The 143,081-nt window shown below is 36.9% G+C and overlaps 11 protein-coding genes, 1 long non-coding RNA gene and 1 pseudogene across 19 annotated transcripts; 4 read left to right on the top strand and 9 right to left on the bottom strand.

Moving 5' to 3' along the window:
• Window positions 1-2,689: 2,689 nt before the first annotated feature.
• Window positions 2,690-5,447, bottom strand: LOC130714302 (30S ribosomal protein S21, chloroplastic-like). 2 transcript variants are annotated; one of them, XR_009011237.1, is made up of 3 exons: window positions 4,767-5,447; window positions 4,466-4,682; window positions 2,690-3,801 (listed from the first exon to the last, which is right to left on the bottom strand). XR_009011237.1 is itself a non-coding variant. In XM_057564207.1 (2 exons), the coding sequence occupies exons 1-2, from the start codon at window positions 5,156-5,158 to the stop codon at window positions 4,568-4,570; spliced, it is 507 nt and encodes a 168-aa protein (XP_057420190.1). In that variant the 5' UTR covers window positions 5,159-5,446; the 3' UTR covers window positions 4,226-4,567. The 2 variants fall into 2 exon arrangements, 1 of the variants encoding a protein (XP_057420190.1); XM_057564207.1 differs by lacking the exon at window positions 2,690-3,801 and having other exon boundaries at window positions 4,226-4,682; window positions 4,767-5,446.
• A 529-nt stretch (window positions 5,448-5,976) lies between these two features.
• On the bottom strand, window positions 5,977-10,513 carry LOC130714301 (uncharacterized). 3 transcript variants are annotated; one of them, XM_057564206.1, is made up of 10 exons: window positions 10,294-10,513; window positions 9,943-9,968; window positions 9,712-9,796; window positions 9,233-9,442; window positions 8,407-8,529; window positions 8,262-8,319; window positions 8,050-8,123; window positions 7,482-7,570; window positions 7,326-7,395; window positions 5,977-6,552 (listed from the first exon to the last, which is right to left on the bottom strand). In XM_057564206.1, exons 1-9 carry the CDS (start codon window positions 10,393-10,395, stop codon window positions 7,329-7,331), a joined length of 834 nt encoding a protein of 277 aa, XP_057420189.1. In that variant the 5' UTR covers window positions 10,396-10,513; the 3' UTR covers window positions 5,977-6,552; window positions 7,326-7,328. The 3 variants fall into 3 exon arrangements, with proteins under 3 accessions (XP_057420189.1, XP_057420188.1, XP_057420187.1); XM_057564205.1 differs by having other exon boundaries at window positions 5,977-6,580; XM_057564204.1 differs by having other exon boundaries at window positions 5,977-6,580; window positions 7,321-7,395.
• A 5,699-nt stretch (window positions 10,514-16,212) lies between these two features.
• On the top strand, window positions 16,213-20,870 carry LOC130715836 (E3 ubiquitin-protein ligase AIRP2-like). Of its 5 annotated transcripts, none has more exons than XM_057565964.1 (6): window positions 16,213-16,492; window positions 17,494-17,656; window positions 17,752-17,818; window positions 18,088-18,322; window positions 18,453-18,511; window positions 20,109-20,863. In XM_057565964.1, the coding sequence occupies exons 1-6, from the start codon at window positions 16,404-16,406 to the stop codon at window positions 20,207-20,209; spliced, it is 714 nt and encodes a 237-aa protein (XP_057421947.1). In that variant the 5' UTR covers window positions 16,213-16,403; the 3' UTR covers window positions 20,210-20,863. The 5 variants fall into 5 exon arrangements, 4 of the variants coding, with proteins under 4 accessions (XP_057421947.1, XP_057421946.1, XP_057421945.1 ...); XM_057565963.1 differs by having other exon boundaries at window positions 16,219-16,492; window positions 18,453-18,597; window positions 20,109-20,859; XR_009011792.1 differs by having other exon boundaries at window positions 16,230-16,492; window positions 18,453-20,010; window positions 20,109-20,870.
• A 579-nt stretch (window positions 20,871-21,449) lies between these two features.
• Window positions 21,450-23,459, bottom strand: LOC130711567 (GDSL esterase/lipase At3g48460). The gene is made up of 2 exons (XM_057561249.1): window positions 22,741-23,459; window positions 21,450-22,184 (listed from the first exon to the last, which is right to left on the bottom strand). Exons 1-2 carry the CDS (start codon window positions 23,395-23,397, stop codon window positions 21,678-21,680), a joined length of 1,164 nt encoding a protein of 387 aa, XP_057417232.1. The 5' UTR covers window positions 23,398-23,459; the 3' UTR covers window positions 21,450-21,677.
• A 5,792-nt stretch (window positions 23,460-29,251) lies between these two features.
• On the bottom strand, window positions 29,252-30,528 carry LOC130711570 (uncharacterized). The gene is made up of 2 exons (XR_009010725.1): window positions 29,868-30,528; window positions 29,252-29,746 (listed from the first exon to the last, which is right to left on the bottom strand). It is a non-coding gene; the product is annotated as an uncharacterized LOC130711570 (long non-coding RNA).
• A 211-nt stretch (window positions 30,529-30,739) lies between these two features.
• Window positions 30,740-32,123, top strand: LOC130711569 (60S acidic ribosomal protein P0-like). The gene is made up of 2 exons (XM_057561250.1): window positions 30,740-30,897; window positions 31,355-32,123. Exon 2 carries the CDS (start codon window positions 31,388-31,390, stop codon window positions 31,949-31,951), a length of 564 nt encoding a protein of 187 aa, XP_057417233.1. The 5' UTR covers window positions 30,740-30,897; window positions 31,355-31,387; the 3' UTR covers window positions 31,952-32,123.
• A 1,054-nt stretch (window positions 32,124-33,177) lies between these two features.
• LOC130713974 (protein NOI4-like) lies at window positions 33,178-35,328 on the top strand. Its single transcript, XM_057563798.1, has 3 exons — window positions 33,178-33,436; window positions 34,398-34,595; window positions 35,174-35,328. The coding sequence occupies exons 1-3, from the start codon at window positions 33,428-33,430 to the stop codon at window positions 35,195-35,197; spliced, it is 231 nt and encodes a 76-aa protein (XP_057419781.1). The 5' UTR covers window positions 33,178-33,427; the 3' UTR covers window positions 35,198-35,328.
• A 1,819-nt stretch (window positions 35,329-37,147) lies between these two features.
• Window positions 37,148-41,717, bottom strand: LOC130711818 (zinc finger CCCH domain-containing protein 43). Its single transcript, XM_057561577.1, has 6 exons — window positions 40,910-41,717; window positions 40,186-40,251; window positions 39,221-39,334; window positions 38,852-39,115; window positions 37,825-38,091; window positions 37,148-37,638 (listed from the first exon to the last, which is right to left on the bottom strand). Exons 1-6 carry the CDS (start codon window positions 41,531-41,533, stop codon window positions 37,435-37,437), a joined length of 1,539 nt encoding a protein of 512 aa, XP_057417560.1. The 5' UTR covers window positions 41,534-41,717; the 3' UTR covers window positions 37,148-37,434.
• Window positions 41,718-48,908: 7,191 nt separating this feature from the next.
• LOC130715126 (lysine-specific demethylase REF6-like) lies at window positions 48,909-57,336 on the bottom strand. Its single transcript, XM_057565172.1, has 7 exons — window positions 56,352-57,336; window positions 56,166-56,244; window positions 55,508-55,575; window positions 55,188-55,338; window positions 54,175-54,845; window positions 52,474-53,169; window positions 48,909-51,325 (listed from the first exon to the last, which is right to left on the bottom strand). Exons 1-7 carry the CDS (start codon window positions 57,154-57,156, stop codon window positions 49,086-49,088), a joined length of 4,710 nt encoding a protein of 1,569 aa, XP_057421155.1. The 5' UTR covers window positions 57,157-57,336; the 3' UTR covers window positions 48,909-49,085.
• Window positions 57,337-64,312: 6,976 nt separating this feature from the next.
• Window positions 64,313-68,945, bottom strand: LOC130710444 (MA3 DOMAIN-CONTAINING TRANSLATION REGULATORY FACTOR 1-like). The gene is made up of 4 exons (XM_057559724.1): window positions 68,684-68,945; window positions 67,990-68,250; window positions 66,655-66,749; window positions 64,313-66,434 (listed from the first exon to the last, which is right to left on the bottom strand). Exons 2-4 carry the CDS (start codon window positions 68,210-68,212, stop codon window positions 64,641-64,643), a joined length of 2,112 nt encoding a protein of 703 aa, XP_057415707.1. The 5' UTR covers window positions 68,213-68,250; window positions 68,684-68,945; the 3' UTR covers window positions 64,313-64,640.
• A 2,194-nt stretch (window positions 68,946-71,139) lies between these two features.
• Window positions 71,140-76,973, bottom strand: LOC130715892 (protein STICHEL-like 2; annotated as a pseudogene).
• A 31,680-nt stretch (window positions 76,974-108,653) lies between these two features.
• On the top strand, window positions 108,654-110,996 carry LOC130711945 (probable pectate lyase 18). Its single transcript, XM_057561738.1, has 4 exons — window positions 108,654-108,842; window positions 109,023-109,769; window positions 110,169-110,307; window positions 110,418-110,996. Exons 1-4 carry the CDS (start codon window positions 108,727-108,729, stop codon window positions 110,637-110,639), a joined length of 1,224 nt encoding a protein of 407 aa, XP_057417721.1. The 5' UTR covers window positions 108,654-108,726; the 3' UTR covers window positions 110,640-110,996.
• A 26,824-nt stretch (window positions 110,997-137,820) lies between these two features.
• LOC130712945 (uncharacterized) lies at window positions 137,821-141,000 on the bottom strand. Its single transcript, XM_057562755.1, has 4 exons — window positions 140,504-141,000; window positions 139,927-140,254; window positions 138,418-139,839; window positions 137,821-138,264 (listed from the first exon to the last, which is right to left on the bottom strand). Exons 1-4 carry the CDS (start codon window positions 140,998-141,000, stop codon window positions 137,821-137,823), a joined length of 2,691 nt encoding a protein of 896 aa, XP_057418738.1.
• Between the last annotated feature and the right edge of the window lie 2,081 nt (window positions 141,001-143,081).

Genomic DNA, 143,081 nt, shown 5'->3' on the forward strand with positions numbered 1-143,081 from the left:
CTGTTTTGCTCAATAATACGGAACATATGGAAGTGGTGTAACATCTTCGCTTCGATCAAACGCCATGGAACCCAAGTGAGGTGCTTCGTCGAATCAATCTGGATGTGAATGAATTTAACTGTTGGGAGCCAATCAGTACCAGCTGGCAACCAGCGCTGGCCATGATGAATTGGGGGTGATGCTCCATACGGATGGAAGTTGGATCCGTGAAGTGGATAAAATGGGAGGGGGAGGTGTTATTCAGGACAACAATGGTAGATGGATTTCAGGGTATGCAGCGGTGTTTGGGGCTGCCGATGCGTTTAAAGCGGAACTCATGGCGGTGACACGACACTTAGCTCATACTTGGGAACTAGGATTTCGACAGGTCACGTGCTTTGTTGATTGTCTCCAGCTTCATGAAGTGTTGCTGAGCAGTGGAGATGTGTCTAGCTATTGGCATCATGAGGAGATTATTGCAGGACGAGAGTTGCTAGCTAGAGATTGGAGCGTGACAATTACTCAAGTCCCACGGGAGCGGAATATGGTGTCTGATGCGATGGCCAAGATCGCCGTTACGAAGAATTGGGATTGGAAGGAGTGGAAGATCCCGCCGTCATCCGTAGTTCCCCTGCTTTGTCAGGATTTAGTTGTTTAATTTCTTGCTGTTTATTTTCATTTCCTTTTGTAACCAAAAAAAGAAGAAGTAGAATTTGTAAATAGAGTACCGCTATTTGGTACGAGGCTTTAGTGCACGAGCAAGCACAAGAGTCCTTTTTTTATTTTTCTTTTGCTTATTTAAATATAATAAAACATAAATTCCTTAAAATAAGCAATTATATATCTTTTCTCTCTCATTAACTTTTCCTCTTTCTATCTTATCGTTCTCCAATGGCTACCACTCAATCCTCTACTGGATCACAACGACCTTAACGATGAAGGTGTCGGCAACGAGGGCGAAGCGGTGGTGGGCGACGAGGATGGTGCCGCTAGCGGAATAGAGAACTGGAAGATGGTGAGGCAGCGTCGATCGAGCTTTGCGGCGACCTCAGCCCCAACCACCACAAGAACCACCATCGGAACCAAAACCACGGCCTAAATACGAAACCTCAGCCCCAACGCTAACAACACTGGTTCAACGTGTGATTCGGCAGAGGCTAGGGAGTGCGATCCGTGGTGTCGCGGCTACAGTGGGATTCATGATCCCATTTGGACAAGCAGTGGTGCTTGGCGTAGATCGGAAGGTTTTGGTCTCAAAATCATCCGGAAATGTCAAGAGCTTCGAGCTCATAGGCACTGTGAAGCATGGCAGAGGAGAGGAAGTTGAAACGCATAAAGCTGAGTCCAAGCATGTCAAGAAAGATAAGTTTTGTTGATAAGAAAGAAAGATTGGGTAAGAGGTCAAAATTAAAAGCTATGAAAAACATAAAGGTGTAACAAATGAGGAAAAAACGGAGGAAAGAGAGAGCTCCAAAAAATGTTTACACGTGTCATTAAATTATTGGTTCGTGCCTTGTCGTGACTGAGAACTCTCGTGCCTTTGAGCATTTTCCTTGTAAATATATCAGTTTCAATATTTATTGATTGAAGTGATAATATATTTTGGTTGAATAATCATTTAACAAATATTATTAATATTATTGATTTATCAAATAAATATAAATATTAATCTTTTTTCTGAAAAGAATATAAATATTAATCAAAAAGTAATCATATACATTGTTTGAATAACATTATTAATAATATAAAAATTATTTAAAATATTGGCTTAACGATCAAATTAGTCATTGATTTTGTAAGCGAGTTTGATTTTAATCCCCGGCGGAAAAACGACGTTTAGTAGGAACAAAATGACGTTTATTGACAATTAATCTCCCTTTCTTTACTTATAAACGGGTCTAAGGTTCCAATTCTATGACGAGAGCATCCGGTGCACTCTGGTCTCAACAGTTGGAATTCCCATCAAAGTAGACAAAAACACTAGAGATATGAAGCGTGGGAAGTTCGCTCAAATTTGTGTCGAAATTGATCTCAACGAGCCAGTGGTGGGAATGATCTCCTTTCCTTTAATACTTGGCGATAAATTTGGTCAATACTGAAGTTTTTTAAAAAGTACTGCGGGCCACACTGCCCCAACTCATGCTTAACCCACTTTTTGAAGAGTTAAAGTGAAATGGATTTATAAGTTGTTGGGTTTGACAAAAAAGTTGTTGGATTGGATACCCCATAACTAGATCGGTTAGACATGACGAGTTAAACGGGTTAGTCAGACAAGCCAGCCCCTATCTTTTAAATATAAATATTCAAATTATTTACATCAAAAAACATCTCACATTATATTGGGAAGTCTTGTTTCACAAGTTTCATTGCTGAAAAAGCACCCCCTATGGATGCATTTAAAATTGAGAGAGTCAATACAAGATAAGTTATTTTATCAATAAATAAGTAATAATACTCTGTAAAACTGATGAAGTGTTGAAACATCAAGAAATTCAATATGCTTTGACACATCAAGCTCACAATGTTATAATTGAATTCCCAAGTGATTAATCTCTTGATCATAGAAATATTTTGGATAATAGTTTTTTTAACTAAATTGCATGCATAGAACTAAAATGTGTGGATGAGTAGTTTTATAGATTAGTCTAATTTCTAGCACTTGAAATTGAAAATTCAACTGTAAATATACCATATCTAAATGGTGCTCCATGTTACATGAGTGTCCTCAATTTTATGACAAGGCTCACCTCGAGCTCTCTTTTTTTTTTTTGCTAATGTGGAGGGCTAAAAGCCCAAGAGAACTAAAGGAGCCTAGAGGTACTAACACCTCTTACATCTTTCCTTAAGCAAGGAATGAGCCAAGGAAGGGCATTTTCACAATCAAAGACAAAATCAGTGACACTATGTCCCCACTTAGCTAGTTTGTCAGCGCAGACATTTGCCTCACGAGGGGTAAAAAGGAAGGTAGCTCTGTGAATCTTCGTAGATAGGTTCAGGATGTCCTGCACCAGTTTGAGCTCGAGCTCTTACATTGCTAACTATTCAAACTAGGAATATCAATAACATTGCTAATACAAAATGTTGTGACATTGTCAAACAATGACTCCCACCTATTATTTCTTAACTTTTGGAGTAATTGTTCTGTAGTTAAAACAAGATGCATTACATTTACAATGTATTGAGACTGTAGTTGCAAAATCCAAAGCTAAAAGATATGTTACTTTTATAATTTGTTTCCTCTAAAGTAGACAAATGCCCAGACAAAGTGACAAACTACCAGCATCAACTCCAAAAGCACAATCAAACTTCAGATCAACCTTGAGGTGATCTGTTTTATTTATTTTGGATTCAATCAGGAAAAGTAAAAAAGGTTTACAAGCTTTACATAAGTGCTTATACTCCCAAATTGTCGGGGGCGAAACTCCACTACAGTTCTAGCTAATTAAAATCATGGGTGACAGATGACAGAGGAGCGGCATGTATTGGAGCCTCCCTAGATAGCTTAACAAGAATCCAAGTGAAGAGATTTTGTTCCTCCACTATCAGGTATTAGTTTTGTACTTTTGTTCTTTTGACCAAGAACCTGATTGCTGGCTGATTTTGAAAGATAATTCACTTACTGAAAGATAATTCAACATTAATAGCATTAGGAAGTTCCAGGTTATTAGCCCTGCTTTCAGTTTCCTCTTCACCTCGAAGGAATTCAACAAAATAAAGCTACTAATTTTCCTGGTGAACTTCTTTTCCAAAGCCCAAACAGCAACATTCTCTGAGTCTCCCTCATTACAACCCCCTGTGAGTTCCCTTCTTCTACTCTGCTACCTTAAAAAAGTCATGAGTCAGCTTCACTTCTTAATCTGGACTAACAACCCGTTTGATGCAAACCAAAGAGGACGTATTGGAGCTTATCTAGTGTCTTTTCTAGTAGATAAGCTCCAATAAGTCCGTATACAAACGGCTTCTAAGTCCAGCTGGCAGCTATAGCTGCTGGTCCCTTCTCATTACAGACTAGCATAGTCTAAGAAGACAATTGGTTATTTCAAACCAAAGTCCTATTTTTCAAATTTTAGGGATTCCAAAGACAAAGGGCTAAGTCCAGCCCCCTTAAATAAATTGGTGAGGTCACGAGCCATAACTAACCCAGGATTTAGTACCAAAAATAATCAAAGTGGCACAGCTAGTGAGTTTATTATCTCTTATTGACCCCTACATTTGAATGACTGGCACAATAAGCAGGACCAATAAAGGTCAAAGTGAAATTTATAGCACATGACACCATTTGCAAGAGGAAGTCCAGCTAGGAGAAAATAGAAGCTGATAGTGCAACACTAATGGCTTTACAATAAGAAGTATTTATACACACATTAACAACTTATTCACATATAAGTCAGCCACTGTCTTGAGACCTATACTAAGCAATGTCTTTCTATCTCTCCTTGAAGCATGTAATTGGGGTAAATAGTTACTATATGAAACAGAGAATTACCAGTGAAGTGAGAATACCAGCTTCATGTGATGAGATTTGGCAATGAAGTCAGAACTAATGGAAGAGATGTATATACAATATACATGCTTCTACTTTTGAGCTTCAACAATATGGAATATCTACATCTGGAAGGTCCCAATTATCATCTTCATCATCAAACTCCCCCTTCTTACCAGATTCATCTTTATTATCTTCTGGAAATTTTGTCCATGGTTTCCTGAAAAGTGAAATCCATTAGAGAATATACACAACAAATGAAGAAAAAGTAATGCAGATTCAAAATTGATCAAACCCTAACTACCTCTTTCGGTTTCTTCTGGAAGCTTCTCGGGCTTTCCTCTTGATCTTATCCCGTTTGTTCTCGAAGTACATTCTCCGGCGGTACTCCTGAATCACACCGGCCTTCCGGACCTCTCTCCGGAAGCGATTGATGAGCTTGTCTTCAGGCTCGTCGTCGTGCACTGTGATCTTCACGTTGTAAGTTGATTTGAAGTAAAGTGTGGTTGAGTAGGTGAGAGCAGGGTACGCTATGGCTGAAGCTGCTGCAGTGGGAGGAATATCACCACCTCTCTTTGCAACCAAACATGCTTTTACCGGCGGAAACCACCGTGACCGTGATGAGTTTTCCGGGAGGAGGCGGAGGAGAAGTGGTGACGGCAATGCCGTACAGAGGCACGACGGAATGACTGCCATTGTGGGAGTAGACTCAGACTTTGGGTCCCACAGTATAAAAGTGTCAATGTCGTCCAATGTAGTAGAATCTTCTTGATTTTGAGCGGGCTGGTGGACCTGGGTTGGGCATAAATCACCTTTCTTGTTATTGTATTAAATTTTTTTTTGAAAGTGTTTTTGACTTTTTGTATTAAAATTAAAACAATTAAAAATTGTGAAACACATAATTAGTTTCCAACAAAAAAAGAACTCATCATTAGTTATATATTTATAAAATTATAGTCTAATTTTTTTTTTAATTTTGGATATTTTTCATTAACTTAAATTCAATTAATAAAATATTTTTTTAACATTAAGAAACTTAAAGAAAGCTTTCACATCATAACCTAAGTCTATCTCCGTCAGTCAAAACATCATTAAAGTACTCATTATTTTAATGAATAGAAGATCTCATGGATAAATTATTATTTTTTTTGTTACTTCGGAAAATAATACCAAAAAAAACTAAGGTACAGACAATAAGTCTTTCAACAAAAGTCTCCAACTCAGGCAGATGAACTTTTATGAACCATTGCGAGCAACACCCAATTTGCCTAAAATATCCGCAAGAGCATTGCAATCTCTTTGCACAAGCTTAAGAACTATATTCCAATTCTTCCCAAGCAATTTGTTAATGTCATTAAGTACGGGGAGTAACCTCACACTTTTATAATCCTCTAAGGGAGGCGGGTAAGTCAACACAGTCCATTTCACAAATAATTTCTCTAGAGTCCTGGTTCCCGACAATGGACAGGCTGTCTAGTCCCATGGATAAACTTATATCATACAAACCGAACAACTAATAAAATCCTAATTCATTATATGAACTTACCCTATCATACCTAATGCAATGAGCTCTTGAGTTGAACTAATTAAAAAATTACGCAATCAGCATACAGTAAGAGTGGTTATAACTGCAAACATATTCTAAGCCATTAGAAAAAACAAGGCTGCAATAATAGTTGTAGGAGAACAAGCCTTTCTATGGGTTTGGCCTCGAATCTGCTTAAGCTTGGTGGATTGAGGTTTTTAAACTGAAGAAGGTGAGCAATTACACAATTTTGAGCAAAACTTGGAACATGGACTAATAAACTGCTCATGTAATAATAACCTCATTCACGGCGTAATGGACGAAAGGTGTATGATCATCAAATAATGTTTCTGTGCCCTTCAACAACAAAGCACCATACTACCTCAGGGGAAGTGTGTAAAGACTTTAGACCAGTGAGAAGTTTAATTTCCTTCATGCGCTCCTAGTAATTCTCCATTGCTCCTTGTTGACACGGACATGCAAAGAAATCTACCAGGAGGAAAGGCCAAGATCAACATTACGCAATGCACCTTCCTATCTTTGTCAACCCATTCACTGATTCACCCTGGATGATGATAGCAACAGTTTATAGTCTGCAGTAACAAGAGTTTCACATGACAGGGTCAAAAGTTCTGCTAGATACAAAAGCAATTAGATGGAGCATAACTTTGAAGACAGCAGGGAATAGGGCACTTCTGAAAGGACAGATCAAAGAAGTTCCATAGAATAGAACTAAATAATGAATAAACTAGAGAACTGAAACCAAACAGATGGTGCACATAAGTTTCACTTGGTATATAATCCAAGTGAACACCACATTACGTCATAGAATGTTGCTCAGTAATGAAAAAAAAGCCTCCATAATGTGCATGAAAGAAGTAAACGTCTACTAGGATTTTTTTTTTCCCTTTTTTTTGGTAAGCAAACGTCTACTAGGATTTAATAATGAAAATAGGCTTAAGGTAAATCATTAAAATCCATAAAAAGAAAAGGTAAATCATTAAAAAAAGCAATATGAAGATTCTGGTCTCACTCATTTGAGAAAAATGTAATGTCAACTGAATCACGTATGGTCATGTAACTTGGATAGCGTACATAGACTTAGAATAAAGCAATGTGAAAAGGCAAGAATATAAAACCAATCAAGAGGGGACAGAAAGTGAGATTACATTTAAAACTTGCAACAAATGATGAAAATAGCTTTGACAATAGGATCATAAAATTAAACATACAACCAACATGAAATGAATCCATTGTTATTTAATGGCAATTTTGTGGTTATTTCAGCTCGTTCTGCCATGTAACAAGAAATTCCAACTTAAAAGAGACATACGTTACCAATCATGATGGCTTTGCTTTCCCTCTTTTTGGGATGCGACGAAGCTCTTGAGTTCGACTCTTCATATCACTGAAACTTGCCCAATAACAGCATTATGAGATATTGGTGTAAAACCTTGATTTGTTAAATAGCATTCAAAAATACTAAAATTGCACCTTTGAACCAAATAAAGAAAAAGATAGAACACAGGAAGTAGCACTAAGATCAATGCTCCAGCAGCTAGGCGGAAGAAACTTACTTGAACCTGCAGAAGCAATATATCAGGATTGATAAATAGTAGTAATAAATTAAATATAATGAAACTAAAATCTTAAGAAATGGTACATAAATAATTGAAAAGACAAAAAACTAATGACTACAAAATTATAAAAAAGGAAGGTACTGTGAGCCTGTGACTGCATGTTTGAACTTAGATGAAAAGACAAAAAGCTAATGCTAAAAAAATTCTAAAACCTTCCTATAGAAAGGGAAATGTGCTATGACTACATGTTTGACCTTAGATGATAATTTAAGCTAGGCTGCTACAACCAAGGATTAAAGTGATGTCAATTAGGCTTTTTCCCAGAGTCTTCATGAATACTGAATAGCACAAGGCCTAAAACCTCAAAACACATCATCTAGGAGCGAAAGTATACATATCCCTATATAGCTGAAGCAATCACAGACTTCTAATAAGGCACATTGTTGATAATAAATTACCACAGTGAGATAATCAGGTCGTACCTTGCCTCCTCTAGAGAACGGTTTATGTTTCCCTGAGCAGGTGTGAGCATCACAAAATTGGTGCAGAAACAATTCTACGCAACAGGAAATCATCATAAGAAATAAGTCAACAAAGAGAAAAAATTAAAAAAAGTTTTACAAAAAAAGTGACAAGAATCACGGTGGTTGCACCATAAGGATTGAGTTAACTGCAAGAGAAAATTCAAGTATACCATGAAGGCGGCTTGCTGATGGACCCTCGCTTATAGGAAAACAACTGTCAGCAAGACTCTGAAAAATCAGTGCGTACAGATTAGGTAGAACGATAGGGTTACATTGAAAGTAAAAGCAAATAGAGAAAAAAATAGTCAAAGCAACCTCACATAGGTGAAGGTTTCTTGCAGCAGCTGCTGGATTACACTTGCATCTAGAGGACTTGGAATTCATTACAGCATCACAATGCAATGCCCCACACAAACCAGCCAAGCACTTCCCATCACTCTGTATTTAAATTCATCAAACAAGTAGCGGAATTATGGAAACCAACATTTTCTGATTAGTACTATAAAATTAAATAGAACTGCCCGTATATTTGAAGTACTCAAAAACTGATTCAATCTTCTAACAGGTCTCTTTTGATTCTATTGATTCCACCTCCAATATTAAAATTACCACCAAAATGATGATATGCAGTAAGAAATACTAGGATTGGATTGTTTATTCTATTGGGACAGAAGCCAAGGACTAATTTAACTTTGGGAGGCCAAATATAAAATTACATATATAAAAGTGGCAACCTAGCTCCGAGTCTCCAACCATTACGAGGGCTAATCCCTTTCTTATAAAATTATGTCTGTTGCAAAAAACAAAAATTTAAGGAAACTTCTGAGGTTGGGCCCTGTTAGTGACCCTTCTATCAGCCAACATGAAGACAGTAAACTGAGTTCACTGTGCAAAATCAGATAGCCTCAAGACTCTTGGGCTATCTATATGTTGGATATTGACCTTATCACGCAATTACAAAAACAAAAACTTCGAAAAAATAGAAAAAATGCACTTTATAAGCTGAACATACAAAATTGGAAAAGGGGTGACAAGAGCATTTTAGAACTTTAAACTCATCACTGATGAAACTAAAGCTTGGACTGCAGATTATGTGTACTCCATACACTACAGAGTGAGAAATGAATGAGAACTAACTTACTGCATTCAGAAGATTGTAGTGTCTGTTATCAAAATGCTGATCAAGAAATTTTTCCTCACGGAAGCTTTTCTTACAATATCCACATCGCCACTCATGATAGTCTATGTAAATTTTATTCTCTTCTTGATCCCTGAACATATCATTCTCAGGGTGAAGTCTGCACTTTCTTGAAAGCTGATAGTTTTCTTTTTCCACAAATGGTGTCAAATACTACAGAAACATAAATAAGAAAAGTATTTGATGAGAAAGAGAAACGAGACGCATGTGCTGAAATATAACTACATCTCAAACTCAATATTTATGTAATGAATGTAAATACAGAGATATCATTTCCTAACTACTGTGTTTACATGACACACTAGAGACTAGACCTATCCAATAACACTGATCCAAGACACTAAAATATTTCAAAAAATGTTCTTCGATGATGTGATTCAAATTTTACATTTCATACTGCAAATGTCATAAATTTACAATACCTCCTCTATTACTTTCGATGCTACCCTACTTCTCTCTCTAGAGCAATGCACTTCACGAGTATGCTCCGGTTCCTGTTTAAGATTCCTACAACAAGAAAGACAGCTAAGTTATATTCCTAGCTTATAACAACAAGAAATAAAAGCTAGATATCATCATAGAAAGCCATTTCGATATTTGAATGAAGGATTAATTTAATTCACAATGAACAAATTGTGCATCCATTCCGGTACCTTCGACCAGAAGATTCCTCATCAACCTGGACAAACAGTTCAAGAGAGAAATGGAAGAAAACAAGCGTTAACATGGGAATTTTCGGCAATAGAAATCAAGCTTAAGTGAAATGTAAGGTCAGCAATTTATAACCTAACACTGAACTTGAACCCTAAAAGTTTCACTATTCCATTTTCCAAATCGCAAACTCAATATTCTTAGTTGTGAAGCTATTTGTTTATTGCAAATTCATTCAGCAACCAAAAACTAAACCTCGATTCTTCATATATTGAAGCTAAGAAACACAATCCCATGCTAATCTCAAATACAAATAATGCAGTTTTCGTTGATTTGAAGGCACACGCCATTACCTGGTTTCCTAATAAGAGAGGTATCGAATGAACATGGAGGAGCATTTGAAAACAAAGTATTAAGATCGAGAAAGTTGAAACAATTGCAGTGAGCTTCTTCATCCGTTACTCTCTGTTGAAACTTTGGGCTCTTTTTCGGTAAAAACGAAGACAAAAACGCGAAAAGTTTCTGGAATTTCTGGGCTTGGAAAGTCGCACTCGGGAAACAAGAGAACCTTCGTAAACCTGTTAAATTTTTTATTTTTTATCATTAGGAAAATAGTTTATATATAATTTAAAAATTATCATTATTAATAAGTCTTTATGTGAAATATGATTTTCTTTTTAACTTTTTTTTTTAACATGGCGTACCAAAGATTAAAAGAGAAAACACTACAATACAATATTGGAGTATAGAGGTAGGCTAAGGCCTCCATTGCATTTTTGAAATAACAAGATGTGACATTCTACCAAAGGAAAGTGCAAAACGTGGGTATCGAAATCAAGCATGAGCTCTCTTAGCAAGCTATCGTATTCGTCTCGCGCGCAACTAGTTGGAATCGTACTTCAATATGGGACGAGATCATCCGACGAATATCACGAAGAAGAGCTAAATAAAAACGAGTCAGAATGCCAAGTAATTGCCTCCACAACCTCCGCTAAGTCATTCTCCATAACCACCCTTGGAAAAGCTTCCTTCAATATAAGTTTCGTGCATAATAGATAGCCCAAAGCTCTGCAAGTAAATGATTCGAAATGCCCAACCTCCTACATAAGCATATCACCCAAAGACCATCGCTATTTCAGAAGACTCTGTCACACTCTACCTCTCTAGAACTCTAACTAATTTATCAATATTGAATTTCTGCCTCACTCATTTCTATCTCATCTCATTCTTCAATAGCAAATTCAAATAAAAAAATCCGCCATCACATCCATCTCCAGTGCATTCCACAAAGTGCATTCCCCATACTCTTCTAGTGTTTTTAACCCGCGCGTTGCACGGGGAATATGTCTATTGTATTTGATACATCAATTAATACTTTGATTATAAAAAATATATTAAACAACGAATGAAATATAAGAGTCAGAATTGATGAGTAAAGTGGACATAAGGACTTCTCTTCTAAGCCCGATTGAGACCAACGGGAACTCGTTTCACATTCTCCGTAAATATGAAGACAATAACACAAATCATAGATATAAGAAATTACCAACATATTAATCTTTAAAAAAAAATGAATGTGATAGTAGTACAAATCAGAATTGTGTAAGATAAATCATAAAGTATAACATTATTGTGTTTATTCCAACTAAGTAGGGATGAAAATGGGTAGGTACTATAGTACCATCCCCATACCCGCGTTTTTAAAAATTACATATACTCGTCCCTATACTCACGTGAGTAGCAACTTGAAGCTCTCCACCTGTAGACAATTCAATGTCATTACAGGAAGCTATCAATCTTTGCCAAAATCTAAATCTAGGGATGACAATGGGTCTCGAAATCATAGGGTACCCGCAAAAAATACTAACTATGGGTAGGGTAAAAAACCGCTAAAAGGGTATGAGGTTAGGTATAGGTAATTTACCCGCAAACAATAGTGGGTATGGGCACTATAGTATCCAACCGGCTCATACCCGCACACATATGTTATTATCATAGTTTTAAAACTCGGTTCGGACCGGCCGGTCCGACCGGTTGGACCGGGACTCGGTCACCTGACCGGTCCGAGCCACACATCAGACCGGTTAAGCATGTAGCTCAGTGGGAACCGGCTTGACTCGGCCGATTCATAGGTTGGCTCGGTGACTCGGCCGATTTTTTGTTAGACCGGCGAGTCACCAGTTTAATTTTTTTTTTGTTTCTGTTGATATGGATCACAAATGTTGGCCCAATTTAATGAGAAGAGTTATCAAGCTGCCATTTAATATATTGGGCCTATTATGTGGACTGTAGTGTAGCAGCAAGCTTGGTAATAATCCTACCGAAATTATTTGTGAAAAATGTTGTGGGGAGGATTTGAACGCTGGCCATGAAGGTGAAAGTGCAAAGCATTTACCATTACACCACAATATAGGTTGGCTCGGTGACTCGGCCGATTTTTTGTTAGACCGGCGAGTCACCAGTTTAATTTTTTTTTTGTTTCTGTTGATATGGATCACAAATGTTGGCCCAATTTAATGAGAAGAGTTATCAAGCTGCCATTTAATATATTGGGCCTATTCTGTGGACTGTAGTGTAGCAGCAAGCTTGGTAATAATCCTACCGAAATTATTTGTGAAAAATGTTGTGGGGAGGATTTGAACGCTGGCCCTAAACCCTAAACCACAATATAGGTTGGCTCGGTGACTCGGCCGATTTTTTGTTAGACCGGCGAGTCACCAGTTTAATTTTTTTTTTTGTTTCTGTTGATATGGATCACAAATGTTGGCCCAATTTAATGAGAAGAGTTATCAAGCTGCCATTTAATATATTGGGCCTATTCTGTGGACTGTAGTGTAGCAGCAAGCTTGGTAATAATCCTACCGAAATTATTTGTGAAAAATGTTGTGGGGAGGATTTGAACGCTGGCCATGAAGGTGAAAGTGCAAAGCATTTACCATTACACCACAATACAGGTTGTTAATTGGTAACGTGTTTTATTATATATATTTTAACTTCATGTTGCATTGAATTTTATATAATTTTTTAGTAGGCACCGAGTCAAGCAGTCCGCCCATTGACTCACTGGTCCGACCAGTGACTCAGTGACTCAGTACCTCGACCGAGTCGAGTATTAAAACACTGGTTATTATCATTATTATTATTATTTGGGAATATATTAACAAATTAACTTAAGCTATAGTTTTCAAACTCACTCTTTTTAAAAAAAGTTAGGGATATATTAATTAATACTCAAAAAATAAATAAAAAAATAAATTAAGATAAAATCAAGAAATAAATCACCTAAATCCTAATCAAATCTAAAATTTAAAAATGTATTTTTTTACTTTAAAAATAAATTAAAAATAAATTAAGATAAAATCAAGAAATAAACAACCTAAATCCTAATCAAATCTTTAATTTTAAAATGTATTTTTTTATGAGAATTAACCTGAGAATGACACGTGTAATTTTTTTCCAATAAATGAATATTCTGCACCCCAAAAGATTTTCTTTTCCTTAATCCTTTTGCTTTTGATTAAGAAGAGAAAAACATGAATCCTTTAAGCATATGACATCTTACAATTAGCTGAAGAACAAAATCAATTCATGAAGAAGATTGAAACAGAAACCCAAAATGAAGTCTTGAAGAACAAAAAACCCTTCTTCACCAATTTAAAAGGACTGTGGTGAAAGAATTGTATCTAGTGTATTTGTGAATCTTGGGGTGGAACCCTTGTGAAACAAAAAATCAAAAACGCATATCAGTCAAAAGAAACAAAAAATGGTGTAATGCCCCAATTGTGCACACCCCAACAAATTATCTATATATGTGAGAAAAAAAAAATTCTCCCACCCAAAATAATTGTGGTTACTTCACCAATGAACTTATACTAACAATCAATTTAAATTAAACTTAAGGAAATATATAGAGCAAAGTAAGATAAGTCACCCAATTGACATACTAAAACATGATTATATGCAAAACTAATGAGTTTGAGGAAAACATGAACCAACATTAACAATGGGCTAAACATACTCATGAAGATTAAATATGAGCTCTTCAATTTCATCAATTTGACTGACCTGTGCATCATAAAAAAAAATTAGTAAGTTATGCATCATTCACATACAGTGCAAAAAGTATGTTTATACACACAGCTCAAACATGATGAATAAAAAGGAGCAAAATTTGAGAAATGAATATAAATTCAGGCTATCCTAAGTTTCGTGAATTTCTATAAATTATACCAAAATATCGTTTAGAATGACTTCACGCGCATGAATTTCTACAAATTATACTAAAATCTGGTTTAAAAAAATACAAAAGCGGAAGGAGAACAATAGAAAAAACATTACATAAGAATCAAAACATTATGTCTTCAATAATAATTCGTTAAAGGGTCTATGCAAAAATTTGTAAACTTTAGAATCAAAACACACAAAATATGTGAAATTTAAGAATTCATGATTAAATTACGAACAAAGGATAAACTGAAATGACACAAATCATCAATCACAACATGATAAACTCTACTTCACGTAACATCATCTTACGGCAAACCGCTGTCCTGATCGCGACATGTGGCAGAGGTAGAAATAGCAGCTATCATATCTTTGCGTGTCCATGGTAGCTTTGTGAACCCTCAGCACCAAATCAACTCCCTTTTCTTAGAATTAGCATTAAATAAATAATAAGATAAATTAAGATAAAATCAAGAAATAAACAACATAAATTATAATCAAATCTAAACTTTAAAAATGTACTAAATAAAGATAGATAAAAACTACCAAAATCTAGCAAATCACAATAAAAAATCATAAAATTCTGAATTAAATAAAAATATGAAAGTTCAATAAAAATTAATTATTATACTCTATCAATAAATGTAAAATAAAATAAAATATTTCCCGGACTTAAAATTAAATAAATAATAAGATAAATTTAAGAAATAAACAACCTAAATCCTAATCAAATCTAATATTTAAAATGGTACTAAATAAAGATAGATAAAAACTACAAAATCTAGAAAATCATAATAAAAACTCATAAAATCCTGAATTAATTAAATATCCAAAAAATCAAGAAAAATTAATTAATATACTCTAAAAATAAATCTAAAATAAAAGAAAATATTTCCTGGAATTAAAATTAAATAAATAATAAGATAAATTAAAATAAAATTAAGAAATAAACAACCTAAATCACAATCAAATATAATATTAAAAAAGGTACTAAATAAAATAGATAAAAACTAAAAAAATCTAGCAAATCACAATATAAACTCATAAAATCCTGAATTAATAAAAAATCGAAAAATTCAATAAAAATTAATTAATATATTCTAAAAATAAATTAAAAGACCAAATCTTATCTTTTAAAATAATATGAATCAATTATTTTAGAATATATAAAATTAAAACATATATCAATTGAAAATTATATCTTCTAAAATAATATCAATTAATTAGTTTAGAATATATAAAATTAAAACATATATTAATTGAAAATTATACCCTCTAACAAATAGACACGTATGAGAATTAATCTGGTGCTGACACGTCACTATGAAAGTTCTTCTTTTCTAATATATATTGATACCTAAGTAATATTATATTGTCTACAAGTCCTATTATGCATTTGCAACTTTAAAGAAAAGTTTCTAGCAAGAAATATGACTAGCTTATGCACTTTCATGAAAAATGTTTTTAATAGGATTTTTTTCCTGTGAAGATGATTTTTTACTTATTGTTATATTTTTTTCTAAGGTATCTCCACAGCTAACAGTTATGAGACTAATCCATCGAGATTCGAAGATTACAGTGAGTGAGTAGATCTATCCCAACAAATTATTCTTCATACGCACCGCTCAAATATCAACCATATACTAGATTGCCAATATATTATATTTCTGACACACTCCTTCACACAAGAGTTTACATGACCTTGAAGTGTAGATATTACACTGAGACCTACTTACTTACCACATTCTGAAATTCAACCTTTATATTGTAATAACGGGGCAGCAAAAATTGAACTTTAAATCACTTGATCATAAAGACTCTGATACCATATTATGAATCAACCGATTGTAAAAAAAATTAAGTTATTATTAAAGGATATATGAATGATTTAATATTTTTGAGTTGTTTTTTCCCTTTAAAAAAGTGATGTGATTTTAGAGTTTTCTAAAAATGCCCAAATAAAGAACCTCAACTCCAAAAAGAAGGTTAAGCAAATTTGAAGATGTTCAAATGGTGACTTATTGGAAGGGCAATGTCGGTCAAAACAAGGCCACTGAGCGTCTCGAAGGCTCAATAGACCTTTTCTGGTCAACACCCCCAACCCAAGAAGAAGCTTCCATAGCATTCTTTTTGTGCCGTGGCGACCCCATTTATTCTCCTCCATTTTCCTTTCTCTCCAAGCACCACTCCTTCTCATTTCCTCTAAACGTAAGGACCATAATCCCTCCAAGTTCGAGAAATGTTGCGCTACCATATACTTGATTCAACCCCCACTTTCCAAGACTCCCTCAAGGCACTCGAGGCTGACATTCAACATGCCAATCTGCTGTGAGTTCTCTCCCTCTCTCTTGTATTTTCTTGCTTTGACCTTAATTGGGAATACGGGTTCATGGTGAACACAATGTAATTAGCATTTTAAGGTAGTAATAGTATAGCTAGGATTCAATATACAGGTTATAGTGACCAATGTGTGTAAGTATTATGTTTGTGTTTAGTGTATATTTGGTTTTACCAAGTAACCCCGGCTGACAGCCATGAGACTAATCCCATCGAGGCTCTGAGATCAAGTAAATGAATAGGCCTCTCCCAACAAATTATTCTCCATACACATTGTTGAGGGATCGAACCCTTGACTAAATGTTTAAGGAGTCCAGCTATCTATAACTGTGTTGGACCTTGTTTGTTGTGTTTAGTGTATATTAAAAGTGGAACAAAGTATAACAGATAACATGGGATAAGATAATACAAAAAAAGTAACACATTTTTGGTTCCACTAAAGAGAATATACCAGAAGACTGTCAAATGTTAGTGTGTATTTAAATCCTGTTTATAGGTCACCTTTACAATATGAATTTTCCAAATAGTAGGTTGTTTTAAACTTTTTATCCTTTTCCTCCTCTGCCATTTGCATTGCCCACTTTTTTTTATCCTCTAACAGATTAAGGATATATAATTTTCCTTTGTTACTTGTTTGAAACATGTACCTAGCCTCAGTTAAAGTAATTCCTCCAAGATCAGATGATTCTACTATCTTTACTTCTAGTTGAGTGCTTGTCGTTATCTTTATAATTTCCCTTTCTTATGGTAAAGCCTAGGGACCAGTATCATGCCTCTTACTCATTTCTTACACCAACAAGGAAGAATACTTCTGTAACCCTGTCACTCTATGATTGTTTATTTAATCCTTCCAAGTTAGTTTACTTGCATATAATGGTCCTTGGAATCAAAGGTATAGCCTGAGATTTGAGATGCATTTATTATTTCTTATGATGGTAAAAATGCATTGTTTCAGATATAATATATTGGTTCAAATTCGAAACTGTATGCAGGGCTGCTTCTATTTCAAGGGGCAATGGAAGTGCTTGCCTTCAAATGAAGTTAGTTTACAACAAATTGGCACCCGTTTTTCTGTTTTTATATCAATGGATGGATTTCTCATGTTCATGTCTACTTCCAAGCCACTTCAATCTTTTCCGCGTAATTGTGTATAAGGTGTGTCTCTGCCTCTTATTATTTTCTAATTGAAGTATTAGCTTCGTCCTTTAATTTCATTATTTTTATTGATCTCTCTGTTTTTTATCTATTAGATTCACACCAATGGGAAGCCAAATACATATTCTTATGGAAGGAAAGCAACCATAAGGGAGTTCTATGGTAAGTACTAGAAACCTTGCTTCCGCCTACAATCTGCTATGTTATTGTACAGAAGGCTATTTTGATGCCTCAGAGCTTTTAATATAATTCTATTCAACTTTATTCCCCTGCTTGACATAGCTGGTGATTTAAATTCTTCAAATATTATATTGATCAAAGGTGGCAATTTGGATTTTTTTTTTGTAATCAAGGAGTAAGTTCATCTAATAGAGTTGTACTGTTTTTGCACTTAACTAGCCCGGATTCATTAATCTACAATTGATTTGCAGGTGTTATATTACCTTCTCTTCAGCGTCTTCACGATGATTTAGTAGATACTAACATCATGAAAGAAAAAGATCGCAGCATCGAGGTGGTTATCGATAGGAGTGCGGATGATAGGAGGAAGCCTTTTGATTTGGACTCAGACAGAGAAAATGAGTGTGGTATCTGCTTAGAGTCTTGCACAAAAATGGTCTTACCTAATTGCTGCCATGCTATGTGTAAAAATTGTTACAGTGACTGGTAAGATCATGCCCTCAGTTTTTCTTCTACTATCATGTAAAAACTAAAAACTAGTCATTGGTAATCTGAAAATGGAAGAACGGAGTTATCACTAACAGTTAAGAAATCTGTTTGTCACATTATATTACAGGAACACAAGGTCAGAATCTTGTCCGTTTTGCCGGGGAAGTTTAAAGAGAGTTAACTCAGGTGATTTGTGGGTTCTAACAAGCAGTAGTGATGTGATTGATGCACAAACCGCGTACAGAGAAGATATTCTGTGCCTCTATCTCTTTGTAAATAACCTGCCAGAACATATTCCTGATGCTCTTTTCTTTATGTATTATGAGTACTTATTTTAATTGAAGAATATGTACAGGAGAGAAAAATGACAGCCAACAGTGTACAGAATCCTGTCAATTTTCTTGATTATTTGTTTGTATATTACTCAGTGATAACACTCTTGCATATAATATATCACTTATAGTGTTTATCAAGATATCATTAGAAAATGAGGTGACTGTTTGCTTTTAACAGAAATGTCATATGTATAAACAACTTCCATCCTTGCATAGTCTTGGAGAGAATGGAGAAAATCCTCATTACCCTATACATATGTTAGGCTTCTAAATTATAGACTTATAGTCATAATATTATTAGTGGCATGGGCGTTTGGGTCTGGGTTGGATGTTGTCATTGGGTTCGGGTTTGGTTTTATCTATCTGTGTTAGTGTTAGTCCTGTTTGGCCGAGTCTGTTTTATCATTTGAGTTGTGCCTGTTTTGGGCCAGAGTTAATTGATTAGTAGGTTTAGATTAGTATATTTAAGAGTACTCTCATTGTTAACAAAAAAAAAAGCACTCTCATTATTAGCATTTGAGTATTGAGTTGTAAAAGGGTTTTACCCTTGGAATGGATTTTCCCTTGGAAGAAGGTTCGCCTTCTTGGGTTCGTTTTCAATAAATTCTAGTGTTATTTTAGAATTACTATTTTCCCCTATCCTTACTGTGTTTGGCTGTGAGGTTATTTTCTAACCTAACAACATGCAACACTACTCCTCATCTTTACCTCTATGTCTATCATATCAACCATTGGATTAATATCCTTTCGTGCTAGCTCTCTCATGTTGAAATTTTGTGTCTATCTCTCTCTTCATACCTATTCAATAGGTTAGACCCTTTAAATATATATATGAAAGGATATCCTATATGAAGAGAGAAATAAACACAATTTTTTCTTGACATTGCCATGTGATATATATATGCTCATCTCTTCATATGTATCACCTATTGTGCTAGGATAATTTCTCATAATAAAGCAAGACAATACACATTTTATCTTATCTAATTATATGATGACGGTGGCGTGGCACCAACGATGTAAGCTTTCCTGCATGTACCCACCCATTGCCATTTGGGATAGGTAGTTGTGACTTTTGATGCTTAAGCTATTACTTACAATTGCTTGTTGAAAAACACATGCCATGTCTGAAGTATTGAATCATGAGATGTTACTGTATCAGAGTGCGGTATTTAAATCATCGCACTTATTGCTTTATTAAGTATGATTGACACTTAACAAGAATGGCCGCACCTGTTTTGGCAACTGGCAGTTTATCTTCATAATGAGAGTGAAGAAGAGGGAGGATGTACCCATTTATTAGGACCACTGGCTCAGACTAGCATTGAATGTTTTCCAGTTTCTTTATTGGTGTGATTTACAGTTTGTGGTGCTCCTCTTGTCCTTTTTTTTTAGTTTTACTCCACAACAAGAAGCATGTGCTAATTAATGTTGATCACCTTCTGCAGACTGCAAAAACCAAGCAGACTGGGGACGAAATAAAATGGAATTCTGGAGTACTAAGTATGGCATGAATTCAATAGGTAGTTCTAGATGCTTCATTGCTTAATTCCTCTCTTCAGATCCACCTTCCAAGAGGCAGAAGCAGATCCTCTGTCCCCTTTCCATGACTCATTTTTCTGACCCATCAATGAGAGCTTGCCATAAAAGATGGGGTGGTTACAAATTTACATGTGTATCCTTTTTGCTAATATATTAAAATTTCATTATTGTGACAGACAAATGAGACATAATTTGGGGATAAGAGATTTTAATCCCAAAAAGCTAACTTAATTAGGATGAAGTCAGGCGACCAAGTCTATCTTATGGTATGAGACTATCCCTCATTGTTGTAGCATGAGAGGAGACATGAATATATATTTTTTATACACCGAATCTTTCACCCAGAATCCTAAGACATTAGGTCATGTCACATTGTTGTTCAACACTTACTTTTTCATCCAATGTGTGATGACTTCTTTATATACTTTTTTAATTTCTTACTCACTTAAAGTCTCAAGTGCGTAGCTGTATACACGGCGGAAAATAATAGTGAGGTTAAAATTATGGGAGACAGTCACAACAACTAACAACTAAGACCCTTTACAATGGTTTGTTTAATTTACTTACTTTCAACACCATTTTTTCTCTTCCCAACACTCCACATCAACTTCTCTCTCCAATTCAACACTCATTCAACTTTTACCCACTCCAATGGTTTTTCATTCAACACCAACACCCTACCCCACCACTTTTTTATTTCATATTTTTATTTAATTTTATATTTTTATTTTTATGACTTACATAAAATTACAATTATCGATTTAAATTAAATTAAAACAATAAACCCTTAACAATTTAATTTTTTTTTTTAAATATAGACAATAATTTATTTTATTTCCTTAACTTATTTTATTTTATTGTTGGGATCTATTTCAAAACAAAGGCTAATAGAAAGATAATAAAAATAGTGAAAATTTTGGTTTTTTTTCTGTATCCAAATCAAACGAACCAAGTTTCTATTTATAGAGAAAAAAAATCATGAATTTTGGTTAAAAAAAAATTTCCAGAAAATTTTTTTTGCAATGAAATAATTGAGTTCAAAAAATTAAGATGATAAAAATCCGGACAACGAACCAGAACGCGCCACGTGGCACCCTTATCCCCTCTCAACATTGTTGAGAACTCTCAACACTTCTCTCCTCCACCTCATCTTCAACAAACCTCAACCAACCACTACACACCCTCAACAAAATTCAACCCCCTCTCAACAAACCATTGTATTTGGTAAGGGAAGTTGTATCCAAATATGCACTAAAAATATATGTTTAGGATTCTTCATTTTTCACCAATCTGACTTTCTTTCTGAGAATCTCTCTAGTTTAAGATATAGCTATGGGAATTGGGAAATGAAACAAATACAACGAGTTCTAGTAAAAAGATAAAATATGATTCTCTCACAAGTAGTTACGCTAGCAAACGCATAAACGCCATAAGAACAAGCAAACTCCTAACATGATTCTTCTTGGGTGAACCATTCACCCCTGACTCTGTTTTCTTTCCAACAAAAAATTAAAAGGAGGTTGGGTGAAGTTTCCTTGAAGAAACATTTCAGAAACAGCCTTATACATGGCTTCTGTGAGATGAACACCATCCCAGTTAATGTGTTGGGAAGGGCTTGTGCAAACCGTGGCATTAGGCGTGCCGCATGTGGCGAAAATGCTGAAATTGTAAGGTGGATCTCCTGATCCACAGCAGACTTCAAACACCTCTTTGAATCCATACTTGCTTGGATTCTTCATAACAGCGCGGTAGGCGTTCCAGTAATCAGCATAAACTATGGTGGCATTTGGGTACTGCTTCCTGAATTCCTGTAATTTGGCTTGCAGCACAAGGTTGTGAGTGTAGCTTTGGTTGTTGACACTTTTCACACATCCAATGTCATCCCTGTCATCTTCAGAAGCCAGATACATAGCCAGTGGCAAGCACCCAGTTAGTGGCAAACCCTGCACAACTAGGTATTTTGCACCCTTCTGAAGCAATGTCTGCAAGTCAAAGAATGAAAACAGTGAATGAAACTATATAATTTAGGGTTATCTACATAGTTTGTCCTTATAATGCTTGATTATGGTCCCTGTCGTTTCAATTACTCAAATTAAGCCGCACTCTCAAAATTGAGTAAATTTTGTCCAGATGTATGTTAACTTATCATCCAATAACTAACGGAGAAAATGGATATGTATTACAAATTTTGATGTGAAAAGTGACATAAATCGTCTTAAAATGTCATTCATGTTAAGAAGTGGTGGTTCATATCAACTTATTTCGTTAATTATTGGATGGCAAGTTAACATATGGATCAAATTTGTTCTACATTGAAAGTAGGAAGACTTAATTTGAGCAATTGAATTTATAGGGACTGAAATCATGCATTCGTGAAACTATATGTACAAAAAATGTAATGTAACAATATAATTCATTCATTTTACTCTTCATGGATTCACATGGAGATAAGATAATTCTATGCTTTGAAGTTATGTTTTTGATTTTGAATTTGAGTTTGAACTACTTTTTGTGTTGGCTATAAATATTATTTATTACCTGTAAAGCTCCTGAGACTGTGCTTATTGCAAGCTTCCTTATGGTGTCACCTGAGACTGAAGATCCAAGAGTGTAGGCATAGTCATTGACTCCAATCTCACCAAACCAAAAAAGAGTGTCATCAAAATCTTTACACTTTGATTCCACTCCTATACACTTTTGGCTCTCTAGGTACCTGTTAAACCACAGCATCTGTGTTTGGATGCTCTGAGGAGTGATGTCAAGGGAAAGGTTGTTCATGACAAAGAACATATGGTTTATTGCTGTGGAACCAGCAACAGCAAAGTTCACACCAAAAGTACTGTCATTGCTTTTTTTGCTGTGACGGTAAGGTTGAAGGTACGGCAAGGAAAGTGATTCTGTTACAAAGTCAATCACAAGCCTTCCATCACAGTACCTATTGGTGGAATGGTTGAAGAAAGTGGTGCCGTAGGGAGAGTTTGATACATGGCCAAAGCCGCTAGGACCTTCAGCGTTCTTGGTGTTGCCGGTGTCCGTGAAGGAGTCGCCGAAGGCGTATATCTTGTTGAAGGGTCTTGCTGCTGGGTCCTCCTGATGCACAGTTGCTGCTGCTGCAGAAGGAGGTAATAAAACTGAGGAGAGTATGCAGATGGTGATGAGGGTGATTGAAGAGATAGATACCACATAAGAAGCCATTTCAAATGGCTACCTTAAGTGTTTTTGGAAGAGTTGTTGCTGTGATGTTTGTGCTATTGATCTCTGGGGCATATATATAAATGGAAGAAGTTAAAAGATCTACTAAATGTATGTTTGAATACACGGTAGAAAATCATTTGTGAGCTAAAATTATGATGGATAGAAGTAATTTTTCTAAGCTTTTGTGGTTGTTTACCATAATGTTGAATTTACGGTTGTTTTCCGCATGTATCTAAACATGCACTAGTAGCATTTGTGAGACTCATTGATTGTGTGCCCTCCACCGATCCTGACACACCTAAATTGAATGTGTTTATGTCAATTTTAATTTACAAAAGTTACATGTAAGGACCATTTTATGAAGAGAAATAAGAGATTATGAGAAGTCCATTTCTTTGAGTTTTAAAAGGGGGGAGAGTTTGTAGAATTTATGAAAATCCCTCAACTCCTTCCTTAAGTTATTTTGTTGAATGTTAAGGTTTGATTTCACTTTAATCCTTTCAATTTAGTAGTTCTGTAATTTAGGCCACCTACTTTATTTTTCACAATTTTAGTCATCGTTTAATCCCTAGTTTTCTTTTCACATTTTCTGTTTCCCAAATTTAATGGTTTCACACATTTTATCACTATTTTCTTAATTGTGCAAATGTAATCTCATTACCAACCTCCATCCAATTTTTTTTAAGCTGAAATATGTATTATTATTGAATGAGGAAAACACAACATGAGGACAAACCCCTCATGAAGAAGTGAAAGAACCAAACCAGTCCCATCCATCAACAAATGACCACAATAAATAAATGTGTCTCATTAAAATCTTACTAGGAAAATGTAACAAGAAGTGAATCACCTGAAAAAGTTGGGTCTAGGCTTATTAAAATGCTTGATTAAATAAAAAGGTCACGTCTACGCTATAAAAAAGTTTTTTTGACTTGATAAGCCGACTTGTTTATGTAATATTACTTTTATCAATAATATAAATAATATTATTTGAGAGCAATGATATACAAGTTTATTATTTGAAAATAAAATGCAATGGTTTATAAAATGACATATTAATTCGCTAGTCTATAAGAGTATTAGTACGTGGCCTATTGGTCGATCTATTGGTTTACTTTATTTGAAATTATCTGTTAAATAAATTTTTAAGTTAGCTTGTAGGCCAGACAAAACCTTATAACATGTTAAGTTAGACCTTAAAATTCGACTATTGAAAGACCATGCTTTTTTAGTTTGTTAAAAAGACCCAGCTTGAGCACAAGCCACAAAAAGAGAATGAAGTCAAGCTTGGGCCACGCAAAGCCTAGCATGACTTTAACTTATTTCCACCCATAAATACTACATTCAATAATAAGTTCTTTCATTTTTTTAATAGGAGATAATTCAGGAAAACTAATATTTTTTAATAAATTTGGGACTGATAACTACTCCTAACGAATTTTTTTAATTTATCGTGCATTCATAGATTCAATTTTCTCCATCCTTCTACTTCTGTACCGTACCGTCTTGGAGATGCAGATATCTGAGAGTTAATTAGTTATGATATGGGGGTCGCTGGGGAGCTCACGGTTGTAGTTGGTTTCATATCACAATCACAATGCTTGAAAGAGTGTTATTTATAAATTTATTATATATATATACACATATATAATGCTTAATTATTAAATAAAAATAGAATTTGATATTGTAACCAAAAAAATAAAAATTAATATATTCAATCTTTAAAATAGAAATAAAGGGATTAATACAATTAGAAACACTGAATTATCTCCTCAAAATGTTATACTTTTCTCCATTTAATGAGAAACAAATCCTGTCGATCCCATGTAAATATGTTTCTTTTCTCCAATTTCTATTTCCATACTAGAGAAAAAATCAATAATCTGCCATTCAATTAAACTTGGATCAACATTGAGACTGAAATATCCCTAGAAACAAAAGAGGTTGCTTCGGAGGGAACTTCGTTAATCCATACCAAACCGGCGAATGAAGAAGCCCTCCTTGCAAGCAAATCTGCCACAGAGTTGCCAAAACAGCGCACAAACGAAAGAGTCATTATGTCAAATGAACGACAAATAAAAATACATTCTCGAATAATAGAAACTAGATATGAATTGTCATCCGAAGACTTTTTCCATCTCTGAAACAATTGAAAACAATCAGTTTCAATGTAAACCCGTCGGAACCCAAGTTGACCCAAGTAAGTTGAGAGGCCAAAACAATAGCCCACCGCAACGCACAGCCTCCGTCTTCTTATTCATATGTTACATGTAGTTAGTTTAAATAATACATGTTTAATTTTTTTTAAAGTTTAAATCACAGTCATATTATTGTCGTGTAGGATCATTGTAAGTAGTAAAACACTTCCTGCCAAATATTTAACGTAACTGCATTACAAGAACTTGAACCTGAAATATCTATTTATGCTAAAATAACATTGTGTCAGTTAATTTATACGTTTGATAGTATTTAACTTTTTTTAAGTTAAGTCTTGAATTTGAGTATTGTAAATAGAAAAGAACTCATTAAAAAAATTTGCTCCACCGTAATATGAAAATTCGAAATTCGAACACAATTGTTATACATTGTTTTTTAGTTACATGGGCATAACAATTAAGCACCCGGGCCGGGGGGACGAGGAGAAGTTCTCACCTATATCAATCCTAAGAAAATGATGACAGCCACATGGTTGTTATGAAGAGTGCCTGTAGTGCAAAAAAAAACTTCTTATCCATGTTTTTCTTAATACATAGCCTCAGCAAAAAAATAAACCTTTTAAGTTACTGATATATTTACTATTGACTGTGTGGATCAATTGGTAGGGTACTAGGATTGATTAGTTTTTTCTTTAACTTAGAATTGATTAGTTGCTTTTAGTAGAATATAATTGTGATTTGGATAAGAAATTTAATATCCATGTTCTTTGTAGGAACAAATTTGTTCCTTTTTTTTAAGATAGAAATTTTAAGAGAGCATTGATTGATTTTTTCAATAATGCCACTTTTGTAAATCTTATTATTATTATCTACAATAGATTATATTTTAGGTGATATTCCCACCGTGCAATGGTTCCTGGAAAAATAAGAGCAGAAGGCAAATGGTTAAAGGACAAAAATTTAAGAAAAGTATAAGAGATAAGAATATACTAAAAAATCCTTAAATTTGATAGTAACATTTTACTAGGAGAGTTATTGGATTTCTAATAATTGAGGCCTTAAATGTGGGTGTCCCCACATCAACTGTTTTCTATGGTGATTTTATGGAATACTACTAAGAAGGTGTATAAAGTGCATCAATTCGATGCACTTTTTGTTGGTGGAAATAAATACTGCGACCGATGTTTGGTTGCTTGGGTATGCATCTCATTAATGGCCGCCCAACGACCTGCCTCAGTGCTCCTTTGCTAAAAGTCAACGTTAAGACTAAGGCTATGTTTGGTTAGGAAAGAAAGTGGGAGGAAAGAAAACTGGAAGGAAAGAATGGGAAAGGAAAGAAAGAGAAAGGAAAGTGAGAGAATATTTTAGGTTATTTGGTTGGGTTAAAAACTATATCCGTCCCTGAACTTTGAGCGAGTTTTGAAAATCATCCCTCGCCGGAAAATTATCAGAAAACCATCCTCAAACTATTGAAAACAATTTGGACCCGTCCCTCCGGCAGCCCCAGGTCCGGTCAACGCTTATGTGTATGTCCACGTCAATTAATGAGAGACAAGTGACATGCCACATGTAATTTTTAATTGAACTTTTTATTCCACATGTGTAATTAATAATTAAAATAAAATGAAATAAATAATTTAATAGAAAAAAAAACTTAAATAATTAAAATCATTAAATCATTAGGAATGGATTTCATCATCCTAATCTCTTTTTTCCCAGCCACCATCGTACCACCACACCACCTCCTCCTCCTCCTTCTTCTTCTTCTTCTTCCCTTCCATAAAAAAAAACCCTAAATCCCATTTCATCTCCTGAATCAAACCTTAAATCCCTTCCCAAACAAATCGAACCCTAAATCCCTTCCCAAACGGCCAGATCTAAACGATTAAACTTTGATTTTCCATTTGCATGTTGTTGTTGCTGTGTTAGTTTCTTCTTCTTCTTTTTTTTTTTCTGGTTTGCTTGACAGATCTGTGGGGTTGGGTTTGAGTTTCTTGGTGGTGGGGGTTGTTCGATGGGGGTGAGGGTGGTGGGAGTAAGGGTGGTCTGTTTCTGCTCTGGTGGTGGGTATGGGTTTCTAAGTTGGTGAGGTTGGGGGTGGTGGGTGGGTGTGGTGGGTATGGGTTTCTGGGTAGGTGAGGTTGGAGGTGGTGGGTTTGTGCCGTGGTGAGGTTGAGGGTGGTGGGAGTGAGGGTGGTCGATTTTTGCTCTGGTGGTGGGTGGGTTTCTGGGTTGGTGAGATTGGGGGTGATGGGTTTGTGCCGTGGTGGTGGGTGGGCGTGGTGGTGCGTGAGGTTGGGGGTGGTGGCGGTGGTTTCTTGTTCTCTTCCCTCTCCAACCCCACCCCAGAATCTGATGCAGTGTTTTCCTTCTTTGTTTTACTCTGTTTCAAGAGCAATGTTCAATGCAGAATGTTCAAAGATGGAACCTTGTAAAATTTCTGGGTTCAAAGGGGGTTTAGGGTTAATTTGGGGATTTAGGGTTAATTTAGGATAATTGGGTTAAATGAAATAATTAGGAATTTTTTTTAATTTTAAATAATAAAAAAATTACACGTAGGCTCATTAATTGACGTGGACAACCACGTAAACACGTTGGTCGGACCTATGGTGGCCGGAGGGACGGGTCTAAATTGTTTTCAATAGTCTAAGGATGGTTTTCGGATAATTTTTCGGCGAGGGACGATTTTCAAATCTCACTCAAAGTTCAGGGACGATTATAGTTTTTAACCCTATTTGGTTTGATAAAAAGTAAAAGGAAAGATTGAAGGAAAGAAATGTGTATATTTATGAAATGACATAAATACCCAAATAGCATATTAAGATCTTATAAAGTTCGTACATAGATTATATTATTTTTTAAATGTGTTATTATAGCCATCATATAAAAAAAAAACATACAGGAAACATAAATCAACCTCCACGTAACTCGTTCCTTTTGTTCACAGCTACAAAAGCTCAAAAATTTAATAAAATAATGTGAAAAGGAGGGTAGATGCAACTAGAGGGTATTTTCGTTAATTAAACAAAAAACTCACGTATCTATCATTTTCCGTCCAAAGAAGGGTGGAAACATTTTCATTGTAGGCCCCACCAAAATTAATCTTTCCTCCCTTTGTCGGAAGCAATCCAAATAATTGAAGGAATATTTTAGCGTCCCTTTTCTTTCCTTCATCAATCATTCCACTCTCTTTCCCTCGTTCCAAACACAGCATAAGAAAAATGGAATAAATAGGACACCAAATACTCTTACTCATTTAGAACGTACACTCATGACATAGGAGAGAAAATCTCAGCATTTCCTCAAATACAAGAGCAAAAGTCAATTTTTTCCGGCTAGGGATGAAAGTAGAACATCATTATATAGACCAAAATAGTGATTGACCCATTTTAATTTTCATGAACAAATGTTGGTTGCTATCAAATGAAAGCCAAGAATTGTTCACACTATTTTATTTGTTTTCTGAATGATTGAAATTTAGTCATTAACCATAATGATTTCCACCAAACACCAATCTTTTTTCCAGCGGGTCATTCTTGTGTTTAGGTGGGTCAAATATGTTGTGGTTTAAGGAGGAAGCTCCTCAATCCAAACATGATGACCATAAGCAAAAACCTTCATAACTAGGACATCGACGATGGTGTTTTGCCTCTACCCACAAAGTAAATATCCGTAAAATCAAAACTAAGAGCAAGATCACACACAACTGAATGTAAATGAGATCTACCAAAGATGAGTTTACACCAAAGGTTGAAGAGTTTCAACAATCTATCTCAAAGCTCACTCTCTTCAAAATCAAATCTAAAGCTAAAGATAAAGCCTATCTCAAAGATAAAGCATCCGCAGTCACCGGTTAAAGCACATTGAACGGGGAAGCGGCAGCTACAACTAAAATATAACCTTCATGATCCCTCACTATGAATCCAAATCCAACCACATGCAAAACAATCATAGAAGTATCAAAATTGACCTTAACACCCCCTGTGTAGGATAACTCCAAGAAGGTTGGAGGTGTGTGGAATCTCTCGACGTGACGCAAATTAGAAGGAGACCAAAGACATCGGCTTGCTGAAACACCAAATCAAATAGAAGTCGCACCCGCTGAAAAACAAGTTTATTCCTCCTCTCCCATATTACATTATGCCATAGTAATAAAGGCATGAAGAGCCACATCATCGACATCCTGGAAAAACCTGTAAAAAATTTGAGCAAAAGATAACTCCATAGAGCCCTACAATTGTTATCCAAGAGAGGATCTAAACTAGAGCAGTTGAGGTTTCGAAAAAAATAGTAAAGCATGGGATGTGGTCTCACAAGCAGCACCAAAATGGACAAGAAGGACCCACGTCCATCCTCTGATAGCAAAGAGCCCCATGCACCAGAACAATCTCAAGATAGACTCGCAAACAAGCTCCTTATACCTCGATAACGCCTTTGAATGCTTAAGGCATTTCCAAACTGCATAAAAATGATGACTGATCAAAGAAACTGATTAGGCTTGTCCACATTGTGTTCATTTCTCAGCTCTAAGACTTTAGATTTGCAAACATCTTCACATCCCTTTTAGCAACAAAGTTTCCTTCCCACTTACCTTAACTTCACAACATTATCACTCATCTCAAATTTTCTAAGTATCGATGTGTCTTCTTTTTTGGCAATGCCCTTGTTTTATCTTGACTGCTCTTGTGGGTTTTTAGCCTAAGGAAGATTTTGTTTTTTAGCTTTACCTTTTGCCTATGCTAACCGTACTTGGATTTCCAACCTAGCAGGCTTTCTCATTTTCTCTTTGGACACATATTTTTTTTCCTTTTTTCTTCTGGTTTGAACAAATCGCAAGACTTATCCATCGACTTTGACTTTCTTCGTGTAGCGGATAAGGAAACTGCATTCACAAAGACACGAACCAGAGACCTTATTTAAGCCAGAACAACCTCGTGTCAGTTAATCTACATGCTTGAGAGTACATAAAAACTAGAATAACAAAAATATTTTAATTAGTTTTCGTTTAACTAATGTATATATCTTCTGATGGTGTCACTAGGTTAGATACTTAATTCAGTTAATTGTATGCTTATAAAAAAAAACTTAATTGTATGAAGTTTGTCTAAAAAGCTACAATAGGCCCAATTTCAAAAAAAAATTGATACTAGTAACTAGTACCTAAAGCCCAAACTATCCCTTAAACCCAAGTGCTCCTCCTTCGATTTCCATCTTCTCCCCGAATTCGAACTCAATCACCATCTCCATAGCCAAACCTTAGCCGCACCACTCCGCCACCGCGAACCGGTGCCGCTCCATCATCTTTTACCATCTCGCAGCCAACCTCGCGGCGGCATCTTCAACGGTGTTTTTCTAGATTTGGACTCTATTTTCATGTTCATTTTTGCTTGTGTTTGATTTTTTTTTATTTTTTATTTTGATTTGTGTATGAGTGTTGTTATGGAAAATTTTCCTCTGCATTAGATTGTGCTATTAGTATTGGATATGCCTTTTGAGTTCTGGTCACTGTAGTGTTGAGTGAGAGAATGAAACAATCTTTTTGTAGATTAAACTTCAAAGGATATATAAATCTAGAAAGAGAAATTTGTAATGAATTCAATTGAAAAATGACTTGTCAGTTCAGTTCAATTTCATATTTCAGTGGCTGTTCTGTTTTCTCTTAATTGCCTTTATTTCATGACCTCTATATTTGAATGCAATTTTATATTTAGTCAATGAAATGATGAACTCTTATGCTTGGATTAAAAAAAGAGATAAAACATATATGAGTAAATTGTTAATGCGCTATGGTGACGATGTAGGGGAAGAAGAACTTCGAGAGTCAAGGAGCAACAATGGCGGGGAAGGTGTCGAAGGCAGCTTACGATTCGAAGATGTGTAAGCTTCTTCGAGAGTACAGCCAGGTGCTGGTGGTTTCCGCAGACAATGTTGGGTCGAACCAGCTTCAGGGGATACGGAGGGCACTCCACGGTGATTCGGTGGTGGTGATGGGAAAGAACTCGTTGATGAAACGTTCTATCATTGACGATGCAGAGAAAACAGGCAACAAGGCCTTCCTTAACCTTGTTCCCCTCCTCGTCGGGAACGTGGCTTTGATTTTCACCAAAGGTGACTTAAGGGAGGTCAGCGAACAGGTTGCAAAGTACAAGGTTGTTGATCCTATTCTCATGTGCCCTAAGTACATGACCTACGACTCATACCGCACTTGTTCCTATTTGCAATCTGGACAATTACCGCTAGGCCTCACTTGTTGTAACCAGCAATCTGCACAGACTTCCGAGCCTTTTCTAGTATGCTCAAAATTTTTGCCGCACCAGCATTGTCATTTGATGAGATCAAGACAGTTTTTGATGACCAGTATATGGGCTCCTTTTCTCCTTTTGGCTGGTAACTTGTGATGTGGAAGTAGCATTTTGATTTTGATCCCATGGTTTGTAGTTTTATTCAGAGAATGATTGTCACAATACACCCATCACTCATCTTTTCCTTGAGCACTGTGGCCTTTCAAACTCTTTGTTGTTGAATTCTCCCTTTTCAGGGAATGGTGGAGAATAAATATGATTTTGATCACGATTGGATTCTGATGTAAGCAAAAAAAAACATAGATAAAATTTGTTCTCTCTATTTTATAAACATATGCTGAGATGGTCAACTCTACCCTATTAGATGGCTAGTACCAGAAGATTTCATCAAGTTTTGAAGCCTAAGTTCTATGCTAAAGCATTAGAAGATGCACAGTACTAAAGCAATCATGCCAAGTTCTAATTCATTTGAACATGCTTAAGATCACCTAAGGTAGACGCTCTAATGTCAAGCATTTCAAGACCTACTCCCTGGAAGACAACATTACTAGTCACTTACACAGTTGCTTTCCAGAAAACCTGTGAAGTTGTGCTGTCCTCTGCTTCATCATACTTTGATGATACATTCTGAGCATGCAAAAAATGCCAAAGGATATGCATTAAGTTCTTCTGTCTTAATGTAAAATTGCTGCTAAGGGAAGAGAGGATTCAAACGACTATTTTGTTCTCTCATGGTACTCAAGAAGACCGTGAAGAATGGAGAGCATAAGGACTGAACATCATTCCTAATTTTGAAATGAATATTGTGAAAGCTCTCAACAACTTAGCTGAAATCGTAACTCTGTCTAGAATGTGAAAGCTCTTGACAACTTAGTTGAAATCATTCTTCCTAGCATTCATTTCTAATTTTGATTATATCTACTTCAATCTTTTGATTGGGAGAAAGTTTGAAGAGGCTATTGAAAGACTATTGTGGAAGTCTAAAGAAACAATGTCATATACTTGTATCTCGCGAGAAAGAGAATGGGAAATTCCTTAAGTGAGTAAGGAGATTAGACGTAGTCCGCGTGGTTTGAGATGAACTAGAATAAATATCGTTTGTGTTCTTTTATCCCTTATCTTTTTCATGCATTCTACACTAATGTAAGGGGAGCTAGAGTTAAGTTCAATTAAGTCCAAAATGAATTATTTTGATCACCTTTACAAATAAAATAAAAAGGTTGAACGACAAATAAAATGGAGAGTTTAGAAAATGCCTATTATAAATGACACTGTTTGTTTCTGGTGTTGTCCTTAAATGAAAGGAAATTAAACAAGAAACGGTTAAGGTTCATCTAGATCGTCCAACAAAGCAAACGACAGGGATTCGCTCATCCATGCCGTTTTGTTTTCCTTCCCTTAACACAATCCTCTCCTTCTCCTTCCCTTAACACCTTAAAATCCTAGATTACTTCCTGTCTCCAAATTAAACCTGGTCTGGTGTGTGTTGTGTTCCTCCATCGTCAATCCATTGTTGGTCTTTTTCTCTCTCAATCCAATCGTCTCTACCTTGCCTGCTAGCTATTCTCATCCATGGCTTCGGTATATTAATTTCTCCACACACCATTTTCAATTATATTGTTGGTGAAAGATTGATGAATACAATAATAATTCATGAAACTTCTTTGATATATAATATGTATGTATATATGTTGTCAATGTCAATGGATATCATCAGTTAAATTGCATTTTATTCATCCTTAATTGGCATGTGTAAAGACTCTAATTGCTTGCATTATTGGAGATTTTCTGCTGATGAGGCTGGATTTTCATTTCATTTTTTAGAAAATGTCTGAGATATCTCTATCTTTCATTTTAAAGGATTAATGTATAAATTGAATCATGCATACATGAGTTAGCACTTGTGCAATTTGTGTTTCAAGGAAACAAAATTAAGGTTAATTCTGGAATCAATGGATGAACACCCTGCTCATATATATCGTATCATCCTGTTCTGCTATATAGATGTATGTGCTGGTTGTGATATTTTTACATTACTTTTGGTGGAAAGGGTAGAAAAAAAGGTTTTGTTTTAAATCAAATTCTATGTTAGATCACATCTAAATATTTTTTATATTTGCACATGACAAATCGTTTCTTTTACTAAGTGTTTTTTTGGTTTTACCGGAAAACACACAAAATGGAAAAATAAGATTTTGACATGTTGATGTTGACTAGACGTTGTGTTCAACATAAATCCTAATATACACTAAGAGAATGTACTTCAATTCCTGATTTTTAACACCCAAAAGTATCGGCACCCATATACACCACATTTTTCGATGTCCATCTCTTCCTATGATCACATCTATTATTTGTCTCTCTTCTTTTAGTTATTCTCATTATTTGGTTTTAGTGGGAGGTTTACTTAACATTTCTGAATGTACATTGTAAAGATAGTATCATAATATGAATTTGCTGTAATGGAACAGAACATGCTGTGAAGAGATTAAACTCATCTTGCAAAAATTGTTCAACTTGTTTTTGTCTTTTTCATGTACAGCAAGATAAAGGTCGGCCATTGCCTAAATTTGGTGAGTGGGATGTGAACAATCCTGCGTCAGCCGAAGGGTTTACTGTCATATTCAACAAGGCTAGAGATGAGAAGAAGACTAGCAGTTCTGCAACTAACATGGCAACTCCACGTAAATCTGATTCTGAGTCCAAGAATGCTAATTATGCTCAGTTTCCTCCTACAAAGGTGAAACTAAATAGTTAAAACTAGTGTTAATTTTCTGGGGGATTTAGTTTTCCTGCCGTCAAGGAAATCTCACATCATCTAGGAGGATTCACATTTCAAGTTTTAATAAATAACTTTGGAATGTAAACCCTCTGGTCGTAATCAGATATCTCAAAATGTTTGAATGCACAAAGAGAAATGCTACCAACACTCGCTTTGTCATTCTCTTTCCAACACTTTCTCATTTATTGGTTAAAATTTATGTAGGTCTCACCAGATTGAGAGTGAGACCTATACGATTTAGTGGACCTTACATTGATCTCAACCAATAAAAGAGAAAATGTTGAAAATAGAGTGACAAAGTGTTTGTAGCACTCCTCATGCAAGATTCCTTGACGGCATGAAATCCAATTAGTTCAAGCTTGGTGTTTGATGAAAAACATGATGAAGTTATCATAGTGGGCAGAAATTAAAGCCAATGAAAGTTGCTTATGTCGACCATGATTTTACCTCACCGTTATTTTCTATTGTGTACCCGAAGATGCACCGAACATCCTTCTTAGGCTTCATTTAATTTGTGGAATCAAATTTAAATGCAGAGAAAGTGGTTTTGCTGCGGTTAGCTACCTAGAGAGCATGGAATGTGCTCCGAATATGGATTAGACAAGAGGAGCCCTCGACTAACGCCAAATTGTTATGTGTAGTGTGTACCATGTTCTTGCACATTTGGTGGAGAAGGGATGGCTTATTATCCTATTTGTTCACTTTCACCTTCTTTTTCTTTTTTTCCATTTTGCTTTGTGTTTTTTTACCTTCTTTGCCTCTGCAGAATCACAGCCTCGTATTAGTTATATGCAAATGAAATTTGCCAGTAGTTTTCTTTTTTCTCACGTTGATCAATATTGACTACTAGTGCAAAAATATTATGTGAAAGGTGGTGTAAGGGAAAAATTTGTACAAAACTAACATAAAGAAAATGAAAAAAAATGTATGAAAAATATTCACATGTTATGAGCTATTATTACACTTACCGTCTTATGGTGATATGGTCTGACCAGTTCTATATATTTCTTTAAGGTTCTTCCTTTACATGACTTGTGATTAACTGAAAAATTGATTTTAGTCAAGTGCCAACAAGTCTATAAGGTCCTATTAGACTTTTTGTCAAAGGAGATTCAATAAAGGGCTACGCCTAAATCAAACGACACTTAGAAGCCAGTGCAATAAATCTCAATCTCAAGTCCTAACAAAGCATTAGGAAAACACAACACAATGTAGGCTCTGGTACGATTTACTCTAATTTCTTGACTACACCGTTGATTATCACCACCAAGTGATAAAAGAGCAGGAGTTCAAAACATATAATGCAATGAACATTGAGGCTCTTGAATCCAATTTCAACATGATTTTTTTTGCTTTGGTAGAGATATTCCAATATTGTGGTAGTTGTGTTAGCACACTTGATCTAATAAGCCCATTTTTTAACAAACTTTGGTCAAAACCAAGGCTTTTAAAGGGAAGACACTACTACAGCTCCATGAACTCTATAGGGGACACCAGTCAGAGCTTCGGGATGACAAATCCACTAGAGATGAGGGGAGGAGTTAAGGAGGCAAATCGTGGTTGTAGCTTGTGGCAAGGAGAGGAGGATAGGAGGAAGGGAAAAAAACCTCACTAAGAGGATGGAAATAAATTACTGAAAATAATCTATGAAAACTGTCTAAAAATCTTATTATTTTTAATGAACCAGAAAACATAATTAAGTGGAATTGTAGCTTGCAACACCAACTATCGAAAACCTTTTTTAAATGGTGATGAGATTAAAGTCACAAAGGTGGCCAAACGACCTTTACATCAAACAAATGGGAAGATAAATCTCATAAGGACAATACTAAAAGCATTACAATACACGGCAAGCTTAGCTAAAAAATTCACAATAAACACAAGCAAACAAAAAATAAATAAAAGAACTCACAAATCCACCTCAATAAACTTTGACATCAAAATTAAGCATGTGTCAAAAATACGTCTTAGATCCTATCCTTCACTTTAATAGTCTTGACATTTTTTTTCCAGACCCGTTCTGGCACTGCTGTGCTGGAAGGATGGATATCCATAACACTAAATCAAAGCCACATAAAGGTTGACTAAAGCGATAATTCAAAGGAGGGGATAAAGGGAAGAGGAAGTGGAATACACAATGTTAGAAGAGGGAGGATTGTAGGGGAGAGAAGGATATTGGACCAATTAAATGAGAAAAAGATAGAAGAAGAAATCATACGAGATTGCAAAGGGAGGAGGGACCACAGCTAGTGGAGGAGGGAGGAAGGATAGCATAGAAAAGGGGGAAAATGGGAGATACTACCTAGAGGATAGGAATTCCTTACTAAGGAGGGGGGAAATCTCCTCCTCGGAAATTCCCAGCGGGAGGCTAAAAGCATGGTGACGTTGTGTGAGAAAAAAGGAGTTATTGGTTCAGCTAGGGTTTCTTTTGTGAGAGCAAGAGACCTAAAAAATTAAAACAAGAGACCAACCATGAAAATTAGGGTATTTTGAAAAGACTAAAAATCAAATATAAAACAAGATAACCAACATTCACCATTCATGCCGGTCTATCTATAAAATCCAATTTAGAGAAAACAATCCAGAAACAAAAGATAATCTCCAGATGCAGATGTTACTTGTTATAGATACATCAAAACATCTGTTTGACATATATATATGTATCTATTTTCAGCAAAGCTTCTGTTGCCTTGGGCAGAGCCATGAAATGTTTAATAAATCTATCATGTTTACGAAGAAGTCTACAAAATATGGGTGACATGCATCCTTAAGACTAGAAGATCCTTGACAAAGATGTTTACACAGATTGCTGAATTCTCACATCACTTGCACCTGCACTTCCACCCAACCCAGCCATCTCAACATCAGCTGAGTTTGGGTAGGATTGCAGGCCGAGTCCAGGCATCATCACGGGCAGTGGGTCTATTGGGTGGTCATACCTACAAGCTGGTCCAAATTTGCAAATTCCATAACGACTGTAATGCGAGCAGACATTCTGGTCCTGCATTTCATGACAGATAATTATGTAAGAGAAACTAGCCAATCTAGCTTGTAATCTTGTATGACTAATAAAACTAAAGGAATTATCTTTCAGAAATCAGAAACTCAATCATCTCTAGGCTACATAGCCATGTTAAATCCATTTTAAATATTTCATAGAATGCAAAAAATCAGCAGGATAACTTACAGGTCTCAGAGGCAGGCCCTTGTCACTGAGGATGCATGGAGGTAATCTTGCAACTCGATTCCTTGGATGGTGAAATTTACAATTAGATTTAAATTTGCAAGCCCCAGTTTTTAAGAAGTAGCTGCATTCAGGTTCACCAGGCCTTTCTGGATACTCTTCAACTGGCATCTGCCTTTGACGGTGCATGTAAGCGTTTGTTTCAATTGCTGGGTTCATGACATATGCAGAAGTTGGATGCATACTCCTCTCAGATAGGTAGACAGGTGCCTTTACAAACAATGAACAGGTCAAGTTGACGGGAAAACAATAACTTGTGAGAGTTCAGCAGGCAGAACAATTAACTCATACAAAATTGGGGGAAAAAAACAACAAAGATACCACTCAGTGACTTGTATTGTATATCAGTGAATTGAACACTGCCTGGGGGGGAGATTTTGAATGTTCATAAATTCGAAATAATAGAAGATATACTTAACTTTGTTTTTTGTTTACTTTTAGCACTCAGTAATGTGCACTTTAAAATTCACTTCTAGGCATAAAACTAAAGATCAATTATTTAATCTTGTATCATTCGGCAATATGTTGCTTGTTTAACAAGATGGATTATGCCCAGATCTACAAATAGCTTAAACAAATCATAAGGAAGAAAACGTTTTTTGACTTTTGAGTAACTGATCTTTCGCATATTAAGTCAAACCTCAAGTAGCTTAATATTCATTTCACTATTCAGTCTTCACTTTACAAGTAATAAAAAACACATAGGACTAATGACAAGTCGGCAACAGCCAAGAGCAAACATTATCTCACAATCTAGAAAGCCATTTCAAAAGAAACCTGTGTACCAATGGCATGGAAACATATAGTAATAAAAAGAAAAACAAATAGGTCATGGAACTGCTCATGCAACATATGGAGCAGAAACAGAGAGCGTTAACTTTGCATGATAGAAAATTGACAGACTAAATAGTATCTAGTACTAATTATATAATTAAAGGACCCTCGCCAGATGGTTATTGACATTGAATACCTGATATCCATTCCAGTCAGAATTTTGGGGAGAAACTCCTTGACTTGGCTTAAGGATCATCGGCATAAAAGAAGTCTCATTTAATGTTTTTGAAGAAGACCACGAGGGTACAGAAGGTGATGCACCTTTAAATGACCCCACATTACCATACCCTGGGGGAGGATCAGATCCTCCAACACTTGTAGGATCAGGATGATTAAACCTGCAGTTTGCTCCATACTTACAAGAGCCAGTGCGCATGTAAAAGGGGCACTCTCTCTCTCCCTATCATAGAAACCAACATTATTAATATGTGAGTAACAACTATTTTTGAAGACTTCAGAGACAGATAGTATATATCTTTTCATAGGTAAGAAACAAAGATCATACCAGACGAATAGGTAGGCCGATAAAGTTAAGTTTTGGTGCTGTTGAACTGCTTCCTCTTGTGTGGTTATACTTGCAAGCTTTTCCAAACTTACAACCCCCAGACCTTAGATAATACTGCCATAACATCAAGCAAAAAAAATCATTATGACAATGTCAGTAGTAGTGTCATATACTGAAGATATGGCTCAGGAAAGATATTAATCGTACACATCATATATAAACATGCTTCGCTCATGAGTAGTTTCAGAGGTCCAATCAATATTAAACCTTATAATTGGTGAAGTAGCTCAAAAAGCGTGTATTTATAAATGTTTTCATCCATTCATTTAAGATTATTATCACTAATCTTAACATGAAAATTATTATTGTCTTCATTATCCTAGTTAGCATGACATGATAACACTAAAAAAAACCAACCAACTAATATACCATGATAAAAACCAAACTAACATGCAGAACAATGTCTCTTTGTCCCTCCTAGGCTATTTACAGAATGTAGACAGCAAAGATCAAAACATAAACCAGACATGAGCAAACAAAACAAATCATAGTCTAATATAGACTCCATTGTTGTCACAGATCACAAGTATTGCAATTTGCAAGGAAAGAAAAGATGACAGCACCAACCAACAATTGAACATATAATTTCGTAAAAGATTTATGATCTCACTATTACAATGGAAATGAAAAATATGAAGTTCAACGTTAACTTTGAACCTCCTTCTTTTGGTCTTTGACCAGGAGACCCACTGCATAGCTATGGGATTAACCCACGGGCCAGGCGAGGTTAGTTAAAGCCCTTTCATTAAACATACAATCTTCCATGGAAAATCACATAGCCAGAGGATCTTGAATGTATTAATGATTATAACACAAAAGCCAAAGTAATAATATGTTAGAATAAAAAAATATGAAAACTATAATTTGCAACAGAAAGTGTTTAGAAGCAAAAATTTGACAAAAACCTTGCACTCTGTCAGGCTTGATCTTTCTGTTGGTTCTTCTCTTTCTCCTGCCTTCTCCTTAACAGCCTGCATTTATCATTAAAACAGCAAAAAAACAGATCAGTTTAAGAAGCAAAAGTTGAATAATGTTTTCACTCATAAAATGGCAAAGAGAACCTGATTGGTTTTCTCAATCACCATGTACCTATTATCCCTACCAAGATACTACTTTTTCTTTCTCCTTTTAAACCTAGTGTACTCCTTATGCCTTATAGAAGACCTCAGAAAATGAGGAAAATTTTGAAGCTTGCAGAAGTAAATAAGCAATACCACAGAGGAAAAAGAAAGACCAAAACAAACATTTTAAAGGCATATTAACAAGATAGCACTTCCTCCAAAACTTACAATCCAATATTATGTTCGAACCAACCACGATACAATTGTAACAGTTATTACCAGTCCCTCCGATCAAAGGTACTACCTTCAGGGAAGGCAAAATGCCCTCCTCAACCAATGGATTCTACTGATAATACAATGACACCATACACACAAAGGGAATCATGGGCCCAAATATAACCTCTACAATAGTGAAATCTGAGCTTCACTTCCAAACTTCAAAATGGAACATATAAATGGATGAATCAGCAGCACTAACAAACATCAATTCAACCGAATCACAACAGAAGCAACACTAACAAACATAACATCTCAAAAATGTAAAGGAGAAGAAAGATAAAAGAAATACCTGGGTTCTCCTCCTAATGGGGTGGTTAAACCTGCAATGGAATCCAAACTTGCAACTCCCAGTTTTCATATAGAATGAACAATCTTCAGCATCAGGCCTCAAAGGGTAGTTAGAAGTCCCACTCCCACCACTGGTTTTCTCTTCATTTTGCTCCACTCCATCAACATCAACATCAACATCAAAATCTCTCCCTCCAAATGCCTCAATACCCACCTCGTCATTTTGCTCCAATCCATCATCACCATCAAAATCTCCACCCCCATAAGCCTCTCTACCCACCTCTTCAATCACATTCTCACCCCAACTACTGTTATCCCAACCCCTGCTATCTCCATCAAACCCTTCACCACCCTTAACAGATTCCGCATCACAAACCCCTCCATCATCGGAAGCTTTCTCACCAGTTTCAGCACCCCCATCATCCTCACCCTTCAAATCCAGCTTGTTCTGAAACTCTCCACCAAGTGCGTCATCATCATCCTCCTCCGCGGCGTGATTGAGATCTGACGGCGGTGGAGGATGAGCAACGGGAGAAGAAGGTTCAGAACCCAGTTGTTGTTGTTGTTGTGGGTTGTTGTCGCCATTGGTAACTGCAGCAGGTGAATCAGACTCAGAAGGTTCCATTCTCCCTCCACATTTCAAACCCTAATCACAGGGAATGGTGTTATGGATCACACGCGGTGAATGAATGAATGAAGAAAAGGGAGAGAAAAGGATGTGTGTTTTTTATAGAGGAATCAGCAAAGGAAAAAAGAAGAAACTAGACGCAGTGAGTGTGAGTGTGAATGAGAAAGGAGCATCATGGAAAAAAGTGTGCAACTTTATGATATTGTGGTGGGGTGTGTAGTGTGGACAACAGTGCCTTCTAGGACATACACTGTGCCTTTTTTTAATTTTTATTTGGGTTTTGATTGATTCACGCAACTCTTTCTCTTCGATCACATTTCACTTTTAAATATCCGGTATACGGTCATCATTTGGATGCCGCAAGATTCGGGATTTAGTCACAATTAAGACTCTTCATCCCTTCCTCAGGCCCCAATCACATTTTCGCTTAAGCATGTTGTGGGATGCTAACATTCGTCGTGCTATCTGTGAGGTAGATTGACGGAATATTTTGGAAGCTTTGGCGAATGACAAGTTTTATTTCCAAGGGTTAGCTTCTGATTTCCTTGATCTTCGGCTTCTCTTGGACCGTGATTGAAATGTTAGTCTATTGCACATCTCTAGAGATACAAATGAAGGAGCAGATTGCCTTGATGAGTTAGGGGCTAGTCGTTAGTAAACTTCCATTCTCATCTTGAGGTTCTGCCTCAACAACTTGCTCCCATCTTAGCTAGGGTTGTGTTAGCCTTGTAGTCCTTTTTGTTGCGTTTTTCATTTTATGATGTAACAAAAAAACATTATCACTTTCTTTCTCTTTTTTTTATTAACATTAGTCCCTGTGATATCATAATATTATTATGTTTCGCTTATCTTTATAAATAATAATTTCAAAATATTTATATTTCTCACTCCGAATCACTCTAATATCATCACATTTAATTTTGCTAATCCAACTCACCATACAAATTTTATTAAAAATCAAATTTGAATACAATTTGTATGGTAAGTAAGATAAGTGAAACTAGGTGTGAATGGTATTAAAGTAATTAGGAGCGAAAAGTGTACACATAGAATTTATTATTTGAGAAAACCAGTGACATGTAATCATTATAACATCACAATGACTCTTTTAAAACTAAACAAAAAATGTTTAGTTGAAAAGCTATAAAAGATGTACAGTGGCCATTCTAGATTACAATTAAAAAATATATTTAGCTCTTTTTTATTTTAATAGTGGTTTATGTTAGTGTTTCTAATTAGTTTTTCAATAATTATACGTGTTCTACCAAATAATGCATACAACTTGGGGCAATTCTTTTTGTCAGTATCGCTCTTTTGGTTGCAATCACATTAATGTCACATTTATCATATCTCTCTATTTTTCTATATCTATTGTGGTTTATACTCACTAAGTGCACACTAATATTTATTCTTAATTTTATTTTCGTCCATTTCCTAGTAGTTCACATGTACCGCATTGTTTAGAAGGACCGAAAACGTGCACAACGAAAAACATCAAGCTGAAAAACCACGGAAAAATATTGTTAATGTGCTTTTACTTCGTGTATGAAAACTGAATCTAGTGGAAAACCGTACCTAAAAGCAAGTATCAGAGAGATTATGCCAAAGATTGTGAGAAAATGAATAGTAGGGGAAGGAAGTTCTCATTTCCCCTTATACCCTTGATTTCACAATAAGACCAAATACAATGGTTTGTTAAGAGGGGGTTGAATTTTGTTGAAGGTGTGTAGTAGTTGGTTGAGGTTTGTTGAAGATGAGGTGGAGGAGAGAAGTGTTGAGAGTTCTCAACAATGTTGAGAGGGGGTTACCGGTGCCACGTGACGCGTTCTGGTTCGTTGTCCGGATGTTTATCATCTTAATCTTTTGAACTCAATTATTTAATTGCAAAAAAAAAATTTTGGAAAATTTTTTTTAACCAAAATTCATGATTTTTTTTCCTCTATAAATAGAGACTTGGTTCGTTTGATTTGGACACAGAAAAAAAATCAAATTTTTCACTATTTTTATTATCTTTCTATTAGCCTTTGTTTTGAAATGGATCCCAACAATAAAATAAAATAAGTTAAGGAAATAAAATAAACTAGTGTCTATAGTTAAAAAAAAATTGTTAAGTGTTTATTGTTTTAATTTAATTTAAATCGATAATTGTAATTTTATGTAAATCATAAAAACAAAAATATAAAATTAAATAAAAATATGAAATAAAAAAGTGGTGGAGTAGGGTGTTGGTGTTGAATGAAAAACCATTGGAATGGGTAAAAGTTGAATGAGTGTTGAATTGGGGAGAGAAGATGATGTGGAGTGTTGGGAAGAGAAAAAGTGGTGTTGAGAGTAAGTAAATTAAACAAACCATTGTAAATGGTCTAATGCACTTTTTTTTACAACGAAAATATAAATTGCACCCTTTAGAAATTGAGTCATGTACCTTCCCTTCCTGAACTCATATGTTCCCTAGCTTTTACTAGGAGTTGTCATTCGGAACATGTAACGCACTTTAGCGATTACTCACTTTACTAATAATAATAATAAGAGATAAAATATATATTATGATAAAATATATTAAATATTAAAATAAACTTTTCAAATAATAAAATTATTATTTCAGTTTTAGTATAAAATATTAAAATTATAATTTTATTTTAAATATAGAGGACTAATATTGTAAAATAATTTTAAAGATAAAATACAACTTATAATTATAATATTAACAAGTTTTATAATTTAGTTATTATATGCTTTAGTTATATATCAAAAGTATAAAAGGGTAACTATATATCGTATTTACTTTTTTTTCTCCTGTTCGTTTTTTTTTTTCAACAGCAGACAATCATGAGAGTTGAGACTAATTCCTTAAGGCTCTTAGATCACGTTAAATGGGTAGGCATCTCTAATAAATGATTCTCCCTGCACACCGTCCATGAATCAAACCTTAGACTAAATGTTTAAGGATACTAAATGCTTCTCACTTTTCATTATATTCCTCCTTCTTTTTCACTTCATCCAGACAACTCAAAAATCCTCTCATTTTCTTTATATTTTCTCTGTCTACCAGCTTGTTTTCTCTTCACATCCAAACATAACAGTTGTGTAATGTTTCTCAACGAGGTTTGCTACTTGAACTAGAAGAATGAAGATCAAAACGCGCTGCATGTACCATCACATGTTGGTTCAGTTGATAAGGACAAGCTTAAAATACCGTGTGTTTGATTCGCGCTGCAAATATGAGTGGTGTGTTGGTGAGCGACTGGTAAGTACATTTGTAAGCAACTTATGATCCCAAATGAATGCCTTGTGGCGGTAACAGGATTTGAACCCACACAAGCTTTAAAAATAAAGGCTTAATTGCACTTTTGGTCCCCCAACTATGGCCTTCCTGCGAAAATCGTCCCTAAACTTCAAAATTAGCAAAACTCGTCCCTCAACTATACACACAGTAGCACTTTTGGTCTTCCGTTAGCATTCCGTCAGAAAACTAACAGATTGGGACTAGTGACGGAGATAATCCGTCACAATTCACAATCCAGTCACCAAATTTCTTCATCTTCCTCAATATAACCACCACTCATCCCCCCCTCCTCATTCCTCACTTTCTCCATCTTCATCAACCTCAATCCCTCATCCTCCCCTCCCTTCTCCTTTCATTCCTCTTCACCCCTACCTCCCTCAACCATCAACACAAACTCTCCATACTGAAATTGAATTGGAGCGGATTGCTGGAGAGAAAGGGGTTTCAATCATCTCTGCCATCTGCCCTTCTGTTCTTGGTGTCGGAACCCCGCCACCACGCCTAGCCAGCAACCACCACGTCCTCCACCGATCCAAGCCCAGAAACGCCAACCTCCACCGATCCAAACCCAGAAACACCAGTGCTCCCCCCGACAACAACCGCAACCAGCACATAAACAAATCCCCCAAAACTCAATCAAAAATCAACATGAAGAAGATGAACAGGCAAGTGGGAGGGAGAAACTGAAGAAGAACACAACCTCGACGCTCTCCCTCTCAATCCCGCGACACCACCACCTGAGATCGGAATCTTTTTCGCTGGAGCTACCCTTATTCATCTTCCCCATCGTGTTTGGCTTTCCATACGAGAATCGATGCACCACCGCGACACCAGATCTGCATCGCACTAACCCAGATCTCGTTTGATGGTTGAGGGAGGTAGTGGTGAAGAGGAATGAAAGGAGAAGGGAGGGGAGGATGAGGGATTGAGGTTGATGAAGATGGAGAAAGTGAGGAATGAGGAGGGGGAGGATGAGTGGTGGTTATATTGAGGAAGATGAAGAAATTTGGTGACTGGATTGTGAATTGTGACGGATTATCTCCGTCACTAGTCCCAATCTGTTAGATTTCTGACGGAATGCTAACGGAAGACCAAAAGTGCAACTGTGTGTATAGTTGAGGGACGAGTTTTGCTAATTTTGAAGTTTAGGGACGATTTTCGCAGGAAGGCCATAGTTGGGGGACCAAAAGTGCAATTAAGCCAAAAATAAATAAACATGTTGTATTTACTTTGCCATGATCCCTAGTTTGAGGAGTTGTGTGTTTGGAATGAGATGAGTTTGTAAGGAAAAATAATACATTCACACATTAATTACAAGGATATCTTCATCTTCACACTTCCATACAAAATAGACTTCGAGTATATGTTTGGTTTAAAGTTAAACTGAACTCAACGCTAACATAGATTTTGAGTTTCTTTCACGGTTCGCACGTTACGAGTCCTGATAGTGTACATTCTCAAATTCCAATACATTAAATGTGGTTTTCAACTCAAAATCAAAGATAGTAGTGATTATACCATTTGAATTAAGTTCTATCTGTGTGCGTTCCGGAACCACCACAAAAGAAATACCTTTCACCAATGATATATTTATTAAATAATTAAAATTCCTTTAATAACTTTCAAATTGGATTTTGAAAGAGTTTAGACTGAATATTTGTATCAACTAAGACTCATTTTGTTAGTTGATTAAGAGTCTCATAGTTGGTGAGTATCGTGATGGCTGAGCAGTAACTCCCACATCGTATTGCTATGCAGTTTGGGATGGATCCGAACATCCCAAAATGTGTAGCTATACGATGTGGAACGAATTAAGGAATTCTCATCCAACAGGATACACTCTAACTCAAGAACACACGAGCAAACAATAAAGGATTTAGTTGATACTAGTGTTAAGTTTGAAGGTCATTCAAAATACAATTAAACCGCTAATAAAGAATTTTTACCACTTAATAAATATTTTATTGGTAAAAAATGAGATTTATTTTGTGGTAGTTTGAATGGCATAATGGATTACCATACAACTTTAAAAAACCGTCAATAATTGCCGACGAATTGTTTTGCTGGTAACTACCGATGTTTTTTTTAGTCAAAAATTGATTTTTTGTGTAAAAAGAACTCCATTTATTACAAATAAAAATGTTATTTTTATGAAAGTTCATCCATAAAAATAACATCTCTTTCAATCTGAAGCAAAAAGAGCATTTAGCGGTGTCAACACTCAATTTTACCCAATTCATTTTTATTTTATTCTTAATATTATTTTGAATTTTGAGTTTTGTTTCTTCTGATTTTAGAAAAAAAATGAATGAATGAAAAAAGGGAATTAATTTGAATGTCATCTCTATTTGTTTTCTCGCTAACCAACTTTACCTCATTTATATGTGTGAAAATCAATTACAAGTGCGGAAGATAAATTACACATTCCGCACATTAAAAGTGTGGAAGGAAATGATATGGGGATGACATAATTATCTGTGCACCCCTTGTGCTTTTTTAAATACAATTCTTTGGCTTATAAAAAAAAAAACAATAAAATCAATTCCCATGAAAAGAAAAAGTCACACTCATGCTTTTGTGTGTGATAATACAGCTTTAAAATAACAGAAGGGAAAGGTCAACTAGTAAGAAAAAGAACAGCTGATGGTGTAGATTTGCTGATTTGGATTGAGATATGTATCGACTTAAATAGAAGCTGCCATATGCATGAGAAAATGTGGAGGTCAAAAAGAAGAAAAACATCACAAAAAAGGAAATGGAAAGGGACTGCACAATGCTCTCATATTGATAGAAACATGACAATGCAAGGGCCCAAGAGGAAGGAGACAAAATTAAATGCTAAGAAGAAGAAAGTCTGGCTAGGAGCAGCATAAAAAGCTCGAGGAACCAGACCAAGAGGGGGAGGAACCAATCATTAAAGAAAATATCATATTCCTCCTCCAAATCTTTTCTTTTTCACATAGAAGACTAAATCCATCACACTGCAAGTTCTGCAACCTCATTTTTCCAGCAGATTTTCACACTTCCAAGTTCCATCACCTTCAACCTTCCTCACTTTTATTTCACCTTCTGTGCAACTCATTCATCCACCATAGACCCACAACCCGAACCCTCTAAGCCAGCAACAGAGCCACCAGGCCCACCACTGCGGCCTCACCTTGGATCTCGCCAGCAACAAAAAATGAAATCATGTGACTTTTTTTTTTGTCACGTGACTATTAAATTGTTGTAATCTTGATTATTAATGATTAGATCTAACAATTATAATTTTTTCTCATATTCTCATGTAAAAACATCATTATTATAAAATACATCCCCTATATAATATATATTTTTTTGTACATCGGAAGATTAAACAAACACAAAAACTAAACAAATTTAACTTCCAAAAAATAAACATATAAACTTCAAATTTAGATAATATTTAGATTCAAATAATTTTAAATTTCACTATTTTTATGGAAAATAGAGTTCATTAAAAAAGTAAAGAGTGATATGATATTAGCGGGTTTGTATTCACATCCAAATCTCTCAATCAATTCTCATTTCCATGTGAAAGTCTAATGTGCATCTAAACATTAGTGAGACAAAATTGAGAGCTTATTGCTTTATTCTCCCTTTCTCTTTGCCCATAAGAAGCTAAGATTTGGTCACGATTTTACATAATAATTAATAGAAAGGCAAACTTGATGAAAAATAAAATGTAGAAATTGAAGACTAGAAAAACTAAGGTGTATTTAGATATAAGTTAAGATGCTCTAAAATGACTTATAAGCTAACAGAACTCACAAGTTCATTTTACTTGTTCTCTCGTAACTTGTCAATGTGCTTTCAGATTAGCAAAAACTAGTCCCCAAACATACTCTAAATGTGAGACATCATTTTTTTTCTTACACTAGAGTATCGCATGCGTTAAATATCTCAGGCCTAGTTGTGTCATGCAATTGAGAGTGATGTTCCAGTAACATTTTGGAAATGATATTAGAATGTGCAATTGAGAGTGATGTTCCAGTAACGTTCTGGAAATGAGATTAGAATGTGTAAGTAGCAACAGAAAAAGTGTGTAAAAAGCAATCCCTCATAACCTTCACAAAAAAAAGAAGATTGGGCAATAATTCATAAAATGGCAATTAATAGTTTCTCCAAATGCCAATTGCAGGGATATCCTAAAATTGTTATCAAAATCTACTCCTAGCCTGTCAAGTTGAGCAATAGTTTCATAAATAAATTCATCAACAATGTTAGTAATATCAATTACACTTGCTATTCACGACTCTTTGCCACATGACCAGTCTTTCGCTTATGACGACTGAAATCAGAAACGAATCTGAAGGTCTGCGCACATCCCGGCTCAGCACATACATAAGGACGAGCACCGGTGTGAACTCGAATATGTTCAGTGCGAGCCCAAGCCCACTTGAAAGTCATCTTGCAGCCCTTCCAAGGGCACTTCAGGGGGCGGTCGTCCTCGTGAACCCGGCGGTGCTGCACTAGATATTTGTGCGAGAAAAACTTCTTTCCACACCCTTTCACAGGACAGATATTTCTCTTATGACTCGTCAGTTCCTGTTTAGTCTCAAAACTCATGGTGCACCCCTCAATGTCACACTGGTATTCTCCTTCCTCATCCTTCACTCTGGCCTTGCCACGTGAAACTTTTGAAGCTGCTGTGTTTTTCACCCTTTTCCTTTTGGTTTCTTTTTCTTTTGATTCTCCTTCAGGTTCCTTCTCAGTTTTAGGGACTCTCTTCCGAAGGCGTGTGCTAGGACCACCTTCTTCCTCCTGTTCTATTTGTGAATCCTCATCTCTGGATGTACCAGATTGACTATTCAACACACGAGGCTGCTGCTTCGTTTTTCGAGGAGCCTTTGATTTCATTAGCACAAGGGCACCTCGCTTCACAGGCCTGGATGTCTTCCTTGTCGCACGGGGATTCGCTTGTTTCATTTGTTGAAGAGTCTGTGATTTAGATTGCTTACTTCGAAGAGTTCTCCTGTGTTGCTGATGAGAATCCTCCTCCATTTGATCATCTGAACTTACATAGTCTTCATCCATGCATTTCACTTGCTTCCTTTTAGGAGTCCCGCGCAGCAGTTGAGAATTATTCTCAGTTGAGTCATCCATAACTTCTCTACCACTGCTTTTACTTTGCCTTCTACTTCGAACATTCGTCTGGGTCTTCTGAAAGTTATCATCCAACTGGTCATCAGACATTGAATCCTCCTCACCAAAGCATTTGGCTTGCCTGTCTTTAGGAATCCTTCTTTGATACTTGCGAGAATGATCCTCCACTTCGTCATCAGATATAACATCCTCTTGATCAAGGTATTTGCCCTTCCTGCTTTTAGGATTCCTCCGTTGATTCTTCTGCATGTGGTGCTGCATGTGGTCATCAGATATCATGGTATAATTTTCAGATAGGTATTTGCTTTGGCTGCTTATTGTTATCCTCCCTTTCTGCTTCTGAAAATAAACCTCTGTTTGGTCATCAGAAATCACATCTTCTTCGGCAATGTATTGATCATACTTGCTTTTAGGAGTATTACTCTGCAGCTGAAGAGAACCAACCCCCAGTGAATCCTCTGAAATAGCATCTTGCTTGTTGCTAAGCTCTGCCCTATGTGGCCAATCAGAATCATGATCCATTGTGTCATCTGAAACTACATCACTGTCAATAAATTTAGCTTCCTTGACAGTTCCCTTTCTCCATTGCTGTAAAGTATTATCATCCAGTGAATCATCTGAAACAGCATCACTTTGCATGAATTTTGTATGCTTGCTTATGGGCTTTTTATGATGCTGCAGAGGAGAATAATCCCCTTCTGAAGCAGTATCATCTCTCTCAATATGCCTGGTTTGCTTACTTCGAGGAATCCGCCTTTGAGATTGATTGGATTTATCTTCTAATGAACTATCTGAAGGCCAATCTCTCTCTGCAAAACTTCCTTCCCTGGTTCCTCCACTCTCGACAGTCATTTTCCTTTTCCTACCAGATTTTCTAACCATAGTATTTCTTTTAAGGGTACTATCTGATTCAAATTTCTCATCAGATAATGGCCTCCCATGTAAACTTTTCTCATCCTCAACATCTTCCAGATCTCGTTTTGCTAAAAGGGGGTGGACTTGATTGGACATCCAGACTTTGCCACACCATTTCCCAGCAACTACCTTTTTCTGTTTGTTGGCCCTTCTCTTATAGACCTTGGGTTCTGTGGGAGAGCTTGTTGGAGAGCTACAACCAAATGCATTATATATAACAGAATTGTAAGGCATCTGCTTACTATAGAGTGGAGAGCGGCTAAGATTGGCACTATAAAAGAGATTGATTCCCAGCTTTACAGCCCAGTCCCCATTCCCAGGATTAGCTTCCTCACTATCCAGAGCCGACTGAATCCTCTTCTCATCTTCTCTGTTAGCATGCCTGTATACAGTATTCTTCCAAGTGTAACCAATCCCCAGTTCTTCTACCACAACCTTCGCTTCAGCCTCTATCTTCGGGTAATCTGTAGAAATAAATTAATATAAATCATGCATTTGCCAGAAGGGGAATGCCAGTACCAATAAAGTACACACACTTGTAACCACAATCCTATGCAGGTACAATATATGCTGACAAACCTCAAAAGTTAGTTACAGTAGCAAGGAGGTGATCTACAGAAACTTCTCTGGATGCATAACAATTGTATATAAATGCTGATTCAAATCAGAAGAAACATCAGTGATATGTCGATTATGTTCACATGTGCATGGTTTTAATAAAATTCTAGTCATAGCGTTAAATTAAAATCATAAATGAGTTAACTTAAAACTTGAAATATGAGATCAAGTTAAATTCGAGTATCCTACATGTTAGAATATAATATAAAACCATTAAAGTGGACCTTACCCAACAGCTTAAGCTTTTGGGATAAAGTGGTTATTTGACATGGTATCAGAGCCTCTATGGCCGAGAGGTCTAGAGTTCGATCTTGCTCCCCTCACTTTCTAATTAAAAAGTGGAATTTAATTAAGCACATGGTAGGTGGGCCTGTGCATTTATCCACGCTTCAAGCCCAAAGGGCTCTTGCGTGAGGGGGCGGGGCGTGTTAGAATATAATATAAAACTTTTGGGATAAAGTGGTTATTTGACACTACATTTGTTATATAGGTCTGTAATCGCCAAACACAGAGCCTTCATATAAGTTTATTGTCTTCAACGCTCTGTAATCGCCAAACACAAAACCTTCATATAAGTTTATTGTCTTCAACGAAAATGGATCAATCACATTTTTCATATAACCTTTAACCGGGGGGGGGGGGGATTTTCTTAGCCTTGCAAATGAGTCACAACTTCCTTCACAAGACCAGCATGTATACCAAGGAGAATGGTAAAATAATGCATTCATTTTACACATGTCAACAGGCAGAGTGTTTTTACAAAGAAATGGGCATGGGAAAACTAATGCAGACTAAAATGTGCTAATTTATTAGTAAAAGAACTTAAGGAGAATGGTAAAATAATGTAACACCAGACCTGGATGACAAAAGAGGAAAATGTGAGGCAGAGTGTTTTTACAAAGAAATGGGCATGGGAAAACTAATGCAGACTAAAATGTGCTAATTTATTAGTAAAAGAACTTCAGGAGAATGGTAAAATAATGTAACACCAGACCTGGATGACAAAAGAGGAAAATGTGCGCTCCTCCAATTGGACGAAGTTGCTTGTCTGCTTCTGCAGCATGCTCTAGACAGAAGACATGCATTCTGGATGAGTCTTCATCAGATGGTGGCACCAATGGAACATTATTATTATTATTAACAGGAATCACAGCCTTGCCCGACAATGATGTTCCACCACGAGTGTCTCGGGAACAAATCCCAGCAGAATGAGTAATGTCCCTATTATTTTTGAATGCTACCTCTGAAGTGATGTTATAATCTTCTGACTTCACAGAGTGGTCAAGAGGACTCATGATGTGCTCAATTTTCTTATGCATACTATACTCATAATCGTCAATACTCTTCAAAGGATTATCATCTCCTCTATCCAGTCTAACCATGGGACTAGCATGGCAATCTTGAAGATGAGAAGGCAGACAAGATATCTCCTCCTGAGATCTACTTGCTGCTGGATGCTCCATCACATTCAATTCATCACCTTCAACTGCAATGTCTAAGCCATCCTGATCTTCCTCAGAGTCAGAAGAATTTCCATATGCTGAAGCCAATAATGCAAGAGCTGTATTGCCTTTTTTGCTTTCAGTATTTAAAACTTGCTTATGATTTTGATCAACAATCTGTGTCAGCTGCTCAACAGATTGAACAGGAACATCATATAAATCATATCTCGCATTCTGTTTTGTCCATCCTGCATAATGGAATAATATGTGTCACTAGTTTTACCTCGATCAAGGAAAATGCAACTGAGAATTTATATACTGAATTTTTTTGGGAGAGAAAGTACAAGAGGTATAAAACTTTGAACAGCTTAGATAGCTAAGTTGCTTCTTTTTTTCTGCACACCATAAAGGCTTTGCATAGGCATCAATGCATACTACTGATTTTCCCTTTATGTAAATAATGGCAAGAACACACTACAAGAGCAACACAGGACTGATACCAACATCCTGGATCCCAGCCAAGTCAAAAAATGCAATAGAAGAAATTTGAATATATTAGGATAGAAGGGAAAGGAACAATAATATAATTCAGTTAGATGGGATATTAATTAGTGTTGAAGTATTACAAACAGTTAGGGAAGTATGCTAGCTAGTTAAGGCAATGCCAATTAGATAAATAGGGAGACAAAAGGCCACCAAGAGAAAGGGAGAATAAGGATAGAAAGTGTTTAAAAGGGGAAAGCCTTGGAAGAGAATTTGTATCTCCTTTTTTGTTCTGATTTCATTCTTCAATAACTGACCAATCTTGTTCTGTTATATCATTCATTCAATTCTTCAGTTCTTAATTATGGATCCATAACAATTGGTCTGATCAGCCAGATCCAGAAATGAGGAAGATGGAACAACAAATAGGACCAACCAACATGGTGTTCAACTTGATCTTTGGAGTCGCGTGGCCTGAAGATAAAGAAGTTGGGTGATATGGAGGGGATTAAATACATGCATCAGCGGTAGATGAAGAAACAGGGTATTGAAGTAGAAAATGATGAGAAAGTTCTCAGGACATTTTGTCTGTGAGGGTTAGCTTTTACATATAGGACACTAACCAAACAAATAGTCCAATTTCCCAATGGACATGTGACTAACCTGACAAGGATACGTAGTCATTATTGATAGTATGTGAAGAAAGCCAGAACAACATATTTTTATTATAAAGAACAACAATAACAACAACAACAATAAATAGAACCTGCCTGTATAAGTAGTCGGCTTGGGAACATTTGCATCTTCATTTTCAACAGTAAACTTATTGCTGGTTACTCCAGAACCTTCGATCCAGTCATTAAAGAAGCTACAATCAGCTGACATAAGGTATCTAGCTGCTGGTTCCTTAGGCTGTACAATGGCAACACAGGAAAAGCTTAATATTCCACATGTGACACATGAAAATAGTCGCTGATCCGATAACCCATCTCCTTGACTAGTTTCTTTTTCACTGTCTCTTTGCAGTGTTTTTGAACTGGAAGGGCACACTTCACCCCTGTTCCTTTCGCACAAGGAAGCAAACTTTTCTTTTACTGAATAAAAACCTTTTACATTTTTGACACCATGATTCTTATTGGACACCAGGTCACCAGAAATAAAACCTTTTGATGAACCCATTCCCTCGGAATTGCATACATTGAGGAAAGGCTCAGACTTCACTTTTAGTTGTTGGGATCCAACACGTAATTTTGAGCAGACAGAAAAGTCAGAAGAGCTATGAGGAAGAAGTACTATAGACGATCCGCTGCCAAGTATGTGAAGCAGATCATTATTCTGTAACACGTCCTGTACAAAAAGTTCTTTAACTACAGTTTCTCCAGCACCCTTTCTCTTATCTTTAAGTCGAGAACTCCGTGGTTCAGCAATGCGTCCAGGAATTCTGCATGCAGAATACAAAAATATTTACAAAGGAAAATCTAAAAAGTAATGGTCATTATCAATTACTTAATTATACATATATGGAGAACTTAAAAAGTAATGGTCACTGTCAATAACTTAATCAGAAGCTATACATATATGTTAGATTACATCTAGAATGATTAATTAGTCCGCAGATTTTTAACTTGTGACCTGCAACTACATGTTTATAAAGTGAAAACATATTGTTAATAATTGTACAAATCAACTAATATAAGTCTGGATAATTAAAAAAAATTCTTGTACGAAATTGGTATGGCTCTCCTATACACAGAAGAAAGAAGTTGCAATAGGGGAGACAAACCTAGAACACAAAGCAAGGCCAAGGTCATAAAGTAATTGGAAATGTGAAACCATGGGAGGATAATTAATTGAAGCCCTCCGAATAGCTGCATCTTTAGCAAACGTCAACCATTCAGGCGTTGCAATGTTAGCTGCCTCTCCACAGTTAAAACCTGCAAAGCATCCACAGGAAGGATTAGAAACTCTCAACTATTGACAGAAACAATAACCACAAAGACACACCAACCACCCCGTCCTCCCCCCTCCTTCCACCAACCCAAAATAACAAGAGAGAATTTTTTTAGCCTACAGTTACATTCTGAGGATTGTGAACTGTCTTACCATGACTAAATCCTGTGTGATAGGCTCTTGGGAATGTCACAACAAATTCACCAGCATTTTGAACCAACCTGACTCAATGCAGTTAACAAAAACAATGTTAAGATGCATATACAAATTCTCAATATATACAGAGAGAGAGGGAATGGGTACAATACAACAACAGTGTTGAAATAATATCCTCTTAGACAGATAAAGAAACTAAAAGGGAGACAGATATTCAACCATGAAAGCTTGCAAGCCTGTAAACACTCCCAGCATATTAGATAATGTAAACCCCCTGAAACTGCCCGAGCAGAGCACCCAAGAGAACCCATAAAAACGACCCTAGCCTAAAGTAAATCCCAAAGACAAAGAGACTTGAACCTAAAACACACAAAATCATTGTTCCTCTGTTTCAGCTAGAACCTTCAATGAACCAAGAGACAAATAATTCCAAAGGGAAGTACTGGCCCAGCATTGGAAACAACAATGCCAGTTAAATATTTTGGCTTAGGGTGATATTTCCAGCAAGGTGATGTAATTGCTACTGAACTTCAACCAATTCATAGTAAAAAATTGCTTCTCATTGAACACAATAAAGCAGCAAGCCAAATTGAACAGCATCACCAACAACAAAAATTTAGCCAAGGACAATGCAAAGGACAACCAACTACAGTACCTGCAGCAGGGAACACCAGCTCTAATGAACACTTCCGGGGACATCACTGTAGTTTTCTCGCCAAGAATAGAAAAAGTAACTGTTGAAGTAAAACACCATGCAACCATTCTAAGTTATTTTGCGAAAAACAACAACAAACAAACACAGTCAAGTAAAGCCATCAATGAGCCAAGTTAACAAACTAACCAAGAGGGTTAATCTCTCCTCCATAGCCATGAACTCTAACAACATCCTCAAACGCAACAGCAGCATCCTTGGGCACCCCATACCATGTCTTAGGAGCACCCATGTGAAGATAATTCAAGCTATGCAAATCATGATCCTCAACATGCCAAGCAAACCAGCTAAACATCATAGCCAGATACACCATAGGCGAAGTAACACCAGGAATCTCCTCCTTCATAAACCTCAACAACGACCCATTCGCCCTCGAAACCCCTCTCATATTCCACGCAGTCTCACCGACGGTGACATAACCGTCACCGCCGCCATAAACATTCTCCTTCATGGGGCAAAACGCAGACCCAGGCATGTCGTTCGCATACTCAACAGAAAACGGTTTATCCACAGTGGCTTTCCAGTAGAGGGTTTCAACCTCGAGAGGCGAAAGCGGCGTGGACTTCTTCCCCTTCTTGAGGAAGCTCTTCTCGAAGGTCTTCGCCTTTGACTCGAACTCACGGAACGAGTACTGGTTGCCGCTGTGCCAAACCGGGCGGCGAACCGGTTGTTGCCGGCGAGGGCAGAACCCGATCTGCTGCTGGCGCGTGGTGAACTGGGGTTGACAGCGGTTGAGGTTGGAAATTGCGGTTTTCTTGGGGGAAGGGGAAACAGGGGGGATGATTTTGCAGATTCCATACTTGGAAGCTTCCTTCTCTATCTTGAAGATGTAGCCGATCGGATCGTGAAACTCCGCCGCGGTTGGACGATACTCCGGCGCCACCGGGAGAGATTTCAGCCACGGGAAAACCTCCTCCGACGAGCACGCCGCCATTGTTGCTGCTGCTGCCACCGTCTTCACTCTTTCATTGTCGTCTCTTCAGATTCCATGCTTCGCGTTTCGCTTTTTTCTTTTTATATCGAATTTTCTTTTTTCCTTTTTATAAAACTGAGTGTCTTTTTGTTTTTGGAAAAGAAAAGAAAAAATGGAGAAAAATTTTCAGTGTGCAGTTTTGAGAGTTGAAATGTGTGAGTGTGAGTGGGGGTTTTTGTAGTGGGGTTGGAAGGGTTGAAAATGGGTCATGGTGTGTGGTGTTATTTACGGAAATTGCCACCGTGTTTTTCTCTTTCTTTGCTGGAATAATTGTAGATAATAAATAATGAGAATATATTATTATCTGTTTTGCGGATAATATTATAGAGAAAATAAATGCGAAAACGGTGGGTGTGTTGCTTGCTTCGCTGTCTGCTGCTTATTCTGTTTTTCTTCCGCACAATGCTTATTCCACCTTTCTGACACCCCTAAGAGGTGTTTGTTTCAAGATTTGGAAAGAGATTTCCGGGAATATGAAGGTTGGGAATGAACATTTCTGTGTTTGTTACAAGATTGTAAACTATGATTCCTGGGTATCAATCATTCCCGGGAATAAAATAACTTCCATAATTCCCATGATTTCCTTCATATTGATTCCCATGAAAAAGGTTGAGAATCTTACATTCCCATGGGAAAGATGAATGTAACTTATCACTTCTCCCACAATTTATCATTATTACCTCTATTTTTAAGTTTTTTTTAATTTTTAAATTAAGAAAATTTTAAAATGTTCCCAGGAATACAAAATGCTTACCAAACACATTTATAAAATTTATCCAGGAATAACATACCCGGTAATAATATTCTTGGGAATAACATTCCCGGGAATGTGATCTCAAACCTTGAAACAAACGCCCCCTAGTCTTCTCACGTTCAAATCGATTCCTGTAATTTAATCCAATTTAATTTTGCAAGTTTATAGAGGAGGGAAGGGGGAGACACCGAGACACTTTTTTTTTAACAAGGGGACGTTAAACGTAATTCTAGAAGGGCGTTATCACAACAAAAAAAAATCTGAGTCTTGGTAGTTTACTTGCTTACTTGTTAGAGTAAGGCAGTTGAAGTGAAAGTTTATGAGACTAGTCCCACTAAACTAAGATGGCGAGGAAACTTACTTCCAAGAGAGATGCTTTCGCCTCGATAATTACCTCACGAGAGAGAGTCGATGCCAAAGTAGCCCTTTACGCGAGGGAACGTCGGGCAGACTGACCTCTGCTAACTACGTTTTTTTTATATAGACTGGAAGCTAGAGAGGGACTATACTAAGGTATAGTGCCGCTACCAGAGAAGGTTGTTTCATGCTAGGCGTCCAGACCTACTACGCCCGAGCCGCATCCCCGGCACACTTGCTATATCCACTAAGGCTTCACATCCCACTTCATCCTACCAACTATACCTTATATAAATAGAAAGTCGTTCTATAACAATTCAAGACAACAAGAAAGCAAAATATTTTATCAGACCTTTTATTTATTTATTATTTTTCCTTCCATGGAATGGAACCGTCATTTGCTTTCGCCTCAGTAGCCCGCTTTTGCTTATGAGAAATATGTATCCGCTGCTGTCTCCCCAGAGACTTATGGTGGGTTTCAATAGATCTCTTTTCCACCTAGGTAAAAGGGGTATGACGCTATATATGCTACACCGAAGTATTCATAAAAGTCCCTCGATCATGAAGGTTTGCCTATGGCTCTGTATCTACCTATGTCTGCTGGTGCTTATTTTGATATGCTGCAGGATCAATGGCTTAAACTACTGCTTCTTCAACGCTTCTCCTGGGACTTGTTCTCCTTTCGTCCTTGCTCCTGCACGCACCTAAAGGTACAATATCTAAACGCTCCTTCTTTTCGTCGGGAAAGGGGGACCCGACGACTCATCCTTATGCTTTCGGTTTTCGAGTTAAAAACAGAGTTGGGGAGACCTGTCAAGCTTTAGGATAGCTCTTTTCAAAATAGATTCATTGTAATAGAAGCTAAGCTTTTATACCGAATCGGGTTTGTTGATGGAATCATAACCGGGCCGGAACTCTTGATCTATCAATAGAGGGTGAGAACTCAATCAGGAAGGACTTACCGTTATCACCGAGGGTATGACCAAGGAACTGCTGCTGAGAGCGATAGACTTTCCAACTAAGATGGAGAGAATGTGCTCCTACTCTCTTTCAATCGCCGATGCTAAAACAAAGAGGGCGTAGACCCAAGGGGGGGGTTGAGTCAGTAGCTAGTTTTGCCGGAATAGGAATAAACGATGCAATTTAATCTGTTGGAGGAAGGTAGAGCAACAGACGGAATGAGTCTTAGTTTCCATATCCCCTGCTCTTGTTGAGTCGACTGTTCATGGCATGGTTTGGTGGGACCAAGAATTGCTCTTGTTCCCGGACCAGGAAGTTTTTGCATTGATGCCGGGAATACAAACTCTCTTTCTCTTTGAAGGAATCCGCATGGAAGGCTCTCGACCGGGTCATGGCATTGCTCTGGAGTGGAGCCGGGGAAGGAGCGAAGGGAAGAGGATTTAGCTTTGGCTTTGGTTCGGTTGACCGTATGACTATAGTTTTTGTGGTCTTGTTCAAATATAATAGGTCCCTTTGGGTGCTATCACATAGCCCTGACGCAGGGCAAGGAAGGTCCCTACAACAAAGATATATGCCAATTAGCGGCACACTGACTATAAACCTATTTTCATTAAATCCTATAACATAACAACTCTTATCTTAGTGACTCTTCTCAAATCTATTTAGGGAGTGAATGACTCGTCGGGTATGGCGGAAGAAGAATAAGTAATAAATACGACTAGACTTTTAGCTTGAAGGTGGGCTTTAGTCTTTTAACAACCGATCTTGCGACATCAAGTTGTCCGGGCATCGAGTTGCCTTTTTTTTAGTATCCCTTTAGAGCAAAGCGTCTTTCCTATCTCTCAAGTCCCGTCTCTTAGATAGCAAGTCAAAGGAGTGTTGTTCGAATTCTACACCATCCTCCGTCGTTGTCTGGAACGAGAATTCATTGTCATCCTCCCTGTGACGATTGCTCACTATCAACCACTTAATCCTTCTTAGACATCTTTTCCTCCTTGATAACCAGACGGAACACTTCAGGCTGCACAAGGGACGATCGAGATAGCCTCGTAAGCATGATTCTTAGTCTCGTGGTTGAGATTCGTGAGCGAGACCCAAGCAGGAGAAGCAAAGGTAGAAAGAGCAGAAAGGCAGCATTCTATCTTCGCTGCTATATCAAGATGATCTATAGCATCATAGATAGAGACAAAGGTTGCTACATATAGATGAATGAGGATCAATATCGTTCCCTCATGAAAGGTCAGTTCAAGAATAATCGCAATATCAGTTGTCCGCTCTTTGGCTGTTAGCAAGAAGACGATAGGAGTGAACAGCGGACTTACGCGCAAATTACCCAACAAAAACTTTTAGGGAACACAATTCGAAGGGGAAGACTTTGAGGGAAAAATGTTATTTTGAACGGTATATTTGTGTGACGACAAAGGTTGACGACAAAAGAATGTTGACTTTAATGTGGTCACATAGATGAGCTAAACTTTGGGTATTAGGTTGTCTCCGAATCTAGGAAAGTACCTTGATGTTCCTCTAATTTATCGTAGGATAAGTAAACAAACATATCAATTTATTCTAGATCATACTCACAAAAGATTTAATACTTGGAGGGAAAACTTGCTCAATTTTACAAGGAGGCTAACAATGACCCAAGTAGTGATTGCAACCTTGCCTACATATTGTATACAAATAACATTAGTTCTCCATAGTGTGTTCTATAAGTTGGACAAAATTCAAAGAAAACTTTGTTCGTGGCATCATCATAGGGCCACCAAGTGCATTCAATGGCTTGGGGGAAGTTATGTAAATCCAACAAGGATGGGGAATGGGCCTAAGGAAGCTACATGAGTTCAACAAGGCATTGATAGTGAAGTTGGGCTAGGTTTCACTAATAAGCCGAAGACTTTGTGAGTTAAGGTGTTGAGGAGTGTATATAAGTGTGGGACTAATACTTGTATTGATGTCAAATAAGAAGGAAACTTTTAGTTGGATGTATCTCATGAGAAATGTAACTTTATGTGAGAAAATGAGAATAAATCACGACCGTTAGATCTGATCATGAATGATTCAGATTAAGACTTGAAGTCATGTGACATTTTTAAAAAGTCACATGACTTTTTTAAGTGAGCACATGACTATTAATTTGTTTTAATCTAAACCGTTTATGATTAGATCTAACGGTCGTGATTTATTCTCATGTTCTCACGTAAAAACACTTTTCTTATAATATATGAGGATGTATCTCATGAGAAATGTAACTTTATGTGAGAAAATGATAATAAATCACGACCGTTAGATCTGATCATGAACGGTTTAGATTAAGACTTGAAGTCATATGACATTTTTAAAAAGTCATATGACTTTTATAAGTGAGCACATGACTATTAATTTGTTTTAATCTAAACCGTTTATGATTAGATCTAAAGGTCGTGATTTATTCTCATGATCTCACATAAAAACACATTTCTCATAAGATGTATCTCAAGAGAAAGGTAACTTTATGTGAGAAAATAAGAATAAATCACGACCGTTAGATCTGATCATGAACGGTTCAGATTAAGACTTGAAGTCATGTGACAATTTTAAAAAGTCACATGACTTTTTTAAGTGAGCACATGACTATTAATTTGTTTTAATCTAAACCGTTTATAATTAGATCTAACGGTCGTGATTTATTCTCATGTGCTCACATAAAAACACATTTCTCATCAGATGTATCTCATGAGAAAGGTAACTTTATGTGAGAAAATGAGAATAAATCACGACCGTTAGATCTAATCATGGACGGTTCAGATTAAGAGTTGAAGTCATGTGACATTTTTAAAAAGTCACATTACTTTTTTAAGTGAGCACATGACTATTAATTTATTTTAATCTAAACCGTTTGTAATTAGATCTAACGGTCGTAATTTATTCTCATGTTTTCACATAAAAACACATTTCTCATAAGATACACCCCCTAAGTATTTGAGGATGTATTTCATGAAAAATATAACTTTATGTAATGAGAATAAATCACGACCGTTAGATCTGATCATGAACGGTTCAGATTAAGACTTGAAGTCATCTGACATTTTTATAAAAGTCACATGACTTTTTTAAGTGAGCACATGATTATTAATTTGTTTTAATCTAAAATCGTTTATGATTAGATCTACTACCAAAAATTAAAAAGATATTTAGATTAAAATCCCCAAACACACTTGAAAACATATATCCTAAAGAGTGATACAACCATGTTACAACATAAAACAATACTAAACAAAGCATAACCATTCAAAATGATCTAAAGAAACTAAAATAAACATAAATAAAAAGCAAGGTAAATGCCCCTAAACTCCACTCTTTATCTTTTTTGCTCACTTTCAAATCACTTAGTGAAAATTTGCTTTTTCTTCCATTTTTCTATCAACCTACAATTTTTGCAACTTTAAATGGTCGGTACTGTAGTTTGTACAACTTCCAAAATGACCAGCATTGGTAGAACATGACCTCAAGTGCACTAAACAATGTCAATTGGATGAAACCAACATGAAATCTGGTGGTGGAAAAAGGGTAGGTGGTGGTGGGGAGGAAAAAGGCAGAGATGGAGATAGGAATGAGGTTGTGTCTGAACATATAGAAGACCAAATATGAGAATTAAAGGAAAACAGAGAAATAATGGTAAAAAACCTATAAAAAAATTTAAAACAGAGAAACAAAGAAGACTAAATATGTAATTTCTTGAAGGAGAAAATGCTTCTCTCATTGGAGACATGTTTATACAAAAGCTAATTTGATTGCCTTTGCTTTTGGAAAGAATGAATTGTCCTCCTAATACCTGTGAAGATTTATGCTATGCTTCTATCTTTTATCTCTTGGTATAGTACCTTTTTATGTTTGATTCTTTATAACACTCTAGCTCTTTCCTGGAGGGTGCTGAACAATAGGATTCCAACAAAGGTTGAGTTGATGCGTCGTAATGCCCTTCTTGTAGGGATAAGCTCGACCTGTGTACTATGTGATGAGGAGGAGGAATCCATTCCACATCTTTTCCTGCATTGCCGTGTTGGATGGAGAATCTGGATGAGGGTTTATGGGTGGTTGGGGCTCTCGACGGTACTATCTGATATGGTAGGCCATCATTTTCTGCAGCATGATGTTCCAGGCGAAAGGAGCAAGGGAAGGAAGGCTGTTTCAGCAATCTGGATTGCCACAGTTGGAGCTAATTGGAACCTGAGAAATGGGGTGTTGTTTAGGGGGATCAGTGGACATCGAGAAATTAATAGATTGAATCCAATTCAAAGTGTGGTTATGGATCAAAGCCAACGATTCATCTTTTGGAGCATCAACTTTTGAATGGATTGGGAATCCGCGGGGGTGCTTGGAATTGCTGTAGCTAGTGCAGTCCTTGGGATGGTTTCCTTGTTAATACATGGGTCCATGTGGAGACAGAGTTTTCTGATTTCACTAGGGAGGGATACAGTTTGGGGGTATTCACGCTACCTTTTGATCATTCAGCCTTTATTATGTGGGGATGGGTTGGGTTTTTGATTCCTATACCCATATGTTCTTGGGAAGTTTTTGTTTTCTGTTTCTCTGATCTTTTTACTCTTCTTTTATCTCTCTCTATTGTATTAAGGGTTATAGTACCCCATATACTCCCTTTTAATGCATTATTTAGTTTATAAAAAAAAACTTAAGGACTTAACTACTTGTTGGGTTGAGCCCAGTTTGTAATAATAAAAATATGTGCACAACAAACACTATGAATTTCAGTTTTTCTTCATCTCTCACTTCTTTACATCTCATTATATACAACTGCATCTATTACTTCTTTCCCTTCTATCCATTACTATGTCTATACACCCATTGGATTTCTACCCAACGTTTTCCTTTCTCTAGAGATCTGTTGAGACAATATATATACACACCACACCATACCAGAGATACAAAAATAAACCAGAAGTTGATGCACGATAGGGTAAATGCGAATATCAACTCCCACAAGTCATAAGGCACGTTAGTCTCCGACCAAAAAGGGAAGCTCCACGAGAAACAGCAACCGTGCGATAATAAGAGTAATAGACGAAAATTTGACATAATAGTAGGAAGAAAATCAGTGCCGAAAAATACAATATATGCCCTTCTAAACTCTTGATGCAACATCATCCTAAAAGCTGTTAAAATGAAATAAGACCAACTTTATACAACGACTGAGATTATAGGAATCTCTGTCGGTGAGAGATGATTCTGGAAGAAAAGGTCAAGTAAAAAAAAAAACAGATTAAAAGGATCATAGAAGTCCAACCATCACAGTTTATCTATCCATCATGAGTGGGAACTAAAGAACCAACATACATGAGAAACAATAGATAAATGTGGTCCTCAGAGCCCAGGATAGTTAGACATCTGTGGTAGACGAATCAAATGATGGTAGAAGCCAGCCCTTTGCTTGAGCCTGCTCCACATAGAAGCCAAATTTTTCCTTTGCATTTGGAATGTCCAGAGCCAGATCATCAAGACTATCCTTAACACGGGTGAACCCTTTGGTCATCTGGTTGATGGTGATCAGTCCTTCACTGAAGCACTCCTGCAGCAGATCTAGCATCCTGTCATTCTGCTTCTCCATGGCCATAACCAAAGCTTTCTTCACTACCTCATGGTTGAAGAAAGACATTCCCAGGTCACGAATACACTGGCATGCTTCGCTCACGACCCCACTGCTTTCATACTCCTCCAGGAGCTTCATGATCTTGTCCTTAGCATCCTCCACGGCCCATCCAGTTCCCCCACCCCAGCACCTCAAAAGCCTTTCACCAGCATGGCGAGCAGAAACCAGAGTCCGAGCCATGCGCACAGTTTCACTTCCACTGCATTTTGGGGTTAACCTGCTGCCAATTTCTTCCAAATTCAATGGGGCAAGAACATCATCAATCACAGCCCGAGCTAGAAAAAGAGCAAGCTCATTTGAAGCATCCAAAATATCCAGTGCTGTGTCTTCTGCACTTTCCAGAAGCATGACAAAACCATTGACTATATCCTCTGTTGAGAATATCTCTATATGAAGAGCAGATAACAGGACAGATGCCATTTCCTTTTCTCTGTTCTTTCGATCCATAGCAAGAGTTATAAGCTTCTTCAAAAATATTGGGTTATACTCAGGTGCTCCAAGATCTTCTAGACTTCTAATGAGTTCAGGAATGTCATCAGAGAGAAAATACTCATGAATTATAGATACAATTTCCTCTTTGTACTTCCTCAACTTCTCATCTTCAACTTGGATGTCCCCATCTTCACCAGCAGAATCGGTAAATGAAGCATCAAGCCACCCTTCAGATATTGCCTTGGGGACAAGTGACTGAAACAAGGCTTTGGCGGATGGGATATCAAGAGCAAGATCATCCAGGCCTTCTTCCAAACGAGAAAACCCTTTCACCATTTGGCTGGAACTAATAAGTCCTTCTTCAGCCGCTTCTTTTAATAGCTTCAACAATAGAGGTTCCGCTGAACGATTTTCCATGGCAAGTACCAAAGCCCTCTTCACAACCTCATGGTGGAAGAATGAAACCCCCAATTCACGAATACACCTGCAGGCTTCAAGTGTGTCACCACTATCCACATATTCTCTAAGTAAATCAGCAATCTTCTTCTTCACTTCTTCAACAGTGATGTGAGTGGTACCACCCCATCGCCTTTCCACAAGTTCTGCATGGTGTGGAGCTGAGAGATAACTCTTCTCAGCAGTTTGAATTACCTGAGCTCCCTTGGAAGATTCTGGAAGAGCCTTCCTTGCCCTGGCAAGAAAGGCCGGAGGAAGAATGTCATCAACAACAGCACGTGCAAGGAATAAAGCAAGGATGTCAACTGCATCCAGGATATCTACTGCAAGATCATCAGCAGATTCAATCAGCATAAAAAACCCATCCCTAATCTGTGCAGGGCTAATGACATCAGCATACAATGCTGAAAGCAGAACGGAAGCCATTTCTTTCTCCTTATCATGCCTGTCCATTGCCAAGGACACAAGACGCTTAATGAAATATGCATAATATTCACTTGAGCCTAGTTCTTTGAGGTCAGATGCTGCTAAGTCAACATCTCCATTACTGAAGTATTCCTCTATGATGGATACCACTGCTTTCTTGAATTCATCCAAGGGGTCAGTAATAGTAGATCCAACAAGCTGATAGGGTTCCTATAAATTAGCAAGAACATGCAAATAGGCAAGTGTCATGTACTTATCACCATAGCCTTGAAATGGAGAGAAAGGGGGAACAAAACAGGCAAAAAGTACAGTTATTAAGAAAAAGAGGAAGAGTCTACTACTGCTACAACAAGCGTCATATCACAGTTCCAAGCAACTAGTGATATGAAATATGTCAAAAAACTACTATAATAAAGACGGAAAAGAGTACCTCGCCACTGTCATAATTTGGATCATTCCGATCTAAGTGAGATTCAACATCCGTGTCAATCAATTTTCCCCAAGTACCCTTGCCACCAGCACCATCTGCAACCACAAGATAAAGATATCTCACATGAAGACTGGTATGAAAAAAGGAAAATTCTAACTATGTATGTTGACATGGCAAGAGTTAACTGAGGAAGGAAACCTCAACAACACTGACTACCAACATACTTGTCAACCCAATATAAAAAATAGAAAACCATCAGTCGGAACAACTAAATTCTATACCATTAAGTTATGCAGACCAGTTTCCTTTTACCTAGTTAATGATAGTCAAAACATTTTACATATTATGCATCCCAAACAGATTACTATAATCTGTATATATACTATAAGCTGATTGGATAGTTTGTGGTCAAGATCCCGGTGCTGTTTAAAAATATAACTAACAAGCTGGACAACAATAATTAGCCCCGCAATTCAAAGAAAAGAAAACAATGAAACACCAGATCAAAAAGCTTAATGTTCTCTTCTGTGAATGGAAATGATCCAAATAAAAATAAAAGTCACAATACATTTACGAGATTAAACAAAGTAAAATATGTTGGCCAGTTTCACAAGAATTGAGTAACATCTAAATGTAAATGTAATTTTTCTTCTCCCTTAAACAGATAATGAAATTTTAATCTTGTTTCACACTCCTGTCTGCCTATAATCAATAAGATCAGTATCATGGAAGCAAGAAAGCATTTTGCTACACCTTTAAAATTAACAAGTAGTTCTCCACCGTTGAGAATGATGGGAAGCTAGCTCTGATACATCAGGTGTTCAGGACCCAAATCGATCACCTTATACTAACACAACCATTCACCATATATGTATTAATTATCAACTATCAATTATAAACCTCCACCAAAGTGGTATCTTGTCTGGACAATACTTCTATCCATCAATTCTTAAACATTGAGAGGATAATCCACTAATCATAATTACATCAAAAAATCTTAACAGTTTTCAGAGAGAGAACAAGTACGCAAATATTTAATCATTTCCATAGCCGAAAGACTAAAACCATAAAGAGCACGGGAAAAGTAATAGTTAAAAAACTAGTATCTAACCAGTCAGCTCAATCCCACAAAAACAAAAGATCCTAACCTTTTCACAGTTCACCTATTAGCCTAAAGTATTTAGATATAACAGCCTAACTAAGCATAGACATAATCTATGTAAATCACAAAACAGGGGATACACATACAACAGAGAAACAAACCAGGTGTCTATCTAGCATTTAGATATAACATAATCCATTCAAAACAAAGACTCTGAAGGACATGAAACTAACCTTTCTTCACCCGCACAAGCTTTCCGGAGTGAGTCCGGCGCACATGCCTCACGGCTATCCCAGCTGTTTGCGCCTTACCACCAGCAGCAGGGGCCTTTATGTGATGTTCCGAAAGCAACGACGATGGGGATTTCGGCGACGAAGACAAATTGTCAGCATTTTGAGTAGCAATCTTGAGTATTTCCCTCTGCCCATCAGTCAGAAACCCCTCGCCCGACGCCATTTAAACTCACAGAGAAAGATAACAACCACAAGCCAATCCTACAAACACGTCCACCAATTAATCCCATTATTACCACATAAACCAGAAAAACCAATGCTATTGCTACCTTAAGTGCCAATCAGTTCAAAATTAGAGCAAAATCGCATCGAAACCAATTATGGAAATTAACAACGCCGCATACAAATAACAAAAAACAAGAAATTATGAACACATCGCTCAGTCTCAAGCATTTCCTTCTGTGCATATTATCCACGCGTCACTTAACAGTTAACAATACCATAAAACATGCAGTACGCACCGTTTTGGCTTTGCTTCTAGGAGAAAAATCTAAAACCACTCGATTGTTTCGTTTTACTTACAAATCACCAGCGTTTCCCCCAAAATCAAAATCCAAATCAAAGAAACAAATAAAAAATAAGAAAAAATAAAATAGAAAGAGAAACGCAAGAGAGAGAGGCGAATGTTACGAACCAGTGAAGACGAAATGGAAATCAGAACGGGAATCTTCTGTTCTTGGCCCGGATCTCGAGCCAAGACAGGAGAAGCAAGCGGGTTATCCGATCGGAGGCGGCGGCGATTGGGAAGAGAGAGAGAGGGAGAAACCCTAACGGACGGTGGCGTGAGAGAATCGGAGAGGGAGAGTGAGTGAGTGAGTGAGCGAGTGAGTCGGAAACAGAATGAAATCGGTGGAAAGTGAAAGATGACAAGAGAAGCGAAATGGATGAGAACGAAGGAGAAAAGAAGAGGAAGGTTTATATAGGGAGGCTACGGTTACCTGTTACACGTCACCAATGGGCGAGGTTTTCGGGTTTGGGCCTATTCTATCCATCCTACTCTCCTACTATTATTGTTCCATGTGTACACGTGGCGATGCCGCTACAGGCTAAACCCGATCTTAACTTTTTTAGATTTAGATTTAGATTCCCTTTTTACCCCTGACCTAGCCTCCTTTGGATTGGTTTGGACTTTTGCCATATACATTGATATTTCCATGTCAAATAATTATCCAATACTCAAACAACTTCTACTATTGTTACTATAAGATACATTTTTATCTTCATAGTCATCTTGTAATAGGTATATATAAATATATATGTTCACGAAAAAATCCTACAACACTAGCATATAGCAAGTAGGTAAGTCATAAATTAATTAGGTTTCTTCAGTAAAACGAACGTTTTATTAGGAATGGAGGAGCCTCTTACTTAGTCGAAGTCTTCCTATATTACAATTAATGTGATAGTGTACATTAGGAAATTACATAATATAGAGGGGAGAGAATCCGGTAATTGCATTTGCGAGGAATCGAGAATTTGGAAAACCTAATAAGGAGGTGACAGAGGGTGGGTGCATATGGATATCGTTCTCTGCTAAGGTCTCGGTGCAATATTAGTAACTTGGTTGGCCTAATACCCTAACAGTCAACAACCCTCCAAGGCTAGAAGTCAAGAGACTTGAACGACGAAGCCTTCTCTTTGGTAGGTGAATGACTTACCTTGAGATTTCCATGGGCCAAACGTGCTTGAGATATTTGGTCGGCCCAATACCTTTTTGGTTCAAAATGTTACTTTTTATGAATCATGTTACAATGTGTTTCATGTTAAAGAGTTGACATATTTTACAATAATTGTTATTTGCAAGCTAATTTCATGTAACATGCAACATGGAATTTGTTAATTATCAAGCTATTTGTTAACTCTGCGAGAAAATATATTTGCTGAAGGAAATGAACTCACACAACTACATCTATTATTTGGTGACTTGGTGTAGCTATACACGAGAAAGAGGCTTGTTTTTCTTCGTGTTGTGTGTAAGAGAAATCGCATGAGTACTCGAAATTGCTATGTAAACGATTTAAGACACAAGTTAAATAAGTTTCACCTCATTTGTAAAGTTGTTCTAAATTTTTAAGAGAGAGGGTTGGAACTTGAAGATTTCTACATCAAATATATGAATTCTTCTCCTTTCTCACTTGTCTATTAGTTTTAATCATTGATATTGTCATGCATTTCTAAACTTTATAAGAAGGTGTTACTGAATGATGATAATAACTTTATTATGAGTTGATTTTTTTTTATTAGAGATTATCTGGGTTGTTGAGACTAATTTTTCAATTCTTAAATCTTGTTTGGTTTATGACTAAATTCTAAAGTTGATATAACTTGTTGATTTGAACATGAGATTTTCATCACTAATTGAAAATTTAGGATAAGAGTTCTTGATTATAGTGAGGTCATTATGAGCTCCTTAACTTAATCCAATCAATCAATTTGAGTTCTTATGAGGGGTGGATGAGCTTCAATTAGATATTATATGAGGGTGTAAGATTAAAGTAGGATTAAGTGAACTCATGAGGGTGCACAATGTTGAAGGTAGTAAACGATGGTGACACCACCGGGGTTTGGAAGATTGGCTAACACTCGACTATGGTTGAAACAAAAAATAGTCAAAACACAGAGGTAGTTCAGTGAGCAGTAACCCAATTCAACAACAATGACATTGAACAGAAACTTGTATGGTGGTGCACGCACATCAAGCAAGCCTGAATGAGATTCTCGTCAAAATATTTTGAGTCTTTGGGGTATAAACCATTCTAATGGTATGTTTGATTTATGAGAATATGAGAAGATAGAACATAAGAGGAGAGATAAGAAGAGAGGGAGAGGTGCTAAAAATAGGATATTTTGTCTGTTAATATGAGAAAAATATAGGAGAAAGATAAGAGAAAGAATGATGCAAATCATATCTTTATTCGTTTGGTTGAATAGAAAATGTTATTTTATGTTTTAAAAGAGATTTTTACCAATTATACACAAGATAAAAGATTAGCAACAATCATATAATAAACTTTTTTTTTTCTGACTTTTAGAAATAAGGATATAGTGGTAAAAAAAAAGCAATAGCTCCGAGCTGCTTTTCTTCACATATTAGAAGGACTCCAAAAAGGTGTGAGAGTTACATTTTGTTCTTTCTCACCCTTCACTAATTGCAAACCAACCAAGGTTGAGCTCTCTCTCCCCTAATGAGAGAAGTGAAACATAATATGAACAAAGTGAAACATGATCAATATGAACAGTATGAGGTGAAGGCTGAAGCTGCTTTCCTTATGCTAAATACACTCTCAGAAGGAAAGCAGAGGTTATACCCATTATCAATATGAACAATATATCTTGATGGCTTTTCATCAGCAATTAAATTCAATCCCCATGTTGAATGTAGATTTCAGCTTATTCTAATCAATTACCATATGCAACACTGTATATGCAGTCTCAAAAAAAATTAACAGAGCAAAGGAATTTGTTAGCATAGATTATATAATAAACACTAAGATGCTACCAAACAATATAAACAAAGATAGTGATCCGAATGCAAAACAACCTACTTTTCCTCAGCAGCTTTTGTGCAGCCGTTAGAGCTTTGGGAAACAATATAGGACTCTGAGCATTCGTACTTGGGGATGGATAAAACAAAATCCTTTTGCTGTGATGCATATGAAGAAGAGAACTTTCTATGAAGCCAGAGGGTTCGAGGAAAACATTTAGATTGATTATTTAAATCATGGGTTGTTGATGAAGCAAGATGTTCATAATTGGACCCCTCTTCCTTAAGAGAATCAACTCTATTAAGAGAAATCCTCGGAGTCTCACCACCCGCCCTATTCGATAACACTTTCCCTGAGCTTAGCAAATTCCCTTCACAGCTTCTCAAAGTTGTTACAGCCTCCATTCCATGGTAGGACTCGAGAGGCGGCACCCGAGATCCGCAATCAGAGGAACAAGTTAGAGCTTGATCCTTCATCATGGGCTTTTGTGAGGTGTGATCAGCATAGTCTGATTCACTTCCTTGTTCATCAGATGATAATGACTTTCCGAGAATTCTGCGTGAACAGCTAAAGAAATTGAATGACCTCTTCAATTTAGCATACTTAGAATCTGAAGCGCAAGGTACATGATTGATTCTAAGCTCAATGTTACAGCCCAACATGAATTGCAGGGAACTTGCAATCTGTTTCCACGACTTCTCAGCCCTAGCTACATAGTCACGATGGTGGAACTCCAACTCGACAACTGCAAGACCTGAAAATTGGAAATTTCTCCTTTCAATTAGTAGGTAATTAGTACTCACTATACTGAGGAGAAAAAGAGTGCAATATATTGACACTAAAAGCATGTTTGGATACACGGTGAAAAACCATTATGAGCCAAAATCACAGAAGCAACTTCCCTTAGCTTTTGTGGCTGTCCACCGTGAATTTGCCTTCATCGTGGTTTTCTACCATGTATCCAAACATGCACTAACAAAAAAGAAGTGCAATATGTAGTTCGCATAATGTGCAAGGCCAAAGAATATGAAAAAAGCTGATCAAGATTCTGTAAGAGCAGCTACATTTGATCCTATCATAAATATTATTGCTGTAAAACCATCTTTCTTATTGTAAACGGAGATAGGAAAACTCCCTAGTCCTGGAAACTCCTTCAAAAGAAATCAACTAAAACAATAGTTCATGAGAAAATATCTAAACAAAAACTTTGATAAAGAAAGAATCCTGACAAAATTCTATTTTTTTCTAATGTTGGTCCCCTTAAATAACCTATACCATTCTATTGGTGGGACCTACATCTACATGGAATTACACATAATAAAGTGCTGAAAGGAGCATGTCAGGAAGTGTGTTATGAGGATGAGCATTTCTTTGGACAAAAAGCACAAAAAACACAGATCATGACGGTAGGAAGAGATTACACAATGATACTAAAAACTTCAATGAATGCAAATTAGTCACTAGACAAAAATATGCACCTTGATTAATACAAACTGAAGACAACTTCCCCTGCTTCCCGAGAAAAGTCTTGAGCCTGCTAGATTGACATATCTCTGTAGCATGATGCCATATGGAATCCAATATCTCTTGGTGATCCTCTTGGACTCCTAATCTATTTGACTTCTCATCACACTGACCTGTAGCAAGATGCTTCAAGCTCTCCCCTGTAGAAGATGCACTGCACAAATCACCATCTGCACCAGTTTAAGACAAGCTTAGAATAGAATATTCAACAAGACCAAACCACTCCAATACAGCTAACTCTATCCTAACACACTTGTTAAGGAAGATGGGGAATTAATAAAAAAACGGAGAAAGAAGTCACTCAAGCTCACCTATACTTGAAGCAGCTTTCATGAACAACTTGGTATCATTTGCATCCACAGATGAACATTCTATAGAACTTAACTGTAGAAGAGCTGCCGTGAACCATGTTGTCTGATTCTTACAAATTCTCAATTGCTTCTCCGTTTCAGAGAGTATTTTTAATGCATGGCTAAGTTTCTGCTGGTCCGCTTCCGCTATGATGGAGAAAATAACCAGTCAGACAGCAGAAATAAGATACAAGCGGAAGAGTTTACAAGGTGAAACACAAGTATGAACTGCTATGAAAATCAAAGTATCAAACATCCAATTTTATACACTCAAAGCTAAAAAAATTAAGATATTATATTATATAACATATATTATACATTTAGAATGCATTTTGGATAAGTAACTTAATAAAATGCTTATAGCAATAAGCGCTTATGTTATTCATAAGCTAATTTGAGATGCTTATTGAAATAAGTTCAAATTAGCTTATAGATAGGTATCAGCATTTATTCATAAGATCATTAGAGGAGTTTCTGAAAATAAGCTAAAAACAACTCATAGATAGGTTATAAGCTATTTTCATAAGCTGGTTACCCAAACACTTGCATAAGCACTTATGCTATAAGATAAGTGCAAACAAGCTATTCCAAAACAACCTAAATACTTGAAAGCCCTTACAGGTATGTCTACTAGAAAATCTTCTTCTGATTTCAGAACAACCAAGTTCACATTTCCCTGCAAGAATATCCATGATAATATTTGCCAGCTGTGATATAAGTTGTAAGGGATCTATCCTTGATCTCATCAGCTCCCGGGCTCTTTTAACTGTATTTGAAGTATCAGATGACAAAGCCATGTCCAGCAAATCAAGCAATTCATCATCAGAAACGACCCCAGTCTGAAGAACAACAAAGGGAAAGACATAAAGCTCAGAAAAAGGAAAAAAGTGAAGAAAGTTTCAAGGACATATATGTATACAACAAAGCACAACACTTACAAGCTCGTAAACTAAGGAAGTTGTAATCTTTTTACCAAGCAAACTCAGCTGATCAAGCATCATTTCTGCATCCCTAAGGGAACCACAGGACTTACCAGCAATAAAATCCAAAGCATCTTGTTCATATTCAAGACCTTCTTCAGCACAGATTTTTTTCAACCTGCTTGCAATGTCAGCATCTTTAATCTTTGTGAAGTGGTACCTCTGAGCCCGGGAAACTGCACTACGAGGAAGCTTATCCAAATCTGGAGTGATCATCACAAAAACCACATGTTGATAAACATTTTCTAGGCTAATCAAAAGACTCGCCCATGTTTCCCCATGCAACAAGTGGCATTCATCAATTATGAACACCTTAAAACGCGAGGAAACTGGAGGGAAGCATGCATTCTTCACAAGGGATTTAACCTTATCAGCATGATTGATTCTCAAAGAGTCCACTTCCTTAACATCTTTACTTCTTCCAGAAAAGAACAAAACGCATTCTCTACACAGACCACATGGCCTTTGCTCCTCAAGGGAGAGGCAATTCAGTGCAGCAGCAAATATCCTCGATGCAGAGGTCTTGCCGGTACCTCGGGGGCCATGGAAGAGATAAAATGACGCTATCCTTCCTCTGGAGATGGCACCCAAAAGAGACTTTCCCACCATATTCTGTCCAACCAAATCATAGAAACGTTTCGGCCTAAATTTCATAGATAAACTTCTAGGAGTTTCCAAAGTTGGACTAACTTCACCACCAATGTTTCTCATGCTTTGATGCCCACGAAAATCTGTCTCATTGACATTTTGCAATATCAAGGGAAGGTCTTCATTTTCAGAATAATGATTTGATTCTCTAAACCTAGGGGACTTTGACCAACAACAGCTTAATCCGCATCCACGGTGATCAACTAAAATATCAATATCTTGAGTTATAAGTGCAGAGTCATTATGAACAGAAAGGCATGGACTCCCTAAATAGCTTTCATTATCACTCATAAATTCAGATGGTTTCACTTTATTCTTGCGTAGCGATTTCCTGGTTGACTTTGAGGTATCTACTCTCCCAAATTGTGATGATAAGGCATTTGATAAATAGGGTGATTCCTCATCCTTCAAAGGATTACTATGAGGTATCATGGAAGCCAAATCCAATCCTCTACCTCCAAGATTACTACAACAGCTTTCATTTGGTGATTTATTTCCAGAAATACCCCGTTGCTTAGGATTAGAGTAAACTACATCATCATGTTGAGTATCCTGATATGAGATCCCACAATAGTTCATCTTTGAGTTCAACAGGCGACAATCCAATTCAAAATCAGTAGTATCCTGCTCTCTCTGCCCCTTAAAATCTGAATTCTTTGATCTTAAAAAATCATTATACTCAGAATCATAAGCGTGAGAAGCATTCAAGAACCTCAGAGAAACCCCATTACCAGAACCATTTCCCCAATGTCCATCATCAACCACAGGAGAGAGCTTGCTAACACCATTGGTTGATGGATCCCTCAATGACCTGACTCTTCTCAGTGCTACAAGGGTTTTAGAAATAGGAATATCAACAGAATGCCTCCTGCCATCCATCACTGTCTTATTCTTACAAAATCAGAACCTGTCCACCAGAAATAGAACAAATCAAATCAACCTACAAGAGAAAAAAAAAACATCAAAATGTAAAGCCAAAAATATCAAAAAATAAACTTGGCACAGAAAAAAAGGAGAGAGTGAATGAAATCATGAAACAGGTAACAACCAGTAAAGTAGTAAACCACCATACCCCAGATAATAAGCATGAAATCATAACCCTTTACTACATTCCCAAAAAAAAGCACAAAAATGAAACTTGGGGGGTCAAAAACAGAAGCAGTGTTTAATAATGAAATATATAGCACTAATGATAATGATGATTAAAATGGGAAAAAATCTACCTCCTTTCCTACTGAGAACTGTGCAGGTCCATTCTAGCGGGAAATAAACATCAGAGATTGAACAAAGAAAATAGGCAAGTGGGAAAAATGTTGTACTTGTGATCAAGCAAGAATCAAAAGCAAACCCATTTAAGTTGGTTCTTACCTGAACTCTACAGAAAAATGTTGTACTATTTCCATTCAGTCCGTATTAGAAGTAAAACATGACGAGGGAAGAAGGAGAGAACTTGGGTTTTCAAAACATTATTGTATAAAAAAATAAAATAAAAGATCTTGGAGATGGAAACAGACAACATGAAACGACAGAAAATGAAATGAAAAAAGACAAATCAAAAACACCTTGAAGCTTGAATCAAGTAACGTAGAAAATGGGTAGTTGAAAAACTCAATCTTTGTCTTGATGGGGGAGCTTGTTGCTGGTGAGCATTGAAGAACAGTACAATGGGGAGAAAGGGAAGTAGAAGGAAATGTAGTGGCAAAATGGTAAAACAGTAATAAATGCAAGGGGGTGTTAGGCATGGCATTGGTTAATGTTGTGACAAGAACAAGTGTCAGGTGTGTTTGTGTCACTCTGGTGAATAAAGAGGGTAACTTTTGGTTTTTTTAGAAGCTTGTTTTGTTCTGTTCCCTTTCAAGGAGATGCAGAAACTGTGGCAGTGCAGGTGCAGGTGGGTGAGGGAATCAACACTTTTACAGAAAGTGGGGGTGGGGTGTTTGGTAATTTTCAATGACTAGAGTTACAGAACATGGAAAGGTTTCTAGTTGAAGAGGAAAAGCTGTGTAGTTACTATGCTTCCGTTTTGCCTTTGAGGAATGTTGTACCATAGAAAAATGTCAATACAGACTTCACCGAAAACTATGGAGTATGGACTATGGTCTATGGGGAATCATGGATTGTGGAAGAAAAATGTTTAACTAGGGAGAAAAAGAGGAAAAGTGAAAATGCAAATCGAATTTTTGAGGCCTTGCAAAAATCCGACATGGTTAACTTTATTTTATTTTTTGTTTTTGACCACCTTTGCGTTTTTTAGATGAAAATATTCTCAATACTCAACAATTCTCACTAAGCAACTGATCATAAAATTGAATGATTATTAAATCGCTTACAAGATGATTGAGGGAAGAGATAAGCAACCGCTATATGACATCTCATGGTTACCTTTGTATTCTTTTGTGTTTTGACTTTTGAGTCTTTTGACAACCATAGTTTTCACCCTGAAAAGTTCTACTATTTTAATAATAAGTATATAAAAATTTGTTCGATTTTAAAACTACTATAAAACTAAAATTATGGTGGATAAATTAAAAGCGATATTTTTAGTTTCTTTTCTTCTATTTTCTTCACAAGGGTTTAATTTTTTATCATCGGCAATGATATATATATTTTGAATATAAGTATAAGGGGGTACTTCAACCCAATACAAGCAATTGAAGGGGCTGTTAAAAAGATGGAATGCCAAGGTCTTTGGCAACCTGAATGTTAAGAAGAAAGAGGTGATTCAGAGAATGAACGAACTGGACCAGATCGCAAAAGCCAATCAATTATCAGGTGAGGAGGTTAAAGAAAGAAAGGAGTTACTATCAGAATACTGAAGCGTTGTGAATTTAAACGAATCTCTGCTTTGCCAAAAATCTAGAGTTCAGTGGTTGAAAGAGGGGATGCTCATACCAAATTTTTTCATGGGATAGTAAATTGGAGACGCCAAACCAAGAATATTAAGGGCTTTAAATGAGTTTTAAATCATACCCTAGCATTTCTCTAGGAAGTGAAAATAAAATTAGAGGAGAGAAGATGAAAAAGCAATTATTTTTATTGGGTGGAGAAAAGGTAAAAGTATGAGAAAGAAAAATATGAATATGATATGTAATTACTATTTTATCCTCTTACTTGGAGTTGCATAACATATTTGTGTTAAAATTTACTTTAAGATGATTACTATTATCAAAATTATTACTCCTATTATTGTCACCACATAAACGGATAACATGTAACGTAATTATATAAATTAGTTGAAGCAAATCTTTATTTCTTAGAAATTAAAAAAAAATGTTTCGTTAATATCCGATGCACCAAATAAAAATAAGCAAATTTATTAAAATAAAAATTATTTAATTCTAGTCTTTTTATTGAATTCTAGTTTTTTAAAACACAATTCTAGTTAATTATATGTTAATTAGTTAATTCAATTCATTAAAATTTTATGTATAACTTGTTCTGAATAGTGAATACAATAACCTAATTTTCAATTGAAATTTGAAAGTAGAAAAGTCAATAGTCTTAGCTATAAAGTGCATTGTGGTCTTTTTTAGAGTAATATTCTCTTTCATTTACAATTTCTTGTTTTGTAAGAGTGTTGATTCATTTTCATTTTTCTTTCTTTTACATTTCATTTTTATTAACTTTCTCTTGTTATCTTTATCTTTTACACATTCATTATATCTAGAAAATGAAGTAGGTCAAACTGCCGATCTAGCTCTATGGCCTAATTTACATTAGGCCTAGGCCAGAACAGATCAAATTAATAAATAGAAAAAAAGTAAGTTTTTTAAATCTATTTACTTTAAAAACGAAATGAACTTAGCACCACACTTTCATTTCATCATGTGCCTTGCCTCCAACCCCACTTCATTACATATCACATACAAACCCTAGCTTAGCATGTTTCTAATTTCCTACGTCGCTCCACTGCTCAGCACAAAACATGTCCACCCTTTCCCCTTATTCCCACCTTTGGTTTTTTCTTCTTCAATCGTCCTCCACCAAGACGTACTCATGCATCATGTCGCACGATTGATCTCTCTCATTTGTTGAAGTTCATTTTTTAACCTATTTTTTAAGAATTTTTGGATTGAACCTTGAACCCACCAGACAAAACCATAATTTGTGCCAATCACACATGAAGAACTCGTAAGAAAAATCCTAGTCGTAGCAATCTTAATGATTTGATGTTTTTCACCTAACAAACCGACAATTTTGACCAGAATCCGTTGTGGACAACCATAATAATAAGAGGCAATATTTCGAAAGTTAGATTCAAATGATTAGTTGAATTAGTTCAATAATAATTTTATTATATTTCTTACTATATTAATATTCATTTTCCAAAAAACTACCCTATTATATTCATTAAATATTGTTCAAATACCATGTGATTCTTGAATTAATTTATTAAACTAATTAAATAAGAATTTAAAGTTTTTTTTTACATCGAAAAGGTAAATTACACTCGGGACCTTCTCCCAACTTATATGTCATCTAACTCTTATAACTTGAGCTATCATTCGAAAATAAATAATATACGTAGCTCTGTTTTAATATAATATTAATAATTATTAACTAAAATAAAAAGTGTGTTTATGGATAAGATTTGGAATTAGGGAGTCCAGTTTCACGCTTTAGGACTTGTCATAGTCATGGTCAGAGAGCAAGTCATGACCAAACAAAGAAAGAGTTACTCTGCAAGCGCAGACCTACCTATTTGTGAAGGCTTTTAATTCTCCATGTTACTACTACGTGGAAAAAGATCATTTCATCCGTGCAGGTTATTTGTGAACGCATTCACCACTGACGGGGCCAAAGACTGTACAACTAATCTACTACATCTTAAAAGAGAGACATGAAATCACTATTTATAAGAGAACTTTCAATCTGGGCCATTGATTTCAATTTCTGATCCAACGATTATTCAATTCCTCACCTAACCACTGCCACTAACCACAGTCCCATCACTCACTTTTCCTCTCATACAATACGCTACAACCACCAACTCCACACCCATCAACAAATCAGAGGTGAAAGGAGGAAGAAGCACCATAATAACAGAAACAAAAACAAATTTTTATTAATAAAGATTCAAACTTTACATCAAAAAATCAAACTTTACATTAAAAATGGAAACTTTTACACAGCATATTGATATTTACATAAAAAAAAATCCATCTTCAGAGGCTAAAATGTCCGGTCCGGCGTCTTGACTCGGATTTTGGTGAAAAAAAACCTTGCTAGGATAGCTCAGAGCTTGCATGTATCAAATCGGTGTAAAATTCTCCGATCTGGGTGCTTCTTGACTCGGATTTGGAGGAGAAATCATGGCTTTGGTGGCGGTTGGGTTGGGATGGTGGTTGGGAGTGGAAGAGAGAGGAAAAAAAGAGGAAGAAGAAAAAATCGTTGCTTGGGGTAGGGTTGGGTCCAGATTGAAGCTTTGGTGGAGGTTGGGGGCGAAAACGGTGGACGGGACAAGAGGAGAGGAAGAAACCGATGTGGAGGAAGAGAGAAGAAGATGAAGAATCAGAGAGAAAGAGAGAGGGGCGGCTAGGTTAAAATGTGAGGAAATATGGTTTGGGTGTTGTTTTTATTTGAAATTGGGTTTTTTTTTGTTTTGGTATTTTGGATGTGTAAAACTGGGCCTCTCGGCCCAGCAATTGTTTTCAATTTACTTTTATTTGTTTTGCTATTTTTTCAATATAAAACTTTGTTTTTTAAGAAAGCATTTTAAAAAAATCAATTTTTTTAAAGCAATTATTAATATATAACTATAAAATTAAACAAACCAAAAAATATTCAACTTAGTATTAGAATAAAATAAAATGCATTTCAAAATCAAAAATCTCAAAACAATATTTTTTTTTTAAATTCACAAATAAAATGATATTAGCTTTTTAAAATATCCCCGTACAAAAAAGCTTTTTTAAAAAATCATTAAGGTGTCCATATTACGGTTGCAGATATGTTAAGCCACCCATTTATGGTGGAGTTTTATTAACCAATTGTTATAGATAAATATATGTTAACATTTATAGTTTTTCTCTTCTTCCTTTGGACGAAGTTATCTTTTTGAAAGCATTATCGTAATTCACCTTATTCCGTAGATTTTCGATTTAATCCTGTTGTTTTAATTTAACCTCTTAAAATGAGATTGGTTGGAGCAATTTTTTAAATAATCTGATGTGATAAGGTTTCCTCTAACTTATTCATATTTATAAAATTTGATATAGATATGTGAAATTGTTGAAAGGTATAGTAGTGTTAGCAAAACGTTAAATTGATATATTTTTGAAAAGTTAGATTATTACACTGTTACAAGTATATTTATTAATAGTATATTTTTAATTCACTTTGAAGATTGGTATATACTTCTTATTATTTGTCATGGTATTTTAGAGTTGATATTATTTAGCTTTGGAATTGAATATGAAGTGAAAGTTGGTTTTTTCTTTGAACTTTAGCTGAAGTGGTAGGACTAATTTGACATAGGGGATCAAAAGGGTTAAGTGTGAACAGTACAGGGTTCGAAGCTTGTGGATGAAACATTGTTACAAATAGATCTATTAAGAATATATTTTTGATTCACTTTGAAGATTGTAATATATTTCTTATTATATGTCATAGTGTTTTAGAGTTGAAATTATTTAGCTTTGAAATTCAATATAAAGTGAAAGTTAGGTTTTTCTTTGAATGTTAGCCGAAGTGGTTGGACTAATTTGACATAGGGGATCGAAAGGGTTAAGTGTAAATGCTACAGGGTTCGAAGCTTGTGGATGAAACACTGTTACAAATAGATCTATTAAGAGTATATTTTTTATTCACTTTGAAGATTGAAATATATTTCGTATTATATGTCATAGTATTTTAGAGTTGATATTATTTAGCTTTGAAATTCAATATGAAGTGAAAGTTAGATTTTTCTTCGAATGTTAGCCGAAGTGGTACGACTAATTTGACGTAGGGGATCGAAAGGGTTAAGTGTGAACGGTACAGGGTTCGAAGCTTGTGGATGAAACATTGTTACAAATATATCTATTAAGAGTATATTTTTGATTCACTTTAAAGATTGTAATATATTTCTTATTATATGTCATAATGTTTTAGAGTTGATATTATTTAGCTTTGGAATTCAATATAAAGTGAAAGTTAGGTTTTTCTTCGAATGTTAGCCGAGGTGGTTGGACTAATTTGACGTAGGGAATCGAAAGGGTTAAGTGTGAATGCTATAGGGTTCGAAGCTTGTGGATGAAACACTGTTACAAATAGATCTATTAAGAGTATATTTTTTTTTCACTTTGAAGATTGGAATATATTTCTTATTATCTGGCATAGTATTTTAGATTTGATATTATTTAGCTTTGAAATTCAATATGAAGTGAAAGTTAGGTTTTCCTTTGAATGTTAGCCGTAGTGATAGGACTAATTTGACGTAAAGGGATCGAAAGGGTTAAGTGTGAATGGTACGGGGTTCGAAGCTTGTGGATGAAACACTGTTACGAATAGATCTATTAAGAGTATATTTTTTATTCACTTTGAAGATTGAAATATATTTCTTTTTATATGTCATATTATTTTTGAGTTGATATTATTTAGCTTTGAAATTCAATATGAAGTGAAAGTTAGGTTTTTCTTCGAATGTTAGCCGAAATGGTAGAACTAATTTAACGTAGGGGATCGAAAGGGTTAAGTGTGAATGGTGCAGGGTTTGAATCTTGTGGATGAAACACTGCTACAAATAGATATATTAAGAATATATTTTTGATTCACTTTGAAGATTGAAATATATTTCTTATCATATGTCATAATATTTTAGAGTTGATATTATTTAGCTTTGAAATTCAATATGAAGTTAAAGTTAGGTTTTTCTTTGAATGTTAGCCGAAGTGGTACGACTTATTTGACGTTGGGGATCGGAAGGGTTAAGTGTGAATGATACAGGGTTCGAAGTTTGTGGATGAAACACTGGTACAAATAGATCTATTAAGGGTATACTTTTGATTCACTTTGAAGATTGAAATATATTTCTTATTATATGTCATAGTATTTTAGAGTTGATATTATTTAGCTTTAAAATTCAATATGAAGTGAAAGTTAGGTTTTTGTTCGAATGTTAGCCGAAGTGATAGGACTAATTTGACGTAGTGGATCGGATGAGTTAAGTGTGAACGGTACAGGGTTCGAAACTTGTGGATGAAATATGTATTAACAATTTAACATTATTTGATAACTTGGATATTTATAAAAAAAACTTAAGATAATTGTTTTACTTGAATGTTGTGATGGTCCACTTACTTCATGTGGATTGAGTTGGACATGATTTGTTTCATTTGTCCTAATTGTGTAGAGTTTTTTTTTATGAAATTAATGTTATTTTTCTTTTTTTTTTGTAAGCATGTTAAACTTTTTTGGTTAACTAGAAATTAGCTCTTTGGGCCAATAATTTTATAAAACTTTAGGGGGCCCAATATTTTTTTGTTGAGCGAGGAAATTTAATTTTTTGTTAAATGTTAGGGCAGGTTATGATCTTTGTTTTTCTTTTCCCAGAGGCGTGAATTTATCATAATAAGATTAATTTTCTTATTCTCTCCCTTTTAGTTTGGATTCACTTTCTCTCCTTCCCTTTTCAGCTTTCCATTGTTTGTGATATGAGCTTTGTTTCGTTTCCTGTTCAACAATTGACAAACTTGTTTTCGTCCCACTTTGTGCAGCAGTTAGGCTTCGCGTCAGCGTCGTTGTTGCTACTAATTGTCGAACATGGAGAAGAGGTTCAACTCTATCTCTTTGTAGATCTTCTATCATGTGACAAGTAGGTATTTGTCAGATTTTATTTTCTAATATCTTCTTTTGTGTGGATACAGGTAAGATATTTACTTATTTGACTTATCAATACATATAATGTACTAATTAGTACAAAAGTAACAGTAATCATGATTTTCATGTACCCACCCTCAACTGCTTTCAGAGGTAATCATACTTGGAAGTAGATTAAAATAATTTTTTTACTTGATCATTATTTGTTTACATGACTAGCGTGGGGCAACTTTCTTGTGTAAGTAAGTCAATTGCTTGAGTCAGTTTGTACAATAAAGAAATTAGTACTTTATGTATTTTTTTATGTGTATTTGACACTGAAATTTCTTTCTGAATATATGTATATTGTTGACCATACCCTGTTGTGAAGAGATTTTCATCATTTTCACTTCGAGACTTCGTATATTTGTAACAGAAACTTTAACATTGTAATTGTGTTCAAGTTATTTTGACAAAGATAAATGAAAATACAACTTTTGTTATAATATTAATGTTTATAATTTGTCGTTGATGTTTATATTTCGGTTAAACCATATTTTTTGTTGTGATTAGTAAAGGTTATAAAAAATTGGTATGTGATTTAAATAGATAAAGTTAAATAAATTGATTGAATAAATATGATAAATTGAAGAACTGCTCGTCCGTGCATTGCACGGATACGGGCTAAAATCCTAGTGTGGTTTATAAATGGACAACGGCGATTCATGCTTATATTTGATATATTAGTGATATATTTATACTATGTTTCTTTTAGGAGTTATGATTTATAAACATATTTTAGTGGTAGATATTCATAGAGAAAAAGAAAGAGAAGAGAGAAATAATGAATGTAATATATAATATGATGTGATAAGAAAAAAGATAGAAAAAAAGACGTGTGTGGATGTTTATACTATTTATATGTTTATGAAGCTTTACTGTTCTTTTACACATCACTCATTTTATCTCTTCACTTCATTAAAAATTATGTATTTTCCACAAGGACTTTAGCTTTAATAAGACTATTTTTACATTTGGCAAGAGTCGTATTATAAACCTTAACTTGTGAATTTCGTAGGTGTGATTCCGAACTTGTTTGAAGCCTAAGTTATGTTATTTCTTCAATTCTTCTTTGAATTGCCTCTATACAAATAAACTTAGTTTAATTTGATTTGGATCATTAATTGTCTAAATCACATTAATATGAGCAGATAAACACCATTGAGTAATCATGTATGTATTTTGCTTATTAGACAAAGATACATGTTTCATGAATGACATTTTCTTTTCTTTTTTAATTTACCAAAAATTAATTTTTTTTGTCAATACCAAAATTTAAATAGAACAAAATTAAATGTTTAGAAGAAAATGAAACGTGAGTACCAAATATTTGCTTTCTTGGGTTCACCGGATCACCAGTGACGTATGGTTTTTTTTTTGACAACAATCAGTTTGAATGGAGGCCCAATCGGATTATCAATATTTCATCTGGGCTCTCTTCGTTAATGTATATGTGCACATGGAAGCTGGAAGGAGAGATATTTGTCAAAGTTACAAATGTGTTATCCAAAAGGGTAGCTCAATTGGCAATGCTGAATGTGTGGGAAGAGCTATCAGATTTGACCGTCACATAATACACTATGGAGGAAGGATGAAGAGCATTAATTGTGACTAAATCCTGAATTTGGCGGCATACACAGGGTGACCGGGTACGATATGTTTATAACAAAAATAAATGTGTTTGATTTTTTTCTTGACAAAAAAAATACTAGACAAAAAAGAGTGTTGATTTTATTTTTGGTATAATAATAACAGTTTTGGGTTTGAACTAAGTTTTCAATTTAAAAAATTAGTTCATTTTCACTTTCATTTTTTAGTTTTAATTTTTAAAAAGAGTAGCCTTATTTTCACTCTATTTCTGGGACAAAATAAAAAAAAAGTATAAAATGAAAATAATTACCGTTAATAATTTCAAATAATAATTTAAAAAAATAATTTAAGATACTAAATAGGAAATGAAAATAGAAATGTCTTGACTAAATTTCAAATTTGAAGAAAATTTGTTGCAATTGGATTTCAAAGCAACTATATATGCTGCAATTGGATTTCATTTCTTTTTAGGCCTAAACTGTATTGTCATGCTTTGTTATGGGCTGCAATTGGATCTCAAAATGTTTTTTTGGGGCTAAACATTGTTGTAACATTTATTTTGTTCTGGGCTTCATTTGGTAGTTTGAGTTTCCAATTATTATTATTTTGGATTAACTGCAGAGATAAAAGCCCAAAAACAATAGAGACTATTCTCTTAGATAAAAGTATCACAAGTTGATAAAAGAAGAAGAAAATAAAAGTATCACAAGAATCAAAGATTGAAAAAAACTAACCAAAAAGATGGAACACAATCATAATTATGATCAAGATAACCCTTATCAAGAAGTTTAACTGCCAATTTAGAAACTGTTTCAACAAAGATCTTGGAGATCAAATCCCTTTGCCAAAGCAATCTTGATACCCGGAAAAATTCCCCAAAGCTCAACATCAGGAATGAAGTAGCTAGTTACTCAAATTATGTGAGAACACAACTAGGAACTTTCTGTCATGGTTCTTTAAACACACCACTACAAGTGGCTCGATTAGTAGTGGGAGAATGAATCGTCCGTGTTAATTTTGATCCAAGACTCTAAAGGAGGGTTTTATGATATCTGAGCACAAAAGTGTAGTGAATGTCAAATATCTTCTAAGAATGAGATTTCTAATGATTAAACTTTCAACCTAAGAGTTCAAATAACCGTTTTTAACCGTGTGTATTGGATATATAACTATTAATTAGGATATAGGAATACTTGATTATATCAACCAAATGGAGTAAACGCATCTCATAATCATATAATAACCATACTACGTGACTTTAAATGATTGTGTAACTATGCTTTTTCTACTGATCATCTGTGTATTCTGATACATACTCTAAATTAAATCTCAATTAACATCATACTTTTGTTTTTTGTTTTTTGTTTTCTCACATCAATAAACAGTGAGGTAACAACACACGACAAACCAATTAGTCAGTTGGAAGAAATGTCGAAGCATTGATCTCGAATATGACCTGAAAACAACCAGGTCTAGCTGAGAAGAGCTAAAAACATCACATATGAATTTGTGTGGAAAAAAATTAAAGGAAATTACACATTGTATTTTGCGACATATGAACATCACATATGAACACCAGTGATCCAAATTGGACATTGAAGCTTTAAGATCTCCAATTCAATTCTTCTGTGCTACGATACCCGTTGGAATATAAGGGGAAGCACACAATCTTGTAGTGATGAGAATAGCTTGATGAATAAAACAGCCATGCCAAAAAGCAAAAAATATTAATTAATGCTTGATAGTGATGAAGCGACATAATTTAAAAGAAAACGACACGTTTTAACATAGAAATTATTGACGTTGGGTCGTTGGGGTTGAATTTGATGAAGACAGTAGACATAAAAAGGTGTATATAAATTAGGCCTGACAAAATAGACCATGAGTTCATATTATCCAATTCAAACACAACAAAATTCATCCATATTAATCTATATAGGAAAAAAATGAATGGATAAGTTACAATTCATTCATTTAATCAATTTAATATTAAAATTCATTAGATTAGTAAATTCAAATTTTATGAATTACAATTGGTCTTTTTAAAATTACGTTGGATCACAAAAAATTGATTATAAATAAAAATAAATGGATTAATAAACCATAAACCCAACCTTAAACTTGACTTGTTGTCGATCCACCTGAACCGTTTGACCCAGGGTTGACTTGTCCGACACCGACTTAAACCCTAAATTTGACCCGACACTGACCTTAACCCTAAATTTGATGTGATTAACCTAAGTCCTAATATTTACCTTGGTGATTTACACAACATCAAATGATAAACTTAAGTTAGCTCTTCCAAAAATATACAAAATTCCATGAATTAAAGTATTAAACAAAGCTCTAAGCTTAGTTTCAATCCATGACCCATTAGTCATTGACAACTAGGCAGGTACCCGTTCCCTTATCCCAGTTGGTGCAAGACAGAATGTTGCCAGTATGATGTGTATGGTACAGTTCAATGTTCTTTGGAGGCCTTTTGCTGTTGAAGTTGAACCAACTAACATGTGAGGGCCTTTCTTTTGGCCCCTTCCTACACTAATGTACTTGAAAATTGTTGGTTGTCTACCATTAGCTCCACTCAAATGCCTTAATTTTTTTTTTCTAATTATTGTTTCAGACCATAAATGATGTTTGTTAAACCTAATATTAATTGAGCCGCTTTTTGTAAATGATGATGATGATAGGATACTCTATTTGGGTCCTTATCTCCTATCTTTCCTAGCATAAGGAGTACGTAATTCCCCTTCGATCCTGCTATGAATTTAAGGACATGGTACTCTTTTCTTTTACTTTTTTGGGTTAGATTTAGAAATTAACATGGTACTCTTCAGATGGTACTGAGTCTTAGACTCATTGGGCACCCGCAAAAAATACCCACAATACGCAGGGTAACTCACTAAACAGGTATGAGGTTAGGCATGAGTAAATACCCGCAAAAATTAATGGATATGAGTGCGGGTATGTGCACTATATTACCCAACGCGCGTCATACCCGCACACACATATACATAATTAGTAGTATATTAATATATATATATATATATATATATATATGTTCTCCAAAATATATATATTATATATATGTGAGGGGGGTTTGATTATTCTCACTTATTTTCAAAAAAAAGTTATAATTAATCTATAACATTAGGAGTTTATTAAGAATTTAAAATTATAAAATTAAAGTTTAACTTTATCACTTATTCTTTTAAAAAAAAGTTTATACGTATTAAATTGATTTTATTTTCTTAAATATTTAGATAGACATTTGTATTTTAATTGATGTTTTTTATTTTATAGAAGCAGTTATATTCTGATTTTTCATCGAAGAAATCATGAAAGTTAGATTTAATTTGGTTAGCTAAATTGCGGGTAACGGGCACGAGTACGTGCATATAGGTACCCACAAGATACAGAGATGAGCACTCAGGTTGCTATCCACGCGGGTATGAGGATGGATACGAGTGCTTTTTGAAAACACGGGTATGGAGATGGGTATTATAGTACCCTACCCAGACCCTACCCATTGCCATTTCTTTTCTAATAATAAATGACATATTTTTTTTAGAGCAAAAAGATTTATTCAAATTCAAAGGAAAATTACACCCCCACATAGGAGGAGAGCAAAGGAAAAATGCAAAACCAACCAAAAAAGACAGCGAAAACCTAACAGAGAGAAAACAAGATAGTCAAAAACCAAGCACCCACAAGAGCGCCAAAACCAAAACAAAACCCAACATACCGGCACCAAACACCTACAAGCCAACATGCCAATTCTCTCTAAGTTCCTCCGCCAAACCACGAATAGCTTCATCATCACTACCTGGGAACACCATACCCACAGATTTTGCCAAACACCAGGCCTTCGTAGCACGAGTGAAATAGCCGCCAGAAGAAGGAGCACGATCAACAGGAGGAGGAATGCTTGAACTTTCCAAGCTGTCTGATTTTCTAGGACGCCCGCGAGGCCTACGAGGAGAACCATTAGAAACACTCTTCACATAATGTTTTTTCCAAGGACGACCTCGAGGTCGCGGCTTTGGCGGAGAGTACTCTAGTATTGGATCATCCTCCTCCAAAATGATACCCTCTTCAGCCAAAGAAGAAGAAGCTTGTACTACATCCTCACCCTCCTCCCTTAGCAGGTATGGCAAATCGTGGTCCACAGAGCCAACCTTAGAAAGAAAAACCTGATGATGCCGACATATATATTTATTAAATAATAGTCTTTTTAAATATTTTTTCCCAGTTAATTAAAAGTGCAATGTGAAATTTCTCTTTAAATGAATTAGATCATCGGAAAAAACTCTGCTGAAACAGCATGCATTATTTGAATAACATCAGGGTGATTTTTTTTTATTACTTTAGCGCACTTGTGTGGTTGAGAAGAGAAAATAAATAGATGCATAGAACAATTCATCTTTCAGTTATTTTGTTATTTTATTTTTTTAAGACGGTTGATTAAATTAAATACATAAAGGGTTGCAGAGCGACACTAATTTTTCATAATATGGGCTAAAATTCGAAAGAGTGACACAACAATGATCAAATATAAGAAACTTAAGTACAAACACGCTCACTTAAATTAATACATCCAGCTAAAATACATGAAGTAAATAATCGTGAAAGTCATATAAAAACCCCTAAACCCCCAATATTATTCACTAGATAACCAACTGATATCTGAACGAAAAGAACTAGTTTTTCTGTTAAAAAAAAAAGAAAAGAACTAGTTTTTTCTTCATTTTTTGACTCCGTTGCAAATTTAACAATTCAGATTGCTCTGTCAGAGAAGTCAATATCGCGGTTTTAGTAGGCATCAGAAGGGGTCAATCCGACAACACTGAAAACATCGAAAAAAAAGGCAGCTTCTATACCCAACAAATCGGATAAGAAAGCTGAGGAGGTGAATCAAGGCGTTAGTGGCAAATTAATTTGGAAAAGTCAAAGACGATGATGAACTCGGCGTCCACAGCGTAGGTGCCAAGGTGGTTGCTGGCGATGGCTGCTGAGGAAAGGACACAATGGCATAGAGCCGTAGACGACCAAGAAGGATGTAAGGGCGGCGTGGTGGAGGAAAAACAATGGTGGCCAAAGAAAAGGGAAGAAACCTAGACTAAAAGAGACAGAATTGAAAAAACAACTTATTTGGATAGGTATAAACCAACTAATGTGGAAGAAATTAAACCCATCTACTGTAGGAAAATTTCTATCAAGCAGACGAGGAATCCTCCCTAGAAGAGGAGGAGAGAGTGTGGTGGCGTCCATACTTTCTATTTCTCTTGCAATGCTATGACATGCCGCTGTTGAGAAGATTGAAATTAAAGTCAATAGTCAATTATATTCGCTTGAATACTTGTGATCCATTTAGTATATTATGCTCGTTTTTGAAAAGAAAAATAATATTTATTTCTGAAGATGATAAATATAACACATAACGAATCAACGGAAAAAATGCAAATCCCATCTACTATAAACTAGTTTAGTAGAAATCCATTTCAAAAAAAGTTTAGTAGAAATCACCTAAGTTTCACGTGAGCCAATTAGAACTTCCCCAACTATTGGTGGAAGATGGTGCATAAGATAGTAAAGATTGTCACAAAACGAACTCTACTACTTAAAAACCAACATAACAATAGCGTATAAAATAGTGTGACTAAGTGACTTGGAATATATATCATGGGTTCCACTATATTTATAAGCATCTTATACAATATTTGAGTCACAATTTGATAGCTTGCAGGAGATTATCCACAACAGTTTCGTGATTCATCACATCGCACATTGCAGGACATACAAGGAATGTGTGTCTTGTTTGAAACCCAATTGGAAGAGATTCATGAGATGAGATATATATGATTCCTAATGTATTAATCAAAGAATAATTTCAAGAATTTCTGACCAAAGTAAAGTAAAAACGAATTGATGTTGAATGTTGATACAGCATGTGGTGCTCCATGTGCAGAAGGAGAAATTATTGGTATGAGAGAGACTGCCACATGGCAGCGAGAAATGAGCACCAGGTGTTTAGTACGTATGGTATGTATGTATTGTGGAGGTTGTTGCTGTGTAATTGTCAAAACCACCCTTCATACCAAGCCAACTAACATGACTGTGCTTTTAATTAAAACCCCACCCTTAACTGCTTAACAAGGACCCTCACGTTGGTTTTGTCCTGCAAATCACTTTTTTGAATAAAGTCCAATTCCCATTCACAATCTCATTCCCCTAACCATTTCCATTTATCTTCAAATCCACAAGGAAAGGCTGGGATAATTTTACACGACAAGCGTATCTCCACAGGATATTAAAAGAAGATCCTAATCCGAAAAAATAATGCATCTAGATAACCTATTTTCATCCCACATTTTGGTAATTCAGTTACTTCATACTAACTCATTCAATTTTAAACACTTTATCTCAGTCTTCATTAGAGACATCATCGACGCTCTTATTTAATTTAAGACTGCGCATTTTTTAATCTTCTCAGCATTGCACTAACGGTATATAGCATGATGTTCTAAAACACAATAAGGTACGACACTCACTATCTCATGTTTTCAAAATAACAAATTACCCTTTTAAAGGATTAAAATAATTTAAAACTTGCTAGAATGCACTAGTTGTGGGATCGTGCACACCTGGAAGTCGTGCCACAAGCATTTGCGAAAAAAACATTTCATATATATTTTCACTTTCTTTTCAATCAAGGAATTAAAGAGTGTTCACATCATTTTTTTTTCTTTTTTTATCATACTAAACAATTTCAAAATCTACTCATTTTCTCACAACTTTATCTATCTTTATTTTATCTCATTCCATTTTCACTCTTTACAATTTCTCTTCTACAACAAAAAAAGTAATTTAAGGTACGTCCAAGTGTCGATTAAGTGATTGTTTTTCAGAAGCGACAAAGTCCTATCTCGTTTTTTTTTTTGATAGGCAAAAGAATGCATTAAAGGGAGTACAAGGGGTACTCCAACCCTTAATACAAAGAGAAAAGAAAAAACAAGAAAAAAGCTAATAAACTACAACCCAGAAGTATAACCCAGCTACAAAAAACTAAAACCTGCAATCCCATTACAGTTCTTGGAGACAAGTAAGCGGGTGTCTAGACCATTCAAACAACGAACAAGAAAATCCACTCAACTTAGCTTTAATCCAATGCCATGATCTCCACTTAATCAGCTCTAAGATCGACGGGATATCCACCTCAGCCGCTCTAAAAACCACCTCATTACGCAATAACCATATTGACCACACAATAGCTAACCAAATGGACGAGGCTCCTCTCTGCTGTCTCTTCCCGCTGCCAAAATTAAATTGGAGAAGATGCTCGCGAGGGGACATTGGTAACACTGTAAACACTCCCATCCAGTGATAGCATTCTCGCCAAATATCCATCGCCACCGAACAAGAAAACACTAGGTGAGCACAAGTCTCCATCCCATCCCAACACAACTTGCAGTTGGCCTCCTCCTGAGACTGTAAAACCTTGCGTTTCCACAAGTTTACTAGACAAGGAATTCTATCCCACAAAAGTTTCCAGGAGAACGCCTTAACATTAGATGGAGCTGCAGAATGCCAGACCCGATTAAAAATTGGATCTGATTCCGATAAGTAGGGAGCCTGCAAAAAAGAGTAAAAAGAGTTAACAGAAAACACGCCATCAGCACTTGGTAGCCAGATCCATTTATCATCCACAGCTTCTGTAAGAGGCATCCTCTTCACCTCCTCCAACAGTGAATCAAGCCACAACACTTCTCTACCCAATAGCGGCCGCCTCCAGGTCAACAGCCACCTCCAAGCCCCTTGCTCCCAAACCCCACAATTATGAATATAATTATATTTCAGTTTAGACAAATTATATAGCCTATGATATTTATCACACAACATACCATTGCCTACCCAATTCTCCAGCCAAAACTTTGTTGCATTCCCCTTCTTGACACATTTTTGCACACCAAGATCAAACCAATCCCCACTCCCATCACATGAGGAATCCATCACATCTCTCCACCATGTGGACACCCGCAAGCTAGTCTCCCCAAAATATTTGGCCTTGATCACTCGACACCACAAACTCTCAGGCTCAGTCAAAAATCTCCATCTCCATTTACCAAGCAGTGACTTATTAAACAAGTTCAAGTCCTTAATTCCTAACCCTCCTACCTCCTTTGGTTTGCAAACTGAGGACCAGCTTACCCAAGCAATTTTCCTTGTGTTCTCACCCCCACCCCATAGGAACTCCCTCATGATGCCATTACAAATTTTGATCACCCCCACCGGCATCCTGTAGAAAGACAGATAAAAAAGAGCTAGAGCTGAAAGGACACTCTGAATTAGACAGATTCTACCTCCAAAAGAAACTGACTTCAACTTCCAAGCTGACAACTTAGCTTTGAATTTTTGGACTACTGGATCCCACATATTTAGAAGCTTAGGTCGTCCTCCTACTGGAAGACCTAAATAAATGAAAGGAATCCTCATCAATTTACAATGCAGTATAGATGCAAACCGCTGATACTCGCCATCTGCAATTGAAATAGCCGCTAGCTTACTCTTGTTAAAGTTAACCTTCAACCCAGAAATCAATTCAAAGCACCGTAAGACACATTTAATCACAACTGTATTCTGCAGAGTAGCTTCCCCCATAAAGAGAGTATCATCAGCAAACTGAAGTAGAGAGACCTCCACATAATCATTCCTTCCAACTTTAAACCCACTGAATTTACCCATCTTCACTGCATTCATGAACAATCCATTAAGCCCCTCCGCTACAATAAGAAAAAGAAAAGGTGCAAGAGGATCCCCTTGCCTGAGTCCTTTCTCCATCTTAAACTCATTACAAGGACTGCCATTCACCAAAACTGAAACAGAAGCAGATTCAAGACAACTTTTAATCCATCCAAGCCACCTCTCTGCAAAGCCCATTCTCCTCATCATATAAAACAAGAACTCCCACTGAACTGAATCATAAGCCTTCTCATAATCCACCTTAAAAATAAGGGTTGGTTTCTTACAAACTCGCGCCTCATGAACTACCTCATTTACAACCACCACACTATCCAACATATGTCTCCCCCCTAGGAATGCAAACTGGCGATCATCAATAACTTTCCAAAGGACAAGCTTCAACTGTGCCGCCAACAGCTTTGAGATCACCTTATAAATACACCCAATCAAGGAAATAGGCCTAAACTCACCAAGATGTTGCGGGGAGCAAACCTTGGGGATTAAGACAATGAACGAAGCGTTGCTCCCTCTCGGCCACGCCCCACGAGACCAGAATTCTTGAACCGCTTTGACAAAGTCTTCTGCCATCACATCCCGGAATTTCTGAATGAACTTAAAATTAAAACCATCTGGTCCTGGACTCTTATCCCCACCACAAGCCCAAACCGCCTCTCTAATTTCTTCCACTGCAAAAGGCGCCACTAGAGTAGAGTTATCTAAATCTGACATCTGTTTAAAAATGATACCATCCAACCTTGGCCGACTCCAGGATTCTGATTTGAACTTAGCCTCAAAAAATCGCTGTGCCTCTCCTTTAATAACATCCGGATCCTCCACCCAAGTCTCATCTATCATCAAACCCACGATTGAGTTTGCCAGCCTCTTCCAGTTAATTGTTGAGTGAAAGAAGCTAGTGTTCTGATCTCCCTCTGCAACCCACTTTGATCTTGCTTTTTAACACAAAAGTGATTCATGAAATTTTAGCACAGCCCAAAACTCATTTAACAGTACTTTCCTCAATTCCACCTCTTCATGAGTCAAAACCCCCCTCTTCCTCCTTAACATCCAAATCATTAATTTTTTGGACAGCCACCTCCCTCCTAAATTTCAAATCCCCAAAAACATCTTTATTCCACTGTTTCAAGCTACCTTTGAGACCCTTTAATTTCTCCTTAAGAGCAAAAGCTCCCCACCCATTCACACTAAGACCTTTCCATGTCGAATCGACTACTGCAGATAACCTCGGATCCTGAAGCCAGCAATTCAGAACTCGAAACGGTTTTGGCCCCCAGTTCTGAAAACATTGCTTCATCAACAAAGGGCAATGATCAGAAATATCTCTGTTAAGTACCACCTGAGAACAATTAGCCCACAACACGTTCCAACCAGCTGAGATCAAAAATCTATCAATTCGACTCTGAGCTTGATTATTCAGCCTTCTCCAAGTAAATTTCCTTCCGGCCAACGGAATATCTAACAGCTCCAAGGAATCAATGAAATCATTGAAGTCAAGCATCTCCCGCCTTTGTGAACTCACTGTGCCCGTACACCCCCTCCTCTCATCCTCTGAACGGACTGCATTAAAGTCACCAGCTAAACACCAAGCATCCTCCGGACATGTTTGGCGCCAAGCAATAATATTCTCCCACAAAGCCCTTTTCTCTACAGCAGTACACGGAGCATAAACATTAACTATTACACATCTCTGCTGAGGATTATCCCAAAAGCCAACAAGACCCAGAAAGCCTGGACCTTCAACAGTAGTTTCCACACTAAACAAATTCCGCTTCCAAATACAGAGTAACCCACCCCCCTATTTTCAGCTGCAACAGCTTTCCAATCAAAATCAGAGTCTCCCCACAACTGAGCACACAACCTCCTATCAATGTTCTGCAATTTTGTTTCCTGTAAGCATAAAAACTCTACATGGTTTCGACAAACAACTTCTCTAATCACTTTCCTTTTAGCCACATTCCCCACCCCCCTCACATTATAAGAGAGTAATATCATTGATGACCATCACCCCCTTCACCTTGCACACCACTACCGAAAGCACCCAGCACAGCTGCATCTCTCTGTTCAAGTCCTACTAACCTACTTATAATCTCCTCTTCATTACCAGCACAAGTAACCCCAAATTCTTTACCCAATTCCCAAATTGTTCTAGCCTCCATGGCAGTGCCCCCCCTCCACAAAGCACAATTATGAGAATTAAATATTGAGTCAGGCAAAGAGGACACATTCGAGAAACACTGTTGTCGCAAAGACCTTCGAGAATTAGAGGTACTTCCCTCCCTTTGATCACCAGTGCTTAAAATCCCCCCTTGCCCTGCTGAAGCCGCAGCATTAACCTTCCTCCTTAGCGTTTCAAAACGATCTTGAGACCCCAACTCGTTATCAGGTTCAAGAGTCGCAGTTCTTGGTCGCAATTCACTTGCATCTTTCGAACACAGGACAATATTGTCAGCATGGGAGTGTAAAATTTCGGCGAAGATCGCGGCTTGGAAAACCAATAAAACGGGAAGAGAATCAAGGAAAACGAATGAGGGAGAAAGATACCTTGGTCCTACAAAAAGCTTCCCAAGTTTGATTTTTGAGTCCAAAACATGTGCTGCTGTCACCAAGAAAAGTTTTTAGGTCCTATACATTCATTTATTATTCCACCCACATATGTTGAGGAAAAATCTAAGCAAATTAATAATTGAGCTTGAAAAATACTAGGATTCTTGCTGTTTCACACCAAAGACAGATTCTTATACGCTTTCTTCCAAACAAAACAAACTTGAATTAGCATTGCTAAATTTCATTCTTATATTAGATGTTATATTTTGGTTGATTGTAAGTATCATATCTTGAGAGTGTTATTGAAAAAAATTAGCATTATGATATTATCATGAGATTATTATCATTAAGCATGACGGTTAAAAAAAAAAAACTATTAAGCATGTCATACTTTTTTTTAAAGAATACTAGCAACCCATTCTCTATCTTATTCCTTGATATAAATATTTTTATTTATTTATTGAAATTTATGTGTAACTTACTAATTATGATGGCTCTATTTTCAATTTGGTGTGAGTTATGTTTTTTATATACTATAGTCATCTAAATTTCAATTACTAAAATATATGTAGAAACATGTGCTAGAGAATATGATATGAGTATTTTTGAAGAAAAATGTAACAATTAAATATCTTATCCATTACTCTATTTATAAATAAGGAAAATATTTCCTACACATTTAATAATGCTTCACAGTCCACACATTTATGTAAGAACTAGTAACAAGAAAATAGAATTGATATAGTGGTTCAACATTTTTCCTATAAACAAGCTAAGTAGTTTGAGGTTCGAATCTCAACTCTTATAAATGGAAAACTATTTGACAAGTCCCCTATCGTTTAGTATGCTGACTGTGAGATAAATGATTAGTTTCACGACTACCACCTGCGAAATACCTTAGTTAATTAAGACAAAAAATAGTAAAAAATAGGAATACATTGGTTGGAATTTATGTGAGTCGCACTAAATTAAAAATGAGACTCACATTTATAGTGGACTTCACAAGGATTTCCATCAACCAATGAGAGAGTGCTTTCGGAAAGAGACGAGGATTCTCTTAACTAACTCATGTTTTCTCATATTGAAATTTTGAATCTATCTATTTTCACATATATCAAAGAGGCGAGACCCTAAAACAATTTGTGCAAAGAGAAAAAAAACTATGTTAGTATGTTACACTTAACAAATTGACATGTTCTTTGGAAGAAAAATTGCTAAAGGAAGTGTTTTTAGCACTTTTCTTTACTATATTGCACGAGTGTTTATCGGCATGGATCTCATTGCCAGTTTGCCACCACTCTATTTGCTTGTCCTCACTGTCTTGCATCTTATTTGAGTCCCACAATTCTTGAAGCTCCGCACCCTAACTAAATAGTTTTAGTTCTTTTCTTTCATTTTTAATATATTTTTCTAAATCTTTCATGTTGTTTTAACTGTCAAATAAGGTAACTACAAGGGGTGGTACAAGTGGTGAATGTGCATTTCCTTAAGGGATTGCACCTAGGTTTCTGGCCCGGGTTCGATCCCCTCTAAGGCCAAAAATAAAAACCTTTGTGGCCAGAGACATCACTACCGTATCCCGAGCCAGATTAGTCACGTGGGCCCCTTTCCCCCGTTGAGACTGGTGGCCAAAGAAGCAAAAAAAAAAAAAAAAAAACTGTCAAATAAGGTTATGGTATATAAATTAAGATATAAAAAAGTAGAGTTTAATAGTTGTGCACTGTCAGTATAAAATATTTTTACACAAACGTTCAATAACTTAATGTCACGTATTCAAATGCATTTATGATCCTCATTATTTTAATTAAATTAAATGCTTATTTTCTAATTTGGTAACCTATAATTGGATGTCTGTGTAAAAAATAAAAATATATACACTAACGCTGCATTTTCATTAAATTTTAAAAAGAATATCATCATTTTATTAAAATATTTTAAATTTTTAACATATTGTTATTTCTAAACATTGCTTATTTTAGTAAGAATAATTAATGATGTATTATTGTAGTGAATTATACTTTATTGGATCACTACTCCTTAGAAGGATTACATTTTCTCATATATCAGCAACTAAGATTGAGATTAAAAAGAAGTGTGTATCTCAGGTGTGTCCCCAGACATGTATTTACATATTTAGGGTGTACTAAACTTGGAAAGAATCCTCCATTAAATAATAGAGATATGCAAAGGTATAACAAATATTATTAGGAAACATAAGATATGACATTGATTTAAGAGTCCTTCCTCGTGTGTGCGAGATGTTGTTGATATTAAGCCAAAGTACACAAGCACATCATTTTATCATGTAACAATTGCCCCTAGATCAAAGTACTGAGGCATTAGGATACTTTGAGTGTCAACATTTGGAATAGTCTCAGGTCCAAGACAATAAGATTCTTGCCCTAGCCCATGTGGTATACTCGTGATCAGGGATGATATGAGCCGATTTCGTACATCTAAAGGTGCTACCTTTCATATTAGCACCTTGCCCAAGGTTCACCGAAATGGGAAGATACATGTCTCATAACGAATTGAAGGTTGATGGAGCAAGTTAACATGTTCGATTTCTATATCGGTGCGAATTGATTCGATGCGATTCTCTATAGGTTTCAACATGATGGGGCATAGGGTGAAACAGTTCATCTATGCTCCCACTTGGGTGATGGAAGGCTTATTAAAAAAAAGCTTGGTGATGAAAGATCGTCTTTCCCCCCAGCTCGTTGCATTTAATTAATTTGGAACTCAGGCACCATTTCACATTCTTCTCATTTTCCCATCCAGTCAAGCTTTACATTTAGAGACTTAGAATCCATAACGCACATGATTCCCTGAATTAGTAATTCATTCACTCTTCTCGCTACTTTCCTTTTCCACTGCCTAGTTGCACGTTAGGGCGTAGTGCAGTGGCGGAACTAGAAAAAATAGCATGAGGGGCCAAAAATAAGTTAAAAATAAATTAAAGTTTTTATTAGCAATAAACACAAATATACACACCCAAAAATTATTAAACTAATATATATACTCACTAAAATGTATTATAAGTTGTATTAATAATGTTAGAAATTTACTTTTTCATTTTTTTTAGTTTTTTTAATCTCGGGTTATTTTTTACATTAGATTTTTATTTATCACACTCAAAAGTGTTTCTATTGGAAAAAATAAATTATTCTTTTACTCTTGATTATTAGTTCTTTTTAAGAGAAATTTATATATTAATTTTATGCTCGAAGACTATTAGAAAAAAATTGTTCTAGGACTATTATATTTCCAACACTCATGTTTCTATGCAAAGAAAAAAGATATGATTGTTTTAATTCTTGCACTAATTATAGTATAAAAGTTACTAAGTAATAAGTAAAATACTATACATTAAGCCTTGTACAAATTAAAAATATAGTAGAGAAAATAAATACATAAAAGTATAGCTCAAAAAAACCTTCAAGCTTGAGGAGAGAGTTGTACACACCAAACATTGTTAAATACATACTCCTTTTTATAAAAAAAATGAAACCCTGTTGAATATTATTAAAAAAACTGTGTTGAACATACTCCTTTTTATAAAAAAAATTGAAACCTTGTTGAATATCACTAAAAAAAACTGTTGAGAACTGTTGAGGGGATCGAACCCTTGAAAGGAAGGTAAAAAGAAGAGGTTCAAACCACTGGGCCAACACAACATATAGATTAATTACTGCAGCATTAAATATATATAAATAATTTATTGAACCTTGGGGGGGGGGGGCAAGGCCCTCTCCTGGCCTAACGTGGTTCCACCACTGGCGTAGTGAAAGTTCGAAACTTTGATTTGTGCCCTCAAGGGTTATCTTGACATCGTACTAACAACGTGTGACAATTGTCTCCTCCTTTCTCACCGGTATATGCAGTCTAGGTTATCAAAGATGTGGGTTTTGGCCATTATGTTAAGTAGCAGTAAGTAAAGGTGTTTCCTTTATGCTTCATTGGAGGTTTCACCTTGGTAAATGTTAGGCTTATGAATCCTCATTCCTTTATTCATATGTTCATGTCATAACATGGATTCGAGGAGTGCTTCCCCCAATTTTTTTATTAGGTCTTCCCGCTTACAACATTCTCCCAGTAAAGGTTTCCACCTTCTTTTAAGATTGAATTGATCATGTGTCCTTTGTGTACGTTAAATTTTGATGGAGAATGACGAGTCATTGTTCTGGTCTCGTAGTGCTTGTTGGTTGGAGGCCTTCGTGATAATGAATTCAAAGGCGAGGTTTCAGGCTAGTATGGTTAGGTGTGCGACCAATGGACTAGTCAAGGTCAGAATCATTTCATCTATATATGTATGTATGTATGTATGTATGTATGTATGTATGTATGTATGTATGTATGTATGTATGTATGTATGTATGTATGTATGTATGTATGTATGTATGTATGTATGTACGTATGTATCACTATATGTTTATAGAGCTTGTTGCCTGCCTCCCTTTATCAAGGTTTGAGGTCCAAGTTCTGAACCATCTTCAGGTTGCATCATATCCTCTCAGTTTCACATGAATAGGTGGGCTTATGTTAGGGATTTCCAAGTTCTATTTCGAGCTCTTAATTTGGAACCCTCCTAACTTTCGTTCTTCCATGTGTTCGTGGGGAAGAAGTTGGGTGAACCTTGAAGCAATTCTTGATGCTTTGCTTCTTCTATCCCTTCGCAGATTCATATCAACGCGAAGGGGTCGCTTATAACAACCATTTTTCCGGGGACTCAGGTTGTTGAGGACAAACATTTTTCCTTGACTCGGATAGTGAACATTCTTATTCTATCCTTTATTAGTCTAGGACACATTATTATTTCTCAACCGAGAATTTCCTGATTAAATAAGACTAGTTGTACTTGACAAACTTGCAATTGAAGGAGACTTAATTTGACCAAGTTGATTGCCGAGCTAGGTGAGCCTTTTAAGTGTAAAGCCCTTATAAATTATCCTCTTGTAAGACAATATGATCTTCATGGTGAGAGTCGGATGTTCATCATCCTTAGTTTCCCTCTTACTATTTTTCCTTATCATCTTTTTGTGTGCTTCTTTCAGTAGATATGTCGGCCTTAAGGAAAATTTTCCTGAGGCAATTGGGGAAGCTTATCGCTCCTAACTCTGTCACAATTCCGATGAAGAGTTGCCACTCCGAGGGGTCCACTGAAGTTCTTGTCGTAGTTCAGAAGGTCGTTTAGAGCGATGAGGTGGTCGCTGGCGATGATCGCCATGATGCCAGTAAGGAGGGGGAAGAAATAGGCTGACCTCCGTTGTCTCTTTGGAGAACCGAGTGTTCTCTTCTCGATAATGATCTAAAGAAGTTTGTGTACACCTCGTGAGATGCATATCGTTTAGGGAACCGGTTTGGTCTTTAGGTTGCAGAATTGTACGTTGGACCTTGCATTTGCTCCACTCTTGAATGGTGAGCCCTTTTCCTGATTTTGACCGAGTAAGTCATGGTTTAGGCTCGTGTTAGTGATTCGAAGGCCAAGAGGGAGCAAGTGAAGGGCCTGTATTAAAAGTTGTTTGATGATGTGGCTCTCTTGAAGGAGAAACGACGGAGCCTAGTTGTCGCCACCACTGAGAAAGATGGAACTTCAAATGAATATAGTTTTCGAATTAGGAACTCAAGTTGAGGAGCTTTAGCGACAATATCAACTTAAGATCAACGAGGCCAAGAAGGCTAACTTTGTAGCTGCCAAGTCCAAGACATCGACTTTGGAGGATGAGGCTGATGAAGATGTGTCACAGCTCGAGCATGAGCTTGCAACAAGACTTCAGGAGTAGGATGGTGAAATGCAGAGAGTTGTGTTTCTCAAAGTTACGAGTATGCTGAATAAGAGTTGGAACGTTCCCTTGCGCCATATTACTAGAGACCGCAACATGATCACAAATGTTTTGACTAGACAAACATTTGAGATGAATCCCCTCTTTGTGTTCCTCCTTCCGATGACATTTCTTTTCCTTATCGTACTTGACTGTATAATTTGTCTTTAGTGTTAGAAATGTTAAAAAAAGCCTTAGTTATGAGTAATGACTCTAACAATTGCTAGATATTCTAGTAGATAAATAAAATGCTCATATCAAATTATTTATGGGATTTTTTCAGTGTGACTGGATTTCATTGGTGTCATCTTTACCTGGTTCGCAAGTTGTTTTTCCTTGGCGGTTTTCTTTGGTTTGGCACTGTGCTGGTATTATATTGGCTTTTATCCTGGATCTATAGGATGAGTTCGAACTCTTTGTCCTAGCCTTATTTGTTTGTTAGGATTTTTAGTCTTGGGTTTCCTTGACAAGTTTGAGTTTTATTTAGGCTGATCGAGATGGGCCTTGGTCTTATCTCTTTTGTTGGTCTTGAGATTTTATCCTTAGTCGGGACGACTTGTATCTTGATAATGCTCTCTTTCAATAAATATTTTTCTTTCGAAAAAAAGTTACAGATCATAAATTGTGTCTTAGAGATGATATCGATGCATTATTTATGTAACTTTTTTACACAAGCCCAACACACCTGTGAAAACGTTTATTTTTTTGCCAACATTAAAATTTAACTCTATTGTTTTCCCTTGTCTCACAAGTAAAGGTCAATTCGGGCCCTATGAAATCAAACATATCATTGAACAAGTCATTATAAGCTATCTTATATAGATTAATGTCCTTTTAGCGTCCTCTGTCATACAATCAACATGGATGGATTTATTTTCGGTTGAGTGAGAGATACTTTTTTTTTTAAATAGAAGAATTTAGGCTTAATGACATTTTTTGATCAATTTAATATGATTCACATGCAATTTTGGTCCCCCCAATAATTTTTAAGCAGATCTCGTCTATGAAATATTTTATTTGTTACAACTAAGGCCCTCCACAACTTTTACTATTGAAACTCTTTTTTGAAATATACTATTGAAACTCTGAATATAATTTTTCTGAGCAAGTTTCTTACAAATTGAATAAATTTACTCATGGTAGACACTCTTCGCCTCAAAACTCACTAACTTCAATATAAATTTCAACAAAAAAAAGTTGAAAAATTCGAAGATTTTCTCTATCTAAATCTTAATATAATATCTTACAAAGTCCTTCATAAAAATTAATTTTTCACTAAAGTTATAAAAATCATTTCTATTTGAATGTATCATAACTCTAATTCATCGCAAACCCTATCTTATTTGGGAAACAAATTTATATGTATAAAATTTACAAATTTTTTATTTTTTTGCTCAATTTTAAAATAGGTGGACTTGATTAGAGTTGATTGAGCAAAATCACTATAGTCCAAAAGTGTAATTAAGTCATTGATTTTTTTTATCAATGAATTATATTCACTAATAAGAAATTCAATAAAATAAATAATAATTCATATTTTCTTACTATTTTTTTGATACAATATTTTCTTACTATTCAAATGCATTTATTTATTTAATAATGATTGGAATGACTCGCGTGTGCGTGCGAGTGAGTGATGTAGTGTGAACCTACTCTACTTGGCTACTTGCCATCGGTTGCAAACAGCCTCTAAGAAAAACAGTTAGTGGCGGGAAGCAACCGCTATTAAATCATGAATGTTGTACTAGTGTTTAAAATACTCTTTAAGAGACATAACTAATATAATTGAGAGATTCTTACTATTACTCTAAATCTATAGCACGTAGTAATGTTTTTCTTTACATGAGAACCTATCTATCAACCTAAATGCTTAACAGCAAGCATGTATGGGGGAGATGATTAGGTGAAACAGTCATTAACAAAAGGCCATGGCTGTTGTCCACGCCTTGATTAAAGCTCTTTGCCTCTTTCGGTGTCGGTGTGTGTTTTTGTCATATCATTATATTGACATTTAGTTTTCAACTGTGTATTAAACCAACCATGTTCTTGCACATATGTTGAAAAGCAGTAATGTGATGCATTAGTATTGGGAAAAATGATTATAAAACATGACAAATAAGACCACTTAACTATTATTAATAAAATGAGATTAAAATAGAGCACTTAAAATGGGTCAATCTGGCCCATCTAAATTAGTTCACCACAAGTTGTTAAAAAAGTGAATTACAGAGCCAACTTAGATCATGTTTTGTCGAATCATAAAAAGATCGACTCATCTCAATTGTGGGTTGGCTCGTGGGTTGTTGGAAAGAAAAATTAGAAAATGAATAAAATGAAAATTTTGATTTTTTTTTTATTGTAATGGTTATAATGAATTACGTGTAGCATATTAAATAATGTATCCAACAAATATCATAATATTTTTGCACGTTAGATGAGTCGAATCAATTTAACCTGAGATCTGCACCAGTTGAATTTTGATTAACCAACCCCATCAACGAACCAGATCGGGTTAGGTTGACTCACGGGTTGCGAGATAAATTAACAATTCTAGATTAAGAGATCAATTAATTGGTGTTTTTTACCAGCCGGACCTCACTTGCTTCTCCTATTGTTCTTCCTTGTATTGTTCATGAATCAGCTTCTCCCATGTCCCCAATGGCAATGAAAATGCAGTATATATCAAGCTCAAGATTTTCCAAGATGCCTCTTCATTAAATTAGTATTAGATGGACCCATTGGAGCAAATAAGTCAATCTCTCTCCCGGAAGGTAAAACTTCATTTTTTTCACTCACTCGACCTTTTATACAAAACAAAAGTCAAAGTAAGAATTTTCTGCCATGCAAATGTATCAAATGGGAATGAGGAGTTTATTTTTGCGGCCAAAACTTCTAATTTAGTTAACTTGTACTTCATTACCTGATCCTCAGCTGATCTATGGCAATTAAGGTGGAAGGAAGGAAATTTTCTTTTAAAAACATCTTTATTTGGGAGCATATATAACAATTGTCTTAATATGAAATATTTTTTTCTCACTTTGTTCTTAGTGAATAAAGTAGGTAAAACCCACATAACTACTAATGAGAGCAGTTCTAAATTTAACATGTGTAGAATTGTGTAGAATTTCCAATGCACAGTTCTCTCTTCTCAAAATCTAAAATTCAAATTTAGTGATTGAACTTTTCATCCTCATACATACATACACACACACACACACACACATATATATATATATATATAAATATAGTGTTGAGAAGCAACCCCTCTAAATATGGGTACAATAACCTATCAGCTGGAAAAAATTTGAAACTATAATAAAAACCTTGAAAGATCCTAGAAACACCAAGCGCTTAAACAAGCCAAGCCCCTAGAGTCTACCCCATTGATTAGGGCCCTATTAAAATCGAAAAACGACGACAATTAAATTCAACTGAGAAGGGAACTGATCAAGCCGCTCGACACCCACAAAACAGAGACCCAAGTCAGCCCAACAAACTAAAAACCCACCAACAAAACCCCAACAAACTGATATAGATCAGATACCCAAAATCTAAAGAAAGGAACATAAAGAAAACAACAGAAGCCATCAAAAGATCAGCGCCACCAAAGACTCTTTGACACCTCCAGATCCATATACGCCGCAACAAAAATCTCCAGAAAACCTAAATGAACCCCCAAACACAGCCAGAGCTCTCTCCACGGTTTGAGACATGGAGAGAATGCTTATCGAAACACCAAGGTTGTACGAGGATGAGAACCCCATCTGTGCCGCTCCAAAACCTTCAAAGGGCCACCCTAGTGACCAAATGCTGGCGACGCGATCGAAAGCTCGGAGAGAAGGACGAGCACCACCATTAGAAGCAGAAGACAACTCTAACAAATATGGCTTCAAATTTTCATTGAAGAAAATACAACATGAATTTTATCTCTTCACAACTAATGCTCAGTCAATTGTTAACCTTTTAATTAAAATATGTAGTTGTTCATTGAAAAAAGGAAGAGAAATAAATAATTTAACTTTTTTTAGGGAAGAGAAACGTATAATTTTTTCTATATATTGAAAAGATAAATTACACCTTTAAGGATTGATCCTTTGACCTTCCCTACAATAACCCTTATATCCTCTAACTCTTACCACTTGAGTTATCATTCAGGGGAAAAAAAACGTATATTCTAATATTAGAGTAAAAATATTTGAGTCCATGATTTAAATTAACTACAATAACAAGTCTTTTAATTTGTACAATACACATACTTTTATCATATATTAAAAAGTTAAGAATAAATTAAACTATATAAAAATATAAAGTATTCGAAAAATTTCTTAACTTTTTTAAGTGATCTAAGTTCTAATTATTAGAGAATTAATTGAATAATAATGTGTAAATATTTCATTTTCTTCAATATTGATTGATTGAAGAAAAATTAATTATTGTTGAAAAATTATAAAATAATAGAGAAATACTCATAATACACTCTTTTAAATACACACTTCATCATACTTATTGTGATTGATTTATTATTTAAGAAGTTAGCACAATATCTCTTACTTCTTAAAAAATGAATTGAATTTTAAAAAATAAACCACTAGCAACAAGTATGTTATAATTTATCTTCGTTTTTTAAGAAAGATAAAGTTTTTATATACATATATAGCAAAAAGCTTTAGACTCTCAAGCAGAGAATATAGAACCAGTAAGGTCCACAGCAACAAAAAGACCACTGAACACCGCTAAGCAATGAAAAAGACCCAAAACTCCTGCAAGGACCAACCCATACCCAGAACCCAACCAAGCACACCCAAGACAACAACAAAAGCTCAACCAAACTCAAACCAAAACACCCATGAAAGCCCAACCAAAACCTAACCAGAGAATAGACAACAGCAAAGTAAGAACACCCAAGCCAAGAAACTCTATATAATCTCGGGTGATTAGAAATGAGATGGTTCGCATAACCTTGGATGACTTCCTCGTCAGTCCTCTCGGTCACGACTTTTAGTTGTTTGACATGAAGGAAATCCCTTCGATATCTCATCATAACTCCAACGAAACCTCAAGGCTTGCGAAAGATCAAAGAGGAGCCCTTATCAGGCAAAACCTCAACCACCAGGATACCATTGACCTCTTCAATCGATGCTCCAATTTCCCTCTTCTTCATCCTTGTTGCAACATCTTTCATTGGTCGGTCTCTCCTTTGATGCTCCATCCCTGGAACCTCCTCCGTAGCTACCAGGCCCTGGCCCAAACCACTGTTGGCCATAGAAGGGGAATGACAAGGACAAGGGCACGACGCTCGCTCACAGCCACTAGCAACAGAACCAACAATAGAGAGCTCCACTCCTAGTTTCGGAAATACAACCTCGAAGGGGATACTCCCCTCCTTGTCAGCCAAAGGGATAGTGTCTCCCCTACACCAGCGGTGACGATCACGAGGAAAAGAAGCAAATGTGGACAACTCCGGCATGACGAGACCTGATAAAGCCCATAGAACATGATCTCTTCGTCCTAATAAATAAAGGCACCTCTTTGAACTCTCCCTCCCACATTCACATGAACGGTTCACAAAGCAGAAGTAGAAAAGACCGACGAAGCCGGAGTAAAGCCAGCTCCCTCACTCTACCCAAAGCTTTTCAATCTCAATAACCTCACATGAGTCACCAACAAGAATGACACCCCACAACGCCGTTGAACATGTTGATAGCGCAGGGTACCTAATGAAAACATGCATCCCTAAAAAAAGGACAAGTGAATTTGTGAGAAAAAAAAAAGAAGGGAAAGAAATTTGATGTTAGTTATTAAAATTGACTCGGATGTAATGTGTAACAGTATTATACTTTGTAATAAAACTACTAAACAATGATTGTCCTCCTGCTCCTGCATGTGCCCTTTTTTCTTCCCTTGACTGTTTGGAACTTCCACCATGATTTGGGGCTTGCTTAACGGACAAAACTACCCAACTGGTATCCCGTAAAACCTGAAATCACGAAGCACATTGGTCCTACATGTTCAGTTCAATCACGCCATTTAGCCCGCCCTCACTCCCTTTATATACACCCCCACCCTACCTACATTCTCCTCACCACTCATCCCCATTCCCCTTCTCCTTCTTTCTCTCTCCCAACTCAATTTGCCAAAAATGCCAACCTCCACTTCACTCTCTTCCCTCCTCTTCCTCTTCTCTCTCCTCACCCCAACCCTCATTTCCTCTTCCCATCTTCAGGACCCTGAATTGGTTGTCCAAGAAGTAAATAGGTACTAATTCATTAAAGCCACACACACTTTGTACTTCATTCCATTTCTCCTCCACACATGAAATGTTTTGTACATTATACCAAATGTTTCAGTACATTGCACGGGTTTACATCTAGTTATAACAAAATTTATGTTTTCATATAATTTTCTTATCTATGTTTTTATTTGAAATTTGGACAGTAAAATCAATGCCTCAGTGGCTAGGAGGAATTTGGGCTACCTATCATGTGGGAGTGGAAACCCCATTGATGATTGCTGGAGGTGTGACCCAAACTGGGAGAAGAACAGGCAGAGGCTAGCAGACTGTGCAATTGGCTTCGGCAAGAACGCCATTGGTGGAAGGAACGGTAAGATATACGTGGTCACCGACTCCGGCGACGACAACGCCGTCACTCCGAAGCCAGGGACATTGCGGTACGCGGTGATCCAGGATGAGCCACTATGGATCATCTTCGCCAGAGACATGGTGATTCAGCTGAAGGAGGAGCTGATCATGAACTCGTTCAAGACCATTGATGGAAGAGGAGCGAGTGTGCACATCGCTGGTGGGCCCTGCATCACGGTTCAGTATGTGACCAACATCATCATCCATGGGATACACATACATGATTGCAAGCAGGGAGGGAATGCTATGGTGAGGGACTCCCCAAAGCACTTTGGGTGGAGGACTGTATCGGACGGTGATGGTGTGTCCATCTTTGGTGGGAGCCATGTCTGGGTGGACCATTGCTCTTTGTCTAACTGTAATGATGGGTTGATCGACGCCATCCATGGTTCCACGGCGATTACCATCTCTAACAATTACATGACGCACCATGATAAGGTCATGCTGCTGGGCCACAGCGATAGTTACACCCAAGACAAGAACATGCAGGTCACCATTGCTTTTAACCACTTTGGTGAAGGTCTTGTTCAAAGAATGCCAAGGTAAAGTAAATTTCATTCATTCATTAATGCTAACCCGACAAATTGGATACACAGTGAAAAAACACAATAATACATAATTACAGTGTGCAGGGACAACTTCTCTTAATTCTTATGGCTGTCGACTGAGAAAATTTTAATTTTGCAATGATTTTTTATCATGTATTTAGTTAATTACCATTCCACTCAGATTTCAAATTGAGGTGCCCAAAACAAGAAAGGGAAAAAAGGGTAAGAGGAGGGTGGGTTGTCACTTGTCAACATGAAAAGCATAGATAAAAATTTATTAATTTTTATGGAAGTGACTGTGTTAATTTTGTCAACATTTCTAATTATTAACTAAAACTATGTGGGGTCAGTGAATTCTGAAATTGGAGGAAATTTTGTGATTTGCATGTGCAGGTGCAGGCATGGATATTTTCATGTGGTGAACAATGACTATACCCACTGGGAAATGTATGCTATTGGAGGAAGTGCTAACCCCACCATCAATAGCCAAGGCAATAGGTTTGTTGCACCTAATGACAGATTCAGCAAAGAGGTAAGCATTAATTACAGAATCATTCTTAAAGTTTAATTCAATCATTTTTCTTAATTAGTTAATAGTTATGAAAATTGTTTAATTATATGGTTTGAATTTAATTTACATAGGTGACAAAGCATGAGGATGCACCAGAGAGTGAGTGGAAGGGGTGGAATTGGAGATCAGAAGGGGATTTGTTGTTAAACGGTGCGTTTTTCACAGCAACTGGAGCTGGAGCCTCTGGTAGCTATGCAAGAGCTTCAAGCCTGAGTGCAAGACCATCAACCCTAGTGGGTACTATAACCACTGGTGCTGGTGCACTCAACTGTAGAAAAGGTTCTCATTGCTAGCTATAGATTATTAATTATGACCCCTCGAGCAAATGACTCTGCAGGCTGGTCTATATTAGTTCCAAGAAAGGTGTGAAAGAAAATATATGTAATTGAAGAAATTGGAAGGACCCCATAGTCTATAGACTATGGTCATTTTCTTAACATTGTTTTCTACGTTTTGTCCTTTTTTTTAAAACTTTTGCTTGGGTGTTCAGATTTGTTCTGCTTTTTACCATGATTACTTACAACCTCTGTCTGTTAAAATCTTGGAACCAAATCTGAGAATCTGGTCAAAGAGAAAGCATGCTAGTTCAAGAGTTGATATATGTGTAAAATTTGCAAATTTCAATGCAGAACCTTCTTTCTTTCTCTCCATATCTCTCCTTTTTGTCTGTGTGACCGACACTTGTACAGAGACAGAAATGCATAGTGTTGACTAAGACCAGCAAAAAAGGTGAAGGTAAGTGCGGTAAATGGAAAATCCATTAATTGAGAAGTGAGAACAACAGAAAATATAATACTGTACTAATCATCCCGCCAATCAAGCAAGTGTGGTCGGTGTGCATTGGAGATATAAAAAAAGTTAGTAGTAACAAACAAAGTAACTGTTAACTAATCTGACAAAAGATGGTGTAAGTGGAATTCCATTTGTTAAAGTAAAAAATTTATTAATCATTGTTTAATTGAAAATTGAAGATTAAGGTATGGTTTGATTTTAGAGGAAAAAAGAGAAAAGAGAAGATGAAAAAAAAGTATAATTTTTTAGAGTGGTGCAGTAGATTAAAAACCTCAGTGTGTGCTCATGAGGGGATTTGAGACTTTTTTTCATTCACACTTATACACACTAGACTAAGAATGGAAGTTAATTGTACACCTTCCACATACATTCACCGAATAATCTTAAGGCAATGAGTGAATGTGTTCCTTTACTTATAAACTGTTAAACATTTGTTTTCTAGTGGTGCCCACTAGGGTGGACAAGTTTCAAACTGGTCCACCCATGGACCATCATAATATGCCGTTGGATCTGAGAATCTTGAAATATTCTTTTATTCAATGGTTAGGATTAAATAATGTTAAAAAAGGATAAAAATGTAAATTTTTAATCCCTCTTCATCTTCCCCAATCCACTGTTACACAAAAAAAAAAACTTTTCTCATCCCTTCTCCATTCCATTCCAGAAACCTCCTCTACCTTTTATTTAGCCATCATAAAACTGCATTTTTTTATTATGAAGTGGAACTTACACCCAATTACATCTTTGAAACAACCCTACAAGCTAAATCCCTATTTTACGCTCCATCAATTTCCAGATTAAGAATCATGAAGCACAAAAATTAAATCAAAATGTCAAAAAATTCAGTCCTGAAATATTTAGACCTTTGTTCTGTTGTAGAATGGAACCTTGCACTGTCTTATTGTATGATTTCTACCAAAATTGTAATCCCTGGTGACTTTCATTATAGTTGATAGAAACAAGACAAAGGCCATGAGGTGGAGCAAACAAGGCATATTTTGCAAGTTCCTTGCGATCACGACTCGCCAAAATATGTTGAACAATGTCATGAGGGAGAGCTTCCTTGCCAATTTGAACCAACAAAGCCACCATGGTAATTTTGGGTTTGCTTGGAATTTGGAAGAATGCCAAACCATAAGAACTCTGCCCCATCACCCTCTACTCTACTTTTCTCCTTCTTCCTCTTTTTGAGCAGATCTGGGTAGATCTGGGAAACCAGCATGAATGCGACCATGGCCTCTCTTCTGGCTTCTTTGTTTATCACCATTAGAAATATCACGGGCAACTGAAACAGAAGAAGCAGTGGCGGAAGAGGCAAGATCATTGTGCCTCCATTGCTAACAGTGAAAGCTTCAACACCACCGCTCAACGAAGGAAGAGGTTTTTGGCGGTGTTCTGAAGCTGAGATATATGGAGTAGCCGCCGTAGCCTTTGGGGAAAACGGAGGGGTTGGTGAGGGATGGCTGAGAACTCTGGAGAAGCTTGTGGGCTCTGGTTATGGAAGCTGAAGCATGAGTGAGGAGATAGGTTTTTTTTTATTAATTAATTTTTTTTAATATTTTTATTTTGTAAATTACTACTAAGACCCTTGGTCCACCTGTAGACCAGTTTGAAACTTGCCCACCCTAGTGGGCACCTTTTCTAGTAGAGGCATTTTGGTGGCATCCACTTAAAATCTCTCAACCCTATTGCATGTCATACCAAATAAGATTGATTGCTTTATTTCTCTTGTACCTCTCTCATTGCAAACAAAACATAAGATAATCAGTATTATTTTCTTCTGTGTAATTTTCTTGATAGCAAAACTATTATATGATCTCTCCCTTTTCATGACTATTTGGTGAGGATAAAGTGTATTGGCAAAATAATAATTAATGTTATGTAAATTTAATTTAAAAAATAAATAAGAAAAATTCTTATAAAATGACATGTGTTCAATGTCATAATTATTCGATAGTGACATATGAAGGAGTCTCCTGGTTCCAGGCGCCTCTCAAGTTGTTCCTACCCAACCACTCAGTCAACATAATAATTATGTTGTGATTGACATTGGTTTCCGGTATGAGGGAAGCGCACCTCATGTGAGGAGTCTTGCAAAGACCACGCCACAACAGCACCTTACGCGGCAATAACAACCCCATATTGGTAAATATTTTTAAAGCACACTTTTTTGGTAATTTTTTTTAATTAATTTGTATTATTTAAAAAATGCCCTAAATAAAAGTGGACCATATTGAGCCTTGGCCTGATAAGAAATTCAGATCATTGATCTAGTTCGGTGGCTTTCCTTGTTCAAGTTGATTTGACCAAACCATATGGTCTTGAATAAAAGGGCTCTTGGGCTTTTGCCCATCTATCCAATGGTGATTTTCGACCAAAAAAGAAAAGAAAAGTGTCCTCATTTTAATCAAACTAAGTTGCAGTAAATAAGTATAGGTCAATAATATTTTTTTCTCTTTTATGGGAAAGGCCGCGGCGATTAAGTTAAAATGAAAGCAACAATCAATTCAATTGGTTTCATGGCCTGATGGTAGGGATGGCAATGAGTAGGGTCTGGGTAGGGTACTATAGTACCCATCCTCATGCCCACGTCTTCAAAAATTACCCGTACCCATACCCGCGTGGGTAGCAACTTGAATGTCCGTCCCCGTACCCTTTGGGTACCTATTTGTCCATACCCGTGCTCATTACCCGTAATTTAGCTAACCAAAATATATTTTCACTATTTTTATTAATAGTAAACAAAAATACAACTACAATTTTAAATAAAAAACACTATTCAAATACTTAACAAATAAAATCATTCAACTAATCATATTTTTTAGAAGGAATAAACAAAAAAGATATAATTTTAAATTTATGATATAGCCCTAAAGATGTAGGTTAACAACTTACAAATTTTAAAAATAAGTGGGAGTAAATTAGTGATGATTATGAATACCTTAAATACTCACCTATTTAAAAAAAAAGGAGTAAGTTTGAAAGCTATTGCTTAAGTTAATTTGTTATATATAATAATAATAATAATAATAATAATAATAATAATAATAATAATAATAATAATAAGTGTGTGCGGGTATGGGGCGAGTTGGGCACTATAATACCCATACCCGCTACTTTTTGCGGGTAATTACCCATACCCAACCCCAAACCCATCTAGCGGGTTTTTACCTTACCCATAGTGGGTATTTTTTGCGGGTACCCTATGGGTCGTAGACCCATTGCCATCCCTACCTGATGGTCATCTGGTCATCATGTTTTTCTCTTATATGGGAAAAGACCACTGAGATTAAGTACACCCTCCGGTCACATATATAAGTAAAACATACATTTTAGGTTCATTCATTTAATGAATGTATCTAGTCATTATTAATGGTTAGATACATTCATTAAATGAATGAATCTAAAATGTCTTTTTTGCTTATATATGTGACCGGAGGTTGTACAAATTAGGAGAGGAATTTTATTGGCAAATTAGAATGAGTCTGTTTCATGAAAGAAGACCAACATTATTTTTGAAAAAAAGTCATGATTTGACATAAAAAAAAGATTAATTTAAATGTCCATTCACTTAAAAATAAATAGTCTAGGTTAGATGTGGTATTTCAAACTTGTTGCTTTGACAAAAAAAAAACTCTTCGCACAAAAATTAGAGATGGATAGTGGCAGGCTGGCAGCCTTATTTTCTCAATCATAAAAAAAAACTAGGACAGTTTATAAAAAAAACTGATTATTTTCTCTATTGGACCATGGATAGGCGACAGGGGATTCTGGGTTTGTGTGCAGTTTCCAGTTGGGTGTTTTGTTTATTGGGTCTCTTGGACACAATTGAGTTTACCGTGGACCCAATTCTTCATTCATCGGTTATGGGCTTAGGTTACCAATTTTTTTATTTTGGTGCAAAAAGAAAAAAGTAAACTAAAAATTACATGAACTCCTAAAGACTGAGAATTGTTGAATGAGCCTCCTCAAACATCTAGTCTAGAGTTTAATCTCTGAGTGATGCACGTGGAGAATGATTTGTGGGAGAAGCATACTCACTTTATATGATCTCGGAGTCTTGAGGAACTAATCTCATGACAGCCGGCTGTGGATATATCCTAGAAAACAAAACACAATAAAAAGCAAATAATGGATAGTATTCAACATTAAGAACTCATGCAGTTGAAAGTTAAACTACGGAAGATCCTAATCCCACACAACATATGGGGATGCACATAGATTAGTTTGAATGACTTCCTAACCAAAACAGAATTTGAACAAATCAAAAGTGCTTAGGTTAGGTTAGTTTGGATCCAATTTTATGCATTTTACCTTCAAACATGAACTGAACGAAATTGATGTTGTTCGAATTAGATCAGGAGGAGGATTGAAAAGATCTATGTTAAAATAATATTAAACATGGAATATAAAAACTTGAATATTTAACTCTCGTCTTTTCGCTTTTTTCCATTTGTTTTTTGTTGTATGTCTGGAAATTCTGTGGCTGATTACTTGGTCAATAACTCTTCAAGTTTCTCAAACATGATTTGAATTGAAGAGGTGTCGCCGGAAGATGTTTCTTTGATTCACTCTTATCTACTTGCCTCTATGGACCCTTGATTTCTCTATTAATATTATGACCACTTTAAAAAAATAGTAAAAATTCACATGACAACATATTTGATGAAAACTTTGTAATCATTTCAATTAAAAATTTTAAATGAAGTAATAATAATAACACTAAAAATATTTATTATTTTACTATTATATAGTAAAAATAAATAAATAAGTATTTTATATTAAATATTAGTTATTAAATTTATTTTCATATAAAACTACTTATATGTAATTAAAATCAATGTTCAACATCATTTTTTATACACCTCATTTCCACCAATTTTAATTTCTATCTCTCTCCTCTTATCTCAAATAATTTCTATCAAATCTCATACTTTTTCTTTTCTTCTTATCTCTCTCATTCTTCCACCTCTTTCCACCACAAAGAGAGGTGTGAAAGTAACATTATTCGTTCGATTATTATTTCATTCAAACACTTTAACGAAAAACAATTGTCTGTGCTTCAAATTTGATCTTAAAATATATATAATTTAAATACTATTTTTCATTAATTGATAATCATTTAAGTGAAAAACTATAAATGAGCTTAATGATACTTATCAAGTTTAATCATTATTAAGTAATAAAATACCTATTTTTAATTAAATATGAAATACTTGAAACAATTTTTCTGCGTATATTAGTAAAAGTTAAGAGTTTGAATACATTTCATGATATTGTAACTTTTAGTATATTAATTATTAAATGAAAAAATATATAGACAAAATATTAAAAATTCAAATTGATTACTATATATTTATATATTATTGACAACAACACAAGAAAATATATCAAAACTACTTGAATAGAAAAAAAATTATAATCATTTCAAGACAGTACTACTATTGGATCACAACTGGAGAAAAATAATTGAAAATAATTAAACTAAATTTACATGATGAAGTAATAAATATTGTATGATTATTTTATAAATTTTAGTTCTATTAAATATTAAAATTATTTTTAAAACTATTAAATTATTTAAAGATAATGTTAATAGTTAATTGTTATATTTAAAAGTTATTTTTAAAATAATTTAACAATAATATATATTATTAATAAAAATATAACCAATTATCATTTGAGCTATATATCTTAAATAAATTATGAAAGTTTTTATAAAAAGTACACTATATTTATTGTTATATTGTGTATATTTATTTATTAGTAAAACTCTCATACGATTTGAATATGGAGTATTACAATTATTTTCTATATCTATTTTTGTATACTTATAAAAAAATTACTTAAAAATTATTAATGATGATGTTATTTCATTATTATTATAGTCAAGAAAGCTTTAAATGCAAATAATGTACTTTACTATAATACTAACTAAGCAAACTAATTTTTAAATAAAGCTGAGTGTACTATGACATCAATCCTATTCATGTTTGCATTTGTTCTTATCTTTGAAACCACAAATATGTATATAAATAGTCTTTCTCTCAACCAATGCCTCACTTCTCAAAAAAACCCTAATTGTATCTCGCCGAAACCGTAAACACTCTGATGCCTTAACCACAACCATCGCTTCAACGCTGAGCCTCTATTATGGTCCTCTCTTTCCTCTTTCAGATCTCTAGATTGAAAACTATGCTTAGTCTTTGTGTACACATGATCATGAGATCGTTCCTGAATGCGACCAGGGGCATCTTCCTGGATGAGGTGGTCGGGGCAACACCATTCAAGCACTTGATGTTGCTTTGCAGGAAACCCCTTATGAAAAGTAGGAATAACAACCTTTGTATTTTGTGTTGCATTTCGTGTGTGTAGGCGTGTCTGTTTTCGTTTCTTTGTTTTGATAAACTTTTTTCAATGCAGGAATAATGTTGTGGGGAGGGTAATTTTCCGCACCTGAGTTCGGGGGAAACGGATCCACATGGTAGTGGTACTAAGCATATGAGATGATATTTTCAGGGCCATCACCCAACACATATGAGACTTTCCTTTAATATTAGTCTTACCATCTACCTTTTTACATGATTCATATTGTCTTTGATGAATAAGAATTGAACCAATTGCCCGTCTTCAACAAATGAGTGAGTTTTTTTACTGCAGATATGTTAGCGAGAGCTGTCTTTGAACTGATACGTGTGACTGATTTATTGGAAAGTATTTTAATATAACTATGATAGTGTTAAACTTTTTATGTTAGATTTTATGCCCACTAAATCATCTGTTGAGTTGCTATTTGCAAGCCTTTTGGTTTAGAAATATCCCGATCTTGGAGTTTATTTTGTTAACTTTTCATTAAACATGCATGTTTGGGAAATCATATTTGTCTTTAGCTCTTAAGTTCATGCGAAGAAGGATTTGAGAGGTATTAAGGTGGAAGTTGGTCTTAGAGAACATATAAGAAGTTATAAAGCTGTTGGAGTTTCAATGAAACCAGTTAAAGAGATAATGTGAGAGTTATAAATTTTCAGATATTAATTATTGCCTTCATTTTTGTTTATCAAAGGGGAGATAAAATGTGCACCATGTTTGATATTGTGACTTATTCCCTTTATCAGATACTTGCTTACATAATAAAGTTATCAAAAATATATATAAAGGCATTTGCTATTTACAAGTGCTAACATTCTCCCAACAAAAAATTTTGATAAAGGGGAAAAAATCACAATATCAAACATAATACACATTCTACCTCTACTTGATAAACTAAAATGGAGGTAATAATTAATTTTTCGAAAAAGTATAACATGCTCACATTATCTCTTTAATTGCTTCCATTGAAACACCACCAGCTTTATAACTTCTATTATGTTTTCTAAGAGCAACTTCCATCTTTATACTCCTCAAAGTCTTCTTGACATAAACTTAATTAAGAGAAAAAGATAAACATAATTTTTCAAACATTAAGAAAAGATTAACTTAAAGTTCACAGTATATTTAAACCAAAAAGGCTTGCATAAACAAACATTAGCAACATAATGATTCATAGACATAAAATCTAAAACCAATCCTTAACACAATTTCATGTCAAACATAGGCATTGAAATATTCATATTAAAATGCTTTACAATAAAACCAGTCACACGAATGAGTTTAAAGAAAGTTGTCTTTAACATGTATATATGCTCTAAATGAACCACACTTTTTTAAAGAAAAGTAATTGGTTAAATTATTATTCTTGTTAAATATAATATTAATAACGTATAGATGTAGATAACATAACTAACATTAAGGGAAAGTCCCATCTGTGTTGTTTGGAGGCATTGATAATATCCTCTCCAATATATACTTAGTAAGCTAGCTAGCTGCGATTGTTCTCTGTTTTTCGTGGATAGGTCCCTACCTTTGTAACTAGTGATAGGGATTGCGTCAGGGAATGAGGTGTTGCTACTCTGTTTTTTCGCAGCCAAGTTGCCTTATGGGAACAACTCTCTACCTCTCCAATTGTGTGGTTGCTTGCATGATCTACCTTAAGATAGGAGGGTCATTCTATGTTGCTTGCAGGGCTGTAACTATGATTTTTGGAGCCTTCAATCCATATGCCGAAATTCGGGTTCTTGAAGGACATGTTGCCTCTTGGAGGGCCGGAATGAAAAATAGGAAGAGAGATCTTTATACTAGTTGGTAATTCAAAACTTGGCTTTGTAGAGTGATTGATGGGAGAATTATATTCTCTCCTCTATGTAGTATTTAACTATGTTGCTGCATCTTATTATTCAATATTTTTTGGTTTATAAAAAAAAGTACCAAGCACTTTTTATTTTGGCTAATGTATGTCATTGTGCCATCTCACCCAAGCAATTTTATTCCCTTCGTCAGTAAATGATATCTGTAAACCAGTAAATGATGGTGGGCTGGGGGTGAGAGATTGGAAGACCTTTAATTGGGCACTTCTTGGGAAGTGGCGACGGCGCTTGTTGAGGGAGAAAGACAGTTTATGGTGTCGTATTTTAAATGCTAAGTATGGGGGAGTGGCTTGACAAAATGACTCAATTTGGTGGAAGGATCTTATGTCAATTTGTGCTGAACAAAATTGGTTTAGAGATTCCGTTTGTAGGCGGATTGGGGATGGTAAGGATACACTATTCTGGGAAGAGGATTGGTGGGGTGCTGTAACATTGAAAGATAAATTTTGACGGCTGTTTGCACTGTCTTCTCAGCATAATACTTCAACTTTTGAGATGGGAGAATGGAGTGATAGTGTCTGGTCTTGGAAATTCCTATGGAAACGGCCGCTGCTTGACAGAGAGTTGTCCAAAGTGGAGGAATTAAAAGCTCTACTGAGGAGTTTTTCGCCCAAACTAGACCAGCGGGATACATGGTGTTGGATAAAAGACGGTTCAGGTTTATATAGCGTAAGGTCTGCTTATGATTCACTACAAATTGTTTCTCAACCTGTGGAAGGAAACGTCTTCAGTAAATTATGGAAAGCTAAGGCTCCTTCTAACTCCATTGCTTTGGCCTGGAGAATTCTTCTTGATAGAGTTCAAACAAAGGTAGACTTGGCACACATAAATGCTTTACCTGCTAATTCAGGTGTGGAGTGTGGACTATGTTTGAATGAGGAGGAAACTTGCAGTCATCTGTTTTTTGGGTGCCACTTAAGCTGGAAGGTATGGTCGAGAATTTGTAGCTGGGTAGGTGTGTCTACTGTTTTGCAGCAAGAGCCTATTGCGAACTTCTCACATTTCTGTGTGCTCCAGGGATCAGGTTCATCCTTTTCTAAAGCTATGGCTGTGATCTGGATTGCTACTGTGGGTGCAATTTGGTACTATAGAAATGGAGCTGTTTTCAGGGGAGAAGCGGTAGATGTTGACAGAGTTGTTGAATTGATACAATTCAGGTCCTGGCTATGGTTGAAGGTGAAAGGAAAATGTACTTCTATGTCTCATTATGATTGGTTTACACACCCTGTACATTGTATGAATTTGCTGAACTGAGCGTGGAGGGGAAACGAGGTGCTGGTGGTCTGTTTTAGTTGGCTGTGTGTTTTTATTTGTGATAATACTAATTTAGTAACAGTGTAGGTTGATTTTTGGTGTGTCTAATTTGATTGTGAAATATATTACATCATCTACATGGTTGATTTTGCTTACTGCTGCCTTTCCAAATGGCAATGGGAGTCTCGTGGCTGCAGGTCCTTTTAGTGATATTTGTATCTTATGTAATAACATGTGGATATGGGTACCCTGCTGCAGGGTGGCTATGAGGACCAATCTGATTTGATAATGAGGAACGTTGGTGGGTTACTTATGATTCTGGAATTTTCTCTGCTGGAAGCTTGGATGCTGTGTGGGGGGCACTTCATGACAGTGTTTAAAAGGAATGTGGTTAACAATGTTTTGTTCTGGAGGTTCTGTGTGGAGTGATGATGAGAAGTGGGGAGTGTTTTAATTTATTTTACTAGCTCATTTATTGGTTGCTGCCAGGATTTTGGATTGGCTAGAAGAAAAGACTTGATGGCTATGCTTTCTTTGAAGGATGCATAATTGGGTTCAAATTGGTGGTTTTATTATTTGTGGTGGTCTGGTATGGGCTGATCAATATGTATATTACTTGGGCTGACCGAATCATGTATTAAATGGGCCGGGTAACCCATGATCCAGCCGGATCAAAACCCAACTATAAATAAAGAAGGACCGCCCAAGCGGCAGGATCCTATCATTTTCACGCATTTTATTCACTTTGTTTACTCTCGCTTGCTCTCGATATTGGTTAGCCTAAGTCTGCGGTTCCATACCGGAACATTGGCGCCCACCGTGGGGCCCTGGATACTTTCCTAGGCTTCAATTTTCACCGCAATGGTGACTCGATCCGGGGCGAACGGAGAGAGGAATCATGTTCAACAAAATGATGTTCCTCCCGATGCTCTTCAGCGGATCATGGACGATCTCAATGAACTTCGTCAACATAATCAACAGTTACAGAATCAACTTACTGATATCAATCAGACTCAGGGTTTACGAGAGGGCGATCGAAGAATGGCTGAGACGGTGGTGGACTTTCAACCTTTTACAGAGGAAATAGCGAACACTGCCGTCCCAGACAATTTAAAGACATTGAAACTCGACTCTTACTATGGCGATTCAGATCCAAAGGACCATTTAGTGTATTTCAACACGAAAATGGTCATTGTAGGCGCATCAGACGCGTTGAAGTGCAAAATGTTGCCATCAACTTTTAAGAAATCAGCGATGATTTGGTTTACAACTCTACCGTCAAGGTCAATTGTCAATTTCACTGAATTATCTACAAAGTTCTTGTCTCAGTTTTCTACCAGTCGTGCACAAAAAGTAACTCCGGCGACATTATTTAATGTTCGTCAAGGACCAAATGAGACTTTGCAGTCTTACATGGGGCGTTTCAATCAATTATCTGTTCATTTGGAGGATAAAATGCCAGAAATTTGCATTGCAGCTTTTGAATTGGGCTTGAAGCCGGGTGGTTTGAACAGTAATTTGAGTAGAAAACCTGTGGAGACAATGGTGCATTTGCGCGAAAGGGTACAAGGGTACATTAGGGAGGAGCAGAGTGATCAGATCAAGAACAACCGCCCGAATGCAGCGGTTCCAGGGCAGAAACAGCAGTTTGAGACGAAGAAGGGAGCGGTTGCAGATCAATATTCGAAGGGATGGACCGAACGTAGCAACGCAGGGTATAATAATCGTAACCGTTATGACGGCCGATTTGATAACCGTTCTAATTTCAAAAATCATGCTCAACCGTATGGAGTGCGTGGGCCAGGACATTCGATGACGTGGACTCGGAACCAAAATGACCGTGCAGTACCTTTGGCGGTTAATTTGACTTAAGCTTTGCACACGTGTTTGGAGGCGAATGTTATTCGTTTTCCACGGCAGCCAAAGCCGTCAACGGGTTACGTGGACAAGAAGAAGTGGTGCGAGTATCATAGGATTTCAGGGCATAATACTGATGACTGTTTTACTTTGAAGAAAGAGATTGATAAATTGATAAAGGCTGGGTATATGAAGCAGCTTGAGGGGCGAAGCAATTCAGATGAAGCAGGAACTTCAACAAGACGAACCGAAGATGGAAAAGAGATTGAGGGCGATGGTCAAGATCGACAGTCAGATGGAAAAGCAAAGGGGCGAATTCATTCTATTTTTGGTGGATTTCGTGGCGGAGGAATGACTAATTCAGCTCGTAAGAGGTACGTTCACTCCATTAATGCTGTTTACTCTAACGATTGGGGAAGTTGGGCAACCAATCAACCCGATATAACGTTTACTGTGCGAGATTTTGAGGGAATACAGCCTCACGAAGACGATCCAATTGTTGTAATGCTGAGGATTGCTGATTATGAAATTGAGAGGGTACTTCTGGATCAAGGAAGCTCGGCGGATTTGATTTATGGTGACGCTTTTGAAAAGTTGGGGCTAAATGAATCTGATTTGTTGCCTTATGATGGTTCTTTAGTGGGTTTTTCTGGAGAAAAAGTATTTGTTCGAGGATATGTGGAATTGAAAACTGTCTTTGGAGAAGGGAAGAATGCGGAGGCATTTGCTATTAAGTTTTTGGTAGTAAAATGTACTTCACCGTACAATGTACTTATTGGGAGGCCATCACTAAACAGATTGGGGGCGATCATTTCTACAAGACATTTAACGGCGAAGTATCCATTGAGCAAAGGAGGAGTTGGAATTTTAAAGGCTGATCAAATGGTTGCTCGAAAGTGTTATTCAGAAAGTTTTAAGCAGTATGGGCACATGGGTAAGAAAGCAGTGAAAGAGGGGCATCGAGTCTATGAGGTGGATTTAGAACAGTCAGAAATTATTTTGGATCCTCGAGAAGGATTCAGTGAGTACAAGATGAAATCAGAAGAGGAAACTAAGGCGATCCGAATTGGTGAGCGAAACTTGAAAGTTGGTGTCAATTTAACTACAAGTCAGGAAAACAGGTTGGTAAAATTATTATCTGAGAATATTGATTTGTTTGCATGGAGTGCAAGAGATTTACCAGGAATCGATCCGGAATTTATATGTCACAAATTGGCTTTAAATCCCGGGGTGAAACCTATTGTTCAGTTTAAAAGAAAGATGGGCGAAGAAAAGGCAGAGGCTGTAAAGGTGGAAACAAATAAGTTACTGGAGGCTGGATTCATTAGGGAAGTAAAGTATCCAACTTGGTTCGCGAATGTTGTTATGGTGAAGAAGGCTAATGGCAAGTGGCGAATGTGCACATATTATACAGATTTGAACAAGCACTGTCCTAAGGATTCTTATCCTTTACCGAATATTGATAAGCTTGTGGATAGGGCATCTGGATTCGGAATTCTTAGCCTCATGGATGCATACTCAGGATATCATCAAATAAGAATGTATCAGCCTGACGAGGAGAAAACAGCTTTCATGACAAATCAGGCGAACTATTGCTATCAGACTATGCCGTTTGGGCTGAAGAATGCGGGAGCAACATACCAAAGGTTGATGGATAAGGTGTTTGACAAGCAGGTGGGGCGGAACATGGAGATTTATGTAGACGACATGGTGGTCAAGTCAGAGGAAATGATGGCGCATTGTTCTGATCTCGAAGAAGCTTTTGGCGAACTAAGAAAGCATAACATGAGACTTAATCCGGAAAAGTGTTCGTTTGGAATTCAAAGCGGAAAGTTTTTGGGTTTCATGATCACGAGGAGAGGAATTGAGGCGAACCCTGATAAGTGTAAGGCGATACTCGATATGCAGAGTCCAACCTCAGTTAAAGATGTGCAGAAGTTAACAGGAAGAATAGCAGCTTTATCTAGGTTTCTTCCGTGTTCTGGGGAAAAATCAGCACCATTTTTTCAATGCTTAAGGAAGAACAAAACTTTTCAGTGGACTGAAGAATGTGAGAGGGCGTTCCAAAGTTTGAAGGATCATTTGTCCAAGCCACCAATTTTAGCCAAACCAGTTCCAGGTATTTCATTATCACTGTTTATTTCCATCTCTGATAATGCAGTTAGTTCAGTTTTGTTGCAAGAAAATAAGGATGATATGAGGATCATATATTTTGTGAGTCATGCTCTTCAAGGAGCTGAAATTAGATACCAAAAAATTGAAAAAGCTGCATTAGCTCTAATCATATCCGCCAGGAAATTAAGACCTTATTTCCAAGGCTTTCCAATTGTGGTAAAAACAGATTTGCCACTTCGCCAAGTTTTGCAAAAGCCTGATCTGGCTGGACGAATGGTTTCCTGGACTGTTGAATTGTCAGAATTTGAAATCACTTTTGACAGGAAAGGTCTAGTTAAAGCACAGGTATTGGTGGATTTTGTTAATGAAATGTCTTCCAGTGAGAAAAATATGGAAGTTGGCGAATGGAGTTTGTCTGTAGATGGTTCGTCTAATGTCAAGGGAAGTGGAGCTGGCATAATCTTAGAAGGGCCAGGTGGCGTGACAGTTGAGCAGTCACTCAAGTTTGACTTTAAAGCAAGCAATAATCAGGCAGAGTATGAAGCTATAATTGCAGGTTTGAAGTTGGCTATCGAGATGGGGGTCAAGAGCATAATGATTAAAACAAATTCTCAGATAGTTTCCAGGCAAATTCAGGGTGAATATCAGGCGAGGGACGCACAGCTGGCTAAGTATTTATTGAAAGCTCAGGGATTGATAAAGCAGATAGGCACAGTGCAGGTCAATTATGTTCCGCGGGAGGAGAATACAAGGGCGGATATTCTATAAAAGTTAGCAAGCACCAAGAAGCCGGGAAACAATAAGTCAGTTATCCAGGAAGTCTTAAGTAGCCCAAGTATCGAAGAAGATGAGACAATGATGGTGTTAAATTTAGCGAATTCAGATTGGATGGGGCGTATCAAACAGTGTTTGGAGGCAGAAGGCTCTAATGTGTTGACATTCTCTAAGGATCAAATTCGCGAGGCGAGTCGTTACACATTGTTGGGCGATCAATTGTACAGAAGAGGGATTGGAGTTCCTTTATTGAGATGTGTCTCTAAGGATGAGGCGGAAAGAATCATGTTTGAAGTTCACGAAGGTGTGTGTGCAAGTCATGTAGGGGGAAGATCTTTGGCGGCGAAAGTGCTCAGGGCAGGGTTCTATTGGCCAACTTTACGAGGGGATTGTATGGAATATGTGAAGAAGTGTGGTAAATGTCAAATTTATGCAGATTTACATAAGGCGCCGCCTGAGACTCTTAGCTCAATGAGTTCATCGTGGCCATTTGCAATGTGGGGAGTAGATATTCTGGGACCGTTCACTCCAGCAGGTTCTCAAATCAGATTTATTTTGGTGGCGGTGGACTATTTTACTAAGTGGATTGAGGCGGAATCAATGGCGAAAATAACAGCAGAAAAAGTCAAAAAGTTTTATTGGAGAAAATTGGTTTGCAGATTTGGCGTTCCAGCAACTATCGTCTCAGACAATGGAACACAGTTTACAAGCAGGAGTGTGAAGGATTTTTGTGCAGGAATGGGAATTGAGATGCGTTTCGCCTCAGTTGAGCACCCTCAGACAAATGGACAAGTGGAGTCAGCGAATAAAGTCATTCTCAATGGAATTAGAAAGCGTCTAGGCGAAGCTAAAGGATTATGGGCCGAAGAGTTAATCACGGTCATTTGGGCGTACAATACTACTCCTCAATCAACTACTGGCGAATCACCTTTTAAGTTGACTTACGGGGTAGATGCGATGATACCAGCAGAATTACAAGATGTAACTTTCAGGGTGGCAACTTATAATGAAGAGCAGAACGACATGAATAGAGTGGTTGATCTCAATTTAGCAGAGGAAACGCAAGCAGAGGTTCGTTTGAGGCAGGCAATGGTAAAACAGAGGTCGGAAAGGCGATACAATTCTAGAGTGGTTCCGAGGCAAATGAGAGTTGGTGATTTGGTTCTGCGTAGGAAGGCAAAGGGGCCTGATGATTCGAAGTTATCACCTAATTGGGAAGGACCTTACAGGATTCTGCGTGAGCTTGGTTAAGGGGCGTATCATTTGGAGGAGTTATCGGGGCGAAGGGTCCCAAGGGCTTGGAATGCACAGCATCTCCGTTATTATTACAGTTGAAGTGCAGGGTGGTTCGTTCGGTTTGTTTGATTTTGTACAGTTTGTTTCAGTGTATGTTTGTCCAAGACTATGTTTCGTTGTTTCAGTTTGTGTGTGTTGAAGTCTACGTTTGTTGGTTGTATTGTTTAAGACTATGTTTGTTGTGTAAGACTAAATTCGATGCACTCTTTTCTCTACCCCAGGCGGGAGAGTTTTTAACGAGGCATCAATTATTAATGAATAACAGGTATGCACTCTTTTCTCTACCCCAGGCGGGAGAGTTTTTAACGAGGCATAACCTTTTTAAAATGATCAAGGGCTTATCATTTTACTTATTTCTTTTACCCATAGCGGAAACTTATCAACTAAGGTCTATCAATTGGGCGACGTCAGACAATTGAGAAAAAAGTAAGTCTCTTAAAACAAGAGCATCCGGCCACGAATTCATAAGCACAGTCTTAAATTGGATTTAAGCTTGTCCAAACTAAGCACAAGTCTCCACGCGAGCATACTAATGAAATCAAATATGTTGACTTTGATTTCCATGAATAATAACTATGTCAAAAATGTAAATTTGACTAAGTTATATACACAAAGGCCTTATGATTCCAAAGTAGTTGATTAAGTTTAAATTTTATAACATTTAAAGAGATCTATTCCAGAGTATTTTACTATGTACAGTAAAATGTGAGAGTAACGAGTTCAATTAAATGACGAAGGCGGACCGATTCGGGTGAAAGGTTAGTAAACGTTATTTATGTTAAGTTATATTTTGAAGTTATATGATAACTTGAATAACTAGGTAAGGTTATGCTTATATTTTTTTTGAGTCATATGATAATCCAGGTGACTAAGTAAGGATATGCTTAGTTATAGACTTAGTTATTGTGATAGTTGTTTGGGTGAGTAAGGGATAGTGTTATTATAGAAGTTATGACAATTTCAGAAGTTATTACAGTTGATTGGGCGAAACAATTAGATAGAGGGCACTCATGTGAATACTGAAGAAAATTTCATTATGATAAAGGAAATTGTTACATAAGGTAAGGAACGTTGAGTAATTTAAAGCAGAAGAGGCCTGTAGCCTTTTACATTGTCGGTTGAAAGAGAAGGGGCTAACAAACTCAGAGCCTAGATCATTCAGATAGTTTCGCCACCTCCTTCTTTGTTGTTGACATTTCCTTCATCATCTTCTTGGTTTTCTTCTTCCTCTTTTTCTTCTTCTTCATCAACTTTTTCCTCATCCGCGTTATCCGGGCCGATCAATTTGCCATTAACAATGCGGGCGTAAGGGTCTGTTCCCGTCAAGTTGATCGCCAGGTCAGGATTAAGGAAAGTGACTTGAGTAAGTGCTTTAGAAAATCCAGCTTCAAACTGATCTAGAACGGAAATTTTCAAGTCAGCGATTTCGGTTTTCATCTGGGAATTTTCTTCAAGCATTTGATTATGCACAGTAGTCAATTGAGCGCAGTCAGCCTTGATTTTTTCATTTTCCTCATTCAAGGTTTGGAGGGTAGCATTGTTTTCATCAGAGGTTTTCTTCATTTTTTCCAACTCTAAAGCCAAATCCGCGGCTTTCTTTTCATTCGCCTTGTTCGACTTGTCCAGCAACTTGAGTGTAGCTTTCATTTTTCCAATTTCTTTTTCCTTCTCTTCAACAAGTTTGGCTGAAGCGAGACCATCGAATCCGGCTGATTCAAGGTCGATCATCTTGGAGATAGCAGCAATCTCCAAGCCCTTTGTCATCATGGCTTGACAAGCTTCCTTCAAACCTAGTTTCCTCATCTTATCACGGTCCGCCTCGAACACCAGATTTGTTTCCACCAGGGAGTTGAAATCAATTTTGGAGTCCCAAATTGAAGTTACATCATCCGAGGATAATTCCTCAAACTCTTTCAGCAAGTTTTTCCAACAAACGGGTGGGGTGCTTGATGAACAGCCTTTGTTCGCCAACGCAGATTCGCCTTTGCCCATGAACTTATCCAGTGAGGTTTGGTTCGAGGTTTTGCTTTTGATAGAGGTAGGATCTTCATTCTTCTTTTTCTTTTTTGCGGGGCGGCCTGATTCAGTACTAGAGTGGCTGGTGGCATGTTCGTCCACCGACTTCGCGGGGTTCCTTTTTTCGCGAGCAGCCTGTTGTTCGCGGCGAAATCGAAGGATGTCTTCTTCAGTTAGGCGAGCCATTGATCCTGCAAAAGAGTGAGCAAGAGTTAGAACTTGGTAAAGTCTTCTTATGTAATTTAAGGAAGGGGCGAAACAGGTTAGAATGCCTTACCAACATATTTTTCAACTGCATTTTTAGAGAGAGCAACCATAAAATCTGTAAGGTTTAAGCCTAGACCAGATAGAAATTTGCAGTCTACTAATTCCTCGGGGGTAAGAGCATCATCGGGAATTTTGATGATGCTCTCGTATTGGTTCGTCCAATAGAAAGGAAATTTTGGGCTTCCATCGGCAAAGTAAAATATGTCTTTGCAAGCATCAGATTCGCGAAGTTTGAAAAATTTACCTTTGAAGTGTTTGTAATGGCTTTTATACAGGGTGAAAAATCCTAGACCCCTAGCGGTGGCGAGTGAGACATATTCGCCCTTCACATTTCGTCCGCATGTTTCAAAGAAGTAAAAAAATTTGTTGCTGGTAGGTATGATGTGTAAGGTTTGACACAGGACTTCAAAAGCTTTTAAGTAGGCCCAGGCATTACCATGGAGTTGAGTGGGGGCAACGTTCAAAAGGGTTAGAACCGAGCAAGTAAAGTCAGAGAATGGCAAATCATACTTTAGATCGGAGAACAGACTTTCGAATAAGTAGGTAAAGTTTCGCCCTTGACCATCTGTTTTCCCGAAACAACATGGTTCATCAGGGGCGCATGGAATTATGTCTAGGTGGGCATCTAGGCCATCTTTCCTAAAATTATATTTAGTGACTAAGTCGATGACAGCTTTTGGGGTGCAAATCTTTGAAAATTGTTTTTTAATTTTACTAGAAACCCATAGAGAATCAGCAGGAGATGGAATGGTGGAGGCAGAAGCTCCCTTACGAGTACGTTTGGTAGTCATTTTCAAAGGATTCCTGAAAGGAAGAGTTTCAAAGTGTGAGAAGAAGAGAAAAAGTAGTTTGAATTTCTGGGTGGAAATGTCAAACTTTGATTTTCTGGGTAGAAAGGTAAAACATTGTGTTGAGTTTCTGGGTTTAGTAGAGTAAGTTGTTCATGTGAGGCTAAAGTTTTAAAAACAAAAAAGAAATGTAGAAATTAGAAAGAAGAAGAGGATGAGGTTTACCTGTGAAGGAGAGAAGTTTGAGCGATTTCTGGGATTTTGGTGATGAACGCAGTGGGGTCGTCGAACGTTAAGCAAACTTGGTGGAGAAAATAGAAAAATTCTTACTGTTGTGGATGATCGGAGAGGATGATAAGGGTAAGAAAAGTGAAAATGAGAGTGTGAGGGAAGGGTAAGAATTTCGGATCTTATATAGAAAGGGGGAGGGGAGATGAAAAGGTGAATTGAATGGTGAGTAAAGGGACGCGTGTCCTCGCGTGTGGGCTGTGTTCGAGGCAAAAGTTCTGACGTTTGGACCAAAGGGATACGTTGGTTTGAAATTTTTTGAATTTGAAGGGATGTGATTTGTTAAGGGAGAAGTGGTGAGGGGTATTATAGTCTAAAGGCGTGACGTTTCGAGACTAGGTGCGTTTCAGGAGGAGGTATAATTTTTCGTTTAAATTTATAACACTTTATTACATTTATTGCAGCTTTGATGATTGTGTTAGTGGAATTTCAATATATGTGATAGTATTGTAGTATCAAGTTCCCAAAAATATGCAGGAGATCTACTTGATGAACTTAAAGCAGGTAAAGTAATAATGATTTCGAAATCTGCCACGGTAAGGGCATGTGAAGTGACAGTTGAGTGGATGTGACAAGGTTGGTTCAGCGTGCAAAGATGATATTCATTATGTGTTAGTTAAGATTTATAAATATTTGAATTTACACGCCTTTATTGACATTTTATGTGATGTAAATTGCTGAGGGCTTATCAAAGACACTTTCGCCTTATACTAAGCCTTAGTGTCTTGAGGGCTTGTGGTCTGGTATGGGCTGATCAATATGTATATTACTTGGGCTGACCGAATCATGTATTAAATGGGCCGGGTAACCCATGATCCAGCCGGATCAAAACCCAACTATAAATAAAGAAGGACCGCCCAAGCGGCAGGATCCTATCATTTTCACGCATTTTATTCACTTTGTTTACTCTCGCTTGCTCTCGATATTGGTTAGCCTAAGTCTGCGGTTCCATACCGGAACATGTGGATAGATTGGTTTTGCTTGCTTGTGAAGGCATGAGGAGTGAAGGGAATTATTTAGTCTGCATTCTGGTTCAGATCTTTTATGGAAAAGCTATTTCTTTGATTGGAAATATTGATGTTCGTTGGTGAATTATCTTTTGTATGGTTGGGCAGCTGGGTTTGGGGTGGGGTATTAGATTTCCTTGTAAACTTCCTTGAAAATTTCCTCTTGACTTTTCAAAATTGGTACTCTTTTTCCTTGCTAGGTTTTCCCAAGGGGGTTTTATCCTAGTAAGATTTTAATGAGGCTTGTTTTGTTAAGTCTATTTTCAAGGAGGTATTAGGTGGGGTAGTTTCGACACTTTTAGGGTCTTTTGTACATGTAAGTTTTAGCTTGTCTCTTCTTCTCTCCTTCTTTCTCTTTGTATTGGATTGAAGTACCCCTTGTACTTCTATTCAATATATTTCTTATTGCCAATAAAAAAAATGTCATTGTGCCATGGTCTTCAAATTGCTTGGGGTGGCTATTATTTTCCTATCCGTGAGGGGGATGTCCTCATGCTTCTTATGATTTTCAATAAATTTCTCCTGGTTTAAAAAAAATATCACTACCATGTGGAAATGACCTTCCTCAGTAGCACATTAGTTGGTGTAATTCTTCTCGATAAGTTGAAAGAAAATTATGATTTATTAAAGATATGCAAATAAGAATGAAAACTATATAAACTATCATAATATTTCACAATTGGATGGTTTGGAACAGCTATATAATTTGTCACAAAATTGCTAGACGGCTTTTTTATACTAAATATATGGTGATCATACAAAATTTTACTTTATATGAATATACATATATAATACATGTAATTTCTTAGAGAATAAATTGAAAATTTTGATTCTTTTATTTTGGTCAAAAAATAAAAAATAATGTTTTTAGCTATAGTCCAATATTCCGCTTCCATTTAAATAAGAAAAAAAAGTCATTAATCTACACACTGTCATGGCAAAGCAAAAGGTACTTTTAATTGAGTGGTTTTCCTTCTGACCTTCTCCACGTGAAAACCTATTAAGTTTTCGAAACACCACCGATATGGTATAACTCAATTTTGGGAAGAACCATAATGATCCCTCTAGAGAAATATCCTATCTGATTATGTTATCTAGTTTTTAATAATAAATATAAGTCATATTATATATATATAGATTTTTCATGCTCTAAATATTTAGATGATCTTCTTTTAAATCTCATGATCTCTCATATATTTACATGATTTCCTAAGTCCTTCCATAAACACCTAAATATTTATATGATCTCGAAAATTCTGCTATAGCCTCTTATATGATTCTTCACTATTCTTTCCAAACGATAGGGTAAAATGCCCAACTTTCCAGGAGCATATGAAATTATCGATTTCCATTAAGCTATGGTTTTTTCCAGGTGAATGTTCTAAATGTGAGCATGCATCGGTGGCCTTGAGAAAACATCCACCGTTTTTTCTACAAAAGATGTGAGTTTGTCGTAGTGAAGGGTGTCTGGTGGTAGTGGCGACATTATGAAGAAAATTGGTACGAGTTAAGTGGGTAAAACCACTTGTAAGTCAGGTTCGGGCATTGAATGGTCAAGGCGAGACAGTTTTGTGGCAAGTGCTTAACAAGTCAAGGGGTTGTAAACTGGTCAGGGGTGTAAGGGCCTCTCCTTGTCCATGCTGAACTTATGGATTAGGAAGGCGAGGTGAAGACATGGCAAGTGAACGGAAAATATAAACTTTGCCTTCATGGTTCCGGCAATGTGTCTTGTGGACTGGTCTAGGATGTGCCCGCTTAAAAGGTCATCCAAGTTATTTATAAATCGGGGCACCACATCTTTCGGAGCGATCCATTTCTTGGTTTCCTTTATTTGGACCTAAGAGTGAAAGGTCCAGGAGGAACTTCAAGGAAACCTTGCAAAGACTACAAGCTATCGCGCGACCTCCCTATTTCGTGAATATTTTCCTTATTTGGTGATTTCGTGTAGCTAGTAGCAGTCTCCTTATGAGCGACTTATTTAACGAGCAATATCTTAAATTTTAATGACCTATGTACGCTTGGCAACATCATTTGTGCAATCATACTCCATGCCTAAGTGTTTCCAACAAAATGGCACATCATGCCCTAGTCAAAACGCCATAAGGCTCCGACAGATCCAACGGAAAAACGATCAACTCCCTCCCTACAGACTCTGCATCAACATCAATGCCTTCCGCTGTCACAACTCCACTAAAGCACTCAATAGGATCCTTCTTCTCCCTCATTTGTCAATATTCTTGGGTCTTCCCCTAGCCATAGGGTTTCACTTGACTCCAGGATAAGGAATCCCTAGGGTCACAAGAAAGCCCCATCAGTTCTCTCCTTAAGTGGACTGGGCGAGACCCCAGGGGCCCTTGCCTAGGGACGCTTACCCAAGGCGATGCGTGAGCCAAGAAGTTGGGCCTTCTCCCATGAAGCCCAACTGGCCCACTAAGGGTAGTTAGGGGCGCCAAGCCCAGGCCCGGCTCTAAGTCTATAAATAGGGGACGGTTACCAATTGTAAAGGACTCTTGGCTCATTTGAGAAATAACAAACCTGAAATTCAGTTACTTTATCTCTCTAAGCAGTTACGCTCTTACGCTCTCTAGATTCTCACATCACGATCCTATCACTCTAGGTACTATACCTCATCCTTTCCTTCGGTTTTTTGGATTTTCGGTTGAATCTTTAGTTCGCTAGTGGAGCTCGATGGAGTCACGTCGCCGACGGCACAACGAAGAGCTGGAGCAGAGGCACAGCTCACCACCGCGTCGCGTAAGAAGGAGGCTGCGCCGTGCACAGCTTGAGCAATCGCCTCCTCCTCCGACCCCTCCATCACTTTCTTCGCCATCCTCGGACGGTGCACCGCTGCTACAGTCCCCGACCACTGATGGAGAATGGAGGCTCTTGATCCTAAATGTTGGCGACATAGGACAGCGAAGCGATTGTTTGAAGGAGCAATTAGAGCACTATCGCCTCAAGCAGCGAGATGAAGAAGTGCGGGAAGCCGAAGCCGTCAAAGAGTTCGAGCCGTTCTTAGCGGCGGTGAGAGAGGTGGCCATACCAGATGACATGAAGGACCTCGTGTTGGAAACGTACAGCGGACAAACCGATCCAAAGGACCACTTGCTTTATTTCAATATGAAGATGGTAATAAGCGCAACTTCAGACGCGGTGAAGTGCAGGATGTTCCCATCTACATTTAAGGGCGCAGCGATGGCCTGGTGTACGACTTTGCCTTGGGGATCTGTAGCGAAGTTCCGCGAATTCTCGTCAAAATTCCTCATCCAGCTCTCTACAAGCAAGATCAAGCAGGTTACTATCGAAGATCTGTATGATGTTCGACAAATGGAGCGAGAAACTTTGAAGCAATACGTGAAGCGGTACAACGCTGCGTCCGTGAAAATCGAGGAGTCAGAACCTCAGGCATGCGCGTGCGCTTTAAAAAATGGATTGCTACCTGGAAAGCTAAACAGCAAGCTGAGTCGGAAATCGGCACGCTCGATGACGGAAGCTCGCGCCCGGGCGAATGCCTACATCCTAGATGAGGAGGACGAAACGTTTAAGAAGAAACGTGTTAGGGCGGAAAAGGTAAGTGGCTGAAGGAATGTGCCGCTGGCGGGGAAACGAATATGGAGAAAGGGAGCAAGCAGTGCACGAAAGCATAAGGAGGTCGAGCAATTCGAGAACTTTGACCCGCGACGGACAACCGGCCCTCGCCGACGTAAGAGGCCAAAGAGATACTCGAATGCGGAATTGGCAAAGCTGCTCCAGGAGGTAGGGGCGGCGCATGAAGTCGAAGATAGCAAGAACGAAATTGACTCACGACGGGAGACAGAAGTCCCGACAAAATGGTAAGAATATCACCGCCTGGAAAGCCACGACACCAGTGACTGTTTCACGTTGAAAGGTGAGGTCGGAAGGCTGATAAGGGCGGGGCGATCGCAGATAATAGACCGCGAATTGGACAAGGACCAACAGGGCAACCGTCGGCGAACGCCAGTAGCAGACAAGAAGAAGACGATGGTGGCAAGGGAAGAAGGAGCTGAAGAGACCTTTAACGACGATGTCAGGCCGCCGACTGAGATGATCAACACAATTGCAGGGGACTTCGGCGGGGACGGCAACGCGTCGACGGCGAGACGCAAGCATGCGAGGGCGGTGAAGTCGGTACAAGAGTATCCACCCCCATTTGGTTGTCAACACCCAGATATAGTGATATCGTCGTCAGACTTTGAGGGGATTGAGACTCACAAAGACGACCCTGTGGTAGTGATGGTAAGGATAAACAACTTTAATGTGCGAAGAGTGCTTTTGGACCAGGGGAGTTCTGCGGACATCATTTACGGTGATGCGTTCGATCAGTTGGGATTAACGGACAAGGATTTGATGCCGTATACGGGGACTCTGGTAGGTTTCGCAGGGGAACAGGTCCGGGTATGTGGCTATTTGGATCTGGTTATGGTTTTCAGTGTTGGAGAAAACACTGAGCTTTTGCGCGTAAGGTATTTGGTCTTGCAGGTCGTAGTAGCGTACAATGTCATCATAGGACGAAACACGTTAAATCGCCTCTGCGCAGTGATATCGATGGCTCACCTGGCGGTGAAGTATCCGCTGATCTGCGGAAAAGTAGGGAAAATCGCAGTAGATCAGCGGGGGCGAGGGAATGCTACAACAACTACCTTAGTCTGTATGGGAGGAAAGGAGCTAGTGATGGACACAGGTGTCATGAAATTGAGGTATCAGAGGGCGGACGGGAACAACCAGCCACACAAGGCCAAGGCACCACGAGAAGGAGGAAGCGGTAGATTGGTAAAGGAATGAAAAGGTCAAGGAAAGACCGCAGTCAGGAAAGAGGAAACCAAGAGACAGAGCGGAACGAACAATCTACTGAAGGTGCGAAAAACACTAGAAAGGGGGGGGGGGGTTGAATAGAGTTTTTCAACAAAAGTTTTCCCCTTTTTGATTTTTGACAAACTTAAAGATAAGAACTAGGTGCTAAAGAATGTGAAGTAGAGCACACAAGTATTTTATCCTGGTTCACTTGAGATAAAAGCTCAAGTTAATCCAGTCCACCCGTGAAGGTGATTTCTTCCTTCTTCTGATGAAGGCAATCCACTAAAATCAATGAATGTTACAACTGCACTTGCAACCTGCAAAGTGACTAACAGTACACTGATTTTCTCACTAGTATACTCTCAAGAAGCTGATCTACCGATCCTCTCAAGACTAGCTAAACACTGAACCAAACTTGATTCAGTCCTCTCAAGATCCGACCAAACTTGGTCTCTTAAGGAACTTTACAGAGTGTTTGTAAAAGGTTTTGGGTTTACAAGAAATGCTTCTGAAAAGCTAATGGTAAACTCAGATGTTCAAGAACAATGAAGAAATATTGCTAAGAGATAGGTTAGAATGAACTGAAGAAAATCAACAAAGTTTCTTAGCTTCTTTCTTCTATCTTCAGCCCTTATATACTCCAAGGCATTTGGTGTAGCCGTTGCTAGGGTTTTGACCATTGGAGTGGCAATCTTGTAATATCAGACTGCTAGGCTGAACGTGGTAGGTGGCGGACAGGCTATGACAGTACGATGTGTACTATGACAGCGACCTGTCCTTTTACCAGCTGACTTATGATCTAGAGTGCTTCAGATGGACGTTGGTGAAGCTTCTGATCAGAGTCAAACGGAAACTTGGATCCTCTGACCTTGCAACTTCTGCTTCTGGGCATGTTCCTCAGAACTTCTGAACGCCAGAGCTAGAATAACTTGGGTCTTCAAAGCCAACTTCTTGCAGGTCTTCAGAACTTGAGTCTTCTACTTCAGGACCGTTCCTTCTGGAACATCTGGTCTTCAGAACTTCTGACTCCAGTTCTTGAGTACCTCTTGAGAGCTTCTATCTTCAGAACTTCTGAAGGATTTGCCACTGTTCTGAACGAACAAGGTGAGCTTTAGAACTCTCTTTTGGTTACTCTTGGGTCTTCATCTTCTGATGGAATCGACTTGGGTCAGAATCAGAACCTGTTTGTCACAACTATAAAGGACAAACGTGAGAGTACCATAATTGTTCATCCTCAAAAACCTTAATTGTAATCATCAAAATATAGAGATGCAACCACTGATCAAATCTTGATCTTACAATCTCCCCCTTTTTGATGATGACAAAACAAGTATTTTGATGAACAATTCTTAGTCAATAAACTGAATACACAAGAGAGAAGAGATCAGAGTTAAAACTTATCCTTGTGTAACGGTTTATGTTGCTCCTTCTGAATCTAGGATTGCACCTGATTCTGAGCTGGGGTCTCCCCCTGACTCCCCCTGAATCTATGACTTGATGAGATGATGAAGAGTCTAGATTCGGAGTCTTGTGAGGTGATCAGAAGATACGCATAAAAGAATGTATACTCATCAGAAATTGATGGTTCAGAACTTGCGTAGATCACATGGAAACATAGAGTATTGTCCAGATGTATTGAGATAAGGCGTCAGAGGCAAAATGTATTCCTTGTTTAGGACGCTTGGCAATATCTATGTGCTATAAGTATTTGATACTTATTCTCCTCAACTGTTTTTTTAAAAAAAAATAAAGGTTTATCAAAAACCATTTTATGTACTCCCCCTTTTTGTCATAAGCAAAAAGAGTGAAAAACAAAAACACTAACAAACGGAGAATGAACTCAGATAAAATGCATTAAATAAGTTGTAGCAGAAACACACAGAATAAAACATAGTAAAACATAGAAAAAGTTCACAGACAAATGAGATGAATAAATATGCATGAAAGATAGATGAGAGGGGTTCAAGGCTTTGATGAGGATGGGAGATTCTCGATCAGATACTTCATCATGTTCTCCATTCTGCTTGAAGATTCCTGAATCTGCCGACTTTGTTCACTCTGAATGATGCCTTGATGCTCAACCATCTGAAACAGTCTCTGCTGATCATCTTGTATCCTATCAATTCTGGCAGCCAGGAGAGCAACTTCCGGATGTGGAGCTGGTTCTGGAGCTTGAATAGGAACATCTATAGGTGCTTGAACTTCTGCCTCAACTTGAGTAGGTACTTCCATCTGAACTTCATCAACCTCTGCAGCTTCATGAATGATGATCTCTTCAGTACTGTCCTCTGCAACCTCTGCTGGAATCATCTCAGCATCTTCTGAGGTACGTTCAGAGACAACATGTGTTCTTGCAGCCATTGCTCTTCTCATGGGTTCACAAACCCTGTGTAACACCCTCTGCCTCTGCTCATAAGCTCTCTCAGAGGCATCATGAACTCTCAGACGCTTCTCTCTGCTAAGCTGCTTCTCAAGCTCATAAGCCCTACTTTCTGACCATCTTCCGAAGGCAGACCACATACCATCAACCAAAGATGCATCAAATTGATTATCAGTTACCTGATATAGCCATTGCAGTCTTCTGGTTGCTTCATCAGAGAACTCTTGAATGAGTTGAGTAAGACTTTGTGGTCTGAAGGAGGGTGCCAAATCCATGATTGGCTGAGGAGTGTTGGTTGAATTAGAGCTTGATGCATTAGAACTCTCAGTTCTATTTTGCCCTGAAGGTGCTGATTCATCCACATGAACCTTCCCTTGTCCAGAATGATCTGATTCATCCATACGTTCAATCTCAGGAATGGTCTCTTGTCTTTGCTTGGATGTAGCTGTCTTCTCAGGCGAGGTGAAACTCAGATCTCTTGAGTTCACTGTGGAGTAGTGAGACAAGGATACATAAGAGGTCTCAACAGCAGCATCTGTGAGCTGATCTTCAAAATAAGAGGCTACTTGCTGGATAGGTTGCACATTGAAAGGAGGTTCTAGAATCTGAACATCCTCGTCTCCATCGTCTTTCTCAGCAGGAATCTCACCAGATTCAGTTATTAGAAAGGTTCTTGAGGTGGATGAAGGCTTGGGTGTGAATTTTTGAACCAAGTCCCTCAAGGTGGCTTCACTCTGAGCGATACCCTTAGTGAATGAATTGATGTGAGGTATAGACTCAGTTGTGGTGGATGTGGAAGAGATTTGGATTGAGATGGATGGAATGGAAGTGGTAGCAGTTAGGATGTTTAAGTGGGGAGCTTGTGTTTCGGCTTGAGATATGGTTTGTGTGTGTGGTTCTGTTTGAGGTGGAACTGTTTGGATTGAGGTTGGCAGGGAGGTAGATATAGGTACAGGTTGTTCAGGAATAACTTCTAACGCAAAATCTAAATTAATGCTTTCAGTATGTGCCTTACTTGAACCTCTGAGGGTTGTAGATATGGTGAGTCTGGCAGTCCTTGCAGGATCAGAAGCTATCTTTGATCTCCTTTCCCTTTGTACCTCTGAAGCACTCTCAGATGCTTGCTTTGGTTCTGGCTCCTTCTTCTGAAGTGGACCCTTCAGAGGCAGTTTCTTCCTCTTGGCTATGGGCGCTTCATCAGAATCAGTGGATTCTTCAGCTTCTGAAGATCCCCTTATAACTTGGAGCACATGCCCAATAATCTCACTATCATCCTGCTCAACTTCCTCCTCAACTTGAGTTACCTGAACTCTTTGCCTCTTGATCAGGGGAATGTCATCATCTTCAGTTTCCTCACCAGAAGATTCTTCCATGACAACTTTTCTCTTGACATTCCTTCTGAGTGAACCTTCTTCAGAGTTAGAGTGAACAACTCCTCCTCTGTTGGTGTCATCTTCTTCTTCTTGAGTTCCAATGGAGGAATCCATAGAGCTCTCAGAGCTATCAGACTGAGATTTCTGAGGTGACTGCACTGGAGTTCTTTCAAGAGAGGGTTCTGGAATTGGTTCTCTGATGACCACAGATTTTGATGCAGCTGTCATCTTCTTGGTTTCCTCTATCAGAATCCCTTTACCCTTGGGATCTGAAGGCTTGCTGCTTGTTGTTCTCTTAGACTTCCTTGTTGGTACCTCAGGAGGACTATCAGGAAGTCCTTTGATAAATTCCTCGAGAGTGATTGGATCTCCTTCACTTCTGAGCATTCTCACATATTCCAGAATACTTGCTGGATTATCCTTCTTAGACCAGAGAGGATAGTCATCAACAGGGTGGTTCATCTGACGAACCTCTTCAGATGATTCTTCTTCAGGTTCAACTTGAACTTTGTCAATGATCCGCGTTCTCTTCAACTTAGTCCCATCGAGAGCATCTCCAATGGACATAGCCAGATCCTCATGAAGTCCTAGGTCAGACAGAGTCTTGACCAGTTTGTTCTGAGTGAAAATATCTGAGAGCAGCCTGCCATAAAGAATGTAGGAGATAGACCTCTTGGTCTCAATTGCAGTAGTCCTTGACTTCTCAATACATTCCTTCAGATAGTTGAAGAGCAGAAATGGAAGACACACAGGCTCACCTTTAGAGATATAGTACATGATTACCTTTTGAGTTGCATTAAGGTAATCAGTTCCTCCTGTTCTGGGGTGAATGCAGTAGATGAAAATCTTCTGCCATATCTTCATTGCTGGCTTCAATTCCTTTATGGCATACTTTGTCTTCTCCAAAGACCAGTTATCATAAATAGCCTTATTTACTAATTTCCTCATGTCAGGAACATTAGCATCCACATTCTTGATTCTCTTGCCCTGTTGGAACTCCATTCCCAACAATTTTGCAATGGATTCCTCGGAGATAACAATCTTTCTATCCAACACATGAGAAACGACGTAGTAGTCGTTGCATACAGCATTCTTCCAGAATTCCACAACTAGTTTGTAATAGATAGGGCCACAAAGCCGATTAAAATAGCCAGACCAACCTTGCAGATCGACTTGATCCCTGATGTCAAACTCGTGTCTAGCCAGGTTATCAAAGTCCACTCTTGCCTCATTGCACACAACTAGTTCTTCAATCTTCTTGACGCAGTTGACCGCATTGGCTGCGTTCAGGATTTGCTGAGCTTCTTCGAATCTTTTCCTCTCTTGCTCTTCGACAGTCAGCTTGGAAGAAGCAGTAACATTCGCCTTTGATTTCCTTGATTTGCCCATGATTCTCAGGAGTGGGAGGTTTAGAGTTCAGAGAGAGAGAGAGGAAATATTGGAGGGAGACAAGTGAATGAATGCAATGCACACAATAGGTTTGAAAACAAGTAAGTATGTGTGTGTGAATTAGATCGTGTGTGAGATCGTGCGTAGTGGGTTTAAAGATAACGGTTGAAATATTAAAAAGCATAACGCACAGAGCAAGATCAACGGTTAAAAATTACTTAGTCAGAAAATAGCACAGTGGAGGAGAGTAGGTATCATCATTATAGCAGGTACACCACGCGACACAAGAAACTATGTCACAAAAGAAGTGACACGTGTATTGTTGTCTACCACAGAAGTTTAACCGGTGGGTTAAGTGCTTTCTGATCGAGTACCTTTTGAATAGGTAACATCTGATGACTTCAGAAGCACCATAGTCAGAGGTTCTGAAAATTCCTTACTCTGGACAAAAGTCTATGTTCAGATTTTCAAGAATAAATAAAAAACGGTCTTCTGCCAAGGGCTTAGTGAAGATATCTGCCCATTGATGGTCAGTATCAACATACTCTAATGATAGAGTGCCCTTCTGAACATGATCTCGAATATAATGATACTTTACCTCTATGTGCTTTACTCTTGAGTGTAGAATGGGATTTTTGCTGAGGGAGATGGCAGCAGTGTTGTCACAGAAGATTGGAATCTTCTTCAGAAACAAACCATAGTCCTCCAGATGATTCTTCATCCATATGGTTTGTGTACAACAAGTGGCAGCTAAGACATATTCTGCTTCTGCAGTTGATAAAGCAATTGTGTTCTGTCTCTTGCTTGACCAAGTAACAAGATTTGCTCCAAGGAAATGGCAACTTCTTGAGGTGCTTTTCCTTTCCACTCTGTCTCCAGCAAAGTCAGCATCACAAAAACCTGAAAGTGTATACTCTGATGTTTTTCTATACATCAAGCCAAGGTTAGTGGTTCCCTTCAGATATTTGAGGATCCTCTTAACAGTTGTTAAGTGAGTCTCTCTAGGATCTGATTGAAATCTAGCACAGAGATGCACACTACACAATATATCAGGTCTGGAAGCTGTTAAATAAGAAGAGAGCCTATCATTCCACGATAGAGCTTTTGACAAACCTTAGAGGAAACTTCCTCTTTCTCAAGAATGCATGTAGGATGCATTGGAGTCTTTAAGATGTTGCAGTCACTCATGTTGAACTTCTTCAGAAGTTCCAAGGTGTACTTCTTCTGATGGATATAAGTGACTCCTGGTCGTTGATCAATTTGAATTCCCAGAAAGTACTTGAGCTCTCCCATCATGCTCATCTCAAATTCAGCCTGCATCATCTTAGAGAATTCCTTGCAGAGAGAGGGATTAGCAGAACCAAATATAATGTCATCAACATAAATCTGAACTATAAGAATATCATCCTTATAGGTTCTGCAGAAAAGAGTGTTGTCACCTTTACCCCTTACAAACTCATTCTTCAGAAGAAAGGAGCTAAGCCTTTCATACCAAGCTCTGGGAGTTTGTTTCAGTCCATAGAGCGACTTCTTGAGCTTGTAGACATGCTCTGGATGCTTGTCATCTTCAAAGCCAGGAGGTTGCTTGACATACACTTCCTCTGAAATGTAGCCATTGAGGAAGGCACTCTTGACATCCATCTGATGAAGAATTATGTTGTGATTCACTGAGAATGAGATCAGTAGCCTTATAGCTTCAAGCCTTGCCACAGGGGCAAAGGTCTCAGTGTAATCGATCCCCTCTTGTTGACTGTAGCCTTGAGCTACAAGTCTTGCCTTGTTTCTCGTGACTTCTCCTTTTTCATTCAGCTTGTTTCTGAATACCCACTTGGTTCCTATGACGTGGAAACCTTTGGGTTTAGGCATTAAAGACCAGACATCATTCTTGGTAAACTGATCTAGCTCTTCTTGCATTGCCAGAATCCAGCCTTTATCTTCAAGAGCTTCATCAACTAATTTGGGCTCAATGAGAGATACAAGTCCCTTCAGACTCAGAAGAGTCTCTTCTGAAGGTTTGAGCATGGACCTAGTTCTGACAGGAGAATCTTTGTTGCCAAGAATCAGTTCTTCTGGATGAGAGG

This window comes from Lotus japonicus, chromosome 4 (genome assembly GCF_012489685.1).
Source record: "Lotus japonicus ecotype B-129 chromosome 4, LjGifu_v1.2".
NCBI lineage: Eukaryota > Viridiplantae > Streptophyta > Magnoliopsida > Fabales > Fabaceae > Lotus > Lotus japonicus.

Bases quoted from the DNA above. Each gene is read 5' to 3' on its own strand.
- LOC130711569 (XM_057561250.1), top strand. From the start codon at position 31,388: ATGGCGGGGAAGGTGTCGAAGGCAGCTTACGATTCGAAGATGTGTAAG.
- LOC130715836 (XM_057565963.1), top strand. From the start codon at position 16,404: ATGTTGCGCTACCATATACTTGATTCAACCCCCACTTTCCAAGACTCC. The intron at 17,819-18,087 runs GTAAGTACTAGA...ATTGATTTGCAG, and splicing joins AACCATAAGGGAGTTCTATG to GTGTTATATTACCTTCTCTT. The intron at 18,598-20,108 runs GTAAATAACCTG...CACCTTCTGCAG, and splicing joins TTCTGTGCCTCTATCTCTTT to ACTGCAAAAACCAAGCAGAC.
- LOC130713974 (XM_057563798.1), top strand. The intron at 34,596-35,173 runs GTGAAACTAAAT...ATTTAAATGCAG, and splicing joins CTCAGTTTCCTCCTACAAAG to AGAAAGTGGTTTTGCTGCGG.
- LOC130711945 (XM_057561738.1), top strand. From the start codon at position 108,727: ATGCCAACCTCCACTTCACTCTCTTCCCTCCTCTTCCTCTTCTCTCTC. The intron at 108,843-109,022 runs GTACTAATTCAT...AAATTTGGACAG, and splicing joins GTTGTCCAAGAAGTAAATAG to TAAAATCAATGCCTCAGTGG. The intron at 109,770-110,168 runs GTAAAGTAAATT...TTGCATGTGCAG, and splicing joins CTTGTTCAAAGAATGCCAAG to GTGCAGGCATGGATATTTTC.
- LOC130711567 (XM_057561249.1), bottom strand. From the start codon at position 23,397: ATGGCTTCTTATGTGGTATCTATCTCTTCAATCACCCTCATCACCATC. The intron at 22,185-22,740 runs GTAATAAATAAT...TTTGACTTGCAG, and splicing joins CAGTCTCAGGAGCTTTACAG to ACATTGCTTCAGAAGGGTGC.
- LOC130715126 (XM_057565172.1), bottom strand. From the start codon at position 57,156: ATGGCGGCGTGCTCGTCGGAGGAGGTTTTCCCGTGGCTGAAATCTCTC. The intron at 53,170-54,174 runs GCAGGTTCTATT...TCCATTATGCAG, and splicing joins CAAGCCGACTACTTATACAG to GATGGACAAAACAGAATGCG. The intron at 51,326-52,473 runs GTCTGGTGTTAC...TTATTTCTACAG, and splicing joins TTTCCTCTTTTGTCATCCAG to ATTACCCGAAGATAGAGGCT.
- LOC130714301 (XM_057564206.1), bottom strand. From the start codon at position 10,395: ATGAAGAAGCTCACTGCAATTGTTTCAACTTTCTCGATCTTAATACTT. The intron at 7,571-8,049 runs GTACGACCTGAT...TTGCTTCTGCAG, and splicing joins CGTTCTCTAGAGGAGGCAAG to GTTCAAGTAAGTTTCTTCCG. The intron at 7,396-7,481 runs GTGCAATTTTAG...GGCAAGTTTCAG, and splicing joins TTTCTTTATTTGGTTCAAAG to TGATATGAAGAGTCGAACTC.
- LOC130714302 (XM_057564207.1), bottom strand. From the start codon at position 5,158: ATGGCAGTCATTCCGTCGTGCCTCTGTACGGCATTGCCGTCACCACTT. The intron at 4,683-4,766 runs GTAGTTAGGGTT...TTCACTTTTCAG, and splicing joins TCCAGAAGAAACCGAAAGAG to GAAACCATGGACAAAATTTC.
- LOC130711818 (XM_057561577.1), bottom strand. From the start codon at position 41,533: ATGGAACCTTCTGAGTCTGATTCACCTGCTGCAGTTACCAATGGCGAC. The intron at 40,252-40,909 runs GTATTTCTTTTA...TGATAAATGCAG, and splicing joins CCATTAGGAGGAGAACCCAG to GCTGTTAAGGAGAAGGCAGG. The intron at 37,639-37,824 runs GTAAGTTATCCT...CATGAAATGCAG, and splicing joins AGGGCCTGCCTCTGAGACCT to GACCAGAATGTCTGCTCGCA.
- LOC130710444 (XM_057559724.1), bottom strand. From the start codon at position 68,212: ATGGCGTCGGGCGAGGGGTTTCTGACTGATGGGCAGAGGGAAATACTC. The intron at 66,750-67,989 runs GTTAGTTTCATG...TTGTGGTTGCAG, and splicing joins GCTTGTGCGGGTGAAGAAAG to ATGGTGCTGGTGGCAAGGGT. The intron at 66,435-66,654 runs GTACTCTTTTCC...GCTAATTTATAG, and splicing joins CAAATTATGACAGTGGCGAG to GAACCCTATCAGCTTGTTGG.
- LOC130712945 (XM_057562755.1), bottom strand. From the start codon at position 141,000: ATGGGCAAATCAAGGAAATCAAAGGCGAATGTTACTGCTTCTTCCAAG. The intron at 140,255-140,503 runs GTATGCCATAAA...TCTTTATGGCAG, and splicing joins TGGTCTTTGGAGAAGACAAA to GCTGCTCTCAGATATTTTCA. The intron at 138,265-138,417 runs GTAACTGATAAT...GCTTATGAGCAG, and splicing joins GACTGCAATGGCTATATCAG to AGGCAGAGGGTGTTACACAG.